The sequence below is a fragment of the Mustela nigripes genome, chromosome 5 (genome assembly GCF_022355385.1).
Source record: "Mustela nigripes isolate SB6536 chromosome 5, MUSNIG.SB6536, whole genome shotgun sequence".
In the NCBI taxonomy this organism is placed as follows: domain Eukaryota; kingdom Metazoa; phylum Chordata; class Mammalia; order Carnivora; family Mustelidae; genus Mustela; species Mustela nigripes.
The window spans coordinates 116,061,114-116,205,292 of record NC_081561.1 but is presented as its reverse complement, the minus strand read 5'-3'; the positions used below and the strand labels follow the sequence as shown (position 1 = coordinate 116,205,292).

The following is a 144,179-nucleotide window of genomic DNA, read 5'->3' as shown; positions in this document are numbered from 1 at the left end:
CATTTACGGGGGAGGGGGAAATCATATAAAAGTAATTAGTTCATCATAGAATTAAGTTTCTAGAGAGCCCAGTCCCTCTGGCTCTAAGGTGTATTTGGTGACTGTGCAGGCAGGTTTTCCACTCCCTGTGAATACACTTTCACTTCTTGAGAGGCTATTGAAAGCACTTGTCTTTTGTGTGGTTTTGATTTTCTCATGCTGGTAGATACGGTCTCTATTTTTAATTTTTCCTTGCAGAGCCCCACTATAGCTGGTGCTGTGTAGGCTGCGACTCTCACTGTGACACTCACTATGGGGCTTTTGTGCGGGACCAGGCTATCCAGAGAGAGAGTTCTTTCATGTTTACGGACAAGGTGTGACCTTTAGCAAAGTCCCAGGTCTTTCTATTTCATTAGATACCTAATGTCCTTTTTTTCTTTTTTTAACCTAGTATTTATATTTATCCACATCAGAGTCCTTTGATTATATAGCCACTGTAGAAGAGCCGATTATACTGGTTTGTAAGGACTCTGCTGTAACAAAGGACCACAGGCCTGATAGCCTATATGACAGAAATTTTCTCACAGTCCTGGAGTCTAGAAGTCTGAGATCAAAGTGTCAGCAGAGCTGTTTCTTCTGGGGACTCGCCCCTTCGCTTAAAGATAGTCGTCTTCTCCCTGTGTCTTCACACGGTCTTTCCTCTGTACCTGTTTGTGTCCCAATCTCCTCTTTTTTGTTTTAAAAAGAATTTTTTTTTTAAGATTTAAAGATTTTATTTATTTATTTGACAGATTTATTTATTTATTTGACAGATCACAAGTAGGCAGAGAGGCAGGCAGAGAGAGAGGAGGAAGCAGGCTCCTTGCTGAGCAGATACAGGACTTGATCCCAAGACCCTGGAACCATGACCTGAGCCAAAGGCAGAGGCTTTAACCCACTGAGCCACCCAGGCCCCCCCCCCCCCCCACCCCGCCATCTCCTCTTTTTATAAGAATCCCAGCACATTGGATCGGGGCTCACCCTAATGATCTCCTTAACCTTAATCACCTCTTTGAAGGCCCTTTCTCCAAATATGGTCACATTCTGAGGTGCTATGGGTAGGTCTTCAACACATGAATTTTGAGGGAACACAATTCTTTCTTTACAGCTTTGTAACTTTGAACCCTTATTATTTCGCAAGTGTCCCCAGATTTAAGAACTTTTATTACTATTTTGAGCTTTTTTTCAGAATTCATAGTACAGTTTGAGTTTAAAATGAGTATAAAATAAACTCATTGAGTTTAATCAATTAAAAGGAAAGAATTCTATAAAAGAAAGTCAAATGATTTGAGATAACATCATGAGAGATAGAAGGAGATCTAAGACATTGGAGAGAAGATTAATTTTTTTTAGATTGATTTATTTTTGGAAGGGCGAGCACAAACTGGCGGGAGGAAGAAAGGCAGAGGGAAAGAATCTCAAGCAGACACCATGCTGAGTGCAGAGCCCAACATGGGACTGGATCCCAGGACCCTGAGATCATGACCGAAGCTGAAACCAAGAGTCGGATGCTTGACCAACTGAGCCACCCAGGCACCCCAAAAAGATTAATTTGTAAACGTTTAACTTTATACACAGTGTAATATAGTCAGACTCCATCACGTGAGATTTTAGAATTTGGCCAACTAGATAGAAGCAGACCATTTAAATAAAAGAAATCTCTAAGAAGAAAGCAAACAATAGTTACTTAAGCAAACTGTCAGTTTGAAGCAAGTATTGATAACACAGTTAACCTGTTCTGGAGAATAATTTGCTTTTAAGATCCGAAATTGCTTTAAAGACTTAGTGTATTGCTATGTATTTGAGGAAATTTTATGCTTATTACAGATGCATGATTATCTCTTTTGTCTCCAACTGGATTTCTATTTAAAACAGGAAGATGTGTATGTTCACACCTTTGCTTGTCCTTTGAACTTACAAAGGATAAAACGGCACTCCTTTAAAATTATTGTGGGTGCGGCTTCCACCTTTGTTACTTTCTCGTGTGAACAATTCCAATCTGACTCCAATCATGGCAAATTTTTATGAAATGAGTAATCTGTGGGAAGCCCAAAAGTAAAATCTTTTATTCCTTTGTAGGGTACCATAAATATATAAAGCACTGAGTTTATAATTATAATGCTGATAATAATAATGATATTGTTGTCATAGTTTGCATAGTTGCAGTGAATATTACTTACTAGGCATAGTAGCAAGTACTTTACATTCTTTATTTCATTTTATCTTCACAATTACTCTGTATGACAGCTTCTGTTATCCTCCTCAACTTCCACGTGAGAAAACCTTGGGATGTGAAATACTTGCTGGACCTAAGGTCATGTTGCTAGTTGTGGCGGAGGCACTATCCCAGGAGCACTTTCTCCCCAAAGCCCAGGTCTTGACCACGGTGGTGGTGGGCAACTTCACCATCACGTCACCTGTATTCTACTTGCAATGTCCAGTACCTAACAAGCAAGATTCTTTTTAACTTTCAGGTCAGACACAAGTTTAACCACTGCCTAAGATTCCCAGAAAGATAAATTTCAAAGGGAAGTGAAATATCACAATGAATTTTACAGGCTTAAGTAGTTATTGGGCTGGATATAAAAGGAGAGGTAGGAATTCACCATGGGGCAAAGTTTAGTGTGCAGAGAGGCAAACACGTTTGTCAAGGTATAGAGGTGAGATAGAGAATATGGACCTGGTCAGTCACTTTACTCAGATGTGGGTCAATAGGTTGCATTGCAGTCTTTTATCCCACATCTCTCTGGCCCCTACCAAGGATTATGCCTTGGTTTCTTCATTTGCACAGGTGCAGAGGACCTAGATTATTTCGTATTCCTAGAGCCTGTCTTACATCATATTCTATCTTGAGACTATGCAGGCTTGCTGTTCTCCTGATCTTTGGTGAATGAATGATGAATGAATGCTGGCCTTTGAGGTGCACACACATGGTTCTGCATAGCATCCTTGGTGATGGGATGCTGATAGAGCTTTCAAATGCTGATTAATTAGGCCTTCATACCTCAGGCATCTCAAGGGCTCAGGAAAGAAAAATCAGCTCCATACTGAGACTCCCAAAGACAGGTTCCAAAATTTCTCTCCTCTCTTAACAACATCTTAATATGTTTCTTATGGCACATGGGTTGTTCTGGTCATTGTAAGGAAGAGGAGGCAGAGCCAGGAAGGGGTAGTGAAAGGTTTTGCTTTGAGGGAAAGGAAGTAGGCTCTAACATCTTTTATCAAAGCTCATTCTCGTTACATAGCTCATCATATCTGTGATTTTCCATATATGTTTTCCATATATATTATTCCACATATTTTATCTGTATAGAATAAATATACCTAAGAATCCTCAAAAAGTAAGAAAAGATCTGTGATACTTGTGCTTCTGATCTTCCATCTGACTAGCCTCTGCCATTACTTCAAACTCTGGACTTACATGGATAGTCATGTCCTAAGTGTAATAGTGGTACATTTTTCCTATTCTATTCACCATTAACTACATTTAGAGTTTTCAAAGATATTTCTCCAGTTCTATTAATAATGTAGTTGATTTTAACAATTATAATTAAAACACAGTCAAGTAAATATTTGGCCCTTATCATTCTCTAGGGCTCCACTACTGACTTCTACTTCAGGCAAAATTAATCTGTCCTTTGGGTAGGTCTCACACAGGGACCTAAGATTCTAGCAAACGTTCTTATCTCTAACAGTTTTGACTGAGAGCTTTGAGTGGTCAGTCATCATCACAGACCTTTCCTGTGTTTCTCTCCTTCCCAACTGATTGTGTTTTTAAGTGGACACCCTATCAGTCTGACCTTGGGGGTTGTGCAGTGCCCTACAAACAATTATGGGAATGAAAGATGGAGAATGCCCTTCCTCCACACTGTCTACTGTATTAACTCAGGATTGGGCGGGGGTGAGGTGGGGTGGGGTTTGTCCTAGATTTTGTTCCAGCCTCTCTGAAACACCAAAGAATGAGATAAAGCAACCAGACACCTCGGTATTAGAAAACCTTTTGCTCAAAAAGTGAAGGTAGACCAGCAAGCTAATTTATCATTTTTCTCTTGAAAATGTTCCTTCCCCATTGTCAAGTAGGACAGAGGAGGTCAGGTCTCTTTTTGAAAAGGAAAATAGGAAAAGTTGGCAAGCATTTGAAGATGGTTTGAAACACATTTTTCCCGTGGGTTTTCAGGAATGGTATTTGCATATATAAATACTTTTACTTATTCTGAATGTGAAAGAGGAAAAATCTTTTCTGAGGAGGGGCAAGCTAGAGATGAAAATACAATATGAAGGTTCTAAAATAATGCCAATGTCTATAGCAGTGTTGACTTACTTTCACTGTTATTGCTGAGGGCATAGAGAAAAGAGGTTCAGCTATTTTCCTCTTCTATGATTCAAACTCCTTTCCCAGAAGTCTTTTTTTTTCCCCTTGAAAAATGTTTATTTTTTTAACGTAGTGTACAATTTAACAAATCATTTATCTTCTTTCATCATTTTGTATGTATACTTAGGACTTAATAAACATCTTGTTCTCAGAAGGATTCCAGAAGAAACTGAAGTCATACAGGCTTATTCTTTGCTTTACCTCAGAAAAACACAATAATATTTTCTAGTTATTTCTATTTTTACCCTATAATGAGAACACTGGATCTAAAATTGCACACAGCCCTAAGCTGTTACGTTTCTGTTTCAGTTTAACCTGAATAAGGCCTTCAGGTTTTCCTGAAATCAGATGCGTGTGATGCCTCTTTTCAGGGTAGTACCTGGCTTGTTACCATCAGAATTCAATGTTTATGTCTCATTGTAATGAAAAAGGCTCTCTGGCTGTCCAACCAGCTGTAATTTTTCACCAGTTCTGAATAAACATTTCAACCCATAACAAGTCATTTTTGGATTTGGTGAAGAAAATGGAATTAGAGATGGAGTAATTTATATCCATGCTGGACACCCATTAGAGTTTCTCAACAAATTCGGGTGAGGCAAAAAGATGGCTGTAGTTTTCAAAATGTGGGGAAACAGTTGATGAAGACTGATGTCACTGCTCTGTGGAATGTGCCATTCTGTGGGGTAAAAAAAAGAAAAAGAAAAACAAAAACAACGAAACAGGCAAAGCTGCTGTCCTTGCTCGTATGACTGACTGGTGTGCAGACCTCCTGCTCCATGACAAGAAAACCTTCCATGGAGATGAGATTGGATTCCCAAGACCAAAACCCAGCTTTCCATCCAAGGATTGACCCCACAGGATCTATCCCTGCCATACATTCCATCTCGCATGCTCCCATCCTCAGGACGGGTGTTCTGATCCAGAAGGAAGGCATCTGAGGAAAATAGTTCCTGTGTTAAAGAGGCCTGGGTCAGCTTCCCGTCTAATCTGTGTGGCACTCCTGGAGTTGGTGCCCTCCTGGGTGAGTCAGACCACTTGGGGCAGAGACTCTTTTGCTGAACACCAATAAATTCAGAACTCTCCCAAGTGTGTGCTATGGAATTCTCTGTCATCCAACCTCTACTGCCTGAGAAGTTGCTCAAGGATAGGCTTCCTGAGTCTCTCACCGTTCCCTTCTATCCCTATAAACCACCGGATGCATTTTTTCCAGAGAATCAAGTGAACATTCAACATTTTAGCCAAAGTGAGGCAAGTTGTACATTAGCTTTTTAAGCTTTCCACACTTTCAAAGCTCTGGACTTGAGGCAAGAAAACGTCCTTCTTAGTATGAAATTCTATATTTGACTTTATGGAATGTTGGGAAAGGTCAAGGAGCCTCAAAATGATCAGTGATGACATAGGGCTCCCACAAGGAAGGGGAAGGAAAAGCTTCCACATGCAGTCAGCCAGCAGAGGCTGCAAAATGCAAACCTTTTCAGCGTTCAGCATTACTCCTTCGAGCAAGTCACCACACCACATGTCTTCTGAGTCGCCATTTTCCCCTGTAGCCTCCGTGCCCTCTCAGAGAAGAGACAATTATGCCTAATTCTATATTCACTGGTTGAATTTCTTTAAAACACTTTAAATATCACAGCAGAATTCTTAACCATAAACAGAAATGTTGTTCTGAACTGATTATTTAAATGAGTTTGTCACTTTCACAGACTGAAAATTGTTTTGGAGATTTTGTTTCCAAAAGAACTTTAGAAACTACTTAGCAAAAATCTTTTTATTAAAGTGAGACAAGTGATAAAGAACTGAGTCTTTCTAAAATTACAGATTATGAATCACCGGAAAAACTGATGGCGTACGCATATCAAATCTGTGCTTGAAAACATCATATTGCCAGAAGGCTATGACTGGAATGGAGAGTAGAAAAAAGACGCAAAACGTCAATGACGAATGTGTAACAGTGATCAGCTAGATCATGTTTGGCAGAAAAGCAAGCCTGGTAACTATATCTTTGCTTCTCTACTAGACATTACCAACTTTAGATGCTGGAAAAAGATACTTGTGTGATGGTTCCTAGCAGGAGAAAAATCAGAATATCTTAAAAGATACTGACATGTATGTAAGCTGTTTGCGTACAATGGCAACACCTTGTTTTTAAATAATGATGTTGGGTTTGTGACAGTTATCTGATTCTGATAGCTGAGGGCCTGATGACTGTATATAATCGGAGGAAATGAGGGGCGCCTGGGTGGCTCAGTTGGTTAAGCTTCTGCCTTCAGCTCAGGTCATGATGAGGTCCTGATATAGAGCCCTGCATCACATCAGGCTCCCTGCTCAGCAGGGAGTCTGCTTCTCCCTCTCCCTCTGCCCCTCCCCTCTGGTTGTGTGCACTCTCTGTTTCTCTCAAATATATATATAATCTAAGAAAATGGGGAAAAATGTTTGTCCTCAGAGGTCCTATGCATGAGAGCAACAGATTGACCCTGTTGAGTTTTTTGCTCCTTCTCTTCCTCCTCCTCCTCTTCTTCTTCCTCTCCTTCTCCTCCTTATTCTTCTCCTTCTCCTTCCTCTTCCTCTTCCTTCTCCTCACCTCCTCCTCCTCCTTCTATTTATAAAACAAGAGAATTCTCTTTTAGGACCCTCTCCAATATCCCATGGAGTGCATCTTCTTTGAGAAGTCATGACTGCACCAGGGAGCTCTATTGTAGGTATTAGTTGTATTTGTCCCTGTAGGGCAGAAGGAGTATATGAAGTAAAAAAAAAAAAAAAAAAAAAAAAAAGTAAGTAAGAAAGAAAGAACTAACTATGTGTTTCAGTTTGAAATGTGGACTTTTTCTCATTGAAAGTCGAGTGGTCTTTTATTTTTCTGCATTGAGCAGAGAAAGTGAGTAAATGATTTTGAATGAATGAATAATCACATTCAGACTGGAGCAGATTTACATACAGACAGAATCTAGTATGTATCATACCTAGAAGTGGTATCATGTGTCAAAAAAAAAAAATCAATGAAAAGTCTCCATTAAAAAAAATTTTTTTTTAATGGGGAGAGAATTGTTTTTTAATGGAGAGAATTGTTTTTCCCTCATGTATCTGCACGATACCACTACTTCTTAGTAGAAATTACCCTTTCTGAAATAATATTGAGGGAAGCAGCTTGTGGAAGGCTTCATAAGGCATGCCAAAGAGATTACACTTGATGTGTTAGCTCTGGAGAGTAACTGAAGGATTTAGAACATCCAAGAAACTTAATGAGAATGGTTGCATACATGACAGTTGGGGCTGGGAAGTGAGGGTACAGGAGGTAGCATTCTGATGACTTCTCCAGGTGTTGCAGGAGAGAACTGGTCTTAGGGTCAGTAGAAATGGAAAAGAGATGAATATGAGAGGCATTTTGAAAAATTATAAACTCTTTGAGAGCTGGAATTTTGTCTCACTTGTCTCTGTGCCTCCTCCCGCAGTATAAGGGGCTCTCAGTATCCAGTAGGCATATGTCAGTGTAAATTGAACTGCATGACAGATCATAGCAAATGAAGACTACATACAAAGCAATGAAGCTTACAATACCTGTGGTGAAAATTTGAAGTTTGAAAATTCAGTTAAAGTTTGAAAAATGATTCTAAATAGGAAAATGGTGATATCCTTGAGAGAGATGTCTCTCTGGTGATGGTCATAATCAAACACCAATTCCATACTTACTATTATGCCTTTGAGCTGTCCCCAGACCCAATTTCTTGATCCTCCTCTGAGTTCCAGGGACACTCGATTCACTAAACTGTACCATTGCTCTTTTCACATTGTATTACTATTAGTTCCCTCCTATTATAACTTCTTGAAAGTAGGGAACTAATCATGTTGTTTTCTAAAAAAAAGTTGTTGAAAAGAAGTACATTCCATAAAATGCACACATTAGTGTACAGCTCAGTTACTTTCTACTTGTGTATACACCCATATAGCCTGTACCTAGATCAAGATGTAAAATAATTAAATCACCCCAGAAAGTTCTCTTATGCTCCATCTCAGCCAAAAGTCAGAAGTGTCTCAGCCCCTGCCCGGGTCACCACTATTCTGACCTCTACTGTATAGACGAGTTTTGTCTGTTCCTGAATGTCATACAAATGGAAGCATTCAGTGTGTTTGTTTGAAACAAACAAAAAAGTCACACAAGTGACACATTGCTAATTCATTTGTGTCACTATATTTATTTTTGCTCTTTTTAATTGTTTTTTACTTTTCTGAGGTATGACTATTTCACTTTCCTGTTGATAAAATTTGAGTTGTTTCCAGTTTTGGGCTATTATGAATAAAGCTGATATTACATCTTGTGCATGTCTTTTTGGTGATACATGCACTCATTTCTCTTGGGATATGGACCTGAGGATAAATTTGCAGGGTTATAGGACAATCATATGTTTCACTTTATTAAAAAATGTCTAAAATTTTTCCAAAATGGTTGCAGTGTTTTACTCTCCCACTCTGTTAATGAGCCCTGCAGTTGGTCCATTTCCTTACTATACGTGATACGGCCCATCATCTAATTTTGATCATTTGGGTGGGTATATAATACAGGTTGAGTTTGTATCTCTCTAGTGAATAATGATGTTGAACACCTATCCATTGGCTTATGTGGCCATTTGGATATCTTTTCTGAAGTGTCTCTTCAAGTGTTTTGCACATTTTTAAAAATTGGATTGTTTGTCTTGTTAACTAATCACATTACTTTTTTGGATTCCTAGTACTCAGTGTAGTGATAATTAACAAATATTTTTATAGATTTGTTGAATAAGACAATGAGAGTAAATAAAATGGCTTTATTTGCAAATTTTTCTCTGTCACTGGCCATAGGAAATGGGTTGTGGAAGTAATTAGCTTCTATGATGCATTTAAATTTGTTGGTTTTTGAAAATATCAAGACATAAATTCTAAACACAGCTGGTGGTATTTGTGATAGAGCACTTGTAATTTTACATTAAATTTTGGTTCATTCATGCATGCATTTAAAGTACTCATCATCATAGTGTCTGGAAGCCCAGAAAGATTTTAGACCAGAATACAAATTGTAACATTACTTTCTGTTCTTTCATCATGTTAACAAGGTAGATTAGATATGATGTCCAAAATGCAGGATTTATTCCATTAGTTACATTTTTTATTTGATTTCTAGGCTATTCCTTAAAGATAAATAAGCTTTAAAAATAGGAAAAAAAAATTTAAGTCCAGATTTGAGTTTATGTTTTAATAACTAGTTTTTTTATAAAAGTAGAGGCCTCTCAATTTTGAATATATTTAGAAAATATGGTAATACAAAAAGAAAACAATCTCATCTGACCAAATCCAGATTCCCACTCTGAACATCTGACCTTATTTCTGTATTTTATACACATGCCTGTGTGTGTGTGTGTATGTGTCTGTGTGTATAGATATAGACAGATAGATAGATCTACATATATGTGTATATCTGTGTGATCTATGTAGCTATATGTTTATTTTTATAGTTCCACTCAACTTTCTTTTACGGTAGATCTATGGTAGTTCATTAGCATATTCATAGAAAGAAGAAAGTTGGCTGTTTCAGGTCTTTGGAATCTTTTGCATAGCTTTTGCTTCATGTAGCAAGATTGAAAATAGGTACTTAGTAATCCTTTTCTACCATCTGGGCTTCTTCAGGATGGGCACTGTGTCCATCTTTCCTTCTGGCTAGCACCTAACCTGAATCCTTGTGTATGTAGCAGACACTCATCAGGTGTTTGTTAATGGGCCTCAAGAGAGCTGCTGGCTCTAGCAGACATATCCCACAGCGTGGGAGTAGACAAGGCCAAACTCTGTCCATTACTAAGAGTGAGCAGGCTGTCCTATGCAGTCCCACTTAGGTGTAGAAACTTCTGGTTTGCTTCTACGCCTGAGACTTTATAGATCCAGGAACTCGGCAGGATCTTAAAAGATCTCATTTAATTCTGTGCATCCAGGCAGATGAATTGCTCAACTCTAGGACAGCCATGAGGTCTCTTGAAGCTTTTTAAAGATGGAGACTATTTAAAATATTTTACCAAATGCAGTCTCTTCCAAACTTTATTTTACGGGTAAAACTTAATCAGTTATTTAGTTATGTTTGAGATAGTGGAAGTTCAACTTTGACTTTCCTAATGTTAAAACAGATAATTATAGGGGTACCTGGGTGGCTCAGTCAGGGGGGCTTCCGGATTTTAGCGTCCTGGGGTGGGGCCCCGAAGTCCTTGGGCTCTGCATTCAGTGGGGAATCTGCTTGAGGATTCTCTCTCCCTCTCCCGCTGTCCCTCCCTTCCCTCACTGACGTGTGTGCTCTCTCTCTTTCAAATAAATAAATACATCTTTAAAAAACACAGATAATTATATCCCACATTTAGATGGTAAGAAGGAAATGAGAGCAGGAAACAGTATGTTGAACTTACAAAGTAAAGACGTTTATTCTCTAAATCGTGAATATACAAAGTTGTAGCCTTGTGAGTTAATGTGACATATAGATTTAAAATATGAGAATTAAGTGTGATCTTATAAAATCTCACTTATCAAGAAGTAAACCCAAAGGAAAACACAAGTATAATACAAAGAGTTATCCCTAATTAGGGCACATTTTCCCTTAGACTAACAAATGCTTTGTATTATAATATACCTCCAAATATTATTTTCTTTTAGGATAAAATAAGTTTATGTGGGTCACTCATGGAAACTTTACATGAATCTACAATGGATTTTTTTTTAAACTTCAAAAGATTTAATTAATGCAAAATAAAAATGGACCCAAACCCCAAACTTTCCTCTCAGTGAAAGCATGATGCCAGGTGTGTGGAAGGATGCCTCTTCCTATATCCTTGTCTTCTCAGTTTTCAGTTGGTGGGGGACATCTATACAAATCCTTTGATAGGTGAAGATGGCTCTGGAAGTTGAGTGCATAAGCTTTCTTAGTCTAGGAATTTTCTAGGTGCTATCATGTTCAGGCTGCAGGATATTTCTAGTGGTGGTGGTACTGAGCAGCTGACCCCAGACACGGTGTAGCATAAGGAATGCAAATCCTGTGCATCACTACTGGCCCTGGACAGGGTAAAAGGAGTCTTCTTACCCTTTTTCTCGCACGCCTCCTTTCCATTAAGGCCTCACTCCTTAGTAGGAGGAGCTTCTGAGTGTAATCAGAGTGCATCAGTTCTATTTTTGCTTCTATTTTGATTATGGTTAGTAAGTAGGCAAATTTCTTTAGTCAGTACACCCAACATGACACCGAAATCCTGCTATAAATCTAGTTCTTCTTACACCTGAAATATCAACTTGACTGAGACTAAGAAAACCCAAAACCTGGGTGAGGTTAATGAATTTATGTTTCTTGAGCAGTCGGTTTTGTATCAGAGTACTTAGTGGGATTAAAATAATTCCATATATATATATATATAAACTTATTTCAGGCTAAGAAGTATAGAGCATTGAAATGTAGATTGTGCTCTATGTGACTAAGAAGATGGGATCATTATATGGTTTACTCTTTTAAATGCAGCCCGTTAAAAAATGATAAAATTGATACATTCTACTATTAATCCCTAATGTTCCCTTCCTTATTAGACATCAGGTCTGTTGATCAGTGCTCAGGAGACCTTGTTGGCCCCATGTGTCTTTAAAATTGCCAATTAGCAGTCCTGCCCAGATGCAGCTTGTTACCAGCCACCAAGGAGGGATGTTATTTAAAAACAGGCAACTCGTTTCTCCCGTGATTGGGCTAAAAACATGAAAGAGGGGTATATGAAACAAAGGGTGGCTTTGAAGTTGTTTAAGTCCTTCTACAACTGAAAATCACTGCTGCACACTTTCCGTAGGCTTCAGTACCTCTCTTCTGAGTGTAAGCACCCTGGAGACTGGCAGCGTTGTTTTGCTTCACTCAGTGTAAACTGCTCTGAGACTCTCTGACATCATTAAGTCAAATTTTAGCCCAGACATTTTGTTCAGACCTAAACTCTGAATGACACTTGTTCGGTTGATTAAGAGGGAAGTATAATATCTGGGAACTGCTCTTAATGTGATACAAATGCTGAAGAGTTCACCTTGAACCTGAGATAATTTTATATCTCTCAGCTCTCATTGTTTTATATTCTGGTGTGAAGATTTTATTTTTTTCTCCCTCAGACACACTTTGGCCTGGTTAATAATGCCGTGGGTCTGGGGCACATTTGCTTGAGAAGTATGGTATTCTTTTTTTGTTTTAAAGATTTTATTTATTTATTTGACAGACAGATCACAAGGAGGCAGAGAGGCAGGTAGGGAAGCAAGCTCCCCGCTGAGCAGAAAGCCTGATGCGAGGCCTGATCCCGGGACCCTGGGATCATGACCTGAGCTGAAGGCAGAGGTTTTAATGCACTGAGCCACCCAGGCACCCCTAGTATGGTATTCTTTTTCTCCTGCTATTTCCTCCCACTTCAACTTCCTACCTTCCACCTTCTGTCCCCAAAGAAGTATTTGCCTTTTCATTTGTAATCTTTCGTAGTTTATTATTTTAATACGAGTCTGAGAATGAACCTATACAAAAAGTTATCATCTAAAGAAAATAATACCGGACCAGATTTATAAAAGATACAGAAATCAAGATAAATCCATTTAAAACAATATTATATCCTTCATGGTGTGGGGTTAAACCCTAACCACTGACCTTAAGTGTAATAGTAGAACTAACAGTATCAAAAAATAGCAGTGTTAATATTTATTGCAATCTTACCTCTCGGCAGACACTGTGTAAGGTATTTTGCATTCATGATCTTCTAAGATAAATTCAACAGTCCCCCATCCCAAATGAAGAAATTGAGGCCCAGAGAAGTTAAGTAATTTGTCTAAGATCACTTAGGTCAAATGGGATCCAGGTAAGACAAAGATTTGGATTGAATCTGTCTGACTCATAGGTGATGTACCCACACAACGCATTAAAATTCCTATGCGAGGCATTGCGTGATGGGGTGTTCAGGTGTGTAGAGGAATGTGAGAAGAGAGAAACTAATCCAAGACTTGAGGGGTTAGAAAAGTTCTGCAGAAAAGGTGACCACTTTTAGAAGTGGTATGTTGGAAATGTGAAGAAAGGAGCCTGGGAGAGCTCTTGAGGGAAGACCCACACCCTTTGCAAATCTGTGCAGGCCATGCCATGTCGAGTCTAGAAGTCCTCAGGGTCTCCATGTTTGCCAATAGCATCAGGCAGCCTACGGACAGAGCGAGAACGGTGTTCCATTCCCTATGCCTCCCATAGGCCTTCTGGGTACAAAATCCAGTGGATTTGGTCTGCATTATACCATTGACAGAACTTTTGAGAAAATGTCAGCGTTAGTTTCAATTAGGGGATCTTATACTTTGTCAGAAACTTGATGTTTTACTTATTCTCAAAAAAACGGTCTTATTTTAGTCTTATCAAAGTAGGATGGGCATTATTATCCTCATTTATTAGTGAGAAAAGTAAAGCTCAGTAAGGCTTTATAAGAGTAGGAGCATACCATATTCTTTATTGAATCTTTCTTTTTTCCTTGGCAGTATCATCAGCATATTCTTTTTTTTTTTTAAAGATTTTATTTATTTATTTGACAGAGAGAGATCACAAGTAAGCAGAGAGAGAGAGAGAGAGAGAGAGAGAGGAGGAAGCAGGCTCCCTGCCAAGCAGAGAGCCCGATGCGGGACTCCATCCCAGGACTCTGGGATCATGACCTGAGCTGAAGGCAGAGGCTTAACCCACTGAGCCACCCAGCATATTCATACGCCTCATCAGCATATTCTTATGTGATTAGATATTCTTTTACACCACGATTTTAAATAGATATGCACATTTCCTAGGTCATATGGATATGACCTAGTTGCCTTAAGCAGTGCTCTGATGTTAGCCATTTAGATGGATATTCCTCTTTTGCGAGTGGTGTAGGGAAAGGTCTCTCCTATATTGTATATATTGTGGAAGGGACTTTGAATTTGATGATATCTATGAAAATTAAAAACATATGTGTTCCGTGAGCAAATGAGTTTACATTTAGGAAATTGTCTACTAGAAAGAATCACACATATGTAACAGCAGCATTGTTTATATTTGCAGAAACACTGGGAACAATTTATACATTTATAAATTACAGATTTCATAGAACATCATACATTGATATATAGAAATACCCCAGAGCCGTAAAAAGGATCAAATGTGCTCTCATGGAATGCTTTCCAAAATATATTTTGAGTAAAAATGTCAGATTATAAAATAGTCTGAACCCATTTATTCAGTGTGAGTGTAGATTTACTTAATCTAATATGCATAAGCATGTTTGGGGTACTATAAAACAGTACCCAACTTTTTACATGAAAAGTGATCTTTTTCAAGTCTGTTGGGCGGGTGCATGGGTGTGTTGGGCAAGGACCTGGAGATGCTTTGTATTTTAATCATTTCTGGTTTTCCTTAACTTTAATAATATTTAGACGCTTGACCCTTGAACCATCATCTGGGGTTTAGGAACACTGAGCTCCCACAGAGTTGAAAATCTGTGAATAACCAAAAACTTCACTCATAGTCTATTGTTGACCAGAGCCTTACTGATAACATAAGCAGTCGATTAACAAATTCTGTATGTGATATGTATTGTCCATTGTGTTCTTACAGGAAAGTAAGCTAGACAGAAGAAAATATTATTTGGAAAATTATAAGGAAGAGAAAATACATTTATAGTTCTGTACCACATCAAAACCATCTACATGTAAGTGGACTCATGCAGTTCAAAGCCATGTTGTTCAAGGACCAACCTGCACTTATTTTTTTTTTTTTGAGTTAAAAAAAAAGTTTTCTGTAGGAAGAAATATGCAAGTGTCATAGTTCGATATGGACCCACTCTACTTGAATCCTGACCTGCCAACATGGCCGCCTAAATTCTGGTTGTAGGTCAGATGCTTTGTTTCCCATTCCACTGCCAGCTCTTCTCAGTGGAGCTCTTCTTACTCTGGGATCTTTCTTACCTCCTTTAACCACTCTCCCACCTAACACCACGAGCAAGCCAAACGGAAGTGCTGACCCCACCCTTTCCATCTGTCTCACAGCCTGTTTGCCCTTCCAAACAAGGAGTTAGGAGATTTTTCCTTCCACTTAGTTTTGTGAGAGATCAGCCTACTTCCTTCATGCGATGAGTGACATAGCCAGACTGTGCTGCTTTTCAATATGGATCTGTCTGCATTGCACCTGGCAGATATCTCCTGACATTTCTGGTATTTCAGTGGTTCATTTCCAATGTTGATGCATGCTTCGTCCCTATTTTCACATTTCCTTAATTGTTTTGGTCTGGATCAGAAAAAGGAGAGTTATCATAACAATACCACACTGACAATATTTAATGGTTGATATTCATTCTAATTTATTTTGTAAGCATATTTTTCCACTAATCTCTCTATTCATCCTTGGCAGGCAAATAGGCTATCCAAGGACATGAAGACTGCTCTGGAAAACAACATCACTGTGGTGTTGAGAAAGTTTGAGCTGGAAGTTTCATTGTGATTCAAGGGAGAGAGAGAGAGCCCCATTTCTCTGCAGATGTATAATTTATCACTTGAATGTTTCCTAACATTTTCCATTGGATTGGTATTTCTTAAGTCTTAATGTATTGTATTTATTCTCAATGTCTATTTGCTGACAAGATCAATTTTAACCAATGACAAGGAAATTTAGGTCATTTAAAATAGATACTTCAATGTTGGTAGTGGAACTAAAGATGTTTATTTTATAAAGCTAGTTTTATTTCTGAAGCAAATAAGATGTACTTTTTATGTTTGAAAGTCCATTTTTTCTCTTGAATGAATAGTCTTTTGGAGGTACTTATGGCCTAAAAATCTGCTGAAATTATGGATTGAATTTAATTCTTAAGGGGTATTTTTGAATTCTTCAGGACTATATCAAGTTCTTAGATCCAGTTTCAACTACAAAGACTTTTAATGATCACCACTGAAATATTTACCGTTAAATTTAAGTTCAGTTCTTTGTAATGAAATGCCTTAAGCAACATTCAAATTAATAAAAACAATATTTTCCTATAACTTTAAGCTTTTAAGTTTACCGTCCAAAGCAGATAAAATCAAAATAAAGGAAAAAGAGCATTCCCTCACAAACTTATCCTCCAAAATCTCCATCTGCTTTAATTTTTATCTGTTGTCTTTAAGGGTTCATCTATGTATAACAAAAATGTAAAAATTGTACTATAACATAAAAATATTTACTTTTATTATTAATAGAAATTACATTTTATATATCATGACCAAGCTGCAGATCTTTGTAAATATCAGTTTCTTTTCTGGTGTTATGTTTTCCATACCAAGATTTCTTGGATTCTCTCCAAACTGCTTTTCTGGTCTGTTTTCTCACTGAATTTATGTGTCCCATGGCCTTGTCCCTTATGAAATTATTCTCTCATTCATTCCATAAAGTAAAAGGCAAGAGAACTCTGAAATTTTGAATTTGTTGGCTTTTTGAATGACCCAGGAAGGTGGGAGCTTCTCCTTTTCAATAGTATAACTCTAGCTTTACTCAATTTCTATTTTTTAAAAATACCATTTATACTCTTTTAAGCCTAAAATATTTGATACTGGCTGAAATTGAAATTTTTGTGGGCTATCAGAACAGCAGACCGATCTTAGTTAAGAAAAGGAAGAAAGAAAGTAATAGGCTTGTGCCCAGTAGATGCTTAGCTGTAGGACTGGCTAATAATGAGTCCCTAGACCCAGGATGACTTGGTGAAGAGGGTGTTTCACCCTGTCTACTTGGTTACAAGTAACTGTGACCACTAAAGACCCTGTAAAGGAGGAAAACTTTTTTCCTTCCTCTTTCTTAGGTTCTTTGGCTGGCATAATAATTAAACTGACATAAAAAAGCTTAGTGGGAGAAAAATTTAGTTTCATATGTATGGGACTTCACAAAAAATATGAGACTCAAAAAAGGAACTAAAGCAGGCAGCTTGTATACCTTCTAGAAAAAGAAACAATAAATTTGTAAAGAATTGACAAGACAAAGGGGTTTGGATTTGGGGTAATAAATTAGTGAAGCAATAACCAGGATTGTTTATACAGCCTTCTTGGCCTGAAATTCCTTACCTCTGGTGATAAGGATGTCTCTCTTCCTCCTGGCACAGGCAGGGTAACTTCTACCTGGGAGATTTATTTCCTGTTTCCAGAGGACAAAGGAGGTTAGAATGTTCCTGAATCAGCTATTTCTTAAGTAACTTTAATTCAAAAGACTTGATATGCCAAAGTGAAATATTTTGGGGTGGCATATTCTGTTCCCCTTCAGACTGATGCCAAGATGTTTATTTGTCTAAAATGCAATGATTTTGGAAGCAGGCAAGAGCCACTGCTTCTTTAAACGATGACCCTGAATGTGACTCAGATATTATCTCTAACCAGATCTGTGCCTCAAAACAACTTGGGAAAGGTGATTTTTAGTTTTAAAATCCAGATTTACAATTTTTTCCCATGTTGTCAAACTTTAAATTTCCCTTATGTATGTAAAAGTTCCATTGATTTTTCGTGCGATCTGGCAATGTTTAGGATCAGCAAGGGTTTCAAATTTGCTACACACTTGTCTAAGGGATTTTTGTTTGATTCCTTTGATCCTCCTGTGAATTAGGCACTTTAATGAAGACATGACTATTGCACAGGAAGTGTAGTAACTTGCGCCACTTACATGGAGGAGCCAGGAAGATGAGGCAGGTGATCTGGTTCCAGAGCCTATGGACCTAGTCAGCTACCACAGCCTCCCCAACATGCAACATGGCAAGAGAAGGAGAGACTTGTCTGCTAGCTGAAAAGTCTGTAAATACATTTGTATGGAAGCCGTGATTGCACAAAGAGGAAACGGGAGACAATGGAAATATCCATGTTAATTTTCAGTGTTTCAGAGACGGTATTTAAGTTTCAAATTATTTGTGAACTATAGCAAAGCCATCCCTATTTTGTAACCTCACGTAGGATGCAAAGAACTACTTGGATGCAATACTTGAGCAGAAATGGGGACAATTTCAGGGTTTGGGTGGAAGCCCTTTCAGGCTGTCTTTTTGTTGTTGTTGTTAAGATTATTTATTTATTTATATGACAGACAGAAATCCCAAGTAGGCAGAGAGGCAGGCAGAGAGAGAGGAGGAAGCAGGCTCCCTGCTGAGCAGAGAGCCCAATGGGATCATGACCCCAGCCAAAGGCAGAGGCTTAACCCACTGAGCCACCCAGGCACCCCTTTAGACTGCCTTTTAACCTCAGTTCCAGATTATGCCCTCAGTCTCTTCACACAATAGCACCCGCATCTTCTCTTTCAACATAAAGCATCTTCCCTTTGTTCTCTTCCAATGAATGATCAAGAGATAAAGCGTGTCTTTATTTTCATGCTAAACATCAGCACTTCTGCTTCTGGAGGCCAGCTAGAGCTCAGTCCCAGCAGAGCTCATTAGGGTATTTAGGATAAATTTAAATTCCAGGCCCCTAAGCAAATTTCAGATGTAGAGGTGATTGTGTGAAAAAAACAAAGAGAGGCTGGGAACACAGTAGCTGAATATGAGGAAGAAAAATAATCCTCTCTAAGAGTTTGCCCAGGGCCCTCCAGGCTGTAACTTCCTGCTTCAGGCATCTTCCTTTTCCTCCTCCTCACCAGGCTACAGCAGGAGGGAGGATCCTTGCTTTTAATGGAAAGTTGGCTTCCTTTCATTTTTTTTTTAACTTCTTATAATTTTTTTTTTTGCTTTTTTTCAATGAATCTTGGAACACTGAAAAAATAAAATAAAATAAAAAACAAAAACAAAAACAAAAAAACTAGGGTTGGCTTCCTTTAGATTCAGCTGTTTGGATTCCTTGAACTCAATCAGAGGTGCCAATCAAAACTATACCCAATCCTCTCTAATTAGGATCATGTCACTTCTGTATGCCCTTTCATAGTGATGAAATAAGTCATCCCTGTTTAAGCCACAGTGAAGTGGGCCTGAGCAAAGTGGAACTCTTGGCTTAAAAGCAAGTGCAGGTGAAAGAAACAAATCAAGCCTACTGCTCCTACATTTGAGGTTTTGCTTGGTTTCTTAGTTCAGTTTTTTAACAAAATAATTAATTAATCAATTATTTTTAAAAAGGGTTTAGTTGAGAGAGAAAGCAGGAGAAGAGTAGAGAGGCAGAAGGAAAGGAAGAAGCTGGCTCCCGGATGAGTGCAGAGCCCTATGATTCTGGGCTTGATCCCCAAGGTCCCAGGATCATGACCTGAGCCAAAGGCAGATGCTTAACCCACTGAGCCACCCAGGTGCTCCTGGCTTTATAGTTTTTATTTTACAAATCTTAACAGGTGAAAAAAACAGAACAATTTATTTCAGATTCCAAATTTGGATTTTAGTTCGGTTTAATAAACCAAATACTTCTGATTGATGTGGAAATTAAGAATCATTAAAAATAACCAGTGAGATTCTGCTCGCAAAAACAGTAACAACAACAGCAAAAGTAGAAAACGGCTCTCTTCTATGAGTAGGGGCTGCTCCATGCATGGAAAAGGGAAAAATCCAGGGAAGTAGTACTAAGAGGGAGGAAACCGGCAGACGCGCTGGCAAAGCCCAGAAAAGAATGAGAGGAACTCACGTGTGCTCACTGATTCCTGGCTTCTGTCCTGCCCTTGAGTTGGTTTCTGTTACTCACAGCTAAAGTTGTCCTCACTAATGTTATAAATAATATGAAAAGCTAGAAAGACTTAAAAAATGTAATTCATGACATACCTTCTGTAGAGAGAAGTGTACTCAACACTCAAACGCCGAGATGTGTTTGCCTTTCAAGGTTGAACAATGAATGTCCTTATGGGGTTGAAAGAGCTGCTACATAAATACAGCATTTCTCAGGCTGGTCATGCACACCCGGAGGGGACTGAGAGTGATTTTTTGGTATATTTAAGATTTTTAGATTTATTGATTTGAGAGAGAGCAAGAGTAAGAGAGTGAGAGACTATGAGCAGGAGGGAGGGGCAGAGGAAGAGAGAGAGAGAGAGAGAGAGAAGCAGACTCCCCACTGAGCAGGGAGCCCAACCTGGGCTCAATTCCAGGACCCTGTGATCATGACCTGAGCAGAAAGCAGACCCTTAATGGACTGAGCCACCCAGGTGCCTCTGTTGGGGCATTTTAAAAAGGGCTTGTGGGACAGGATACTGACAGGAAGATGTCTTCCCCACTAGACATCTTATTCTGACAATCCCTCCCAACTCCGTAAAATGTTCAAAAGAAACTAGAATTAGTGAATGGGAGGAGAGAGGAATCAAGAATTTAGAATAACTTTAAAAGAAACAGGGTATATTTACATGGGTAAATATAAAGAAATAACTCTTCTTGAAGTTGGTTCAATGGGTAAGCAGAGGAGAGGTATGAAGGTGTGTGTGCCTCAGGCCCCTGAAACTGATACAAGGGAGGAAAAAGAAAGAGTGGCTGAAAATAATGTGAAACTGCTGCAGTTTCACTGCGAGGCACATAACAGTGTGTGACTTGAGAATATGAAGATGGAGAGGACGAGATGTGAATGCCCTGACTTGTTCAATTTCGCTGCTACATACATATATTGTTTTGTTTTCTCTTTGATGCCCTAGGAATAGAAATTGAAATATTCCTTCAGCATCTAGGAGAGTTTAGAGAGTCCTTTCTGCCATTAAGGAAGGAGAAACTAGTTTTAAGACTTGAAGATTTAGGCTCTGGGCATAATAAAGCCTTCATGGCTCATTGAGAAAGTACAAGTGGAAGGACAGGGTCTGGGGAAAGAAGCAGAGTGGCACAGAGAAGCTCAGACAAGAAGGAACTTCTTCAGCCTGGAACGAGGTTCTCCTAAGAATAGGGAGGAGAAGGGGCTCAAAATATCTGGTATCTGTAGCTGCTGGGATGGCTGCCAGGTGAGCCTCTGGAGGTGAGAGCCTCAGGAGCTGAGTTGCCAGCCTCCTGGAAGATGCCCAGGTCCTACTGTAGGCAAGCAAGCCAAGAGATAGAGAGATGACGTCAGGCTTGATTAACGAAGATGCACAGCAACCTTTAGTAAAGGGCTGCGAGTAGTAAAGGGCTATCTCCAGATAGCCGGAATGCCTTCTGGTTTCTGATGAAGCTCCGGGATGGGGTCAGGAGTCCCAAATTAATGACCCAAGTAGAACTGATCTCCAGTGAGATAGGCTCTATGGATGAACATGGATTGAATTCATGAAAATTAAGTGAAATTGAAGACATCCTTGAGGCTGTGGACTGGGTTTCTTATAGCTACATAGTTTTACCCAATATTGGCTTCTGCCCAAGTACTAACGATGCATCTGGGCTTGTTTTCTGTGAAGGTAATTCAGGTGTATCCTTCTCTGTGAAGGGTATATATTTTTTCCTTTTGTGACTCAACAGCTGCACTTCTTCTTTTTTTTTTTTTTTTTTTTTTTTTTTTTTTTGGTCTTATGGAATCTAGCAGAAATGCTAAAAATGAATAAGATTATCCTAGATTTATGAGGTTTTCCCAATACAGGGAAGCACTCCCTACCCATTAGCCTTTAATTCTGGTTTAAAAGGATTAGTCTTTATATATGAGGAGAATTTATTTGGATAGGGTCAAGCTTCAGTACACGGATCACAAATTTCACTATCTCTCCTTCTCAGTCAATTGGATATAGGCAACTCAGATTTACATAAGCAATGATCTGTTTTGCATAAATGAAAACTAGAATGTAAAGAAAAGTTTTTGGCTGAGGTCATTCCTGGTTAAAGTGCTATCAAAGCCCCATTTTCTCTTGTTTGTGTTAATTCTCAGATAAAAGGCCTAGGATGCAGAGTACTAAAGTCTTTAACTCTCTGCTGATAATTTAGGGGTCTTGCCTTGAGAAGAATTTCTGTGAAGTAGAAGCAGCAGAGGGCAGATTTGGATTCGATTTGGGCAAGTGCTACGATGTGCTGAATGCTTTGCAAAGGGAATGTGAATTCTAAGGCAGAAACCAGCACTGTCACGGCCTTGTTCTGTTTGTAAAGTTTGTTGGATCAAACGTGGAAGGCGAAGGGATAGAAGGGTACCGATTTCATTTGCAAAGTTATTTTTCCTAAAGGCAAAAGCATTACATGCTCAATTGAGGAAAGTGGAAAATAAAATTTAGAGAAGAAAACAAACTTAGTTTCATTCAGAAATAAGTATTAAATGCATTTTATATATTCTCTTTCCCTCCTTCTCTCTCCCTCTATCTCATATAGTCCAAGATTTGTGCTGGAAATATACTGTAGATACTATTTGTATCCTATCTTATTCACTCAATAATAAATTATTAACCTTTTCTCATGTCCTTAAAAATTCTTCCCAAACATCATTTTGAATGACTGATAATTCATCAGAAACGTATAGCATAACTTAACCATTCTGCCTTTTTAGGGATAATTTTATGGTGAAAATCGTTGCACAGAAACCTTAGACATACTTCAATTATTTCCTCATGACAGATTCATAGATGTGGAATTATTTGGGGAGACAGAAGAAACAAACTTTCTCTGGCTCTCAATTGAGATTACGAAGTTGCTTTCTAGAAAATTATATCAGTTTATGCAAGAATGCCCATTTTATGATATCTTGAATGTCCTGTAGAGTATCTTCTAAAACTCTTTATAATTTGAAATGCTGAAAAAATTGCAATTATTTGAATTTGCATTTCTCAGCTTATGAATGAGCTGGGACATATTTCATATGTTTACTAACTACATCCATTTCTTCTGTAAACATGTCTTTTACTTGCTTTTCTATCAGAGGTCTTAGTGTTTTTCTAACATACATATTGAAGACAGCAATCTTGTGTTATACTTGTGACATACATTATGAGTTGTGTGGCATGTATGTATTTCTGTACTAAGCCTGTTAACACTCACTGTTGAAATCTGGTTTTATCTCATGTATATATCCTCTTCTGAAGTTCTCATCAATTCTTCCAGGGCCAGTCAAAACTTATTTCCTCCTCAAAGCCTACCAATCCCCCAGGGGTGAAATGAAGCTTTTCCCCTTCTGTGGCACCACCGTATTTGTTTTTGTCACTCTACAGCGCTTGCTTCCATCTGCTTTATGGGGAAGCCTTCCTCCTTGGGAAGCAGCTCTATCATTTTGCTATGCCCTACGGTATTCACACAAACCTCTGCACAAAACAAGCATCTGATAAATACTTTCTGTGCTAAATGAAGTGAAATCAAAACCATTATGACTTAACTTTCAAAATAATGGATCCTTCGGGAGGGAGACAAACTATAAGTGACTCTTTTTTTTTTTTTTTAAAAGATTTTATTTATTTATTTGACAGAGAGAGATCACAAGCAGGCAGAGAGGCAGGCAGAGAGAGAGGAGGAAGCAGGCTCCCTGCTGAGCAGAGAGCCCGACGTGGGACTCCATCCCAGCACCCTGAGATCATGACCTGAGCCGAAGGCAGCGGCTTAACCCACTGAGCCACCCAGGCGCCCTATAAGTGACTCTTAATCTCACAAAACAGAGAGTTGCTGGGCGGGGGTTATGGACATTGGGGAGGGTATGTGCTATGGCAAGTGCTGTGAAGTGTGTAAACCTGGCGATTCACAGACCTGTACCCCTGGGGATAAAAATACATTATATGTTTATTAAAAAAATTAATACTAAATAAAAAAAATTTAAAAAAAAAAGAATTAAATTTTTTTAAAAAATGGATCCTATCATCCTATGATTACAAGTGCCCTAGAACTGACATAATGAACTACAGTCTTGATGATTTCAAAAAGGTATCTCACCATGAATTCTTCGGCCATAACCCAAGCATTCGCTGGAGTGATTTATGACTCTAGAGCAGTTTGGTTGAAGTTAGTCACTCCTATAAGCTTTTTCTCAATGATAACCATGAGGTCATGTAGTTAAATTTAACTGGGAAAAATAGATCCTAAAAACCACTCCAGGTGACACAGATATAAAAAAGAGAAATAGGAGCTAGACAGGCACACTTAATTACAACTTCTAATGGGTTTAGAAATATGAAAACAACAACCCAAACAGCAAAATATCTAAGAATGCACAGTTAAAATGGCCAGAAGTGATTCTGAGAGCTATAATTTTGGTTTTTGACCCTTAGGGATATAGAACAGAGTAATAAACATAACCAGTAAGTACTATAGCATATGGTGTAGTGGCCGACTATTCACCAGGAATACTGATATAAGGGACTAATTTTAACTTTAAAATTCAAGCACTCAGTTTGTTTCAAGAAGGAAGAATTATCTTGGTTTTGTTGTTGTTGTTGTTTCCAGAACAATTCATATGAAAATAGGTCTACAAGATAGACCACAACTGGAACCCGAGAATAGTGTTAAATTGCCAGTTAATAGTGGGATGACTTTTGCCTCAGTCTCTTTGGCTCACCTTGGGGTCTGGGTGTGCTCAATCATCTGGGCTGACAGACCCTATCCCCTGAGATCCACACCATTGCTTTTTTTTTTTTTTTTTTTTTTTTTAAGATTTTATTTATTTATTTGACAGAGAGAGATCACAAGTAGGCAGAGAGGCAGAGAGAGAGGGGAGAAGCAGGCTCCTTGCTGAGCAGAGAGCCCGATTGAGGGCTTGAACCCAGGACCCTGGGATCATGACCTGAGCCAAAGGCAGAGGCTTTAACCCACTGAGCCACACAGGCACCCCTACACCATTGCTCTTAAGGCCTAATGATTTCAGAATAAGCAGATCCTCCAAAACCTTAAGGAAGAAGGGTATGCTATTGTTTCAAGCCTTGAATTTCAAAGCCTACCATCCACCTGTGAAGCAGAAGAGGACTGGAGCAGGCATTCATTTCCCAAGAACATTTTTTTGTCCACCACGTGGCAGAGAACACAAGGGGAACTTGACCCCCATTACTTTTGGGAGATCCCTGTGTAAAAGGACTTTTTCTTAGCAAATGTTCCCAGGGCCACCAGGCATGGGAAGCCTCACTGAGATTTGGTGAAGGGATAATGGGTCCCTGTGAATGCTCACTAACGATGTTATTATCTCTTATACTAACATTATGATCAGAGGTTTAATGCTGCCCTGGAATGATAATAGACAAATTAAATTTTAGAACAGGAATGTACTGTAATGATGCCCTAGTCAAACTCTCAACATTGTACTGATGAGGTGGTCTGAACAGAAAGTTTAATTACTTACCAAAGTAACCCAGCACTTTGGTGCAGGGTCCCGACTAGATTTCAAACCTCCCAGGGCCTTCCCAGTGCCCGGTACCCCTGCTCTCCAGGACCCTCCTGGTTGCCACAGGGTTTCTACTCTTCATCTCAAGCATTTCTTTGATGGTCTCACAGTCTATAATTTTTATAATTAAAATTTTTTTAGTCAAGGCACATTTATAAACGAAGTTATTTTTAAAAAGAAAAACAAACCCCACGGAAGGACTAGGAAAAAGGCAAGAAGCTCTCATTCTGTTTCTTCTATCCTACTCTATACATGCAATGATGTTTACTCATTTCTCCCCTGTTCCTCTTGTATTCCTTTTGGCCTTTAACTCAAAATAAAATACTGATGTGTCTATTGCTTATCACTGTCAGATTTTTGTTTAAATATTTTATTTATTTATTTATTTGACACAGAGAGAGAGAGTCCAAGTAGGCAGAGAGGCAAGCAGAGAGAGAGGGGGAAGCAGGTTCCCTGCTGAGCAGAGAGCCGGATGCAGGACTCTGAGATCATAACCTGAAGATCATAACCTGAAGACAGAGGCTTAGCCCACTGAGCCACCCAGGTGCCCCTCAATGTCAGATTTTTGCTTGTGGATTTGGTAGAAGAGAACTGAGTTCATCCTAGTTCCACAACTCACACTCTCTACCTTCTTTTATTACCACAGACTCTCTGGGCAGAGTACTGCCAGTGTGAATTATTCTGTTGATCACCGACGTGTGTAGAGTGTTGTTATACATCTTTTGTCTTTATTTTCTAAAGTACATTATTTGAAATCCAATGACATGTAGATTATATGCTTAATGCAGTTTTAACACATATGTCTTAGATGCTTAATAATCCACGTTTAGTTTTGCTTACTTTTGAGCTCCGAAACACCCATAGGAGTATATTGGAAGCGGTCTTCTGGGATTTGCTTTCTTAACTCAGTATTATATTTCCAAGAGTTATCAATTGTGTTGCATTTTTCTATTCTTTTTCTTTCTTCCTTTTTTTTCTTTTTTTAAAGATTTTATTTATTTATTTGACGGAGAGAAAGCCAGTGAGGAGGAAACACAAGCAGGGGTACTGAGAGAGGGAGAAGCAGACTCCCTACCGCGCTGGGAGCCAGATGCAGAGCTCTATCCCAGGACGCTGGCATCATGACCTGAGCCAAAGGCAGACGCATAGTGACAGAGCTACCCAGGCGCTCTGTGTTGCATTTTCTGAGTTCATTTAACATCTTTGTGATACTACATTATGTGAATGCACTGCAGTTTATCCTGCTGCCGTCTCAATGGATATTTGTTTTTTTCCTTTTCCTCCCTACTTCCTGAGGAGCACTTTTGTGTCTCCTGGTTGGCATATGCCCAGAGCTTCTCTTGGGTATGTAGTCAGGAGTGAGAATACTGGGTCACCTGCTCTAACAAGGTTCAGTGTTTAGAGATATTGCCAAATCGGTGTGCCCTCTCACCAGTGATACATGTTTCCATCGGTCTGACAACTCTCCACATCACTGTGATGTGGCATGCTAAGGAATTTGAACATTTTTAATGTTTTATTGGCCATTAATTTTATTCTTCTATGAAAAGCCTACATACATCTTTTGTTGGTTTTTCTATTATACTGTCTTTTCCATATTGTAGTGGTCATTCATGTATTATGAATATGCTCTTAGGTTTGTTATATGTTAAAATAAGTCAGGGTACTGTCAGGAAAAGAAATCACACCAATTATTTGAACAGGAAAAATTTAATATGAAGAAATATTAAGTAGTAGAAGGTAGTTATCTATGAGGAGAAGTGAAAGATGAAGGTAAAAGGTCTAGAAGTGCTGAGTTCTCCAACGTCTCACTGCCAAGGCTGAGATTCAGACCTCTTCGAAAACCTCTCAGTGGTGAAGGAACTTACAGGAAGGTGTGGCCAGAGCTGGTTTATTAGAAGTACCTTGCCAGTGCAGAAGGTGTGGGCGTGCTGTGCTCCAAGTGGTCTCCGGAAGTGGTTCACCATGGCTGGAGGGCAAGGTAGGTGAGAGCTTGTCTGTGGAAGTAATCAACCATTGCAAAAGGGGTGCGGTGGGTGAGGAGGGGGTTGGCAGAAAGAAGGCCAGAAGTTGTGTCTTATCACTTAATCAGATTCAGATTAAATATTACTGGCAAGACCACTTCATAGGTGATACTGTGTAATGCTTATCTGACCACATCAGGAGGCCGCTAATGGAAGGTTAGTTCTTGCTATCTCCTAGAAATCTCTGTGATAAACCCACATGTTCCCATTTGCTCTTAAATGATGTGTGGGACGACATTTTACACTCTGAGAATATATTCTTCCTCGACAACCTTTCATGTAATGGTTCTTATAATTTTTGTCCTGATCAGATAAAATACATTGGAAATTACAAAACGATGATTATTTTAATTCTATCAAACTGCATTTATTAACCTGTATTCTTCTGTAAAGAGGTACTTTCTTTCACTTTCCCCCTTTTCTTAAGGTTTGACAGAAAGCAGGCAAACACCCTGAAACTGATTGGATCATGTCAAAAAGCTACAGATGTCAGCCAGAAGAAGCTCCCATGTTCCAAATTTGAGATAATTTGAGCACCAATAAGAATGATGGTGAAACTAATTATAATGTAGTTAATAAATAAAATCCATAAGTCTATAGTAATGTAAAGAGTACAGAATGAAAGAGATCTTTCAGCTACTGAGTATAAACCCTATATACTTTTAGTTTTGATTATTGATATATTTGGATTTATCTTTACATCTTACTTCTGGACATTTATTTTTGTTCTACTTTTTCTGTGCTTCTAGTGTTATGTTTGTTTGTTTCACAGAGATTGATTTTAGTTGTTAGGATTCATTTATTTTTGCTTTTTACTTATTCCATTTTCCCCCTTCACATATTCTGAATTTAGACACTATTTTCATTCATTTAGTGTTTGTCTCTGAAGAACTGCCATTTACATTTCTCAAGATAAAAACGTGTCTCCTTAACTGGACACACAAAGACCTAAGAACACTAACTCCAATTACCCCTCTGTCTGGTGTACTTATGGTCTAGCATTTTAGCTCTGTTCTTTTTTAAAAAGCATTTAAAATTAGAAACTATCTCATTATTATTTTATAGAGAAAATTTTTTGTTTGGATTTATGTTTTTAATTTTCCATGTTTTTCATCCACGATTCTTTCTAGAATCGTAGGCCCCTCTGCTAAGACCATTTTCCTTCTTCCTAAATTACATCCTCTATAGATCCTTTACTGATCATTTCTTAGTGGGAAATTCTCAGATTTTGTTTATTCACAAATATCTTTATTTTACTTCCATTCTTATTTATTTATTTGAGAGAGACTGAGAGAGCTGGGGTAGGAGGAGAAAGGGAGAGGAAGAGAGACAAGCAGGCTCAACCTGATAGTGGAGCCCTGCAGGGCTGGGCTGGATCCCACAGCCCTGACCTCATGACCTGGGCTGAAATGGAGAGTGGGACACTCAATCGACTGAGCCACTCAGGCGCCCCTACTTGCATTCTTAAATAGTTTTGCTAGGTACCAATTTCAAGGTTGGTTATTTTCCCTCACCACTTTGATGATACTATTTCATTGTCCTCAGAATCCATTATTGCTATTGAGAAGTGTGTGTCAGTCTAATAGCCATTCATTTGTGTTCTTTTTTTATATTATTTATTTCTTTTAAGGTCTTCTCTTTGTTTTTTGGTGTTCTGTAATTTTACTATCACACACTTAGGTGTGGGGTTCTTTTTGTTTATTCTGCTGTGTGCAGTACTTGAATCTGTAGATGCATGTTTCTAATCAATTCTGGAAACGTTTTAGTTATTAGCTTGCTAAACATTTCTTCTTCTCTATTATGTCTGTTCTCTTCTTCTAAGACTCTCATTTTATACATAATAAACTGTCTTATTTCGCTCTCCCAATTCTTTAATGTCCTTATATTAGCTAAGGTTTTCTAGAGAAATGGAACCCATAGGAGATGCACATGCTTACACACACATCTCATGGAGAGAAAGAGACAGAGAGACAGAAGCTTGGCCAAGTCCAATACCTGTGGGGTGGTTAATAGGTTGGAGACCCAGGGAAGAGATGCAGTTGGAGTCTGAAGGCAGTCTGCTGGCTGAACTCCCTCTTCACTAGCGAGGCCAGTCTTTTTTCTATCAAGGCCTTCACCTGTTTGGATGAAACCCACCCACATTATGGAAGACAACCTGCTTTCTTAAAAGTCTACTGATATAAATGTTAGTCTCATCCAGAAACTACTTTCACAGAAACATCTAAATAATGTCTGACCAAATATCTGGGTATTGTAGCCCAGCCAAATTGACCCATAAAATTAACCATCATAGTCCTGTTCATGTTTTCTCTCTTATTTTACTATTACAAATTCTGAACCATTTCTTTGCATCTGTTCCAGCCACTGTCTAGTGCTGAAAGCTCTGAAAGCTCTGATTGTCACTTTTAATGTTTTTAAAATGTCTTTGATTAGATACAGGACTTTGAGAACTGTGTAGTGTTGTTTGGATGTATGTGTTTTTAATTTACATAAGGAATATCGTCTTGTACCATTTCTTACATTTTTCACTTCACGGTACATTTTCATGTATTTCTCCCCAACTGCATGCATGGTAATTCATGGTGTGTATCTACTACATTGAACATTTTTTCTCCAAATCATGAGCAAGCAGCTTGCCTCCCTAGTACCACAAAAGACTGATCAACATCCTCATATATGCCCTGCCCTACTTCATGAACCTAGGACAATTTCTATGAGGAGTACACTGATGGAGAAAAACTTAAATTCCCATTTTTATTTAGAAACAATTCTAGTAGAAGACAAGGCTCTTCTGTCAGATCTTAAAAGACTCACTGGGGAACAGTCAATACAAAAAGCCTTGATGCTTTTCTAGTTTTATATGTAAAACATACACACATAATGCAAGCACATACATAATTCCATATTCTTTGTTTTGGGGTTGAAAAAAACAAAAAAGTCACATGAGTGATACATTGCTAATGGCTGCGATATTTGTTGCTGAAGTCAATACTAATTGATGCTTTTCTTATAAACTATGTACACACGAAACCAACTGAAGAGTGAATTTTCCCAGGGGAATGTGAATTCCCTAGATGGTTCACAACAACATAGTCTCAGTAAATATAACCAGATGTCAGTGAAGGAGCCGTGGGCTAGCACTGAATGCTTTTCCATGCACTTATTTGCTATCTTGACAACAGGTCATTCTTCACAACTTATATTGATATCTGTTGTTTTGTAAATTTTCTTAACCATTCAGAAATAAGCATTATCATAATGCCCTTAGAAATGAAAACAGTACTTATACTCCATAGCTCTCTTGAAATCACTTCTAGTTTATTATGTATTATGTAAACTGTGGATATTGGGCCCACACACAAGTTAACTTTCTATTATCTATGCTTGAAGGAGAAGAATAAAGAGTGGCGTTGTAATGTTGTTTCCCCAAATTCTACCACTTCCACCTTTTCCCCTCTGGGGCTCTCTTGCTCGCAGAATTGTATATACAGGGATTAAGCCAATCAGGGAAATGATGATACTTTTTTTTTTTTTTTTTTTCTGAAGAAAGGAAATGGCTCTGTTGCTTTTTAGGCTTACTTTTTAATAACCAGGCATGTATCTGGTACTTCAGGTCCAGACTGTAGTAAAAAGAGAATTGGCTAAGCCAGAGAAGTAGCTGCTATGCACTTGAGTATATTCTCCTAACTTACTCACTCAGGAAAGGTCAGAGGAGGGAAACTGCCTGGTCGATCCACCAAAGGAGGCTGGAGGCTTACCCACCACTGCACACAGAAACAGAAGGAAATGATTGGTTCGACCTCTTTCTTTAAGGCACACTAAGCTTCTGCAATAGGCAATTGCAGCCTAATGAGTGTTGACCCCTTCAACAAATATTTACTGAGAATCCATTTAACCAGATACAAAGAACAGCACACTTTACCTTTACTGTAAGAGCTCACAAGCTAGAACCACCTGTCTAAAAATGTGTATTCCAAAAACAGGTGCTTGATGCAGAAGAGATCTGTGGTTTGAATGTTTGAAAAATGCTGGGTTGTTTTGGTCTGTTCAGATTATTATAACAGATCTGCTTACACAGCAAGCCTCACACAACAAGCATTTATTCCTCTGTTCTAGAGGCTGGAAATCCAAGATCGAGGAGCCAGCAGATTCAGTGCTGGTGAGGGCCTGCTTCCTGGTTCACAGCTGCTGCCTGTCTTCTGGCTGTGTCCTCACAGGGCAGAGAGAGTGAGATGGTCCTCTGGGGCTGTAGCACTAATCCTAGTTATGGGGAGCTGCATCCTCATGACCTCCCCTTTTCCCAAAAGCTCCACCAGCAGATACCATCACATTGCATGTTAGGATTTCAACATATGAATTTTGGGGGGATCCAAATATTCAGGCCATTAGATGGGTTATAAATGTTAAACAGATTGCTTTTGGCAGGACCTAGTGCATTTAACATGCAGACAACATTGTGATCTCCTAAGAGGGACAGAGACTATAGTACTTCCCTAACCACACAAAGGACTAATATTCCACTGAAGCATAGTTTAAGAAACATTTAGAACTTGATCTAGTCCTCTCCCCCTTTCTCCAGCCACAAGGGTCCCCGGGGTGTTCTTTGACCATTCCAGCCTCTCAGCCTGAGGCTTTACCTTGTCGTTACCCCCACCCCGGGCGCTTTTCTGTGGCCAGTCACTGCTCTGACCCCTCTGGTTCCTCACCAACCCTCTTGATCTTCCTTCCCTTTCTTTCCCTCCCTTGTAATTATCCCCTCCTACCATCCCATATATTTCACTTATTTATTGTCCTTAATGTCTTGTCTCTCCCCAGAAATACGTGCGCTCCCTGAGGGCAGTAGTTTTGACTGTTTTGTTCACGGCTGACTTCCAACAGTGCTTGGCACGGAGTATCTGACTGAGGAAAGAACTGGTGTAGAAGGACAGCTGCTGTAAGAAATATTATACCATAACTGTAAAATTCTAAACAATTATTCTGATCTGTGCACATACTATCCCTCTTCCTTGATTTTTAGGGATCTAAGCCTTCAATGTTAATAACTTGTTTATGACTTAATATTAAAAAGAAAAATTACTATTTAATTCTAAAACTTGATTCACCCAAGTTCTGATCACCCAAGGCTGATAATTAAAAGGATGGTTTTGAGAAAAGGAAAAGGAAGTAGATCAGGCTCTAAAGTTATTTTTCAAAGCCTAGGGGACACTAATTTTGATCTTAAGTTCATCTCCCTCCCACCCCAGCCACTGTCTCTCTTAATGGTAAGTTATTACAGAAATATATCCTTGGGGCACCTGGGTGGCTCAGTGGGTTGGGCCTCTGCCTTCAGCTCTGGTCATGATCTCAGGGTCCTGGGATTGAGCCCTGCATCCGGCTCTCTGCTCAGCGAAGAGCCTGCTTCCTCCTCTCTCTCTGCCTGCCTCTCTGCCTCTCTTCCTCCTTGTGTCAAATAAATAAATAAAATCTTAAAAAAAAGAAAAGAAAAGAAATATATCCTTAAGTAGGGCTCTGTGAACCGGAAAAAAGGTACCTCCTTTATTTTTCCCCATCCTGTGTTAAATGCTTGTTTACCAAACTGTCATCAAAGTTAATTTTATTAAATTGTGCTCATTCATGCTTACATCCCTGTAAGCAAGGGTACCTTGTTATCAAAACGGACAAAAATCAGGGGTGCCTGTGGCTCTGTCAGTTAAGCATCTGACTTTTGATTTTGGCTCAGGTCATGATCTCAGGTTACGAGATTGAGCCCTGAGTTGAGCTCCGTGCTAGGAGTGGAGTCTTCCTGAGATTCTCTCTCTCATGGCCCCTCCCTCCCTTCTCTCTTTCCATCTCTAAGCAAAATACAAAAAACAAACTAACAAAAATAAGAAGGAAGAAGACAGTACAGTTCCTTTCAGTTTCATGTTCCTTTAAAAAATAAACTTATGAAAATCTGTGTCTAACTTTTCTGATGTTTAATTTTTAAGAAGTGTTGTATGTGCAGGCGAAGTTTTAATGGGACTAGAATAAACCTTAATAAGTTTTTGTGTATGCAAGTTTTCAAACATACACAAAAGTAGAGAGAATAATTTAATAAATCCCATGTACCTCTCCTCTAGCTTCAACATCTATCAACATCATATTACCCTTGGACTAGATTTAATATGAAAAATGAGTCTTCATTACCAAAAGAAGTCCTGTTTTCAGTACTACATCCAGTCTAAGACTAAGTAGATTATCAGATATATCTTGATTTCACACCACAGTATTCTAGAATCAGTAAAAAATGTTAACAACTGAAATTGTCTGGAGAGCATAGGTCCAGGGCTGAGGAGGGGAGTTTCTCCACAGCATGGCTGATGGCAGCAGTGGAAGGGAAAAGAAGAAAGCTTTTTTCCTTTTGTTTCTGGTTTGTTCCCCTGTCAGATTCATCCTATTTAATAGAATAAGAGTTACTATTAATATCAGTCCCATTTATTGTGTGTTTTCTCTCTTCTAGGCAATTTGCTATTTCCTTCACAAATATTTCTTTATTCAGTTTTTACCAACCCTACAAGATAGTTATCCCCAGTTTTGGGATGAGGCAGTTAAAGCTCAGACTGGTTAAGTAGGTTTCTAAGATCACACAGAATCTGGAGAACAGGGCTGGGGTTCAAACCCAGGTCTGCCCAATGGTCAGCCAGATCCTACCAACCTCTACTTCTACCCCTCAAGGTTTGTGTCTCTCAGCCCGTCTCTGGGACTCCTCTGTGATACTCCACAAGTCTCTATACCTTCACATAGCAGATGCTGTCATTGCGCCACCAGTCCCCCTGGCATGTAGTATTTCTGTGCACGCGAGCTACACTTCTCATTGTCAGAAACTGCATCAATGCCTGAGAGCCTTCTCTCCCCTCTGGAGCCTGTGCTGCCCCAGAGGAGGATAGGCCAGACTTTCCGGACAATGACCACTCCCCACTCAGGTAATGACTGACAGGAGCTCAATATCCGGGTCCCTCGTCCTTGGGCAGGATAACTGCAGTGCTGGCTCCAAAGTTCCTCAGCAGTATTAATTCTACTTGCACACAGTGGAAACTTGCTTGAAGATAGACACTTCAGTGATTTTCTTCCCTTTCCAGTCGCGTTTTCCCACCTCCCAAATTAACTTTTTGCACTCAAATCCTGTCAGGATCTGTTTTTAAAGAAACTAAGACTCTTTCTATGCCACAGTTCCTTAACTATAAAAAGTCAAGGTGTTGTATGAGACAAATTCAAGAATTCTATAGTTCTATTGCATGACGGTAAATGCAACCCAGACATCAAACACGACCTTCTTGTCTCTCTCTCTCTCTCTTTTTTTTTTTTTTAAAGATTTTATTTATTTATTTGACAGAGATCACAGGCAGGCAGAGAGACAGGCAGAGAGAGAGTGGAAAGCAGGCTCCCGGCTGAGTAGAGATCCCGACGCAGGGCTCGATCCCAGGACCCCGGGATCACAACCCGAGCCGAAGGCAGAGGCTTTAACCCACTGAGCCACCCAGATGCCCTGACCTTCTTGTCTCTTATGAGCCAGATCAAATGGGCTCAACCCCATCAACCCTAAGTCCATGGCCATGGAAATCCTAAGTCCTCTCGAGAGTTCTGAGAATCCCTGAAGGACTTATTGCAGTCTGTTCATGTCTACTTCCCAGGCTTTTGCTTCTTTAGAGACTCTTCTACCATGTGGACCCAGCTAGGGATCACAGCTTTGACTTCTCTTAAAGCAAACAAATAACAAACAAAAACAACTTCCTAAAAACGTGTAGCTTAGTAAGACATTAATTTCTGGAGAGAAGAAATTCTCTTCAGTTCTTCATCATCTCTCTCCTGGTTACTCTCAGGAGAAGTAATATCCCATCCCCTGTCCATGCAATCCAGCTTCTCCCTTCTGGAATGTTTTTGTCCATGTTTGTCATCTAAGCCTTAATGGCCTTGCTTGTATGAAGCGACCTCATCAGTTTCTTCTCCCAGACAATGACACTTTCCTGCTTAGGGGGGATTCTGGTGGAATGGTTCAGTGAATCATCTTTTTCCCTTTCTCCCACCCCTTTCTCAAGTGAGTTAAATGGAGCTCTTCTCTTTCTCTTCCTCTAGTGGGCACTGCTGTTATCTCTTTGACATACCAAAACAGGAGTCCTCAATTAGTGTTTACTTTTTCTGTGTCTTGCTCTCTTTTTCCATCTAGCTGGTACATTTAGTTCTCTTTTCCAGGCAGTCCTTGATGCCGGTCTCTACCTCACTGCAAGCACGTCACACTTTTCCTAAAGTTGCAGACCGCTTCTCACTGTTCTACTGATAACGTGCACACATGATGGTCTTTTAAGGAAGTCTCCCTCTGCTAAGCAAAATAAATATACACTAATTCCTTGCGGCTCCCTGAGGTTGCACCTTCCCTACCGTTTCAATAACACCTCAGCTATGCTCTTCAGAGTATTTCCAGCTGTCAAACTCGTGGTACCTGAGTTTGTGTGCCTTCATCCACCAAGAGCAAGGCATGATGCGGACATTCATGGGTGGAAGTGTCAGTGAAAGATACAGAGGAGGATGTAGGAAGTAGCAAAAGCCTTCAGACCATGATGTAGGTCTCACTGGAGTGCAAGGAGGGGAAGGAGGAAGGATGGCAGGGGACGAAGAATTTCAGACTATAGCACAGTTGTCAGAAAGTTTTGATTGGTATGAAGAGGAGTCCTGGAGCCAAAGCTGTCTGTTAGAGGAATCCTACGTCTGCAGGAATGGATAACACTAGTACCCCAGCCATTCTCTGTCACTGGTTGAGTGCAGGCCAAGGGGAGCGTGGCCTCAGTGAATGCAGGCTGGCAGTGAGGTGGCATTCCTCAGAACAGCGGGGTGGAGCATTTCGTTTTTATTTATTTATTTTTAAAAGACTTATTTATTTATTTGGTGGGGGAGGGGCAGAAGGAGAGGGAGAAGCAGACTCCCTGCTGAGCAAAGAGCCTGATGTGGTGCTCCATCCCAGGACTTTGGGATTATGATCTGAGTTGAAGGCGGACACTTAAACCCATTGAGCCACCCAGCGGGCCCGGATGGCACGTTTTAATGGCCACCACACTGTTATTCAACACTTTCTTTTCTGTTGGAATACTTTTTTTTATTACTTTGCCTATTATCTGTATAAATTATGTATCTAATACTAGCAGAAAACCCTTAGAAGCTAAGTATTACATGAAACAATTATGTCTAATAAAGATTTAAAATGATTTCACACGGTAATTCTGAGAATAACTATTTTCTCTTGGTGATTTTTATTCTAAAATGGATCATTTTAACTTATGGCTTCCAAGAAGACTAACAAAACAAAATTCCTTTCAACTCAAGTATATGTTTATCCATTATCTTTTTAAAAAAATTTAGAATACTCAGATTTTATAACTTCTAAATATTCTCGAAAGGTTATTGAAGTGATACCTTTTGTAAGGGACAATTATAATTGTTTTTTAAAAAATATTTTAAAAAAAATAATAGATTTTTCAATTATATGAAAAATGAGTGTTACAGAAGAGATTATAGGTGATAAAACCTATTATCGGTAGGATAAGAACCACTTCACTTGTTAAAAAATTCATACTGAAAAAAACCTCACAGTCAGTGACAATGATACAGAACATTGTTAGCTATATTTCTTAATGGAATGATTTCAAATCAATTCCCAAACTTTCTAAAAGGAAATGAGATAAAGGAATATCCAGAAAAATACAAAGTTGGTATCATTTGTGATGGTTCCAACATACACTGACATTAACTTTGTATCAGAGACTATGTTAAGTTTTTTGGATGAATGTTTTATTTAACCCTCATAATGTTTTATTTTTACTCTCAATATACAGATAAAGAAACTGAAGGTTGAAGAGGTTAACTAACCAACTGCCCAAGGTCCCTCCATCATGGTGGCACTAAAAATAGAACCTGTAGTTATCAAAGGATTTATTTATCTACTGCACTATTTTGCATTTCTAGTTAAGCTACTGCTCATCTGGGCTTGTGTGTGAGCTCTAAGGCCTCTTTCTCCTTCTACAGATGAAGACAGAATTTCTTAGTCATATATGAAATACTTTCATGAATTTTGTCATATTCTCAAAATATCTGTACTTTTATTCACTTAATATTTTTAATTGACTCATTTTTTTTAACAGCTTTATCCACAGAAGTAATGTCTGTGAGATTGATGTGCTAGTTATATTTTCCAATTCATGATAAATTAAATAGACATCCTAGTTACCTTCTCCTAACATTGAATCACATGCCATAACTGGTCCAGATAAAAGTGTTGGTGACATGCCAGACTAAGATGTAAACTCCCGGCAGGCTGAAAGGTTGCACCCTATCTACTCTGACTGGCCTTGGCTTGCCAGATCTTACGACTGCAATGCTTTTTTGGTGTGTGTATGTGCATGTTTGTGTGAGTGCGGGTGTGCATGCCTGCTCTGGGGGATGGGAGATAGTGTGATGGGATAAGGCGGGGGATGGGAAGAGGCCAAAAGAACAGGCCTTCAGTAAGACTTACAAAAAGGATAAAAGCATTCAGCCAATTAGTTCCTATGGACTCACTGGTAGAGTTCACCGTGGACTTGCCATGGTGGAAGCTGCCAAGGCCGGTAGCTGCAGATAATCACTGGGGCACAGAGATAATTTGGAGAATGGGCATCTTGGATGCAGATAGCCAACTGTGTGTCCAGTGGCTGTGGGCTCCTCCCACAGAGACCCTCACTGATCACTCTTTGCTCCAGTCCTATGACTTGAATGTGACTAGAAAACAGTGGCCCAAGATATTCTAAGAAAAGACTTTTGAGCCTAGACGCTTGTTTCTAAAAATACTCAAGATGTAACCAGGCCCAGACTTGCATATATTTATCACTGTCCCATTAGTCAAACCAAGTGAAAGATATTTCTAAAAAAAATTTTATTTATTTATTTATTTGTCAGAGAGAGAGAGAGAGAGAGAGAGAGAGAGAGAGAGAACGCACAAGCAGGCAGAGCAGTGGGCAGGCAGAGGCGGAGAGAGAAGCAGGTTCCTTGCAGAGCAAGGAGCCGGATGCAGGACTCGATCCCAGGACCCTGGGATCATGACCCGAGCCGAAGACAGTGGCTTAACTGACTGAGCTACCCAGGCATCCCTAAGTGAAAGATTTTAATAAAAGGTTAACTCAACATCAAATTAGGGAACTTCCCCAAAACAGACAATAAAGGAAGTATAGGATGATAGACCTCTATGCATCATCCCCCAGTTTCAAAAATTATCAGTCATTTTTTCCACCTATTGCTCCTTCCATTGTGGGGGGCAAGATTATAAAATTCTTCAGTATGCATGCACCTCTGATGAAATTTTTGTTTTATATGTAACCGTCATGTCATTATCACATCTAAGAAAATTAACAATAATTCATTTAAGGTATCTAATACTTAGCCTATGTCTGATTTTCCTGATTGTCTCAAGGGTTCTTTTCATAGGTGGTTTGGTCAAAACAGGACACAAAGTCCATACATTGCATTTCATGATTATGATTCTTTTCTTTTTTTTTTTTTTAAATTTTTAAAGATTCATTTATTTATTTGAGAGAGAGAGAAAAAGAGAGAGCACTCAATGGGAGGGGCAGGGGGAGACAGAGAGAGAGAATCCCAAGCAGACTCCCTGCCTGAGTGTGGAGTGCAACGCGGGGCTCTAGGTCACAACCCTGATATCATGATTCAAGCTGAAATCAAGAGTTGGATGCCCAACTGATTGAGCCACCTAGGCGCCCCATGATCATGATTTTTAAATCTCTTTTATTCTTTAATCAGGCCCTTGTTTCTTCATGCCATTGATTTGGTGGAGAAACCATGTCATTTTTTTTTTAATTGAACATTTGATATTCTGGATTTGACTGATTGCTTTCTTGAGGTGGTTTGGTTTTCAAACTCCATCCTTGGTCCTCTGTATTTCCTATTCCTTCCAGAGGCTTGATTAGATTCAGATTCTATCTTAGGCAAGAAGACCTGATAGTGGTTCTGGGTACTTCTGATTTTGTTATATCATGTTGCACATAAGGTCTGGTTGTTGGAATTTTAGGTTTTAGGTTTTTTTATTCCTTTCTTATCTCAGATGCTCTGTCTCTTTGGTGAGATTACAAAACCATTCTACATTATTATACTTGCCCAACTGAATGAAAAAAAAAAAGCCAAAATGTACAGAGACAAGATGACTAGGTAGAATAACCAGATCTGAGTCTCTTGGACAATCTGTATTTGAAGAAAGCTTCTCCTGCTTCACACATAAAGTGATTGTATAGGGGAAAGACATAAGATAAGAACACATAGGGATTACTAAGTGTAAGATTACAAAAAGCACATCACTAATTAGTATATTTAGAAACTGTACTATTAAAAGTCAGGATGAGAATAGCTGAAATTTAATGAGTCATTTGCTAATTATTTAGTTTATGGATTTCCAATGCCATTTGCTTCTAACCTTTTTCCTCCTCCTTAGGGAATTTTTGGTGGTTATTTTACTGCTTTTTTCACCTCCAGAAACCACTGTATGCTGTAACTGATCATCAATTGTACACTTGGAGAGATACATAGGAGATTATGACTCAGGATCCACGCTGTGTTACTGACTGAGATAAACCACGAGCGGTTTGCAGCACAGTTGAAGATTTTCCAAGCCAAAACTAGTTAGAATTCTGCTGACGACCTAACGTGCTCCCTATTGCTTGGTGAAGAAACAGCAACATAAATCATGACGATCAATGCATCTCCTGAAGAAAGAGACAATGCTTCACCATGCTGCTGAGGAGCTAGATGTGCTTTGCTATGGGTCCAGTCCAGGGGCTCGCAGCCATGACTGTACCTGGGGAGCTTTTAAACACTGATGTGCAGACTCTCCCTTAGAATTGAGTCTGGTTCTTGGGGTGCCTGGGTAGCTCAGTGGGTGAAGCTTCTGCCTTCAGCTTGGGTCATGATCTCAGGGTCCTGGGATGGAGTGCCACATGGGGCTCTCTGCTTGCCATGGAGCCTGCTTCCCCTCAATCTGCCTCTCTGCCTACTTGTGATCTCTCTCTCTCCATCAAATAAATAAATAAAATCTTAAAAAAAAAAAAAAAAGAATTGAGTCTGTTTCTCTAAGGGTGGGTCCCAGGTACTGGGATTTTGAAAAAATTCTTCAGGTGATTCTCATATGTAGTTGTCTCAAATCTGGCCAGCAAATAATAGATGCCATTTATAGGTCACACTCCATGCAAAGGACTGTGCTGAACATCTCTTGCACATGAAGAAATGGATCCTTGGAGGGAAGTTACTCAATCGATATTTTGCTACAAAGCAGAGTTTCACACCCAGTGTGTCTGGCTTCTGAACTAGGGGCTTTTGAACTTTTTTGGAACATAATCCAAAGTAAGATAAAAAATTTACATCATAACTAAGAACACATAATATAATGACACACAAATTTAACAAACAGTACTTAATCTTGTTAAGTATGATGCACATGGATATTCTGTTTAACTAAAAAAATATTCCTCAAGGGGCTCCTGGGTGGCTCAGTGGGCTAAAGCCTCTGCCTTCCCCTCAGGTCGTCATGATCCCAGGGTCCTGGGATCAAGCCCCACATCGGGCTCTCTGCTTGGCGGGGAGCCTGCTTCCTCCTCTCTCTCTGCCTGCTTGTGATCTCTGTCAAATAAATAAAATCTTTAAAAATATATATATATTCCTCAAAACCCACTAAATTGATTTCATGACTTGCACTTAGAAATACTCTTCTTAACCATGACAGTACAGATTTCCATTCTGTTCCAAACACATGGTAAGATCTTTCCTCCATGAATGCCTTCTCATTTTGTTTGTTTTCTCATGTGGAAAGCCCTTTTTTTTTTTTTACCCCCTCTGCATTTTTTAAAGATCATCAGGGTGGTTCCTGGTTTGTGGTTCCCAGACTACTCCAGTTTATGGTATCTTTTATTTCAAGACCTACTCAATATTCATTTCAGGTAACACAGCTCATCATACATTTAAAAATACTAAATTATATGGTATATTGTGATTCTCTATAATTGTCTTATAATATCTTAGATGGTTAATGTCTCCTTGACTAATTTTAACTTCTTTGAGGATAGTGGCCATGTGGTATGCTTTTGTTTCTGTACTTTTTGAAATGCCAAGCACAGAGCTGGGCACATCACAGATGCCAAAAATGGCTGCGCAACCCCAGATGAGTCAATCTCTGAGCTTTCATTTCTTCCATGAAACAAAGGGGGCTGTTTTAGGTTCATTCTAAAGTCTCCTCCAGGTTGTTAAGTCCATTTTTCTATCATACATAGAAACTTCTCTAAAACAAACAAATGAAGGAAGAAAATATGAAACATTTTTGTGAGTAACTACAAGAAAAGTTCTTGTGGGGGAAGAAAAAAAGCCTGAAACTGGCATTTTTGGTAGGCAAAATATAAACTCCTCTGTGCCCATGTCTGAAAAGATTAAAGAAGAACTTACTGGAACTTGAAAATGAAGTTGGGCCCTGTGTCACTTGGATACTGAAATGTGATTATTCATAGGCCTCAATTCTTTCTCCAGTTGAATGAACACACTGTATAGGTAATGAGACATCTCCATGGACTCTGATCAAGTTGAATTGATTATATAATAACACTGAGCTTGAAAAGGAATGTGGAGTTGGGGGTATGTGGAAGCAGAGGTATCATGATTTAGGGGAAAAAAATGATTGAATACAATCACATTTTAGATACTGTTTGTTTGCAAGTGCTTGTTAAATATCACAAGCACCTTCCCAAGGGCTTCTGAGGCCAAACGATGTGGCTAACTGTAACCCCAAGACCACTGGCATTTTTCTGGTCCTGAAGCTATTGGCGGAGAAGCTAGAGAGGTATTCAGTCCCCTTCGGTGTTCTGTGTGTAGTGGGGAATGGAGGACTGTTGGGAGTGGGTCATCTATGGTCTTTACCTACTCAATATTCATTTTCTCTTTGTTAACAAAACTAATTTTCCTTTGGGGAACCTCCTCTCTTCTCCTCAGTTCATGTGGTTTAGGCGTGCAAGGCAGGGAGCACTAAAGCTATCTCCCTTGATCTTTTTCAGACATAGTCAAGTGACCCCAACCTGCCCAGTTCAGAGAAGGAAGTAGGACCCAAGTTAGTCCAATAAGACTCATTCCTTGGCCTGCTCTTTTGCTGATAGGATCAGTTGCAAAGGAGATCACGGGAGAAAATAAGTCTGGGGCTGTCAATTTGGGCCCTGATTAGGGAAAATAAAACCTGTACAATGAAAGCACAGCACAATATGGAGAAAAATGGAGTCCTAAAATTCTTTGATCATCTGGAGGAAAAAAAGATTTTAAAAAATAGTAATTCTTCTTCCCCCCTACCCCTTCCCCTTCTTCTTTGCCAAATCTACTCTTGGGATTTAAAGCATAGGAACCAATACATTCCAACCTCCTCCACTGTAGGAGGAGGAGTCACTTTGAGTTGGGTACCTAGTACTTCCAATTATTCTGACTATATAGGAATTTACCATAATAGGAAGATCTCTTCCCTCCTAATTCACTGTCAACCTCCTCTCTCATCTTCATGTTTGCTCCAGGAAGGACCACATCTCCTGCTCTTATAGACCCCAAGGCTTATTTCTTCTCCACATTTTAAGAGAAATTGCTCCAACCTTTTATACATTGTCTCCCTGGCCTCTTCCTCCACAAATCAGCATGTGCTTGTTACACAGCTGCCCTGATACACGGATGGTAGGACTGAGGTCCGGTCTCAGGCTACCACCCCAGTGCTTTTGTGTGAATTGGACTCTACCACTCCTTCTGAGCCCACTGCCCCTAGGGAGGCAGCTCCTGGTAGCCCAGGCTGTATCTTAACCCTGAATTGTGGGCCCATTTCCACCTCAGCCAAAGGATACTGTGCAGGGACCAAAGGACAGCCTATCTTGAAGACCCGCAGTCCAAAGAAGTAAGGATTGGAGCCATGAGGTCGAAAAACAAGCCCTCTGCTGCCCACACCCACTGTTACCTTGGTCTGTTCTAACGTGTGATGGCTGCTGGTGCTGTGTGTCTCTGCGGCATCTCCACACTGCACACACCTCGCCGGGGTCTCAGCAGCGATCACAAGTGTTGATGAGAGCTGGGGAAACAGTATCACGTGTTACTTGAATGCAGCATTTCCCTGCATCATTTAGATCTTAAGACGGTAACTCTTCTGGAACGTCCTCCTGAGTCCATTTTGGGGGATCTTTCTCGCCAGTCTCTGTTGATGAAAGTCAACAGTTCAAGAAATCCAGCTGGAGGCCATCTGGCAATTGGCCATCGGAGAAGCGAGCACAGGGTAAAGCAGGGCACTTGGCACATCTCCCATGCCCTACCCAAGTGACACTTTCAGGAATCCGTCTAGGGGCCCCCACTGGCCTTTACTTAGGTCAGTCTCCGGCGCTCCCGGGGAGACCCTCATCACTGCGTGGGAGAAAGAGGAAGAATATGTGGGACCCACGTGAGGAAACGCAATTCCACTGGGCAGTCGCCAGCGGCGCGCAAGGGCTTTGGGGGCGAGGGCGACAGCGGCGCCGCGGTGGGGGCAGGAAGACAGGACCCTAAAGGATGGGGGCGGTGAGGAGACTGGGCGAAGTTCCAGGGGCAATCCTGGCGCAAGCCGAAGGCGGGAGCGGCGCCCCGGTGCCGGGTCCCAGCACTTGTCCCACGTTTGCCCAGGCGGAGGGGTAGGTAACCAGACCCGGCGGAGAGTGGGGGGGCAGCGGCGAGAAACTGGCGAGCGCGGCAGCCGGGAGGCGCGGCAGCCTGGACGGTGGCCTCCGAAATCGCTCCGTCTCAGCCGGCCCTCTCCCTCTTCATTTGCCTCCGCCCCCTCTCCCCGCCTCCCCTTACCTCCGGTTCTAAAACGCGGCGGGCGCCTTTAAGAGGGAGCTTTGGTTACCCTGGGGGCGGGAACCCCTCGGCAGATTGGGAGGCGGCGGCGCTCGCCCGCGCTGCTCCTCACTTTCTGCTCCAGCTCCTGCCGCCGCCGCCGCCTGGATCGCCAACGCCGCCTCCTCCTCTTCCTCCTCTGCCTGGAAGCGTTGTTTTCTGCAGCCGAGAGAAGTGCTATGTCAGGAAAGTTCCGGGAGGGACTGGACGGGGCCATGCTCCCTGGGTTCATCGGCAGGCGCCCGCGCGCAGCCCTTTGTATGAGGTGAGACTGGGGGGTCCCCGGCCCCCCGGAAAGGTAGCCGCCCGCGGGGAGCGCTTCCATCCGCCGCGCTGGGGAGGCGGTGCTGTTGGGCAGAGTGTGTGGCGGAGAAGGAGCCGGTTAGACCGAAGTTGTGCAGGAGAAGCCCGGGGTTTCGGGAAGGTTTTGCGGCTGGACTTGAGTGATTTCGGCAGCCCGCGCCGTACGGCGGGGGTCCGGCCGGGACTCGGTTTCCCCGGGAGCCGCCCGCCTCGCTTCCCGACGCCCCCTGTCGCCATCCCCTGCCCGCTGGAGCAGTTAGGCCTTCTAGGAAACTGGGCGGCTGCAGGTTGGCACCCAGCGCCGGCTTTTTCTCAGCCGGGCTTTCTCCTCAGAAGCGAAGTGCCGGGAGTGAGAGGAAGGGGATGGAATCCTCTTGAACTTTTACACTGTGCTCTCGTCCCTCTTTAAGGGTGAAATTCACCTCGTTTGCCCCAGTCGGGAGGCTCCCTGCGAGCTCCAACAGTTTGAGAGCTCGCCTCTTACATGTGGGTGAGCTTGCGGCGCTGGGTGTCTCTGCCTTTCAGCCCTGGTCGGGTTTCAGCGTCGCCCTGATTTTAAGTCCTCTCTTCCCCGCCCCTTTTGGGAAACATCCTCCCCCCCCCCCCATCCTTGAGGTTCAGGGTACTAAACACACACACACACACACACACACACACACACACACCCCAATATATGTTTATGATATGTCCCCTAAGCCCGACCCAACATTTCAAAGTGATCCTACAGTCTCCGATGAGCTATTTAGACTTGATCTGGACACTTCGGAAATACAGGTATCCCCCGTAGTAGGTATGCAGTTTTTTTCAGTGAGGCAAGGTGAGGTTTTTACCTATACCGTTTTAAGATAGGATTTTCTCTTGATTTGTGTGTTTCTTGGTGAATATGGTTTTCATCATGTCTTAGATTAAAAGGCCCCAACTAATTTTAAGGGTAGTATTTCTAAGAATCATCAAAACCAAACCAAACCAAACCCTGATGGTCCTTGCATAATCTGACATTACTTCAGACAGTTTTACCCTTGGATGAGGTACGTAATATATGTAATTATTTGATGAAACGTATTATATGAGTACATTTATTACACAAATGGGTAAGTTTTCTTTTTTTTATGTGTCCTGTGGGTGAAGGAAGCCCATTTTCTCACACCCCCAGGTCTCTACCACACCTGTCTAATCCTGTTTCTGTTCTCTCCACTGGCATTTCGTACATCTGGTATCAGCTGCAAATCAAAGGTGCTGATGAAAAGTTCCTATATTTTGTGAAGTGTTGCATCGCCAGAGTTTTAGTGACATAATTGATTACATTATCCAGATTATTTTAAACAATTAAAATAGAATGTGGGACCTTGTTTAAAGAAAAGAATATCGTTAAGTATTTAAATTCTCAGTTATATGCATTATGTATAATCTCTGTGTGAAAAAATACTATCAAAACAGAGGAGGGTATTGTAGGAAACATTTGTAGTGAGGAAGTTTTGAAAGGAAACCATTCCAGAATAACCGTTAATATTATAACATTTTGTTTGGGATATAGATTTTTCTCTCTGAGCAAAATTTTGTCACTCTGCTGTCAAATATACCAGGACTGAAACTTGAAAACAAACAAACAAACAAACAAACAAACGAAAAACTCACTATCCAAGCATTTTCTGAAAATATGCAGCACACTGACCGTTCTTGGAAAAAAATTTGCTTAGAAAAAGTCACATACTTAAAGTCTTCACTGCAGTTATTGTTTTACCTTAAGTTTGCTGGAGTCCAGGCAAGGAAGTACTGCATTCAGTGAGAATTTGGGGTTCTAAGGTGGATGGGACTTAGTTCCTAGAATATACAATTTTCTAGGAAATTCAGCAATTTTGAGATTTAGTATATGATTTATTTGATTTGAAATGATTGTTTTATGAATATGCCTTTTTTTTTTTTTAAGTACTCTACGCCTGATGTGGGGCTTGAACTCGCCACCCTGAGATCAAGAGTTACATGTTCTATCTGTTCAGGCAGCCAGGCACCCATGAATTATTCTTTTTAAAAGTAAATATATAGGGGCACCTGGGTGGCTCAGTGAGTTAAGCCTCTGCCTTCACCTCAGGTCATGATCCCCAAGTCTTGGGGTGGAGGCTTCCTCCTCTATCTCTGTCTGCCTTTCTGCCTGTGATCTCTCTCTGTCAAATAAATAAATAAAATCTTAATAAAAAAAAAGTAAATCTCTCTCTCTCTCACACACACATACCCACATATATTTACAAAATCCGTATTTATCTATGTCTATACTTACATATTTGTAGATCTGTAAATCTGTAACAGGAGAAAGCATAAAGGGACTTGATAGTATACATGTACTAGAAACACAGGTCTAAGAGATCAAAAGCTAAAAATAGTTCCCATTAAGGCTTGTCATCTCTTCAGCATTTTCATCAATTTCATCAGTATCAGTTAAGTTAAAAAAGTATTGTGTTTTCCCCTGTGTTCTTGTTCTTGCCTAAGGCTTGTACCAGGGGGCCATATGCCAATGATCTTAACCACATGTTTATTAAAATGGACTGAATTATCCCATCAGTGGATGATTGAACCAGGGATTTCTCATGCTTCAGTAATTTATCTTCCACAGAGGAAAAAATTAGCTTGTCAATACGATGTTTTCTTTTTTCACACTTTAAAAATGATCTTCGGGCATTCTCCAAAGGTCTGAGACAGAGTAGATCTTGATGGCAAGGAAGGCAAACCTTGGGAAGTTTTGGCATTCAGATTTGTGAATGATGTCCTAAGTAAGTATTTGATTTGAAAGAAGTATCCATTAAAGCTTGGGAAAATAATAGCTATGATACAGGGCTCTAATCACTACAAGCAAAGCTTTGGAGTATATCATCACATTTCACAGCTGAAACTGCTACCTTTTAACATGTGTGTGTAAAAATTAGAAATGAAGTGCAATAATCTTTTAGACTGATTTTTGCTTTATTTGCTAGACCTTTTTTAAAAAATATGCATTTTTATTTGCCACATATATACTTTAGTTTGTTGCAGGTGGCAATTTTACTCCTTTTTTGCAACTATGAGGTGTATTTTATGGTAAAGTTTTAGTGTTTACTTAAAACAGACAGTAATGTGTTTCACTGGCTTTATGTTGTGTCTCTTTGGCTTTCAAAAAATAACATTTGAGATATTTGATTATGAGCCTGAGGTCACTGCCTTTCAGAACTCTTGGGATCTTGGTCAACTATAGTTTCAATTTCCTGAGAATTTTTTGTTTAAGGTCAGATATGGCCCTAATTTTAACTGGATGGTCCACAAAATAGGTACTTTTGTAACCACAAAACATGGAGAACATTCCAAATAATTTGCAGTTTGGGCAGCTCAACATGCTTTAGTGTTTGGTTGGCTTGAGGCAGTGTGCCATGCTTGTAAAAAATGGTTTTTGAAGCTGACAGTGAGCTGTTTCAGTCTTTGAGTTTGACACATAGGATAAAGTGCCTTTTAGCCTCTGTGCTGGCAAATTGGGACAGGATTGGTAAAAGTAATTTCTCATTTCTGTCTGTGTGACAGAAGATTCAGAAAATTCAAGCATGAAACTAGCTTAATATACTGGAAAGCTCATTCATGTTTATTAAAAATGTAAAGGAGAGTTGGGAAGCTTGGATTTTAATATAGCTTTCAGAACTTGGGCAAAAGAGTTCTATTTGTAGTTAGGAGGGTAATCTAGGGGTCACCTATTGAAATTAATAGTAACACTATTATTATCACCATTTCCTTTGAGGGATAATGCTAAAGAAATTATATTCTCCTAGGCCCAGTTTAGATTCAAAAGCATTCCCAGCCATATACTGTACAAATAACCAATCACCTGGCATATATGTTCATCAAGCCTTAGGTAATTTTCAGTTGAAACCCTTATGTGTCCTTTTAACCATAAGTTTTACATACCATTTGGGGTTTTTGACCAAAGCTTCATTAGCTTCTTTGCTCTCAATTAACTAAGTCCTGTCTGTATCACTAAAGCATTTAAAAAATATTTTAGGCAAAATGTTTTCTGTGGAAACTCTAATGTTCTGCCTTGGGGAGGCAGTGCAGAAGGGACATGAGTCTTTGTTCTAGCTGTTACCTTCCAAAGGGAGATGCTATCACCTCTTCTGGTTGTTGTTGTTTTTAAACATTTTAGAGAAAGAACATTTGTAGGATTTAAAGATGCTTGAAGTTTGGATTAGAATAAGAGTTTCAGCTGAAAGTTACCTAAGAATCAGTTAACATTTATATCAGGTGTTCAGTACAGTGTCTGGCTGAAGATGTCTGCTGCAGGTTTTTTGATCTAAGTTGGTCCTGGGAGGATACAGATTCAAAGGGAGGTGTTGTGCAAAGGGACTATTCTTGGCGTAGCATCCATTACCTTCCAGAAGGGAAAATGTTGCATTTTGCACACAACTCTAAACATGTACTTGTAATAAAAACCCCATTTTTTTAAAAAGATTTTATTTATTTATTTGACAGGCAGAGATCACAAGTAGGCAGAGAGAGAGGGGAGGAAGCAGGCTCCCTGCGGAGCAGAGAACCTGATGCGGGGCTCTATCCCAGGATCCTGAGATCATGACCTGAGCCGAAGGCAGAGACTTTAACCCACTGGGGCACCCAGGCACCCCTAAAAACCCATTCTTTTAATCATTTTAGCTTATTTTTGCCATTACCTCCTGGCTGGATATGAAGTGGGCCATTTTCCTGCTCTATTTTGATTAAGTTTGCCCAAACTGTCGTACCTTCTGAAGTTATACACTGTCCAACAGTAGCAGAAAGTCTGTTAATCCTTTCAGCTAGGTCCCATTCAGTACTTCTTCAGAAATTTTTCCTTTTTTTTGAATTATTGAGCTCTTTCATGGAAGGAATTTTGAATTTGAAGCTTCCCCATTGTCCATAATAGGCTTTGGATAAATTTGTTCCTACAGAAGGTGTAGTGATGTTGGGAATTTCTCATTTTTGTTTCCATATTTTGTAACTAGTTGGTATTGTAAGGTTTCAAATCTTTATTTTTTTTATCCTTAGTCTGTAATAGATATTTCTTTTAAAAAAAAAAAATTTCAATTTACTTATTTGACACAGAGAGAGAGCACAGGCAAGGGAGCAGCAGTCAGAGGGAGAAGCAGGTTCCCCATCCAGCAGGGAGCCCAACGCTGGGCTTGATCCCATGACCCTGGGATCATGACCTGAACCGAAGACAGATGCTTTAACCATTTGAACTACCCAGGCACCCCTAGATATTTTTTTCTTATGATGGCAGTGACACATGTTCATTATAGAAAATTTTAGAAAACTCAGACCAGCAAAAAACTAACCCCTCTCCCAAAAAAGCCCAGAAAAGAAGGAAAATTATGCCCGCAGATAACAATTGTTAATATTTTGGTGTACATTTTTGTATAATATAGAAAAATAATTTTTCGGTTTCTAAAAATGATACTGTGCCATGTATTTCTTTAATTTTAATTTTTAAAATTTAATTTGATTTTATTTTTTGGGTGGGGAAGGCCAGAAAGAGAGAGGATCCTTTTTTTATTTTTAAGATATTATTTATTTATTTGACAGACAGAGATCACAAGTAGGCAGAGAGGCAGGCAGAGAGAGAGAGAGAGAGAGAGAGAAAGAGGAAGCAGGCTCTCTGCTCCGCAGGGAGCCAGATGTGGGACTCGATCCCAGGACCCTGAGATCATGACCTGAGCCGAAGGCAGAGGCTTAACCCACTGAGCCACCCAGGCACCCAAGAGAGAGAATCTTAAGCAGGATCCATACCCAACACAGAGCCCAAAGTGGGGCTCGATCTCATGACCCAGAGATCATGACCTGAGCCAAAATCAAGAGTTGAAGGCTTAATCAACTGAGCCACTCAGATGCCCCAGTATATATTTCTTCTTAATTTTCATGCAAGGATGATCCACATTGCATATCATGGAATGATCTTTCATTACATACTTTGAATACTAAATAATATTGTAGTCTGTGCATTTAACATAATTTATTGGATATTTGCCATAATATCAGACAGGTTTTTTTGTTTGTTTTGTTTTGTTTGTTTTTTGCTACTCTACAGCAATAGATGTCTTAAAGCTCAGTTTTTTGTACACATCTATGATTATCCATTTGAGTAAAGTCCTAGAAGTAGACTTTTTGGTAGGGGTAAAGGGCGTTGATATTTTTTTGTTGACCTTAAGGCACTTTATTATTCTCAACATCTAATCTGTAGACTTGGTTATACTTTCCTTCATTACCTTCTGCAGTTTTTTTTTTTTTTTTTTTGTCAGTCTAATAAGAAATGCTCAAGTCAGATAGGATTTGAACCCAGACATGACCGACAAAGGCTTTATCCAAATGAAGTAACCTAGATATTTCTGAGGACTCAACTATAAGGTCCAGCTTCCACACCAACCCATTCACTAGTGCTCCCACATAGCTGTTTCCTCCTTAGCAAGTACAGCAGTTATCATGTGCCCTGAGAATGTTCTCCATTTTCATTTTCAGTCTCCTTGCTATAATACCATCTGACCTGCTGCCCACATATACTGATGCATACACAATTGCTGTGTGGTAGAAGGAGTAGATACCGTCTCCTGTAATCATCTCTAAGGTTTAATAATGTCCTCTTTTCTGTCCTTTGCTGCCAACTCTGGGAATCTTAATGTCCTGTGTAGTAAATGGGTCTATTTCTGCAATCTATATTTTATCTATATTTTTTTCCCATTCTGTCATTAATATAAAAACTCATCTTAACCAGAAATTACCTTTTGAAACCAGGTAAGTATCACTCTGACTGTCACAGAAACATAGTCACTTCTAGGAACAAAACTAGAGATAAAAATGGGTGAAAAATGGGCAAAAACCAGGAAAAGGTCATGTGTGGAAACTTAAGGACGGAGGGTTAAATGTAGAAATTCTCCCCTTCATTTTTCTGACCATAGTTATATTTAGCCTTTAAGCATGATCCCGGTGAGTGCAGTCACATTTATGTTTTTATGCATATTTTTCATTTTTAGAATTTGGTCCTAGATGTAAAAAGAAAGAGAAAGTAAACACATACACACCAAACATGTTTTCCGGGCCAGTTACTCTTTTTTCAGGCATTGTTTTCTCCACTGTGAAATAGTCTGCTTTCCTCATTTCTGCAAGTTGGATTGAGGTTCTCCGTTTCCTTAGTATGTACTTCAGTATGAATTTTTTTTATTTAGGGGAGCATTATTTCCCTTTGTAATATCTTAGAGAACAAGAAACATGTCTTTGTATTTTGGCATGGAAAGTCACAGGCATGAAAAGATTGAATACATAAATTTTTTTCAGGAGATCATGTGAATGGCCACTGTTCGTATGAGAAAGTTCAGAATAACGCTATGAGACTGATTTTACTATGAAAATTTTTAAAAGAATATTTATTGTGAAGTACATTGTATGTATAAAGTGCATAGAACATATTTGTAAGTTAAAAAAATTGAATATCCATGACCTATTATCAAGATTAGAAAGTATGATATATCTAGACTCCCTCTGTTTCCTTATTCCCCACCTAATGGCAATGCTTGCTTTATCCCCAAAGCAGCATATTCTTTAGAATTGGTTATTTTGGACTTTAAGTAAAGGGAATTATACTGTGTAGTACATATACTTTTATGCTTGCTTATTTGTTCACTGTTATGTTTTTGAGATTTGTTATTGTTATACCCATAATTTGTTTTCATTTTTGTTTGTGTTTTAGTGTGTGAATTCTATAATTTATCCATTCTACTGTCAAGGAACATTTGTCATTGTAACTAAGTTTTCAAAAGCATAGAGTATTATCATATAATTTTCCATGATATTCTTTTATCTGTTTAATCATTGCTGCAACTGTGATATGTCCCACTTTTTTAAAGCTCCTGATTTGCTAAATTCTCGGTCTCCTTCAATCCTGAGGTGTATAATTTCTCTTAATCTGTTCAAAGAACCAGGTTTTGGCATTATCGATCATATCTATTATATGCTTGTTTTCCAATTCTTTGATTCTTGTTCTTTTATTTTCTTTCTTCTATGTTTGTAGGTTTATTCTCCTGTTTTTCTAATTTCTTAGATTGGGTGCTTAGCTCATTGAGTCTTGCCTTATTAGAAGACAATTAATTTCGCTTGAATCACTATATTAGCTGCTTCTCAGAAATTCTTATATAGGGTTTTTTGTTATCATACTGTGCTGCTTGCTGTGATTTCTTGAGAATGGCATTTTCTAATTTTTAAACATACTTGGTTGTTGCTGCTGATTTCTAACCTACTTGTGATATGGTCAGAGCACATGGTCTCTATCATACCAGGTCTTTGATGCTTTTTGATGTAAGCTTCATGGGCTAGCGCAAATGTTCTTTTTTTAATAAATGCTCAGTGTGGAACTTGAAAATAACATGTATTCTCCAGTTTCTGGGTGCAGTGTTCCATGTAGGTCCATGTGTATCCATAAGACGAAAGTTTTAACTGTGTTGTTTAAATATTCTTTATCTTTATTAATAGTTTTGATCTTTCACTACTGAGAAGTTATAATAATGGATTTCATCTAGATAATTTACCTTTGCTTTACATATTTTGAAGTTTGTTATTAGGTGCTTTTAAGATTAGATTTTTAAATACTGTATAGTAAGTGAAACTTTTTATCATATGTAATGACCTTCTAAAGCTCTAATAGCATTGTTTGACTTAATGTTTTTTCTTTGATATTAATAAAATGATGTTGGGTTCTCTGTGATAAACTTGATATAGTAATGTTTTTAGATACGTTTCTTGTAAATAGCATATAGCTGGATCTTTGCTTTAGAGTTTAGGCTTTTTATTTTTTTTTTAAAGATTTTATTTATTTATTTGAGAGAGAGACAGTGAGAGAGAACATGAGCGAGGAGAAGGTCAGAGGGAGAAGTAGACTTCCCGTGGAGCTGGGAGCCTGATGCGGGACTTGATCCCGGGACTCTGGGATCATGACCTGAGCCGAAGGCAGTTGTCCAACCAACTGAGGCGTCCCGAGTTTAGGCTTTTTATATTTAGAATGAAAACTGGTATATTTGGATTCATTTATTCTTATATTATGACACATTTTCTATTCTACTTTTTCTGTGTCTGTCTCCTCTATTTTGTTACTTTCTTTTGGATACATTGATTTTCCACTTTCTTTAATTTTTTTTTTTAGATGATTTTATTTATTTACTTTAGAGAGAGTGAGAGAGAGCACACAAGCAGGGGGAGCTACAGAGAGAAAGGGAGAAGCAGGCTCCTTGCTGAGCTGGGATTCCCTATGTGGTGAGGTGAGGGGGCTCAGTCCTAGGACCCTGAGATTATGACCTGAGCTGAAGGCAGATGCTTAACCGACTGAACCACCCAGACATCCCTTTAGTATTCTTTTTATTTTGACGGTTAGGAGATTGTTATACACTCAGTTCTATTTTTTTAGTGGGTACCCAGATAATTTTACTATGCATACTCATATTAATATTCTCTAAGTTAATATCTTTGCCTTCTGATGTGGACTGAATTGTGCCTCCCCAGAATTCATATATTGAAGCTCTAACCTCCAACGTTATTTTATTTGGAGATGGGGCCTGTGAGGAGACAATTAGGGTTAAATAAAGTCATAAGGGTGTGGCCCTAATCCAAGAATATTGGTGTTCATATAAAAAAGAGGAAGAGACATTAGAGCTCTCTCTCCCCCTTTTGCACATGCACAGTGGAAGGGTCATGTGATGACACGGTGAGAAGTTGGCTGTCTGTTAGCCAGGATGAGACGTCTCACCAAAAAACAGTCCTGACAGCATCTTGGTCTTGGACTTCTAGCCTCTAGAACTATTAAAAAATAAATTTCTGTTGTTTAAACCACTGGTCTTTGGTATTTTATGTTAGCCCTCGCAAACTAATACACTGTCCTTTTAAAAATATGCAAATTCTTAGAATTGTTTAACTCTTAGGATAACTGCTTCCAGCTTATGTGTTATTGCAATTGAGTATTTTAGTTCTAGCCTGTTGTGTTTTTTTTCTCTCATAAGTCAGATGTTACTTTTATTGTTGTATATAGTGTCTTTCTGTTTAACCATGTACTTATCAATATCTATTCTCACCCTTCTTTTTGGATGTCAGACGTTCTATGTGGGATCATTTTTTTTCTGCCCCAAATACATGCTTTTCTAATCCTTTATTGAGTGTGTGTATGTGTGTGCGTGTGAGAGAGAGAGAGAGAGAGAGGCAGAGACAGATTTTTGAGTGTGATAATCCTTTTATTTCACCTTGTTTCTTGAAAGAGAGACTCTTTGGTATTGAGTTCTATTTTGACAGTTTTCTTTGTGTACATCAAAAAATATAATTCCTTTGTCTTCTCAGTTTTACTGTTGCCATTGAGAATTAAACAGTCAAGAGATTTTTTTTTTCGTCTCTGTAGGGGAATCCATCTTCCCCCTCTGGTTCCTTCCTGAAAAGAAGTATCCTTTAAAGATACTCAGTTATTCTCCACCTTATTAAAGATACTCTCCTGCTCTTTCTCTTGTTCCTGAATATTCAATCTAATATTTCTAGGTATGAATTAAAAATCTGCTTGGCATTAGAGAGACTACATTTGAGAACCAGCATCTTTTTAGGAATTCTGAAAACCTCTCTTTTTTATTTCTTGAATATTTCCTCTCTCTAGTAATTTAATGATCTCCTTCTGGAACTCTAATTGCATGTTTGTTAGACATCCTATATTATCTTCCTTGTCTCTTATCTCTTTAATCTCTTGATTGCATTTGGGAAAATTTATGTTTCAACTTGCAGTTTACTAATTCACTTTAGCTATGCCTAATGTTTCATTTTGTTGATTTTTAGTATTGGTTATTGTATTTTAATTTATAGAACTTTATTTGATTCTTTTTCACACTTGCTTATCTCATAATTTCAACTATTTCATATTCTAGTAACTTCTATAACTGAAGTCTTTTGGTGGGTCAGTTCCTTTTTTCCTCTTGCTTCTTTTTTTATTTTTTCAGATTTTATTTATTTATTTGAGAGACAGCATGAGAGAGAAAGAGAGCATGAGCCCACATGTGCATAAGGTGCACACACACGATTGGGGGGGTGGGGGCAGGGGAAGAAGCATATTCCCTTCTGAGCAGGGAGCTGCTGCAGAGTTCCATCCCAGAACGCTGGGATCATGACCTGAGCTGAAGGCAGATGCTTAACTGAGCCACCCAGGAGCCCCTTCTTAATCACTTATATTGCTTTTATTATTTTAAGGTTTTGTGATTTTTTAGATTTTAGTTATTTATTTGAGAGAGAGCGAGCACAAGCAGGGGGTGGGGTGAAGAGAGAGGAAGAAGCAGACTCCCTTCTGAGAAGGGAGCCCAAAGTGGGGCTTGATCCCAGGACCCTGCGATCATGACCTGAGCCAAAGGTAGACACTTAACCAACTGAGCCACCCAGGTGTCCCAAGATTTTGTGATTTTTGGCTATGAGCTACTCACTTCGTTTGGGATTTTGTTTGTGGTAATTGTGTCAGGCCTGGGTTGAAGGTGGGTTCCTCCAGAGGAGAAATATATTTTGCTTCTGCTACTAGCTTGGGTGCTAGTAAACTGGCACAGGGTGTGGGTAACTGGGCACATTTTAAATCAGATTTCTGCTTGACGGGTTTTTTGGTTTTTGTTTTTTTTAAAATCTCAGTGCTAATTTGTGGTTACAATCCTTTGGGGAAGTATTTCCCTCCTCCATCTAACATCAGGATCAAGATATGCAGTTTTCTTTTTCTTTGCCCTTTGGACATGGAGTTGTTTCCCCTCTAACATAGCAAATGTAGCCCTTTGAAGTCCTGGTTGCTGTTGGGGTCTTTTGACAAATATTGTAATCCTATAATCCCAACTCAAAATTTGATTTAAGTATGACTATATTAAAGAAACGATTTTGTTTTATTTTGTTCTAGTTTATTTTGTTTCTGTGATTGTAGACATGTCCAAAATAGGATGTCTTTTTTTTTTTTTCAGCTTAGTATGTAAACCTTAACTAATCACTAGAGGGTTTTGCTTTTGAAAAGAAAAAGTAGACACTAATGTGTCAAGATATGATAGCAAGCTGCTTACTTCTTTCCCCCTTAAGTCCAATTTTATAATTTATTTTCCTCTGCTGATAAATTTGAAATATTGGTATTAACACTTTCTCTTCCTAAGCTGTAAACTGCATCTCATTTACAGTCACTTTAACTTTAGTTTTGGATTTTGTTTTTTACGGAGTTAGTGTAGGCATCTTACTTTAAATTATTTAGTTACATCTGGTTATATCTTTGAGTTTGAAAAACACTGCCACTCACAGTTAGTTTTCTGTTTCTTCAGATTTCTAGGTGTTTGTTTTTAAAATGGTAGTAGGGAAAGTTAAAAAGCCACCATGGTCCACTTTGCCCTTATTTATACTCTCAAAAGCAGTAAGTGAAAGATGGCAAACTGTGGGTTCTTTTGGGTGGCTTGCTTTTGAAAGGGAGTAATTATTCTGTGCCTATTTCATGGTTACATCTTGGTAAATATTTTAAGAAGAGTATAGATTTTCCTTTTGTTATTATACTCACCCTTTTCCTTTTAACCCTACATAGGCTAGATGCGTGGGCACAGCTTTCGTTGTGATGAACAGTCAAAGTCGAAGGAGTTTAAGAACCTTACATTTATTTCTTCATACTCAGTTACTGTGGACTAGCTATAAAAACTTAGATACAGTGATAAAATGAAGCCTCCCCCCGCAAAAAAAAGAAGACTAAAGTAATTAGCTCGATTACCTTTGGGTAATTATTCCATTCATCAAGGGCTAATTATCCATGTCATCAAGTTAGCTTTTATTATTTTCTGTGCTCTTTTTATGAAATAATTTTTCTTTTGCCTTCTGAGTTTTTTTTTTTTTTTAAAGATTTTATTTATTTATTTGACAGAGAGAATCACAAGTAGATGGAGAGGCAGGCAGAGAGAGAGGGAAGCAGGCTCCCTGCTGAGCAGAGAACCCGATGCAGGACTCGATCCCAGGACCCCGAGATCATGACCTGCGCTGAAGGCAGCGGCTTAACCCACTGAGCCACCCAGGTGCCCTTGCCTTCTGAGTTTTAAAGACCATCTTTTTTGCCCTAGTAATTTTCTTCATCTTGCATAATGAAGCATCAGTACAGAAACGATTTCTGAAGCCTGAATATTAGAGTCTTATCCCTGGTAAGATCTTTTTTTTTTTTTCTCCTTTTTTTAAAGATTTATTTATTTATTTGAAAGAGAGTGGGAGTGAGAAAGTGTATCTTGTGTGTAGGGGGAGGGACAGAGGGAGAGAATCTTCAAGCAGACTCCCTGCTGAGTGTGGAGCCAGAGACAAGGGTCCATATCTTGACCTGAAACCAAGTGGAAACCAAGAGTCAAACAACCAACTGAGCCATCCAGGTGCCCCATTATTCTGGTGGGGTCTTTGCTTGTATCTAGATTCTAAGTTGGAATAAAGTTCCAGTAAAAGATCTTTAGGTTAATTTTTTTTTTTTAATGAATAGACAGAGAGTAGTCATACAAAAAGCCATATTACATAAAGCATCCATTTGTGGCCCTGTGAAAGGGAATTTTCTATTTATCTAATATAAACTTGAGACTTACATTGATCATTTCACTGAATGCTGTCCCTTCTAGAATGTATGTTAAATTCTGCATATTCTGCTCAAATCCAGCATAATAAAGTATTCTGCATATAAGAATTTTCACATTTGTTTTATCAACCATTAGGCAAACTCTACTTTTGGGCCATTCTAATGCAGTGGTTCTTGCCGTTATTGAAATATTGAACACACACACCTGCATGCACACACACACACTACTTTCTGGGCATCACTCTTTCTTTGATAGGCTGTATCTGTTAGGGGGAAATCAAGTGAGATGTGGGAATGAATAAAGTATGATACAACCTGAAAAACCCCACGTAAATGTAAGCAGTGATGTTTGTACAGCAGTATTTAGTGCTCTTCTTCCTCCCCCCCCTTTTTTTGTATGTGTAAGAGCAAATCCAGAAATTGCAGTTTTGACTCTTGTGTGTGCAGTTGATATTGGGCTAGTGAACTCCCTATGGTACTTGGTCTTACCAGCTGTATGTCAATTGCATCAGCACCTTGTGAACTTGCAAGGCTTTTACTGATGCTGTGATCTTTGAGCAGAGGACTGGAGGACTAGCAACAGGCACCTTATTGAATGGCAGCATCACTGGTACCCTATCAGTAGGGAACCTACTAAGGAGCAAACACTACAACCCTGATCTTTTCTCCCTATGATTTTGTGATGCATGATAAGAAATTGTTCTTTGGAGTTTAGAATACAACCATTTTATCACCTTGATTTTTTTTTTTTAATTTCTAAAGATTCAAAATGAATATTGAAGATTTTCTTTAAAAAATTCTTTGCTAAGGTGTGCCTGGGTGTCTCAGTGGGTTAAGTGTACCACTCTTGATTTACACTCAGGTCATGATCTCAGGGTCCAAGATGGAGCTCTATACTCAGTGGGAGTCTGCTTGAGATTCTCTCTCCCTTTGCCCCTCTCCACTGCATGCTTTTTCTCTCTAAGATAAAATAAATTAATCTTTTTTTTTTTTTTTTTTGCTGTGGCATAATTTTTTGCGAGGAAAGTAGGAAGGAGCAGGGTGGATGTTGGGAAGTGATATGCAGTACTTTGAATTTAGAATGACAATTATGTAACACGTTTTGGTTAGAGTGATCCTTTCCCATTGTTGGATGTAGAGCAAACTTGATTGAAAATTTCAACTTAGAAATAACAGAAATGGAAATAGAGTGGGTTAGAGTAGATAGTCACTTTGATGCATGAATTCTGCTTTATGGTAGGATTTAGTGGAGTTCTTTGGCTAGTGAGGTTTCAAGAACCATGAATTTAAAATTATTTGTCAAGGGGTACCTGGGTGGCTCAGTTGGTTAAGCAGTGGAGTCTGGATTTTGGTTCAGGTCCTGATCTCAGGGTTGTGAGATGGAGCTCTGTGTTGGCCTGTGTGCTCAGCACAGGGGGCCTGCTCACGATTCTCTCTCTCTCTCCCCATCCCTCTGCCCCTCCCTGCCCCAGTTTGGACACACCCCCTAAAAAAAGTATTTGTCAAGAATTTGGTTTTAGAAAATTTTTCTCAGGACCACATGCATTTTGTAAAGTTTTACTTATTCTTTCAATGAAAGATTCCAGCTTTTAGTCTTTATTTTATTTTGCTTCTTATTCCCTATGACCTTTTTTCTCCTGCCCTGTACCCACTAAGAAATAAAGCAGAATACAAAATAAATGATAACTTTAAAACTAAAATATACTAGTCTTTAGCCTAGTACTTTCAGGTTCATCATAGTGGATAATATCACAATATCACAGAATATGAGATTTAGAGGATGTTGCAAGAATATATGTACACATGTAAATGAGGAATTATGTTTTCTGTTTTCTTCTCTTTGAGACTCCTGAATTTTCCTTTACAGCACACATACTCCATTGGTTATTTTTGTGTTTGTGTGTGTTTGGTATGAGTCAGGGCTCTCCGGAGAAACAGACAATAGGAAATACATATGATTTATTATACGGAATTGACTCATATGATTATATAGGCAGAGATGTCCTATGATCTGCTGTCTGCAGACTGGAGACCCAGGAAAGCTGATGGTATGGTTCTGAGAACTAGAGGACCAGTGGTATAAATATAAATCGAGGGTAGAAGACTAGTGTTTCAGCTTAAACAGTCAGCAGAGTGCAAAATCCCCTTTCCTCTGCCTTTTTGTTTTATTCAGGCTTTCCATGGATTGATAATGCCCTACCACATTGGGGAGAACAGTCTGCTTTACTCTGTCTACCAATTCAAATGCTAATCTCATCCAGAGACACTCAGAGACCACCATCAGAGACACACCCAGAAATAACGTTTTAATCAGGCACCCTCTATCCTAGTTGAGTTGACATGTAAAATTAACCATCACAATGAGTCTCCACACTAGACTTGTGAGTTGCATAAGATCAGGAGACATGTTTTGTTCTCCGTTGTATGCTGTGCTTAGTCAGAAGCCGGCTTAGAGCAGGTGCTTAATAACTATTTGTTAAAGGAAAAAACAAGAAATTCATTTAAAGATGTGTATAAGTCAAGCTGAAAATATATGTCAAGGATTTGTATGAAGTACATGGCTAGTGGAGCCCTTGGCTGGCTCAATCAGCGGAGCACACAACTCTTGATCTCAGGGTTGTGTATTCAAGCCCCACATTGGGTGTAGAGATGACTTAAAAATAAAATCTTTAAAATACATGGGTAGCATTGTGGAAGACTGAACATCAGAGCAAAATATGCAAGTGAAGGTAATTTCAATTGGCACGTGATGACTCTGGCCGTTTTCTTTGTCTTTATCTGGTAGCTACTTTGAATACTAAAACTAAAGTCTTACTTCATAGATTTTTGAACTCTAAGTATTTTAAGTATGACCTTTAGATTTTTCAGAATCTTTCCAAGTTAAGTAGAATTATTTTGGTCATAGCAGTGAATCAAGGTCAAACAGATCTGCCATTATTTTTGAGGATGAGTCAACACTGCTCTTCAGCAGTATTTTGAAATGGCATCCTAAGAGCAGAATGATCTTTAATTCTGTGCTGATACTCCTGTGTTATCTTCTAGCTTCCCACTCATGAAAAAATTTAGTGATTGCATATTTTCCCTTATGTTCATTATTGGAATTTGCTATGGTAATGAATTATATCTTCATATGACAGGACCAAGGGACAATGATTTTAGCAGTCTTTAAAAAAAAAAAAAAGATACAGTTGACCATTATCTATACAGTCGAGAGGTTATTTGAGGTCTCTGGTGATATCATTTAGGTCTTCTGATTCTACATTCTGTGAAATTTCGATGATACTGAACAAGAACATAATGTCCAGTCATTGCAGGTGAGGTGAGGTAGTAAGTGGTAGGGAGGGAGTATATTCATAAACTGTCTTAAGCCCAGAGATGATGTTTGAGCTATCTTAGGCAGTGACATTGCCCAGATATGTAGGAAGAAAGAAAGAGACTATGGTATAGGGATGTTTGTCCCTTCTTGTTTTTAGTAGGTAGGTAGCATGTCATGTAAATCTCTACCAGCTACCACAGTACCTGGCACATGGTTGATGCCCTTGACATTTTTGTTGAATTTTGACTTGGCTGGAGCTCTCAGGGGCAGTCACAGTCATGAAAAATGTTGTGAGAAACAAATTGGCTATATCATAGTTGCACCTAGATGTATAGGAATAAACTGGACATGGTTGTAGTGACTGTTTCTGAAAGGTCTAGGAAGGAATATGTAGATTTCTAAAAATGAAAAGAACGAGAGAAGCTGTATCTGTTTTGCTGTGAAAGAGACTGTTAACAACTCACTGTTCTGAATAAAGGAGGCAGAAGCTGGAGTGGCGAAGGACAGAAGAAGAGAAACAAAGGTATGTCAGAATCACAGTGCAGAATCTTGAGGTGAGAAACAGATTTAAATTCAGTTTGGGGTGAGATACAGAAAACAGTCATTTGCAAGGGTGATGGAGGAAGGAGTTCCCCAAGTGTCGCTGAAGTGCTGGTGTTGTGGAGGACATGGTTTTCTTTTTTGGACTAAGTAGAATTGGTAGCTCTAGTTATTGAGCACTGATTATGTGTCAGTATTTTACATTTGGTTTCATTTAATGCTTACCACAGCTTCGCGAACTAGGGTGTATTATGATCACCTCAATTTTTCTGAGGAACTGAGAGATCAGGTAACCTGCCTGACGACACTCCAGGTACTCTGACCACTGCTAATGTGGACATGGTGGGCATCTGGGGGAAGGGCAGGGAAGTGCTCAATAGAAAGCTTACGGAGGCCCTTGCTTGACCGACTTTTTTTAACCTCTGAAGGACATGCCGGAATCATTTGTAGTAAGAGACAGTGGAGAAGAGAATACCAGCAGTTTTGGAAGAAATAACGGTATGCTGGAAAACACTGAACTTTGATTTGATAAAGTTATTTGAAGGCTTTGGAAACAAAGTCTTATGACTTTGTGACTATTAATGAAAATTTAGGGGTGCCTGGGTGGCTCATTTGGTTAAGTATATGCCTTCTGCACAAGTCATGATCTCAGGGTCCTGGGATCCAGCCCCTCTTTGGCCTTCCTGCTCAGCGGGGAGCCTGCTTTTCCCTCTGCCTCTGCAACTCCCCCTGCTTGTGATTTCTCTCTTCCTGTCAAATAAATAAAATGTTTAAAAAAAAAAGTTTAAATGTCTAATTCTCACGCAGATAGGCATATGGGGTCAGATGGATACAGAGTTACTTAAGGGAACAGGTTTAAAGAACAGAGCAAGTTGAGCTGTACCCAGAAATTCAGATTATGCTGAATATCCCTGAAAGAGGGATTAAAAAAAAAAACCTTTTGTAGAATAGCATGAAAATAAAAATAGGCAGGCTTTTTGTTTGTTTGCTTTGAAGTTGCACTGATTCCCAGGTGATGTTTGAGGGAACCAGAAAGGTGATCTAAAGATTAATACAGTTTAGTAGGTAAATAATTAGAGGAGATATGGGAATACTTTTTAGAACTAGTAACTAGATAAATTATATTTAAAATTTGCGGTTTTGGGGATAACAAAATTCTGTTCCTAAGTCTGTTATACCCTTATCGATGAGAATACATTTCTTGCATAGCAGCAGAAACCCTTGAGTAATTCCTACCAGTTTCTAAATTTTTAAATATTGTATTATGTTTTAACCATGGACAGTAGGCATGATGAGATAAGAAGATGCTTATTTTGCTTTCTTAATATCTTCTTAGGGAGTAGAGTTTTTTTTTTAAGAAATAAAAAAGAAATACGTCTTATGATCATTGAAAAGAACTATTCATATATATATATTTACAATATATGAAGTGTTTTTCTGGACAATAGGAAAACTCATAAGATTTGGAAAATACAGAAAAGTACAGAAAAAAAAGTATTATTAAAGAACTTACTGGTCAGAAACCTCTGTTCATGTTTGATGTGTTTCCTTCCAATCTCTTTTAGAAATTTAAAAAAAACATAGCAAGAACATACTATATATACTGCTTTGTAGTTTGTTTTCTTCACTCAACATGCGTGCATAATATTTTCTTAAGTCATTAAATACTCTTCAAAATGTTTTAATTTTTTTTATTTTTTTAAAGATTTAAAAAAAAATTATTTATCAGAGAGAGAGAGACCATGGGTACACAAGCACAGGCGTGGCAGGCAGAGGGAGGAGCAGGCTCTGGAGCCTGATGCTGGACTTGATCCCAGGACCGTGAGATCATGACCTGAGATGAAGGCAAACGCTTAACCCACTGAGCCACCCAGGCGTCCCTCAAAAACGTTTTAATGGCTGTACAGCGTTCTATGTGATAAATCACATAATTAGCTCAAACTATTTCACAAATGTGAACCTTTAGGTTGCTTTATTTTCTTGCTATTGTGTACATGAAATTTTTTAACAGCTTTATTGAGGTATATTTAACATTTCATAAAATTCAGCCATTTCAAGTGCATAATTCAGTGGTGTTCAGTAATTTTGCCAGGTGGTACAACCATCACCATAATTAATTTTAGAACATTTTCTTTCCCCAGGTAAGGTCCCTCACACCCATTTACAGTTAATCTCCTCCTCCATTCCTAGTAACAGGCAACTGCTAATCTGCTTTCTGTCTCTGTACAATTGACGTTTCTAAATGATTCTTTAAGTGGAAGTATGTAGTATGTGGCTTTTTGTGACTGATTTCTTCTGCTTACCACAATATTTTTGAGACTCATCCATGACGTAGCATGTTAGTACTTCATTCCTTTTTATTGCTGAACAGTATTTCATTGTAGGGATAATTATATCCTTTTGTCTATCCCTTTTGTCTATCTGTTCATGAGCTGATGGACATTTAGGTTTCCAGCTTTGTGCTATTAAGAATGCTGCTATGAATGTTCATGGGTAAATCTCTGTGTGGACACACATTTTCATTTCCCTTGGGCCAGTACCTAGGAATGGAATTACTGAGTTGTATTGGGAGTTTTGTGTTTGACTATTTGGAAAACTGCCAGACTCTTTTCCAAAATGGTTCCACCATTTGACATTCCTACCAGTGATATCCGAGGGTACCTATTTCTCCATATCCTTAGCAACATTTGTTGTTGTCTGTCATATTTATTATAGTTATTCTAGTGGATGTGAAATATTTCAGTGTAGTTTTAATATACATTTCCCTAATGACAATGATGTTGAACATCCTCTCATACACTTCTTAGGTATTTGTATGTCTTCTTTGTTGAAATGTCTATTCAAATCTTTTGTTCATTTCTCAGTTAGGTTTGAATATTACTAACGAGAGTATTTCTTGCACATGCTGGATATGTCTTTGATAGGTGTTTTGTAAATACTTCAGTCTGTTTCTTGGCTTTCCATTTTCTTAATTATGTTATCTGAATGCAAAAATTTTGAGTTTTAATGAGAGCCAATTTGTCATTTTTTTTTTCATATGGATTGGTTTGTTTGTGGTGTCTTATCTATGAATTCTCTGCCTAACCTAAGGTCTGGAAGATTTTATATATATTTTAATTACTTGGACTTTCAGAGGATATTTAAAAATATTTCTTAAGAATGGATCCTGAGAAGTAAAATTTCTATAAACTTTTAATTATTTTTAATGGATGGTTTAATGGTTTAAAATGGTTTAATGGTTTAATGACTTAAAACATATTATATATATTAGCAGGAAGATGTACAAATCAAGGGCATAGCTTAGTGAAATTTGAAAAAAATTAATACATGTGTGTAACCACCATGGATGTACCAACATCTCAGGAACTGCTGAACCTTCTAGAAGGCCTTTCCCTATCATTAGTTCTACTCTTCCCCAAAGATAACCAATAACGTCCAAAAACAAATATTCATTTTGCCTGTTTTTGAATTTTTGTCTGTTTTGAACTTTTGTCTCTGTGTCTTTTGCTCAGTATTATATTTGTGAGATCCATCCATGTGGTGCATGGCAGTAGCTTGTTCATTTTCGTGATTGTATGGCATTTCATTATACAGACATACCACATTTCTGTTGATGGATGTATTTGCTGTTCTAATGTTTGGGTATTTTGGTTAGTGCTACTTGGATTATACTTGTACTTGACTTGTGGTACAGAAATGTTAATATTTCTGTTCAGCATATATTTAGGAGTGGGGTTGCTGGGTCATAGAGCAGGTATGACTGCAAATTTATAATAAATAACAAACTGTTTTTCACAGACAGTTAACCAGTATCTGCTCCCAACAGTCATGTATGAAAGTTCCACTTGTACCTCATCGTGACCCACACTCACTGTTTGTGGTCATTTTAATTTTATCCATTCTGTTCAGTTTGTCTTTTTGTTGTTTTTATTTGCATTTCCCTGATGAATAATGAGGGACAGCACTTGTTTTTGGTGTGTGTGTGTGGCTCTTTGGGTATCTTCCTTTGTGAAGTTTTGGTTTAGTTCCTCTGCTTGGTTCTCAACTGGATGTGCTTTTGTTTTTCTTAAAAATGTATCAGCATGAAAAAAATGTATATATTTTCAGGGTATGAGTCCTTTGTCAATTATGTGATTGCAAATATCTTCTTTTTGACTTGCCTTTCATTTTCAAATGATGTCTTTTGGCCAACTTACCAGTCTTTTCCTCATAGTTAGTGCTTTTGATGTTCCATTTGTGTCTGTCTCAAAAAGTAAACTTCATTTGGAAACTTAATTAAGAAACCTAAACTTGAGCGAATTAATTAGGTTGGTGGTTGGTTGTTATGAGAGCCTCCGATTTCCTGTCCGTGCCTCATCCAAGAATGAGGTCCTTTGGAAGTCGTTCCTACCACCCTCCCATGAGCCCTGGACACCAGCTTCTGGCTGCTGGACACTGGTACAGACTGAGCTCTGTTCAGTGTCTCAGCCTCCCAGCTGCCTCTCTTATTCAACTTTAAGCTTCTCAGCTGCTGTCAAGCCTTTCAGCTGCCACTTTTCAGGCTCTCGGCCTCTTAGCCTCCTTGAGAAAAACCTGTGAGCCTGGCATTTCAGAGCTGGCTCACATCTCAGGAGAAAAGTCTCATCGAATGCAGTGCTACCTCATGTTGCCATGCTTCCTTCTCTGAGATCTTGACCCCCTCAAGTTCTCCTTGCTTTGGTAGTTCTTAGATGCTTCAAAGAAGTTCTTTAAAAACTATCCAGCTTTTTCAGTTCTTGGTGGGAGTATTGGTCAGCCACAAGCTTGTCTTTAATGGACTTAATAATTGACCTTTCATTCTTCTTTATAAAGTTTCAACACTTTTGAAGGCAAGGATTATATCTCCTTTTCTTTTGTATTCTTTCTTGGTATCTGGTGTACAGTGTAACACCAGATAATAAGGGGAAACATTATATTAAACAGTCATGTAGAGATAGGAGCTAGGAGTTCTAGAAGATTGTTTGTTGTGTCATGCTGTGCTCAGTGATGGATCACGGTGAAAAATTTCTTCAGTTATTGGTTTATATTATTTCATCTAGGAGCATGGCTTCAAGTCTAGGTCATGAGGTGTCCCATTTTTGAGTTATTACCTTCGTTTTCACATCCATCCAAATCACTAACTTGGGGTCACATTCTCCTTTGTGATATACCACATCCCTTAAGGATAAGTATAGTATCTCTTCTCCACAAATGTAAAAGGCAGGGATTAAATGTTTTACCTCCCAGTCACATGAAGTTAAATTAGTGTCATTCCTGGAAGTACCATCTAAGTGCTGAATGGCAACCTCACTGGTTGCATTTTGAAAGAGTTTAAGGGTAAAGCAGTTTTAGACTGCAGAGTTCCAAAGCATGCTCATAAAAATTTTAAAAATCTAAAGCATTCTGCATTCACATAGTTTATCCAATTTTAACCAAGTGTTTGGATTTCAAGAAATCATCCAGTTTAATTTTTAGTCAACATTATGAAAGTGGTGTCTGAGGATGAGGGATAGTGGAATTTTCCTTATCACATCAGGGATAGCTTGGCTTTATTAATTGTGGAAGTAAGGATTTTACTCCCAGAAATGTCCTTGTTTTAGTTATTAGTTACTGTTCTCCTTTTTTTTTTTTTTTTTGGTCATTTCATCAACTCTGCATAAAACATAGTGTCTGCTCTCATGCTGCCTCTGGCCCTCAGGGAGTGGTGTTCTGAAAAAAAAAAAAAAAAATTGAAGCCTTTGGGGGAAGGCTGGTCTAAAAATAAAATCCCTAAGGTGTTAGACCAGAAGAATAGACCAGATCTAGGGACAGCATTTTTTTTTTTTTTAAAGATTTTATTTGTTTATTTATTTATTTATTTGACACAGAGAGAGAGAGAGATCACAAGTAGGCAGAGAGGCAGGCAGAGAGAGGGGGAAGCAGGTTCCCTGCTGAGCAGAGAACCCGATGCAGGGCTCCATCCCAGGACCCTGAGACCATGACCTGAGCTGAAGGCAGTGGCCCAACCCACTGAGCCACCCAGGTGCCCCTAGGGACAGCATTTTTAACATCACAAATTGCTGGATTAAATGGAATAAAAGTCTCCTTTTTCTTTCGTTGGGTGATAAGGGAGGCAGTAAAGCATTTCATAAAGAGCAGGGACTTTGGACCTGGGGTGCCCTGGGTTCCAATTCCAGCTCTCCCATTGTTTGTGTGACTGGAAGCATGTCAAGCTCTGAGCCTCAGTTTATTTGTCTTCAAAATGGGGAATATAACTTCTGCGTTACTGCGTTAAGGGTGGTTTGTTGGGATTAGCAATAATACCTGTGAAGATCTGGTACATGGTAGGTGTTTAAGAAGTGGTAGCTGTAATTGCATATCTTAAATTCTTTCTCTCATTCTAGAATAAGACCCCCCCCCCCCCATGGGGTGATGACGCACAGACTAGAGCCAGTTTGCGCAGGTGCTCATAGCGCTGCCCTTCATCAGCTGGGCGGCCTTGGGCTAGCTGCCTAGTTTGTAACTCAGCTTCCTCATCTTTCAGTGAGGACAGTTCTGATGCCCACCTTCTGGAGTTGTTAATTATATTAATGTTTGTGGAGTTCCGGAATAGTTTTTATCTAATATGTAAGCACTAGTTAAGTATGTGACATCTAGAAGTGAACACTTCAAGCCGAGGTTAATTGGTTGTTGTTATTAGTAAAGGTAATAGGATTAGAGATGGGGCCAGAGACAGCAGTGCTGAGTCATAAATGACGGCCTGCAGGTAAGGGAAGTGGGCGCAAACAAATTTTGAGGGCTAGAAATCGACCACTCTGAAGCTGGCACAGATTCCCACGGCTGCTGTGGATCAGTAGGAATATCAGAGCGGTGGAGATACATACTTTTAGCTCACTCTGACGTCAGCCTGAAGAGAAATGTTATCACAAGTGTGGTTTCTGCTGTGTTCGCCACTGTCAGGAAAGACAGCAAAGGAGAAGGAATGTGGGGTGGGTAGGAGATACTTCCATGTAGCACTCCAGAACACCGTACATCTCCTGTGGTTGAAAAAAATACATATGTGTATATAGATAATTGACATATGTATATATACAAGTAGATTTTTATATTGTTATGTTTCAGATAGAAGGTTGGAGGTTGAACAAGTCTGGATTATTTTCTGAATACCATTGGATGTCATTGTGCATAGAATTTTTTATAAATGTATTTTTTTTTTTAAGATTTTATTTATTTATTTGACAGAGAGAGATCACAAGTAGGCAGAGAGACAAGTAGGCAGAGGAGGAAGCAGGCTCCCCGCTGAGCAGAGAGCCCGATGTGGGACTCGATCCCAGGACCCTGAGATCATGACCTGAGCCGAAGGCAGCGGCTTAACCCACTGAGCCACCCAGGCGCCCAATGTGCATAGAATTTTTTAAACTTACTTTGAATTAGCATAAATAATACCAGAGTTGTCTTCTTTTTTCATTGAATTTTTATAATAATTTTATTTTATATCCTACATTTGAGCTAATGCCAATCTTCACATAAGGCTTTGTTTTAATACAAATGGAGTATCTGGTAGATTTATGCAGATGCTCATATGTTTGCCGTCCTTAATGCTCATGCTTTTATTAAAAAAAGCCATAGTTACTGCCCAGAGATAAATCAAAGAATAGAAGACATCTTAAAGGTAAAACAAACTTGTGGGTGAAACTCAAGAATGTGTCATGTCTATAAAATGAGAAATGAAATGCTTTTTCTGGCACAGTGATTTTTCCTTCCATCTCAAATTTTACGGAGATTTCTAAAAAGAGAAAGAATAAAAACAGGTGGCTTGGTTCAGTAATTTCTTTGCAGGAATATTGAGAATACTTGAATCCCTGAGAATTTTTTTAGAGTTCGTCACGTTTTCTTTTCTGTAGACTTCCATTGACCATAATAGGTATCTTAAGAGAAAGATTCAGGATGCCGAGTGCAGTGAATGAAGGAGGTAGAATGAATAGTAAGCCTGTGTCCCACAGTCGCATGTTTTTCTTCTACCTGCAACCTTAAGGTGTGGAATAGAGCAGCTCATCATTTTACCCCTGAATTGAAAACTGGAGTCTTCTTTTCCCAAGAAATCAGAGGAAGTGCCTGGTGGAGATTTGGAGCTGATAAGGGCAGTGCACCTGCCCCAGACAAAGTCCTTGTCTTCTTGGTATTTGAAGGCCCACCTTCTGCTTATCTTAAAATAAAGTCAGTCTTTTGACAAGTCCAACATCTCCACACACAGACTCTCTGCAAACTGCCTTATGATAGGAGAGACCAGCAGAATAGTAGAGGAAACCCACAGCAGGCACAGAGGAAAAAGTCATCCTGGCCTTTACTCAGAAATATGCATTAGAGATGTGAAAAGAAACAGCAGCAAAGGAGTGATAGCATAAACAGAATAAATGTTCCTAGGAGAAGCACAGATTAATTAAGGAATTGAGGAGAGGAAATAAAAGGAAACTTGAGGGGTGTTTTAAGAAGATGACATCTTAAAAATAACAGGATGGAGGAAAAAAGAAACAATTAAAGAATAAGGAAGAACTCTTGAAAATCAGACATTTGTTTGCTGAAATTAAAATAGTACTATGGGAAATTTGGAAGACAATTATAAGGAAATCAAGAATGCAGTGCAAAAAGAGAGGCAGAAAACTTACAAGAAGGGCAGAGATAGGCTCAATCAAGTTGGTCCACTATCTACCCACTTAGAATTCCAAAAGATATGACCGAATTAATGAAGAGTTGAAAAGATCAAATTAATAATAGAAACTTATTTTGTGCTCTGAGACACCATCTGAATATTCACAGTGACAAGTTCTGAGAGCTCAGTAAACTAGACGAAGACAATTTCAAGTTTAGGCTAATTCTTATAAAATTTAAGGACACTAAGTTCTAAAGAAAAGATCCTCAAAGCTTCTAGAGAAGGAAGTGAGGTTGTCAGGTTCTTTAGTCTTCAGCACTTCTCTGAGGCACTTCAGCCCCATCTCATACTTTTCCTATCCCAGACCTCTTCCTAAGGAGCCTTGGTTCCTTTAGATGGTCAGTGGTGTTTGGAAACTAAGACTTGAATGTGCTCATTGTATATCCAGAATATGGTGGCTTCTAGACCCTTTCAATGGGTAGAGCTAGGTGGGAGGAGATATAAATACACAATGCTTTATCCTATATTACATAAATAAAATAATTTTACCAAATATCAGTATCACTACTAACAAAAATTATACTCATTAAAGTCCCGAGTTTCTTTGCAGATTTTTTTTGCCCTTAGAATATAGGGTATTCTTTTTTTTTTTTTTTAAGATTTTACTTACTCATTTGAGAGAGAGAGAGAGAGTGAGTGAGAGAGAGCATGCACAAGCTGGGGGGATTGGCAGAGTCAGAGGGAGAGGGAGAAGCAGACTCCTTGCTGAGCAGAGAACTCTAAGTGGGGCTTGACCCCAGGAGCTGGAGATCATGACCTGAGCTAAAGGCAGATGCTTAACCATCTGAGCCACCCAGGTGACCCAGAATACAGGGTATTCTAGGGGCATACAGTAGTGTACTATGTACACAAGATAAACTTTCTTCAGTGTGATTATCAATTTGGCATATAGGTTCAGGTTCATTTATTTCTGTGTGTATTAAATTTTGAGACTTTACATACTTACCCCTTTAATGTTTTTTGAATATACAAAATACCTCAATGGTTTAGAAGTCAAAACTGCATAAAATATGCCCAAAGAGGCCTTACGAACATCTCTGTTTTTCCATTTCAGGATCCTGTTAAAATGCAAATTGTCATTTAGCAGCTCTGGAGCCTGATGTTCTGCATTTCTAACAAGTCCACAGGTGACACAGATGCTGCTGACTCTCCTTTGAGTAACAAGTCCCAATATTTCAGATTTGCCTATTTTTCATTTGATATTTTACATACAAGGGACAGGTTAGCAAGTGGCTTCATAGTAAAGGCTTATTCTTTGAGTCACATCAAAGAATATCAGTGAAATGATAGGAAAAAGAGGAGGAAAGAGGAGTCATTAGCCAACGTCGTGGAGATGTCTTCCCCATGGAGCATCAGCCTCCTATACTGCAGGACATAGCAGCACTGGAGAGGGAGAGGCTGAAGACACTTTGAGCAAGAGGAATGACCAAAATTGGGGTGGTGGAAGCTGGAGCTGAATAGTTAGCTCCCTTCTCTTTGCTGCTTTAGACTCTGAAAGCACATACTGGGAACCTCCTTGAGACATGTCCCGCAGTGTGGGCCTTTCATAACAGTTCACTGACTCCCAGGAACAACCCTCTGTCCCACTAGGGAGAGCAAACCATTCCGAACCTGTCTTTCTGCAGCCTTTTGGGAGCTCTCAAGATGTACAGTAGCAGAGTAGCCCTGAAGCTGGGTCGTTTAGCCCTGTGTCCTATGCATCTGATCTGCCCCTTTAACAACATGGCAGTGTAACTAAAGAGGCTAGGAAAGTGTGCTTTAGGAAATAGTACTTGTTGAAATATGTTGGAAGGTTGGTGAATTTCATTCACTAACCTCAGTTTAGCTGGGTTACTCAGTTCCAGTGAATAATTCTTATAGGCTGAGGTTTTACTATAAGAATTTCATTGAGGTGTGGCTTTATGCACTCTTTCAAATATATTGAAATTATTCCATGGGGTTCAATTTAATTATTTTTACTTTCTCATAGAAATAGTAAAAGCACATTAAAAATGCAGTAAGAAAAGAAGAAGTCCACATTCCTACCACAATTTACATATGACACAGCATTTAGGTAATTATTTCCCTTGAGCTTCTGTGTGTGTGTGTGTGTGTGTGTGTGTGTGTGTGTGTATGTAAAACAGAGTTGTAGTTATATTATAGAAGCAATATGACATCCTACTTTTTATGATTTTATAATATAAGCAATTCTCCATGTTTTTAAAGTCTTCATCGGTAGCACTTAAAGTGACTGCATCATGTCTTATTGAGTTAACTAAATCCCTAAATATTGGTCATTTAGGTGGAAGGTCCTTAAAGAGTTGCCAGCATTTGGAATATATGGAAATGGGAAGCAATTGTAGATGATTAAGAAAAGGAAATGTTCTTTTGTTCTTTTTTGGTATCTTTTTTCTCTAAGTGTAAAATTATCTCTAAATCTTGACAAATGTGAGACAGTTCTGTTACTTTATTGAAGGGATTCGTAGAGATGGGTGTTTTACTTGGTGAGTATTTATATGTAACACAGTGTATTTAATCCAAAAGAATCCCAAATTACTTGTTAAAATCAGTCTTCCCTCCCCACCTGGCCTTAGTTAAAAGCCTGATAAAACTTCCTAACAGGTGCCTTGCTCTTGGGGAAATAATGTTACTGTAACACAGAGCTAACCTAGAGGTGTACAGTTGGAGCGCAAAGAGAGAGTGCTTAGCCCAAGTTGCAGTCTTGGGAAGGATTCCTGGATAGAATGATTTCTTAAAGGAAGTTTAAGAGTGTAGAAGAGTGACCTGACAGAAATGGGGGAGCTCCTCTAGGTAGAGGGTCCAACAGATGTAGATGTCATGGTCCCTTTCCCACATCAGTTGCTACAGGGAGATGGAGTGCCTGGTAGTCACACAACTGCCTCCATGGCCCTGGAACCCTGTTCTTATCAGATGATAGGGGAAGAGGCACTAGTCAGAAACAAGGGTAACAACAACAAAAAAGAAAAACAAGTGGGCATGTTATAATCTGGAAGAGCAGAGAGGAAGGAAGCTTTCCCTAACTACTCGAGTGTCCTTCAGAAATTCTGATACTAATTTTTGAGTGACTGTCCTAATAAACTCCCTTGTCCCCTGAACTCTTATGAGTACGTTGGATTCCTCAGGCCGGAAAAAAAAGGCTGGCTACCATTGTTGTAGTTGAATTCATCAAGTGTTTAAATGATTAGGATTGTGATTTTTAAAATATTATTCACAGTTGGTCAGTGAATTTAAAATGGGAGGACTATATTAACATAACAAATCTTCTGCACAACAAAGGAAACAACCTACAAAGCTAAATGGCAACCTATAGAATGGGAGAAGATATTTGCAAGTGCCTTAGTCAATAAAGAGTTAGTATCCCAAATATATAAAGAACTTAGACAACTCAACACAACTCCCCCCGCCACAAATATTCCAATTAAAAATGGGCAGAAGATGTGAATAGACATTTCTCCAAAAAAGACATGCAGATGGCCAGTAGGCACATGAAAAGATGCTTGACATTGCTCATCATCAGAGAAATGCAAATCAAAACCACAGTGAGATATAATCTCACACTGTCATAAGGGCTAAAACAAAAAGCCCAAGAAACAACAAGTGTTGGTGGGGATGTGGAGGAAAAAAAACCCTCTTACCCTGTTGGTGGGAATGCAAACTGTGCAGCCACTCTGGAAAACAGTATGGAGGTTCCTCAAAAAATTAAAAATCGAACTACTGTATGACCCACTAACACACCAGTGGGTATTTACCCAAAGAATATGAAAACACTAATTTGAAAGGTTATATGCATCCCTGTGTTTATTGCAACACAAGAGCCAAATTATGGAGGCAGCCAGAGTGTCCATCGACAGACAAATGGATAAAGAAGAATATATATATAAAATAGAATACTATTCAGCCGTAAAAAGGAATGGAATCTTGCCATTTGCAACAGCCTGGATAGATCTAGAAAGTATAATGCTAAGCTAAGTAAGCCAGTTGGAGAAAGACAAATAACATATGATCTCTTTCATATGTGGGATTTAAGAAACAAAACAAGTGAGCAAAGGAAAAAGAGAGACAAAGCAAAAACAGACTCTTAACTGTAGAGAACAAACTGATGGTTACCAGAGGGAGGTGGGTTCATGGGTGAGTGATGTAGGTGAAGGGGATTATGCTTATCTTGATGAGCACTGACTGAATAATATGTGAAATTGTTGAATCACTCTGTTATGGAACTGAAATTTATATGACACTGTGTGCTATCTTGGCTGAAATTAAAGTAAAAAGGGAGGATGAGACTGCGGCAGAGAGACCATTTAGTAGGCTGGCCTGGAGACATGGTATTGGGGTGGGAGAAGGAGGAGAGAAAACAGTTAAAGAACTACTTAAGGGGAGGAAATTGGTAGACTGATTTAGTGTGCTGGTAGAAGGGTGAGAAGAAACTGTGTTTGACTTCCAGGTTTTGCGTTGAAGTAAATGGATGGTGAGGTCATGAACTGCCATTAGGAAGAGAGGTGGTGACAATAATGTCCTTTTAGATTAGTATCTGTTTTCCAGTGCTTTTGTGTTTCTTAGCTGGAGTTTCTTAGATAGCACAGCCTGAGACAAAGCTTACATGATGGAAGGCTATGTTGGGACGCGCAGTCCCAGGGCAGTGAGACTGAGGGGATAGGAAAGTCAAATAGGAGGAAGGAAAAGCACATGCAAGGTGGTATGTTACTGATCTAGCTGCAACTTCAAGTGAGTGATCTTCTGAGCAGGCTTTGAAGAACTCTCCCTGGGCCTGGTGGTCCTTCAGGGGCGTAACTTTCCATTTTCTATGTCTCTCAGGCTGAAGTTCACCCCATGGAGGTATTGTTTTACCTTCACCCTTGGATTGAGGGTTGCTCTGGGCAGTCAGTGGGAAGCAGATCCCATGCCCCATAATGTGGTGAATAGTATGAGTCGAGGAGTGGTTGGAGGAGCTGGAACTTCTGTGGTTTCTGTAGAGTCGGATTTGGGCCAACAGCTGAGGTCCAGGGGATTTATGGAGGTACAGGTGGCAGGGGTGGGAGTAAAAATAGAGGCACACCAGCAGGGTCCAAAGCACTTCCCAGCTACCCTCAACCCTATTCTTTTCCCTGGCTTCCCATTTTTAGTCTGAGAGTTTTATGATGCCCTGATTTTTACTATACTGTTTTGTTTTTAGTACTGCTCAGGTTTTAATCTTAGATTCATAGTCTTCTAGTTTATGAACCTAATACTTCCATTCACATAGTTTCTAGACTATGGGTTTAATATAATGGTGTTCATCTATTTTTTCTTATCTTAGTCTGTTTGGGCTACTATAACAAAATACCACTTCCTGGGTAGCTTCTTTCTCACAATTCTGGAGGCTCAAAGTCCAAGATCAGGGTGTCAGTATGTTCGGGTTCGTGACCCTCTTCCAGGTGCAGATCACTGACTTCTCATTAGATCCTCTCATGGCAAGGGAACTTTGTGGGGCCTCTTTTATAAGGGTATGAACCCCATTCATGAGGGCTCTGCCATCATGACTCAGTCATTTCCCGGAGGCCTGTCTCCTAATATTATCACTATGAGCCATTAGGTTTTCAACATTTGAATTTTTTTGGGGGGGTGGGCAACACACACTTTCAGACTATAGCAACTCTGTGGCTCATTACCTAGAGGACAAAAAGACTTCCCTAATGGTCAGATTCCAGGAGGTGCTTGATTTTGTCTGTTCTCTATATTCCTGTGCTCATCTTAGTAGCTTGCTTCCAAAACAGACAAGATACACCAAATGTTTCAATAAAGAACTTTAAAGGCAATGCTTTATAATAGACTCTTCTTTTAAGGATGTCATAAACAGGATATAAAAGGTGACATTGCTCTATGAATATGATGTCAGAAATTTTTAAGTTATTTAGTAGCTTTTATTTATTTTTATTTTTTTAAAGATTTTGTTTATTGGGGTGCCTGGGTGGCTCAGTGGGTTAAGCCTCTGCCTTTGGCTCAGGTCATGATCTCAGTGTCCTGGGATCAAGCCCCGCATTGGGTTCTCTGCTCAGCAGGGAGCCTGCTCTCCCTCTCTTTATCTGCCTGCCTCTCTGCCTACTTGTGATTTCTCTCTCTGTCAAATAAATAAAATCTTAAAAAAAAAAAAAAGATTTTATTTATTTATTTAACAGAGAGAAAGATCACAAGTAGGAAGAGAGGCGGGCAGAGGTAGGGGGAAGCAGGCCTCCCGCCGAGTGGAGAGCCCGATGCGGGGCTCGGTCCTAGGACCCTGAGATCATGACCCGAGCTGAAGGCAGAGAGGCTCAACCCACTGAGCCACCCAGGCACCCCTGGCTTTTTATTGAATGTATATTTTATTGGGAGGCTCTTAACTGAGTTTAAGGATACAGTACTGATGAAAAAATGTCCCATTTCTGCTTTCATGGATTTTTCTCTCTCGGGGGGACAGAAACATGGCAGGCTTGGTCACAGGCATGAATAAAAGATGAGATGGATCCCTGTAAAATGACTGCTGACTGGGGGGGCACCTGGGTGGCACAGTGCGTTAAGCCTCTGCCTTCAGCTCAGGTCATGAGCTCAGGGTTCTGGGATTGAGCCCTGCATCGGGCTCTCTGCTCAGCGGGGAGCCTGCTTCCTCCTCTCTCTCTACCTGCCTCTCTGCCTACTTGTGATCTCTATCTGTCAAATAAATAAATAAAATCTTTAAAAAAAAAATGACTGCTCACTGGAGTGTTATCATTGAGAAGTACATGTTGAAATGAGACAATAGGATGGGGGTGGGCAGTTTGGTCAGGTATCCAGAGACTTCCATAGGAATCGAAGGATAAGAATTCACAAAGTGAACAGGGAATGGGGATAGGTGGTAGCGGGAGGTGGTTTGTTCATTTGACAAGGGTTTACTGAACACGAACTGTGCAGTAGCACAGTCCTAGGTGTTGGGAATCCAGTTGTGAATAACCCGGGCAAAAAGTACTGCCTCATGAGAGTCGTTGTTAGTTTGGAACAGAATGATGATGGCAGAGGAGGTGGAGAAGAGTGGCTTCATAGGAATAATAGGTAGCAGTCAAAATTGATCATTCTTGGGGAAAGGACTGAGTTATATAGCTGATAGTGGTAGATGTCAAGGTGACTCCTGTTTCTGGCATGTATAACCAGGTGGGTGGCAGTTGTCACTGAGCATGAGAACACTGGTGTGGGGTAACTCCGAGTGGGGAGGGACGACATCTAATTGGACATGCACAGTTTGAAGTGTCTTTGAGATGTCCAGGGAGTTATGCTAAGGGAGCAGCAGTTGGATACATGAGACCAGAGGTCAGGTTTGGGACGTTAAAACACACTCAGCAGGTACCTGCATCAAGGGGTAATGGCACTGGGCAAAGAAGAGATTGCTTATGGCACAGAAGAAAAGAACTGAGCTTTTAAACCTTTTTTGAAAACCTGTGTTTTTCAAAATCAAATGAAATAATATATATATGTTTTAAGATTTTATTTATTTATTTGACAGACAGAGATCACAAGTAGGCAGAGAGGCAGGCAGAGAGGGAGAGAGGAGGAAGCAGGCTTGCCGCTGAGCAGAGAGCCTGATGGGGGGCTTGATCCTAGGACCCTGTGATCATGACCGGAGCTGAAGGCAGAGGCTTTAAACCACTGAGCCACCCAGGTTCCCCGAATTTTTATTGTTTTTGATTAGCATGTGGATTTCAGTCAGAATGCTGTCTACTCCCTGAAGAAATAAAACTTATTTTTACCCCTCGCCCTATGCAGATAGTTTATGGGTGAGAAGAGGAGATATTCAAGTTTTAATGAAAGTTATAGATCTAGGCAGTATGATTTAAGATTCCAGTTTCACTATTAAATAAGCCTTGGTATTTTCTTCCAAATGTTGAATTTATAGACAAACCACCATTGTGAAGAAACATTAGCGGTAGGTAAGTACCATATCTGTGAACTATTTAAAAAGGCTGATGAAATTAAATTGGCCAGCATTTTTCCCAAGAATAGTTTCAAGGCAGGTAAAGATTCTCAGCAGAACAATGACCTAACAAATGTGAGCCAAGGAATACGAATTAGAAGTAAGAGACAAAAGGAATATGAACAAAACCTGTCACTGTGGGGCTTATCATTTTTTTTATTGCTTCGTGTATTTTTAGAAAGGTTCCAGAACCTTAATCTTCTATTAACCACGTAAAAATATATTTTCCTAGTTTGTAATTACAATTAATTTACTTTTCTATTAAATGCTGATCTTTCTTGCTGCTTGAATTTCAGTTTTAATTGTCATCAGAAGTCACTTAGAACATTCTCTGATACAGACCCTTGCTGACATTTAGTTTAATTTCTCAGTGTTTATGGGGAAAAGTAACATGAATGCAAATAAATCCTCATGCTTATTAATCTAATTTTTTAAATGTCCATGGAAGAACTAAATGTTCCTTGGAACACTAGTGAGAAAAGTTCTTTTTTGTAGTGAATATTCTGGTTGGAATTAGAAATATATGGGGAATGGAACAGTGTTATAAATAGAACACTGCTTATAGTTCACATTTAAAATGTGCACACAGCGTTTTTCCCCTTTAGCTTTATTGCATATAGATTTTAAGTTAGATATACTTTGAAAATAAGTGAAATTTTGATTCAGTGATGATTTTTTTTCTTTATAAAAATAACTTCAAATAAGCCCTCTCCTACCCCATCTACTCCACTTGATTGTTGGCATATTTTCTTCTGGTTAGTTTGTTCAACGCTTCCTTTTGCTCTACCTACAGATAAACCAAAAAATAACAGAATCCAGTAAAAAAAAAAAGTAGATATCTTTATAGTGGTATACATTTATCTCTGGACTATTCTTTTTACTTATAAAGCAGGTTGCCCAATGAAAGTGACTGCTCCTGTCATTTTTAATGAAATAAAGTTAAAATTTGGGCTACCTCTGAGGTCAACTGCTTGGTTCTTTATTTCTGGTTCCACCTACTTCATAACAAAACTCAGGAGTATATTCAGAATATTTGCTTCCGACCCAGTGTTCTCTGTTTGCCATTCTTCTTTTCTAATGGGAATCTGTAGATACGTAGTCAGAGTCTAATAAAGGCAAAGAATATGGATTTATGTGTGATATGTAATTTCTTTCCTCTCTGTTTTCCATTTAATTATTTTCTTGAATGAGAGGAAAGGTAGGGGTGAAGAGTGGAAGGCTTTGGGGACAAGTGAAATTCCTTTTTTGGCTAGGAGTGTGGCAAGTATCAGAAAAATATAGTGGTGTAAGACCTTTTCTTTAGCACAGCCTCTGTCCCAGAGTGGGAGAGAGATGCTCTGTAAGTCAAGACTAGTGCTCTCCTTTCTCTTAAGTCTTTTTCTCCTTTCTTTTAGATTTATATTTCATTCAAGACAGAGGCAGACAGTCTGAATAAGGCCAATATTTCAAATTCTAACCTGTTTTTATTCTGCTCTGTCACATAGGAATTTGCCAGAACACTTGGATTTTTCCATGAGTCCTCCTGGTTTTTCCCAGTTGCCAATTATGTGTTTACTTCACTCATTAAGGAACAGAAGGGTTCTAGAGTAGTAGTTCTCTTTCTTTCTTTCTTTCTCTCTCTCTCCTTCCTTCCTTCCTCTTTCTGTCTGTCTCTCTCTCTTTCTTTCTTATATTATTTGTTTCAGGGGTACAGATCTGTGATTCCTCAGTCTTACATGATTCACAGTGCTTATTAGAGCACATACCATCCTCAATATCCCTCACCCAGCTACCCCATCCTTCCCACCTCCCTCCACTCCAGCAACCCTCATTTTGTTTCCTGAGATTAAGAGTCTTTTATGGTTTGTGTCCCTCTCTGGGTTTTGTCTTATTTCATTTTTTCCTCCCTTCCCCTATGATCCACTGTCTTGTTTCTCAAATTCCTCATATCACTGAGATCATATGATAATTGTCTTTCTCTGATTGACTTATTTTGCCTAGCATAATATTCTCTAGTTCCATCCAAGTTGTTGCAAATGGTAAGATTTCATTTTTTTTCTTGATGACTGCATAATATTCCATTGCGTGTGTGTATACATATATACGTGTGTGTATACATATATATATATACATATACACATATACATATGTATATATACACACACATATACATACACACACACACACACACATACACTACATGTTCTTTATCCATTCATCTGTCAATGGACATCTAGGCTCTTTCCATAGTTTGGCTATTGTGGACATTGCTGCTATAAACATTGGGTTTCATGCACCCTTTCAGATCACTTTGGGGTAAATATCCAATAGTACAATTGCGGGTCATAGGGTAGCTCTATTTTTAACTTTTTGAGGAACCTCCATACTGTTTTCCAGAGTGGCTGCACCAGCTTGCATTCTTACCAACAGTGGGAATCCTTGCCAACATCTTTTGTTTCCTGACTTGTTAATTTTAGCCATTCTGACTGGTGTGAATGGTTTTATTTTGTATTTCCCTGATGCCAAGTGATGTTGAGCACTTTTTCATGTGTCTCTTGGCCATCTGGATGTCTTCTTTGCAGAAATGTCTGTACATATCCTCTGCCCATTTCATTTGATAAGTTCTTTATAGATTTTGGATACTGACCCTTTATCTGATATGTCATTTGCAAATATCTTCTTCCATTCTGTTAGTTGTCTTTTGCTTTTGTTGACTGTTTCCTTTGCTGTACAAAAGCTTTTTATCTTGATGAAGTCTGATTAGCTCATTTTTGCCCTTGTTTACCTTGCTTTTGGTGAACTTACTAGGAAGATGTTGCTGCAGCTGAGGTCAAAGAGGTTGATGCCTGTGTCCTTTTCAAGGATTTTGATGGATTCCTGTCTCACATTGAGGTCTTTCATCCATTTGAGTCTATTTTTGTGTGTGTTGTAAGGAAATGGTCCAATTTCATTCTTCTGCATCTGGCTGTCTTCTTTTGGAGAGACTTTTTTTGTTGTTGAAGAGACTGTCTTTTTTCCATTGGACATTCTTTCCTGTTTTGTCGGAGATTAGTTGACCATAGAGTTGAGGGTCCATTTCTGGGCTCTCATTTCTGTTCCATTGATCTATGTGTCTGTTTTTGTGGCAGTACCATGCTGTCTTGATGATTATAGCTTTGTAATAGAGCTTGAAGTCTTGAATTGTGATACCGCCAACTTTGGTTTTCTTTTTCAACAATCCTCTGGCTATTTGGGGCCTTTTCTGGTTCCATGTAAATTTTAGGATTATTTGTTCCATTTCTTTGAAAAAAATTGCTGGTGTTTTGATAGGGATTGCATTAAATATGTAGATTGCTTTAGGTAGCATAGACCTTTTCACAATAATTATTCTTCCAATCCATGAGCATGAAACGTTTTTCCATTTCTTTGTGTCTTCCTCAATTTCTTTCATGAGTACTTTATAGTTTTCTGGTTAAAGATTCTTTGCCTCTTTGGTTAGGTTTATTCCTAGGTATCTTATGGCTTGGGGTCCAATTGTAAATGGGATTGACTCCTTAATTTCTCTTTCTTCTGTCTTGCTGTTGGTGAATAGAAATACAGCTGATTTCTGTGCATTGATTTTATAATCCTGACACTTTACTGAATTCCTGTATGAGTTCTAGCAGTTTTGGGGTAGAGTCTTTTGGGTTTTTCACCCAAAATATCATATTATCTGCTAAGAGTGAGAGTTTGACTTCTTTGCTGATGTGGATGCCTTTAATTTCTTTCTGTTGTCTGATTGCTGAGGCTAGGACTTCTAGTACTATGTTGAATAGCAGTAGTGATAATGAACATCCCTGCCGTGTTCCTGACCTTAGGGGTAAAGCTCTCAGTTTTTCTCCATTGAGAATGATATTCACTGTGGGTTTTCATAAATGGCTTTGATGATATTGTGGTATGTACCCTCTGTTCCTACACTTCGAAGAGTTTTGATCAAGAAAGGATGCTGTACTTTGTCAAATGCTTTTTCAGCATCTATTGAGAGTATCATACAGGTTTTGTTCTTTCTTTAATTAATGTATTGTATCACATGGATTGATTTGTGGATGTTGAACCAACCTTGCAGCCCAGGAATAAATCCCACTTGGTCATGGTGAATAATCCTTTTAATGTACTGTTGGATCCTATTGGCTAGTATTTTGGTGAAAAATTTTTGCATCCATGTTCATCAGGGATATTGGTCTGTAATTGTCCTTTTTGATAGGATCTTTCTTTGGTTTTGGGATCAAAATAATGCTGGCCTCATAAAATGAGTTTGGAAATTTTCCTTCCATTTCTGTGTTTTTGGAACAGTTTCAAAAGAATAGGTATTAATTCTTCTTTAAATATTTGGTAGAATTCCCCTGGGAAGCCAACTGGCCCTGGACTCTTGTTTGTTGGGAGATTTTTTTATTATTGCTTCAGTCTCCTTACTGGTTATGGGTCTGTTCAGGTTTTTTTATTCCTTCCTAGTTCAGTTTTGGTAGTTTGGTAGTTTATGCGTCTCTAGGAATGCATCCATTTCTTCTAGATTGTCTAATTTGCTCGCATATAGTTGCTCATAATGCATTTTTATAACTGCATTTCTTTGGTGTTGGTTGTGATCTCTGCTCTTTCATTCATGATTTTATTTATTTTGGTCCTTTCTCTTTTCTTTTTTATAAGTCTGGCCAAAAGTTTGTCAATTTTATTAATTCTTTCAAAGAACCAGTTCCTAGTTTCTTTGATCTATTCTACTATTCTTTTGCTTTCTATTTCATTGATTTTGAGCAGTAGTTGTTTCTAATTGGTGCTCTTCGACTCTTCCCAGTAGCCTGGGCTCAGTGGACTCAAGGCCATCCCTTAGGATGGGTACAGTGAGATGAGACCGGGAACGGTCTGAGGTCTCTGATGGGAGCCTAGTCCTGTGCTGGACCCATTGTTGATATAGCCCACAGTCTGGATGGTTTGCTACTCGCCTTCTTCTCCATGGGTGAAGTGTGCTATAGGTGGTTATTGCATTTTATTATTTATTTATTTAAGATAGAGAACATGCACACGTGCATTAGTGGGGGTGGAGGGGCAGAGGGAAAAGGGAGAAACAGGCTCTCTGTTGAGCAGGAAGCCCGATGTGGGGCTTGGTCATGACCTGAGCAGAAGGTAGATGCTTAACTGACCAAGCTTTTTTGTTTTTTGATTACCGATTCACTGTCCTTGCTCATTATTGGTCTGTTCAGGTTTTCTGTTAACTTTATAATTCGGTCTTCATAAGTTGTACGTTTCTAAGGAATCTATCCTTTTCTTTTAAGTTATCTAATTTGTTGTCATGTCATAGTTTAGTTTCCTCATCCTTAAAATGGGAATTTTAATAGTAATAATCTCATAGAGGTGCTGTGAAAAAGCAGCACCTGTAAAAAGCTAATTTGTATCCAAAAAGCTTAAGACATTCTTTGACATTATACTTCTTAGCAAAACTCAGGAGAAAAGAATTTATTTTTTTTAAGAATATTACAGATGAAGTTTGAAGAGAGGACCAATGCAGCAAGAATAGGAGCTCTGGGAATCGGAGCCACTTGCTCATGTTACCTAGCTGTGCCTTTGGGACCTGCCAGGCCTGATTTCATATACGCTACTTCTGCTTAAGGTTGAAATGCTCTGTGCACACCCAACGTTATGACTTCAGGAGGTCGGTCAACACCAAATTCATGTGGAGTGCTCTCATTGCATAGCTTTGTTCTAAAATCCCAGAGATCTGTGTTGTGATTCACCTATAGCAGACTTGCCAAATGCCATCCAGAATCCCCATCTGTCCCAGAGATGTTAAACACCAGTGAATCTGGGTCGTATAGCCCAAGTGGCAGAGCAGCTGCCCTGGCAGCCCACTCAAACTTCAGATATCCCACTCAAAGCTGGCAGATTCTCAAGCTACTTGATAAATGGATTAGAATAACATACCTATATAAGGTATATGATGCCTTCAAAATTCGAAAAAGCCTACTAAGAGGCAGGGGGTTCTATTTTAGTGAGAGGGAGAGCCAGCTATCACCTAGGAGGAGAGATTTTGACATAGTACAATACTCCTAGAAAATGTACTAAGATGGCAGGCCTTTGAAGTTTGTAGGAATCATTCCCCACCCTCTAGCACATATGTATCTTACCAATATTTGTAGAGTAGATACTGTTTATTGTTCACTCAGCATGTAATGGTAAGCATAGTGTTCTGTGGAATGGAGAGACAAGTGGGATCCCTGTGGACTAGATTATGACAGTATGCTGGAAGAATTGATAGCTCTGGGATAGGACAGCAGGGTGCCAGCTGGAAGCAAACTGCTCAGGTGTTCTTTGCTAACACATATAGAGAAAAAAAATAACAATTTGCCAGATCAATCGCTGTGTGCCAGAGCTGGGGATTGTGTTGACTTACTCCAGCAATGAAGTCACATCTGGTACAGCATCTGCTCTCTACAAAATCCATCTGTTTTCTATAAGGCCAACAGGCAAGTTGAATGTGGATGTGCTAGGAATGATCACCTTCATCCTTCAGGTCCTTGATAGTGATCCTAACATCTGCAATTTCTGCAAGAGTGAAGTGTTTTTGACTATTTTCACAGGTAGAGACAGCACTAGAAGTTTGTACTTGACCTCTTTTCTTTTCTTCCTTCTTTCTTTCTTTCTTTCTTTCTCTCTTTCTTTCTTTCTTTCTTCCTTTCTTTCTTTCTTTCTTTCTTTCTTTCTTTCTTTCTTTCTTACAATTGTAGCCCTACACATCAAGGAACCAATGAGGGAATCTTCCCATTGCTATGTCTGTTCCAACTCCGTATTTCAGAAAATAAGGATGGCATGAGTTCTGGGATGAGTGGGAGTTGGAACTGAGCCCAAACTCCATTAATTACGTGATTTCCATAAGCCTTTTGAATGGTGCCACCTGTTACCATTTTGGGTCTTCAGGAATGAGGGCCAATTCAGAGCCAGATTGGACAGTCCCAAAAAATTCTGATTATTTCAGTTTTTCTTATTTGGACAATGTAGTAAGAGTTTCCACCAAATGACAAATAAAGGCTAGTCTAGATTAGATTAAACATTAAACTCTTATGCAGATATTATCAAACTATGCTCCTTTTCTAGTTCTCATGTTGCTACTGTCCCATTTCTTTTGGAAATGCAAATTTTGTTTTATGTTTTGGAAATGCAAATTTTGATTATAAAACTTTTATTTAATCTAATATAAAATTCAACAGTAACTCCAGATCACAGTAGTATTTGATGAGAAGTCCTGGAGGAAGGAATCTTTTAACGTAGTTGCTGTGATTATTCAAAGCTTTGCTTCGGTTGTTTGCTTCCCACTAAGAAAGGAAGAAGGCCAGAGAATATTTACATTTACACTGTGGTGAGCCAGAAGTGTAATGAATGAGGAATACTGTAGATTCCAGGGAGAAGACATTGTAAGTGCATGCAATGTTCCTTGATACTATAAATTCAGGTTCTTTTCCTTAATGTTTAATTACAAAATTGTGTTTGCTTAATTCCTTTGTAGATTCTTTATATATTAGAAAAATTGATAATTTATATTTAATAGGCATCGAAAAGCTGATTAGAAAGTCTGCGTGCATGGGTTGGGCTTGAGAGTAGATGGGCTTCAGTATACAAGGTGATTGGGCACCATGCTAGAATTTTGTTGGGGTACCATCAAATGTTAGAATCTAGAAATGTTTCCTTTGGGCTTTTTAGTTACTGGAATATCCAAACATTTTAGCCTTGTATGAATAGCATATACCAGGCTGCTGGCACTGTGGGAACAGGGTAGAGAAGAAGGCTAGGTTCTCCTGTGGAATGTGCAGACATTCAGTCAGTCTTCCTGTTTTCAGCTCTGCACTCATAGTCTCAAGTTTATGCTCATCAGATTTGGTTGTGCCACAGACTTGGGCTGCTGTAATGGCGTGTGTGCTTTCATGTGGTTGCTCAGTGGAGGGGAGACCTGGGTGTGGAGGGTTGTTCTCCTTCCTGGCACTGGAGATAGATTTTTAGGCAGTGTAACAGTTTTTAGTGCCACCTACACTTTCTGTGGGAACTGGTGCCTTCCAATCCACAGCTGCCCTACAGGGTGTGTCAGCTACTTCTAAGCATATTTCCCTGAAAATACTGAGGATAGAGAGTTTTCTGCTCTGTTCAGTCAGCTACTCCATCTGCTTTTTATCTTACGACACTTAAAAAAAATTCCTTATCTGTTGATGTGTTTTTCATTCATACCTTTCGTCCTTTGGGATTGTACATTTTGTTTAAAAAAAAATCCCTTTCCTGTCATTTCAGTGTGGTTTTGAAATGCAGGATCTGTGATCAGTCTGCCCTTTTAATTTAATTTAATTAATTTATTTTTTAAAAGATTTTATTTATTTGACAGAGATCAAAAGTAGGCAGAGAGGCAGGCAGAGAAGGGGGTGAAGCAGGCTCCCTGCCGAGCAGAGAGCCCAACGGTGGCTTGATCCCAGGACCCCGAGACCATGACCCGAACCAAAGGCAGAGAGGGTCAACCCACTGAGCCACCCAGGTGCCCCTGGTCTGCCCTTTTTAACCAGAAGTTCAAACTATTTGTTCATTGCCGTCTCTTTAGTGCATGGGACATACCTGGTACTTAAATATTTAGTGAATGAATAATGGAATGAATTAAGTTGGAAGTTTTTATAGTAAAGGGGGGCTTTGATGGCAGAAAAATATTATGACTATATATGTTTATGTAACAACCTAAAAAACATCTTTTAAATTGTGGTTTTGTTTTGTTCCTCAACATGATTGAACAACAAAGTGTTTCAAAGTGTGGCCATTAACAAAATGAAAAGACAGCCTACTGAATGGGATAAAATATTTAGAAATCATGTATCTGATAAGGAGTTAATATCCAAAATTTATAAAGAACTCATGCAATTTCAATAGCAAAAAAAAAAAAAAATCCTAACAAAAAGTGGGCAGAGGATCTGAATAGACATTTTCCCAAAGAATATATACAGATGGCCAACAGGTAAATGAAAGATGCTCAGCATCACTTATCATCAGGGAAATGCAAATCAAAACTGGTGAGATTCCACCTCATACTTGTTAAAATGGCTACTATCAAAAAGACAAGAAATAAGTATTGGTAAGGAGGTGGAGAAAAAGGAACCATCATATGTTGTTGGTGGAAATGTAAATTGGTGCAGCCACTATGGAAAAAATATGAAAATTCAAAAAATTAGAAATAGAATGCCAAATATTCAGCAATTGCACTCTCGGGTATTTATCTGTAGAAAACAAAGAGACTAAATTAGAAAGATATATGCACCCCCTTGTTCATTGCAACATTATTTACAATAACCAAGCTATGGAAACAACTCAAGTGTTCATTGATGGATGAATGGATAAAGAAATTGTATATATACACAATGGAATAGTCATAGAGAGAATGCAATCTTGCCATTTACAACAACATGGATGGACCTTGAAGGCATTATACTAAGTGAAACAAGTCAGAGATGAATACTGTATGATCTGTCTTATATGTGGAGTCTAAGACAAACAAGCAAAAAATAAGAAAAACCCGAACTCAGAGATAGAAGAGAACAAGAGATTAGCGGTTGCCAAAGGCAGAAGGTAGAAGTGGGTGAAATGAGTGAGGGGGTCAAAAGGTACAAACTTCCAATGATACATTAAATAAGTCATGGGGATAAAATGTATAGCGTGATGACTATAGTTAATAATTTTGTATCGCATACATGAAAGTTGCTGAGAGAGTAGATCTTAAAAATTTTCATCACAGGAAAAATTTTTTTTCATAACTCTGTGGTGATGGTTGTGAACTAAACTTACTGTGATCATTTCTCAGTATGTATGTAAATATTGAATATGTTGTACAAATGAAACGAAATAAAATTACATGTCAATTATACCTCAGTGAGAAAAAATAAATTATAAAGTGTGTACCACTTCAGGATGGAGACATGTTTGTTTTACTTGGTCAAGCACAATTAGAATTGTTAGGCTTAAGATACACATTTGCCTATTTATAATTTTTCTTTAGAGATAGACTTGTGTTGAAACTGATTTATGTTGCAAGCACAGTCTTTATTCTTATTTGTATGTATATTTAGATCATTTTAATTAGTTAATTATTATATTTAGGTAATTTTAAAGAGACTTATGGTGATTATGTTGTAAAGCTTTCCAGCTACCACTGCCCCCTAATCATTGGACTTTTGTGGTTAATAAAGTTTGAGAATTAATAGATTAGTGTGTCCTCTTGTTTATATTTTGCATTTCAAAGTGAACATGTGAAGGTGGATGAAAGCTAATAGGGACAAAGAACTTAAGCTATAAAAATAGGAGTAAATAGTAAAATAAGTATTTGAGCAAACAGATTAGTATTTTTATTCATAAAGTCAGCCCTGGACAACGAAGAGGGGATTGTAGAGAGATAAAAGTATGGCAGATAGCCTGTGATTTAGCTAGAGTGCTGGATCTTGGGTCTTGCAAATGCGATGCCTCCATCCTTCATAGCCCAAGAAATGAAAAAGTGAACTTATTTGCATTTTACCCTAAAATTGATGACTTTATTCTAAGCTCAAAAAATGTGCAAATTACAGTGGTGATTTAAGCTTCCATGCATTTATTTTTCCCTCAATCTTCAAGATTTATTAAAGGAATCTACTCATCAACCCAAAGAGAGGTCTTTCTTTGGAGAGAGGTTGCCTCCCCAGGAAAGAAGAGAGAGCTTTTGCCATAAAAGTGGTTTATTAAAATAGTAGATTAAGAAAGCTCCTTATGGAAAATACTAGGGTTGCAAAGGTTGATAATAAGTTGAGGGTAAGGATAAGAAAAAGGTGATAAAACGAGCAGGGTAACCAAATATCTTTGGGGCACCTGGCTGGCTGAACTGATAGAGTATGCATGATCTCAGGGTTGTGAGTTTGGGCCCAATGTTGAGTGTGGAGACTACTTAAAAATAAAGTCTTAAAAAAAAAAGATAACCAAATATTTTTGAAAGGTTTTATAATACACTCTCCACATCTTAGTGTTTTTCTGGTTATCTCCTTTAGAATCTCCATCTTTGTTATTTGTTTGATATCTTTTATCAAGTTGCTAGCACACAATCAAGTTGGTTTTAGGGAGAAGAAATTGAGACAATAAAATATGTAAATCAGAAATAAAGGATGGAAATGAGTGGACATTGTACAGAAGACAGAATGTGAGAAACAAGAGAGCTTAGGAAAAGAAAACTCTTGAAAATATGACCCAGACTTTTTACATACAGCTTTTTTCTCCTCTTGAATAACTCCTCCTGTATGGTTGGTGTAGGGATTTCTGAGAAGAAACATGCAAAAATGGAAAGCCAGGAACTTCTTTCAGACCTTTATAGAAAATAACCTAGTACCTTCTTATATGGCTGTTAGAACAAAAGTGTGTGATTACAGTGCAATCAATGGGAAACTGAGTTCAGTGTTCTTTGCTGAATAGTTTTGTGTTACTGTAAAAATGGAATATGAACCTGTACTTAAGAGTTTTTAGGAAAGATATTAGTACTTTCAGGAGAACCAGATACTAAAGACTATATTAATAGTGACTGTGGAAAGACCATGCTGCCATTGGAAATTTAAAAGAAAAATTAACAGGAAGGTTATAACTTTTGCCTTTGAGGCAATGATACATTTCTGATTCTCTTCATTTTCACTTTATATATAAATGTCATGAAAATTCCATCGTGGTTAACAAATATAAAACAGAACAACCATATTTTAGCACTGAATAGGCCAGAGGCGTAAGTACTTTTCAAGGTTTTAAAAAACTGATCCTTCATGATGAAAGGTAAGAAGTCAAATGTTATTTCCAAAGCCCATTTCTCATTGGCTTTTTGTGTTTTGGGCTTGTTTTCAGGCAAAAGGACTGCTGTGGAAGGTGGAGCTCTCTTTTCCAGAATGTGTTTCCAGACCCATCAATGAAACATGATACTGCTGCTCTGTGTTGAAATGCTTGAAGAATACCCATATCTCTGCCAGCACCTTCCATCCTATTGAAACCATGGTCTTCTCTGCAGTGTTGACTGCGTCCCATACCGGGGCAACCAACACAACATTTGTAGTCTATGAAAACACTTATGTGAACATTACGGTCCCTCCACCATTCCAACATCCCGGCCTTGGCCCACTGCTCAGATACAGCATGGAAACGATGGCTCCCACGGGGATGAGTTCTTTGACCATGAATAGCACAGCCGTACCCCCAACACCAGCAGTTTTTAAGAGCCTAAACTTGCCTCTCCAGATCATCCTTTCTGCTATAATGATATTTATTCTGTCTGTGTCTTTTCTTGGGAACTTGGTCGTTTGCCTGATGGTTTACCAAAAAGCTGCCATGCGCTCTGCAATTAACATCCTCCTTGCCAGCCTGGCATTTGCAGACATGTTGCTGGCAGTGCTGAACATGCCCTTTGCCTTGGTAACTATTCTTACTACAAGATGGATTTTTGGGAAATTCTTCTGTAGGGTGTCTGCTATGTTTTTCTGGTTGTTTGTGATAGAGGGAGTAGCCATCCTGCTCATCATTAGCATCGATAGGTTCCTTATTATAGTCCAGAGGCAGGATAAGCTAAATCCATATAGGGCTAAGATTCTGATTGCAGTGTCTTGGGCAGCCTCCTTCTGTATAGCTTTTCCTTTGGCTGTAGGAAACCCTGACCTGCAGATCCCTTCCCGAGCCCCACAGTGTGTGTTTGGATATACCACTGATCCGGGTTACCAAGCTTACGTGATTTTGATTTCTCTGGTTTCTTTCTTCATTCCCTTCCTGGTGATCCTGTATTCATTTATGGGCATCCTCAACACCCTTCGGCACAATGCCTTGAGGATCCACAGCTACCCGGAGGGTATATGCCTCAGCCAGGCCAGCAAGTTGGGTCTCATGAGTCTACAGAGACCCTTCCAGATGAGCATTGACATGGGCTTTAAAACGCGTGCCTTCACCACCATCTTGATTCTCTTTGCTGTCTTCATCGTCTGCTGGGCCCCATTCACCACTTACAGCCTTGTGGCAACGTTCAGTAAGCACTTTTACTATAAGCACAACTTTTTTGAGATTAGCACCTGGCTACTCTGGCTTTGCTACCTCAAGTCTGCATTGAACCCACTGATTTACTACTGGAGGATTAAGAAATTCCACGACGCCTGCCTGGACATGATGCCCAAGTCCTTCAAGTTTTTGCCACGTCTTCCTGGTCACACGAGGCGGCGGATACGTCCCAGTGCTGTCTATGTGTGTGGGGAACACCGGACAGTGGTGTGAATATTGGCACTGCCTGACATTTGGGGTGTTGGTTGCTCTTTATCTGACTTTGAACTTTCTATCCCATGGGTTCTACAAGTATACCTTACCGGTTTTTATAGGGTTTGTGTGTGTGTGCGTGTGTGCGCGCAGTGTAAAGGAAGAATGGTGATTAGTTATAATTCTATTACCAAGGATACACAATAGGGAAATGATCACAGATGTTACCTCCAGGGTTCAAGCGAAATCCTTGATTTAAGGTGGGGAGATGGTGTTTTGTTTCTTTGACTGATTTTGTTTTTGAAGTAGGAATCAAAGATTGTGCTTTATTGAGCCCGTGGTTACATTGAATTGTAGGTGTTTTATATGCTGCTAAGGTATGCTTAATTGAGTTTGTCATTTTTTTTTTTTTCCTGGAAGACATTGCTGCTTTTTGCCATCACATGGGAGCCAAAACCACACACATCTCAGTAGATAAATATTCACCTTTATTAAATAAAATAAATAAATAACCCAAGCGGGTTAGTGAAATTTTAAAGGTCATTAATATTTACTTTGGTGCACTTTAAGAAATAATGTACAAACTAGTTCAGTCATGCTTTTCAGAATTGTTTTTACACATGACATGTTGTGCTTTAGGGGACACTGCATTATCATTTCTAGGAAGATAGGTTTTTAAGAAATGTTTTATCTGCATGTCCAGTTTTAAAGGAGAGAACATAAAAATGTAGACATTTTTCTAAGCACAATAGTGATGCTTCAGAGCCAATTTGAGAAGACAGAGCATCTTTGTGAATTTAAATAGGATGCAGTGAGGGGGTAGCTGGTGTGGGCTGTGGTATTTCCTTTCACTCTGTGCTTCTCATGGAGTCCCAGTGGGGAGAAGGACCTACCATTAGACCCCTACCATCTTCCAGGTACTGTGCATCTTTATCCTTACAGCATCTTGTGAGGTAGGTATTTTTTTTTTTCTTTTTTACAAAGAAAGTAAGTCTCAGAGAGATGAAAATCCTGCCCAAGGTTAATGGTAGAGCTGGAATCCAAAAAAGTGTGTCAGCATCCTGAGACTGCTGGTCTTCTCTGCCACGTGGACACATCATTCAGATTTAAGTATTTCATAGTCAAGAGGGAACTTTGTGTAGCATTTTTTATTAGCACTAAGATCTTCCTTTTAAAAGTAGTATCATTTTTTTACTACTAAAAAAATATGAAAACATTACAGAAAGTGTGGAAAATAGAAAAAAATTCACTCACAACCCTTTTACAGTGGAACTTAAAAATCTTAGACAAGTAAGGCTATAAAGAAATACAGTTGGGTTTGTTTGTTTGTTTGTTTGTTTTTTAGTTTGCAAAATAAGTGACTGACGATTACAGAGAAGTTAAATACAGCTGCATGTAGGTCTTAGCCTTGCAGGGTCCAAGGTTTCCAGGTGCCCAGCTATGTCTAAATGTTCTGGACAAAATAGCACTGTTGCCTGAGGGCTGGCCCATAACAGAGCTGGAGTTTGTGAATGTGCTCAAGAGTGTGTCTTCTACAAAGAAGCAAAGATAAGTCCTGGTCTGAACATAGAGCAAGTTTTAATAGGGCAGGTCTGGGGTTTCAAATTATTTTTCTCTTGCTGACCACCTACCCTCCCCCACCCCCCGCCCTAGGTACATCCAGAGTCTTTTGTCCCCTTGCTCTGTGGCCACTGACACACTTTATAAAGCAGCTGATGGCGATGGGACTGCAGACTAAAGTCATAAGGGTTGAAAGTATAGCCTTTTTGCCACATCATGGTGGCCAAGTAGCTGAGTTAACATGAACACTTTCGGGATTTTTTATAGCATCTTTTCAACATTTTAGTACTGTGTGAGCCAGTGGGAAAAATGAGCCTTTCTTTCTTCATTTTTACAACCACAGAGTTGGATTAGATGACTCTTGCCCAACTCTAATGTGCTTTCCTCCATGTGAGAGTAGAGATTTGTGAAGAGCTCGGCTGACCTCAGCATCAATATCTGGTCTCCAGTATTATTTCTTTGCAGTTTACTTATTAGCTGTTTCTCCAAATGGAATGTCTACTGAATGTCAGAAGAGCCCATACATAGCACAGTATCAGGAATTAGGACTTTGGAAGATTGATGACATCGTGACCTGAGGAAGCCTGCTCTCAAGGCAGTTGTGATGGTATTAGAACTCATTTTCCTGGTAAAGAACTCTTTTGGGACTCAAAGGACTTACTCAGCATGTTGTCTTGGGATCAGCCTTTGCTGATAGTCACCTACCTCTTTGGTTTCTAATTTGTATTATTCATAGGTTAAAATTGTTTTTGTCTATTAGGGATCTTACAGAATATAAACACTGTAGTAGTAGATACATAGGCGCACCTGCGAGGTGTATCATGCTTTCCACTTTCAATATAGACTGGATTGCAAGCGGATAATGTCTCTTTGAAATGAGACTTTGTTTGAGGAAAGTCAGCATGATCTGTATTCATCTCCCATATTGGCAGTGGGTCTTGAGACTCCTTTAGTGATAGGAGTTGACGCTGACCTTTGTTTCCTTTGTCCTTTTTTATGAGCAGTTCTTGGGTACTTCTGTGCTTCCCGGTAGGCAGTGCATTGTTGGGCTAGAGCAAGAGCAAGAACTTGGGATGCCTGCTGAGATGCTCCCTGTTTGTGAGAGAAGACTGTGCGGGACCTTAGTGGGAACTCAGCACCACCACTCAGCAGTGGTTCTGTTTGCACCAGAGACTCTTGATAGGGGGCGGTTTACAAACCATTTTGAATGTGTTTGTTATGTATACATTTTGGAAGCTTTAAAAAAATATACTCTGATGTACCTTTGCAAAATTTAGGTACAAAATCTTATTTTGCCTATACCCCTGTGTTTTCTTGAGGGGGAAAAAGACCACTATTGATTATTGCCACTGACAGATATAATCAGAAATATTTCTGTTTTCCTTTTCCTTCTGGTGAATAAGTAAGAGGCATGAGAGAGATCGTGAAATATCTGCGATCAAGGGAAAGAGTCAAAAGAAATCCCCAATAGCCTGGAGTAGTGATATTCAAACTTTAATAGGAATTTGTGTCCAAGTATTTCTAGGGGAGCTTGTTAACAATGCAGAGGTCCGGGTTCCCCAGAGGAACTGGGGTTGGGCCCAAGAATGCACACTATGTCTTTGAGCACTCTGATTTCCATGCGGGTCCCTGGGTCCTGGGGTGCTTCAAGAAACACTCCTGTTGAAAATATACCAATTTTAAGATTGTCTGTTTTATACAAAAATGTTAGTGTTGGAAGCCATTATCTCCTAGTGCATGGGTCATCCACATTGAGAGGAAAATCTATACATCGTTGTGCCTAATTTGCTGCCACATGTGTTAGTGCTGAGTCTCGCAGGTATTAGCTATATCTTTCAGTTGGCAAAATTCTGATAGGCCATGTTGTCTCACGCTAGAGCAAAGGGAGCCCATTTAGTATTTGAAAGTCATGACTTCCAAGAGTCTAGTTCTGCTAATGTTTTATTTTCTTCTAGACAGTTGTCATTACTGTATATAATCTCCAGAAGAGTATGAGGGGAATGTAAAATTCATTGAATTTCCCATTGCTCTTCCTATGCCAGTCGTGTTCAATGGAAGCATGAAGAAAATAAAATAATCTTTTTACTTATTGTATAATTTCAGTTGCTGACAAAGGTATTTAATTTGTTCTTACTCTTTGCTTTGTTTACATGAAAATATTTATGTATATATCACAGAAAAATTTCTACTTGCTTGACATTTTATTCTACTATGGTTTTTAAGTTTAAAGGACTGCTAAATTCAAATTTATTTTCACAACCATAGTCCTGCTAAACTGCCTTCATTGAAGACTCAGTTTTCAAATAATAAAAGTATCAAAGCACATGTTTGTTATTACAGGTAAATGGTAATACATTTCTTAACTATATAATGGTACTAGTCCTTTGTAATTAAAATTAATTTATTTTACAGTAGTATGTGACCCATACGGAAAAAGAAAACCATTTTGAATTTTGAGTTATAATTCAAGAATGGAATAAAGTATGGTTATTTGTGGATATTGTTATTACAACCAGGAAAAGAGCTCCCAATAAGAAAATGAATAAATATTTAACATTTCTAAAAGTGGAGTTTTTTTTTAAAGGACTACTTCATCTTATCTTAGAAAGATTTGTCATGAGTAATACTTTCTGTTAAATTAAAATTTGAGTTGAGTTTCAAATCCTGCTTCCTTTGGGTTTTTATTTTCAAATTAGCTCTCAAAGCCTGTGTGTATATAATTATATTCTAGTTTTAGAAGTTCTCAGAGAAGTTAAAGATGAGATGAAACTTGGCAAAAGACCACTAGTATTAAGAAACGGTTTTAAGGAATTCTCTCTAGGAGAATTATGGAAATTTTACTCCTGAATTATTTAAAATTGGTTTTTCACTTGGCAAAGCTATGACAATGTCTGCTCCTATTTTGATAAAATGATTTCAGATTGCACTTCCATGTGTAAAACCCAAGTTCTTTCTAAAATTCACTTTTAAATCTATAGGAAATGCCAGTTTTTATATATGAGTTTCAGGTTCTTGCAAATTAGATATGAGCATTGTATTTTCTCTTCTTTTTCACACCTAAGCAATAAACATATTTCTTTTTAAGTTACAAAAGAAGATTGCCATTGAATCTACGTTTGATAGTTTTTTTTCCCTGAAATGGAAAGAAAGATATAGCGAAGTAGAGGAACATGTGAATTAAAAACATTTTCATATCTACCATGAAAATAGAAAAAAAAATTTCTTATCTGCCATGAACCCTACTTAATGTATATATAATAAAGAGAAACTTTAGGAACAATTGAGATATCAAGGTGCAGTCAATTAGATTTAATGCAAAAAGAAACAATTTATGGCTATATCAGTTAACATTTAACCAAAGAAGCCAAACTGGTAGAGATATTTTTTAGGAGATTTATTGCAAGAATTGGCTTACTGATTGTGGGACTGGCTAGATAAATCTGAAATCCCAAAGGCAGGTGTTCAGGTAGGGCAAGCTGGAATTCACAGGTACTAGCTGAAGCTGTTGCCCAAGATGGAATTTTCTCCTGGGAGAAACCTCAGTTCTGCTTTGAAGGTCTTTCAACTGATTGAATCAGGCCTACTCAGATAATCTAGGATAATCTCTCTTAGTTAATGTGGATTAATGACGGACTTTAATCACATTTACAAAATACCTTCACAGCAACACTTAGATTAGTGTTTGATGGATGAACTGGAGACTGTAGCCTGGCCAAACTGATGCAGCAAAAGACCATTACAAGGGTGAAATCCAAATTTAAAATATAATAAAATCCTCCCATGATGTTGTACTGCTAGTCCAAAAAATTCAGTCTGTGTTGAGGTTTGTAAAACAATTGGGATAAGCTTGTGGCAGAGGGTGGAGTGCACATTCTGACTGTACTAGATTCAAATCCACATAATCACAGGGCACAGTATTTATCTCTGATTTTCACTGTATCTCTTTTGAAACTTCCCAAAAGGGAAAATAGTCAATTGACCAGATTATGTAAACCAACTTCCTTTCTATGTTTGTGATACTGTGAAGGATGACGTCTTTTTAAAGAATTGAGTTTTTTAAAAAAAGATTTTATTTATTTATTTGACAGAGAACACAAGTAGGCGGAGAGGCAGGCAGAGAAAGAGAGGAGAAGCAGGCTCTCCGTGGAGCAGAGAGCCTGATGGAGGGCTTGATCCCAAAACCCTGGGATGACCTGTGCCAAAGGCAGAGGCTTTAACCCACTGAGCCACCCAGACACCCCATGAATTTGAAAGCAATTATAACAGTACTAACTCTTAGCATAGAAGTGTGCTAATAGTAATGATGGGTGCCATTTTTGGCCACTTAAATCAAAATATACTTTATCCATTTTAATTCACAGTGTTTTCTCCTTTTTCCAACTGAAGAAACTGTTGCCAGGGGATGAAGTAACTTTTTCAGGCTTAGCTTAGATTCACAGCTTTGGCCAAATGCCAGAGTTCATTTTTCTACGTCACCTTGCTTCTATTATTCTCTCATGAGAGAACTGAGTCCTTAGTGAGAAGAGCTTACTGAGCATCATACTGGATGACTATAACTCTTCATGCCTTAGGTAATGAATGATTTAGCAGCAAAACCTACACACAAAGTTGTGACTATTAACATAAAACCTAGGTTGATTTGTTCCTGGTACAGGAACAAATACAGTCTTTAACTGTATTTAGCTACACCAGAAAAGACACTGGTTAAGTTGACTGGGTCCCTGGCAGCCTTGGACATACCATCTCCCATTGCACAGAACCTTCGTGGAATTTGCTGACTATGGCAGAAATTTTGGGGACACTTTGATACCCAGTACTCCCCTTAAATTGCTTAGATCCCAGAATCCCTTTTGGAAAGGTTTTCACCTTGGTGCACCACTTGGGTTCAATGATGTACTGATTTGTCTAATGTACCAGCATTTAGGTATAGTAGCTAAGACTGAGGGTGAGCCAGTGGAGGTGATAAAATCAAGAACTCCAGCGTCCTTGTTCCCACTTTGACACTCCTACTGTGTCACCAGATCTCTCTCAGCCTGATATAAGATTGCAGTGTTTTAAGATGCCCATTAACTCATGATTGGTATAGGAATTAGAACTGCTTAATCAACTGAATTCTTACACTGAGAAAGAAACTACACTGAGAAACTACCCAAACCCATCACTGTTCTTTGTTATTATGTATTAATGAAGGTATGTTTTAAATAGTGTAATTTATCTTATTGACCATCTGTGATAGTGCATCTATTAGAGATTGTCAAATACATAGAGGTTGTCAAATACATTTTACCCCAATAAACAGATGAAGAAACAGTTTGAAGCAACTAGACGACTTACCCAAATTTCTACAGCAATAAGGAGGCAGAGCTGGGATTCAAACCAAGCTGACGGCTTCCAACTTCAGAGCTCCTTCCACTTCCAGGCAGTGAGATTTCACTGTTACAGAGAGAAGGGCTGGACAATGAAGTTGCAAGGTTTGGAAAAACCAGTGATTGAGTAAGCAGAGGCCAGTTTGTGGTCCTGGACAGTACCTTAATTGCATAGGTGCATGTTTATTAGTAGAAAGGAGAATAATAGAATGTTTACATTTTAAAGAAGTTTTTAAAAAAAATTATTATTATTATTATTTTAGTTTATCATCTAAGCTTTCCCACTAAAAAAAGAACGCTGAACTTGAACTCATGGACAAAGGAACCAGGTCAATGTGATGTGACCAGGAATTGCTGCTTCCTGATATGTGGGCCAGAAGTTTGTTCTCAGTGTGGACTTAAACTTCAGAGGGGACCTCAGCTGGGTCTGCATACCCCACATTTGCTTTGGTAAGCATTGCTGTCCTTTCTGTCCCTCTGGGTCTATGCTGGAAGAACTTTTCCTTTGTAGATGCTGGAGACCCCTTGGGAAACCATCAGTAGCCAGAGAATTTCCTTTTGCTCTCATCTCCTCTTCCAGGACCATCATCTGATGAGTGGGGTAACTGCAAAGGGCACAGAAGACACTTCTTTCTGACAGGAAGAAAGATGACATTTTCCTGTACGACTCCCCAGAGGTACCTGTAATCTCAGAAATGATGATTGACTTAGATGCTAGGACGTTATGGTGCCATGCTCATCTGTGTGGAGGCTACTATTGCTAAGCAGTGGGTTCTATTTGACCTCTCGAGGGCAAAAGGCTTCTCATGAAAACAAATATGTAGTAGTATGCACACTGAAGGGAAACGTAATCTGGCCTAGAAGCAATGAAAGCCAAAAGACAAAAACAAAAAAGACATGTGCTATTGATTTCCAGCCCCACGTTTCTCTGTTGAGTTCACAGGTTTCTTTCCCACTGGACACGAAGCTCTCTGAGGGCAGAGCACTATGCTCATCTGTTGTTTCCCCAGCACCTAGCATAGGGACTCACAAAGCGTAGTGGTTCCCAAAAGTCAGGAAATGGACCTTTTGAGAATAGGGTCTTAGCAGTAAAAATCATAATGGATTTACTTAAACCAAACAGCTTCTAAGTGACAAGACCTGAGACCAGTGCCCTTGTCTTCAGTCTCCAAACCCAGTGACCATCCCACTAGCTAGACCTGCTTCCCTGACTGAAGGTTCTCATCTGGGGGTTTTCAGACACTGTCACTAGGCTGGTCTGTAGAATGGGCTGGTTGTAGAATGGATAGAGATGTAGGGATGGTTGTAGAATGGATAAGGGTTCTAAATTTTTATTTGCTAAACCTGGCCACCCCAAGAGTAGTAAACACATGTATGTACTTTTTGGACCCTGGGATATGCAAGTCATGTCGTGGAGGAGGTCCTCTGTTCCTCTAATTTGTAAGGTCATCTCTGACTACATCTTGTGGTCTAGACTAAATATGCTGGTGCTCAGGCTTCAAAGGGAAGGAGGAGGTCATGACTCATGGTGCGGCTGAGGAGCCCAGATCCAGATGGATTGAGAACAGCAAAGAACAAGGTGTTTTTCTGTAACTGTTTTGCATATCTGTTTGTTGGTGAATGAATGATGATGGTGTATGGGTAAGATGTGTCCAATAACCACCTCCATCAGGAAGAGTTTGGTTAGGAAAAGTTTTCTATTGTTGGATTCAGACACCCATATGTTGAATGCCATTTGAACACTTGCAACAGAAATTCAGAGTTTAAATCACTTTTACCATAGTTTTGGCAGGACTGGGAACACATTTTTTTTTTTTTTCAGCTGTTCTTCCTGATGGGAACTATAAATAGTTTTGGGGAAGTATATAATTATCTCAAAGTAGAAGCTAAAGATAAAAAGCTGCTTAAGATTTTAAAGGAACATTTAATGGTTATTATTATGTAACATTTATTAAGTATGCACACTGTGATCATTGTCTTTGCCAGGAAGAAACTTGGAATAAAAAGTCAGTCCAAGATGTGACATGTATAAATAGACCAAAAGGTATATTAACATGGTGCCAGAACAAAGGGTTGATTCAATAAAAAAAAAGAATTTAGGAGGAAAAAAAAGGCAGCCAAATCAGAGTAAGATTGCATAGAAATGAAGAAGACTTATATTTAGTAACGAATCTTTAAAAATGCTGGCAATTGAAAGCCAAGATGGATGGTTACATAAAAACAGGTAACATTATGGTGCATGCATGGGGTCATACTGTGTTTTTGGCAGTTAGCTTGGACTTTTACAGAGAAAATGGGTTTACTTATTCTGTTCAATGAAGAAATACTAAAATGTTTAAGTACTAAACAAAGGTTCATTGTTGGCTGAAACAAGTTAAGTGTTATAAATAATGATTAGGACGCCTGGCTGGCTCAGTCCATAGAGCAAGAGACTCAATCTCAGGGCCCATGTTGGGTGTGGAACCTACTTAAAATTAAAAACAAACAAACAAACAAAGCCAACTTCAGTCATCAGCTTCTGGCTGAGACTGTTACTGCTTACAATGCCACAGAAAGCTCACAACCAATAATCTTATGCATACAGCCCCCATTATTGATGCCTGCTATATGATGCACGTAATACATCTGTATAAATATATAGTCTCTAATTCTTAGAATGACTCTAGGATGTAGATATTATCATTGTAGTTTACAAGTCCTTTAAGGCTCTAAGTGGTTAATTGAATTTTAAGAGGCCATAGGACACAGGAAGTAGAGATGCAAAAATTCAAAGCCTCATTGGTGTGGACACTGATATTCAGGTTTTATCATCTTGCAGTGCCATCTGTCCATCCTCTTACCTGGGCTTTCTTGTTTCCTTCACCTTTTTTCTCCCTCATTCATAATGGGTTTTCCTTTAGAATGTGATTGTCCTATTTGACCTACCTTGGACTTCATGATTCCTCCTGTTGCCTCTGGGCCTCCCTCAGTTTGTCCTCAACTCTTCTATGATCTTCTGGCCATAAGCTTTGGTGATCTGTCTACATTATTCATCACATATTCATCTTGGAGTATCCACGTCTCAGCATCGCTAAGCACTACTCAGTGCCGATAATTTGCTTAGGTGGACCCCGCAAAATAAACGTGAATATTCTCATTGTGATCTAAAGTCATGTGTTACTCACTTGCAAAGAAGCAGCATAGAAAATGAACCAAAGATTCTTATTAAGCATTTTTCAGTTCTTGTCCTTAGAGAACTTACAAAGATAGGGCAGAAATCCCACAAGACAGGCATACAGTTCCTAGAGGCCGGGGCAAACAAAAGACCTTTGAGACCTTGGAATAATCCAAAGATGGTAGTTTCTTTGTTTTGGGGTTCTTCTTGGGAAGGGGTTCAGACATGGGGACCACTAGAGATAGGAAGGATTTTGGTAGTGGAGAAGGACTGAGGCTGCCAAAGTCTCTATTGAGACCTTTAACAAAAAGTTTGATGCCTCCTTCCTCAGGAATTTTAGCTTGGTGAAGAGATCATGGAATGCCTAGAGGCTTGTGGCACTTGTCATGAAGTCCTGATGTCCCCAAAGCAGGGGACTTCATGGGTATTTGCCCCCTTCTGCACCGTGGATGCTCCTCTAGGCGCTTTTAGTTTAATCCCAGAAGGGGCTAACAAACTGGTATTTTGGAGTGAGAGTGTTAGGAATAACACTAGAGTGAAAAGCATCAGGTGCTTTCTCTTCTGGGTAGGGGTCAATTACCCACAGTAAGCTTCTCAACAATTATTGGCTTACAGAAAAGTTCAACTATGAAGCATAGATATGCTGAGGACTTGGAAATGGAACATGAAAACGTTATCAGTGTGTGGCAGATACAGACCTAAGTTAAATAAAAGAAGTTGGGGGCCACCTAGGTGGCTCAATCAGTTAAACATCGACCTTTGGCTCAGGTCATGATCATGGGGTCCTGGAACTGAGCCCTGCATTAGACTCCCTGCTCAGTGGAGAACCTGCTTCTCCTCTGTCTGCCCCTGTCCCCATTCTTGCTTCCTCTCTCTCTTTCTCTGTCTCCCTCTCAAATAAATAAAGAAAATCTTAAAAAGAAAGAAAAGAAAGAAAGAAAGGAAGGAAGGAAGGAAGGAAGGAAGGAAGGAAGGAAGGAAGGAAAGAAGGAAGGAAGGAAGGAAGAAAAAAAAAAAAGAAACGAACTTGAGAAGTGAACCAATCTTTGAGAAATGGGGTTTGGAGGAATGAAGCCAGTGGGTTGAGGCTTCAGCAAGCTAATGGGATGTAAAACTGGCTGTGAGAGATGGGGCTGAAAGTGTCTGGATTTGCACAGTTCCTTCACACTTTTAGGCCTCCTGCTAAGGGTACCTGTGCAAACAGACCTTTGCTGCCCTCACATTTCTGCCTTCAACTACACCACATGCTCTGATTGTCTTCATGCTTAGCAACCCAACTTACTCATGGGCCTCCTGGCTTGCTGCCTGTTATTTCCTCTCTTATGAATGCTTTCCTCACTTGATCCTGACTTTTGGGAATACTTCTCTAGCAGTTAGTTTTGCTTCCTTCTCATTACAACTAGAATTCTCTAGCCATGCTTCCTCAGGTGACCCTGGTTAATCATCTCCCCTGGTCCAGTCATAATTCTGTATGTATTACTCTGGCCTCATGAATGTGACACAAACATCAATCTGAATATTTGTTAAATTAGTGCTAGTTTTTATGACAACAAATCCCTCCAATTAGTGGCTTAACCCAAGAATAGTTGATGTTTTTCATATAATAGCCCAATTCAGATGTTCCTGATTGGTTCTAAGTAATCGCCCAGGAATCCAGGGTGATAGAAGCTCTGCCATCTTCAGCATGTGGATGCCTTTGTGCCAACATCCAGCAGACAGTATTGATGGAGTACCATGCTTGGAAACCTGGCAGATTTTTATGGCCTAAGCCTGGAAGTGGTGTTCATCACTTCTCCCCCCACATTCCATTGGATAGAATTCAGCCACATGTGTACACCTTCCTTCAATGCTCGCCCAAATGAAGAAGAAATGATTTTTAGTGAAAACAGTGTTTTTTGCCACAATAGAGCGAGCAGTTTCCCACCCTGTTTCTGGCCAGTCTCCCAAAGAGAGGAAACCACTTGAGATGATGGGATTCTCTATTTAATAGTGAGCTGGTAGAACTACCCCATATGTAGGCCCAGCTTCTTTTTTGATACTTCCATTTTTATTTTTTAATTTTTGTTGAGATTTTAATTATTAAGAGAGGGAGCACACATAGACAAGGGGTAGGGGCAGAGAGAGAGGAAGAAGGAGGCTTCTAGCTGAGCAGAGTCCCACATGGGGCTCAATCCCAGGACCATGGGATCATGACCTGAACCAAAGGCAGATGAGCCATCGAGGGACCCCTTTTTGATAATTTTAGAAGACAGATTTTCAGATTTTCTAGGCTAGTGCTTGGTTTCCTTATGCCATTGATGATCTGTGCACCCCAGGTTGTGAGGGAGGAGGTGGAATGAGTGACAATCATTGATATAGGTCAGTGCCCCAAGTTGCCTGTATCTCAGATTCTTTCACCCCTAAAATACTATATTTCAAGTGCGTGTGTACAATAAGCCCATCTAGCTGATGAAAGTACAAAGTGCTACCAAGATCTACTGAGTCCAAAGGTTTAATAAACAGTGTGACTGATCTCTTTTCTGCCCTTTATGAAGTTCTCCTTTGTCCATTGCTTTCCATAGCTACATCTCATATGGGTACGGGGAGGATGAGCCATCTAATAGTATCATCTTGGAGCAGTTGCCTTCAGGTTAGTAAAAATTTGGGGTCCTGGGAGTTGATTTAGAACTGAAGCAAAGCAACTTCCTTAACAACTTATGAAGGTTTCCACCTCCCACTCCCTTTTCATTCCCTGAGTTCCATGATCTAAGTCAGATGTCATATCAGAAGAGTTTGTGAATCATGGAAGTGGGCATGGGAATTTCAATCTTGTAGCTACTGGCCTTGCCTTAGTCTCAGACACTGGCTCATGCACTTGACTCAGCTGAATGGCTTCCATTTTGCTCTCTGCCTAGGGATAAAATTAAACCATAGCAGCGGTAAGAGTCCAGTAATTTGCCTTTTGCTCACAGGCTCCATCCCAGCTTTTTGCAATTAGGTTAGTTCTCTTCTCTTTCAGTCTAGAGTGCATAACAGCAAATATTTGAGTGGGAAAATATCCCAATTTTGGTCTCCTAGAACAACTCCCACCTGCCTTTCCTGACATGAACCTTCCTGACAAGAAAGCATTCCATTTTTCCAACTCTTGGTTTCATTTCACTAGACTTTTAGCCATCTTGGATTGTAGACCACAAACAGAAGTGGTCTTCATTTGCATACCCATACTTTTCATTCTTTTCTCCTTTCAGATGGGCCAGTTTCAGCCTAAGTGAATCTTTTCTTTGTAGGCTGTTCTAGAAAGCCACAATAAATAATACTCTCCGAACTCCTCTTTTCCTGTCAAGTCTTTTATTGGGGAAGTTGCAAGAGGCACATGGTCTCAGTCCGAGGTACAAATAGAAGACGAGATACTCCTTAGTTACTTTCTCTTCTATCTTCTCCTGTTTCATTTTGTTGATCCATTATCTGCACTATGCCACTTCCGGTTTCTTTCTTTTCTTCCTTCATTCCTCCCTCCCTCCTTTTCTCCCTGTTTCCCTCTCTTTCTCCCTTGGTTCCTCCCTCCCTTCCTCTCTGTCTCTTTCCTTCTTTCTTTCTGGAATTCAGTGAGGACTTCTTCCATTGTAAGTGACAGAAAACAATCTGGTTTGTTTCTAGGGAACATGCTCCACACTGGGGCCCAGAGTATGTGGGCTAAAAGTGGGGGAAGAATTAAATGGTTCTCTAGAGAGAAATTGGGGTACAATCGATAAAATGATGGTCTATGAATATTGGGTGGTCAAAAAGCAACAAAATTCCATTACATTTGGTTTCTCAGCTAAGCTGCTGTATTCTACTGGAGACTATCACACAACCCTAAAGATTGGTGACATGTCAAGATTATGTTCTTCAATTTTATTTTGACCTCAGCACTATTTAGCAAATTTTCCCCATTGCACTGTCATCTCTTTTATAGGTTCCAAAATGATTATTCATAAGCCTTACCATTATTCCTTAGGTACAACTACCCATTCACATTCTGTAGACAACCTTGCCTTTTACTTCCTATGGTAAGTTACAGAAACAAGAGGAGACCTCTTTCAACCTCTTGTTTCTACATAGGCAAACTTATATTGTTTTTACATAGGCAAACTTAAATTATTTCTACATAGGCAAACATATTTTTTCTACATAGGCAAACTTGCCTATTTTGAAATAACTTGTGCTCCTTTCCTGCTTCAGTGTGTCACACTCCAGGCTTCTCCCTTACAGGAAGCCCTCAACTATCATTGTGCTCTCTCTTCCTATATTTGCATAGTCTTCTCTCAACCTACTTTTCTCTCCCAGGCAGAGCTGGCTTTACCATAAAGCTAATGAAGCCTAAACAAACTTCTGTGCTTCTCACTTGCCTGAGCCCCTTTCAAGGCTTTGGGTGGGAATTTAGCAATGTGTTCCTGTGGTCATCTGTATTTTTGCAGTGTACAAGTGTAAAATACAGTAATGGTAATATTTATATATATAGTTTTTCATTCACTCTAAGACCATTGTCTCTTTTTACTTTGACTTACCTTTGTCATACTTCCTTTATGCTTGGGAATTTTGTACGTAGTTTGGGATCCAAATTGGATCGGGGACACACTAATTCTGGTTTAGAGGGATGCATTTACAGTGAAGTTATTACTAGCAAATCTAGTGTAGGAATGGCTTCCAGGAATAACATGAAAGTGCTGTCTGAATGCATCTTTCAGTGCTTGGCACCAGAAATATAGTGTTTGAAATGTTTGGAGCCACAAACTAATTTGTGCAAAATTCTTCCAGTCTTCATATATGTAAAATTAGAAGTAGAAAATTAAATTTTCATTGAAACTTAGTAAAACAGATGTTTTCTTCCTGTAAGAACATATTCACTAATTCAGTATAAAACCCAACTTACATATATGTTTCTTTTGTGATGGGAATAATGTGAAATAGAATTTATCAGAATTTCCGTATTTGCGAGGTGGAAAACTTTGGCAGTGTTACAGATGAGGAGTATTTATATTGAAAGCTCATGTTTTATACATTCTGACCATTAATATAAAAAATAATTTTTTACTGAGCAATCACATTAGAGTAATGCCTGAATTATCTTCTTATTACCAATGATAAATCCTTTGCTATCTGTTCCCAAAGCATATTACTATATACTCCATAATGCTTCTCCCAGTCATAATTGCTTCTTTATTGCTTGCCTTTTGGAATGTGTAAACTCTACTAGGTAAGGACTGTGCTGCTATTGTTCATGTTTGACCATAGTTATCACTTCTTTGTTCTCTTTGCTAATGGAACCCTGTTTTGATATCTACTCCTGTTCTCTCCCCGACTCAGCCCATGTTCCTCAGTAGACTGTCTTCATGCCTTGCTCAAGACTATCCCTGATTGATCTAATATCCATCTTCTTTGTCATGAATTTTTCAAGATTAGGAATGTGGCACAACTGGGCCAGTGAGGCACAAGGAGAGATTTGACAGGAGCATTTACTTCATCTCTTCGGGAAGCAATTCTCTCTCCTTCTGGACATGTGATATTTGGAAATAAGTCCTATCCTTCCTATCAGATGGTGGTGATCAATATGCAGAGAAAGGGAAAACCAAGAGAATCTTAGTGAAATGGAGCTGGAGTCCCAGATCATGTCCCTCCTGAGACCTTTATCACTGCTGGGCTTCTGGTTATGCAGGCCAATAAGTGTTCTTACTTCAGGCAATCTGAGTTGGGTTTTCTATTACTGGTAGCCCAGTGCACCATATCTTAGCAACATGCCTGTTTCTGAGCGCTCAACGAATGTTCATTGAATTGAATAGAATATTCTTTCATATGTATGATGCATATATCTTCCTTCATAGTGTTTTTTTTTCTTACTTTTTTTGTTCTGTTTAATTTTAAGATCATAAACGGAGGTAATGAGTGTTAACCATTAACTATGAATACTTAATGTATTTTCCTCTATGCTTATAGAAACTTATAGCCTTCTATTGTGTTGAGTTTTGTTTGCTTGTTTATTTCATTTTACAAAAATGAGGTCATACTGTAAGCATTGTTGTACAGTAACTGTTTTTTTTAATTGATAGATCATAGCTGGGTTTTTTTAGGTTAGCCAACAGACATAACTCATTCTTGTTAATAACTACACACAATGGCGATACCTTGGTGCATCTTTGGCCTGTTTGAATGTTTGTCATAGAGTTTTATTCAAATTTTTTTCTGAATTATATGCTTGGATCTTTAATTATTTCCTCACTGATGATTCCACCTTCATATGTGTCCAAATTTGGAACATTAGAAGAAAACAGTGCTTGATGGAGTGGCTTAGACAATGTGAAGGGTATGTAAACTTTGCTAGTCTTATGGTATCTACCATAGTTTACCATTTTGAAATTTTGAAATTTATTTTTCTTAAAAAAAGCAGGTTGTCCTTTCTTCTGCTTATACTAACTGGAAATGTTTTCCCTGAGCCCTTTGCAAGGAACCGCACCTAGGGGAGCAGCCCTAGGGAGGCATTACAGCTGCAAGTAATAAAGGAATGGTTTCATGAGGGATCCAGAAATTAGATGAAATCCAGAAAGAGCTAAAATTTTAACCCTAATCCAGCAAATAAAGTCTCATGTTCTCCCTCTGAAATGAAGATTTATCTCTTGGGTTTGTTTATTTATCGTCAGTGGGGGATATATGCTTTATTTCCAATGGCTCTATTAAATATTAATTCTTGCCGATTGAGGCTAGTCTCTTTCCATGCTAGTAGATACACTATGGTTGAAAGTGTGACTGGGGCGCCTGGGTGGCTCAGTGGGTTAAAGCCTCTGCCTTCGCCTCAGGTCATGATCCCAGGGTCCCGGGATCAAGCCCCATATCGGGCTCTCTGCTCAGCGGGGAGCCTTCTTCCCTCCTCTCTCTCTGCCTGCCTCTCTGCCTACTTGTGATCTCTGTCTGTAAATAAATAAATAAAATCTTTTTTTTAAAAAGTGTGACTAATAACGGACTTTATAATGATCCCAATGCTCCCCACCTCCCTTCAAAGACAAGCAAGAGGTGGAAGCAGTGATTTTAAACTGAGGGTAAAACGAAAATTACCTCGTACACTTGTGCTCAAGGTGACACACAATCAAGACTTTTACTGGTTTCCCTAAGGAACAATTTATTCTTGGCAACAGCAAAACCTAATTTCAGAGAGACAGAGAAAGAGAGAGAGAGGGAGGGTGAGGTGAGATGATTTGAACCAAATCGGACAGTATAATAAGGGCAAGACACAGATAGTCACAATATTTCCCAGTTTTTATCAGCTAAATAATACCAGAGAGAACCAAACAGAACACCCTGTGGTAAATTAACCTATAAGCCAGACAGATAAAGGCAGCTGTGGTTTTTTGTATAAGTTCAAAGCACAGATGAAAATTAGCTCCTCTGGGTATAGTCATTTTAGACTTCAGGAACACTGGTAATTTTTTGAGGTTAGAAATATTGCAAAAGTCTGAAGCATGATTTTTCTTGAGATAGCCAGACTCAGCTCGTCTAAATATAAAATGATTCAGGGCTTAGGGAGAATAAACCCTGAGTTTTTCATGAAATCATTGAAAAGGAAAAAGAAACAAAAGTGAACAAATAGACAAAGTTAAGACAAAATCTTTTACTTTTATTCTTAGGATAGTTACAAACATATTTGGGTTTTCTTAGTTTTGATTTTTCATTACAATGAGCTAATGTTTTATATATGCTTTTTTCTGACTGGAATATGCTGGTAGTCTTCTGTGAGTAGAGTGGTAGAGAGAGAACATGGGGAAATTCTCTCAGTTGTAAGAATAGTCCTGTGTTTTAATTCACAGAAGGCTAATGGAATGAGATACTAAGTATGCACCCTGGGCACATTAGGATTCTTTCTGATAGAATCCTATGTTTCCTGTTCTGTAGCAAGCTATTTTAAAGTTATTTTCTAGGTAATTCCATTTTGTTCTTTGGGTGATTTTATTGCCATGTAGAAGGGCCAATATCTTTCTTGGATGATTATATTTTAGGTACTGTTTTCTTTTCTTTCTTTCTTTTTTTTTTTTTTTTAAAGATTTTATTAATTTATTTGGCAGAGACACAGAGAGAGAGGGAACACAGCAGAGGGAGTAGGAGAGGGAGAAGCAGGTCTCCCGTGGAGCAGGAAGCCCGATGTGGGGCTCAATCCCAGGACCCCGGGATTATGACCTGATCCAAAGGCAGATGCCTAACGACTGAGCCACCCAGGCGCCCCTAGGTACTATTTTTCTATTTTAATTTAAAGACTCCATGTAGCTTCAAAGCAACAATCAGAAAACTCATTAATAATGTAAGCTTGGTTCAAGCAGATAGCAGTTAGCATGCCAGACAGTTGCCAAAGCTGAAGAGAATTCTGATGTGCCTTGACCCTTCTTTTACCAGAGATACGAATTATCACAAGTGAGAAGTCAGTGAAATTCTGGTGCAGATGAAGGCATCTTTCTTTACTTATGTAAGTGGAATTGTAACTTAGATTTGCTTGAGTTCCAATCATGGTGTGTTTGTAGTATTTGAAAGAATAAAAAAGAGGATAAAATACTTAGTTCAAATATATATTTACACTTTGTCTTATTGAAAAATGAATTTAGGTGACAAGAAACACACAATTCATTGAGATGAATTAATTTAAGGAAGTACAAGGGAAAGTAGAGTTAATTTGCAAGAAAGAATTGGGAATAAAAGTAGGCACACAAATTGCATGGGTGTGCCACACATCCACTCTGAGCTTCCTTAGGGCCAATACAAAGAGGGAAATGGGATCTTTCATAGGAGTGTCAAGGTCACAAGGTAAGCAAAAGTCAGTCTTGGTGGGAATGAAACTATTCTTGGCACTGAGACCATAAACCACTTTCAGTTTTCTTTCACAGGTAAGATACTTAGAGATCATGTTGAAAGGCATCCTTAATATCATCTTAATAGAATACACAGTTTTCTAGAATTTGTCAAGTCCTCTCACTATAGGTGGAGAGCATCACTTAAGATTACATTAAAAAAAAAAAAAAAGATTACATTTCAGTAAGAGCCCAATAGGGAGAACTGTAAGCAGGACCAGTACTTTCCTCTCTGCCAGTCTGGTGTATTCTGAAACTAGACCTCACTGAGCAAAATCAGGGGGAATTGACAGAAGAAGTCAGGAAGTCCTCCATAGGGAGTGCTTCTCTCCATGGAGCTTCTGAACATGGTGAATTTGAGGGAATATTTCCAGACAAGTAGCTGGACTGTGGCATTTTTTGTTTCATTAAGCGTGTAGCTAGGAGACATGACTGTGGCTATTGCTGAGTGTAGTGACAGCATCTGGTGTTACTGCCTAGCTGTTTGGATGCTAGCTTGATAGTTTATCATTATCTCCAAAACAAAGGAGACACAACTTAAGATTCCAAATAAATGGAATGATAACAGTGGTATCTGTATGCAGCTCTTACCTCTATTATTGAAGCCAGTTGCTTTTCTGTCTCTGCTCCTGCACCCTGTAAGTTCCGTAAGGACAAGGAATGTAGAGCTTGGATATGGAGTACCTTTGTTCTGGACAGGGACTGCGGGGACTTGATCCTTGATGAAACAGTATTCCCCAGGGAAATTTAACCTTTTGAAGTCTCAAATTCTCATTTGTAAATGAGTATGATAATGATATCAGTTTCATAGAGTTTGAGGATAAGAACATAGTTATAAAATGTTAGATGTGATTGCTTTTCTTGTTTTTTATTTTTATGGCATGTATGATTGGCTTCTTTCACTTAGTAATATTTAAGTTTCCTCCGTGTCTTTCTATAGCTTGATAGCTCATTTCTTTTTAGTGCTGAATAATAGTCCTTTGTCTGGTATACTTTAGTTTATCCCTTCAACTACTGAAGGTCATCTCAGTTGCTTCTATGCTTTGGCAACTATGAATAAAGCTGCTATAAACATCCATGTGTACGTTTTTGTGTGGACATAGATTTGGGGTTTCTTAGGGTAAATACCAAGGAGTGAGACTGCTGAATCAAGTGATAAGAGTATGTTTAGTTTTGTAAGAAATCACCAAACTATTTTTCAGAGTGGCCGTACCATTTTGTATTTCTACCAGCATCGAATTAGAGTTTCTACTGCTTCATATCCTTGACAGTACTTGATGTCAGTTTTCTGGCTTTTGGCCATTCTAAAGGGTACATAGTGGTATCTCATTTTAATTTGCATTTCCCTGATGATATATGACATGGAGCATCTTTTCCTTCACTGTTTACAATCTATGTATCTTCTTTGGTGAGGTCTGTTTTGTTAAAGTTTTTGCTAATTTTTTAATTGGGTTGCTTATTTTCTTACTGTTGAATTTTAAGAGTTCTTTCTGTATTTTGGCTAGTGGTTCTCGATTAGATATGTCTTGTGCAAATATTCCCTTTTTGTCCTGTGGCTCATCTTTTCATTCTCTTGATAGTGTTTTTTACAGTGGAACATTTTAATTTTAATGAAATCCAGTTTCACCTTCACCTTTCTTTCGTGAACTGTGCCTTTGGTGTTGTACCAAAAAATTATCGCCATATGCAAGGTAATCAAATTTTCTTCTCTTCTCTTCTAGAAGTTTTAGAGTTTTATCTTTTAAATTTAGGTCTGTGATCCATTTTGAGTTAATTTTTTTTTAGGGTGTAAGGTCTGTGTCTAGATTGATTGATTGATTTCAAGTGGATGTTCAGTTCCAGCACCATTCATTGAAAAGACTGTCTTCTTCATTATACGGTCTTTGTTTCTTTGTGAAAGATCAGTTGACTGCAGTTATGTGGGTTTATTCCTGGGTTTTCTATTGTATCACATTTAATCTGTCTGTTCTTTCCCTAATACTACACTGTCCTGATTATTATAGCTTTATAGCAAGTCTTAAAGTCCAATAGTGTCAATCTTCTAGTTTTGTTCTTCTCCTTCAATATTATGTTGGCTATTCTTGGTCTTTTGCCTTTTCATATAAGCTTTATAATTAATTTGCTGATATCCTCAAAATACCTTGCTGGAATTTCCATTGGGATTACACTCAAATTGCAAAGAACTGTCATCTTGACAATATTTAGTCTTTTGTCCATGAACATGGAATAGCTCTCTATTAATTTACTTATTTGATTTCTTTCATCGGAGTTTTATAGTTTTCCTTATGTAGTATAATATATATTATGTTTGATTACTATTTTATTTTTTGGAGTGCTAACATAAATGGTGTTCTGTTTTAAATTTAAAATTATACTTGTCCATTGCTATTGTACATCAAAGTGACTCATTTTTTTTATTTTAACTTGCAAGTTTGTATCCTGCAACCTTGCTATACTTGGTTCATAGTTCCAGAAGTATTTTTTTTGTCAACTCTTTTGAGTTTCTACAAAGATGATTATGTTATCTGTGAATAAAGACAGTTTCTACAAAGATGATTATGTTATCTGTGAATAAAGACAGTTTCGTGTTTTCTTTGCTAGTCTGTATATCTTTAATTTCCTTTTTCTTGTCTTATTGCATTGACTAGGACTTCCAATGTGATACTGAAAAGCAGTGATAAGAGGCAACATCCTACTCTTGTTCCTGATCTTACTGGGAAAGTTTTTAGTTTTTCACCATTAAGTGTGATGTTGGCTTTAGGTATTTTGTAGATATTATTTTTTTTTAAGGTGTTTATTTAAATTCCTATTATTAACATGCAGTGTAATGGTAGTTTCAGGTGTACAATATAGTGATTCAATGCTTCATACAAAACCATCACAAGGTGTTCATCACAAGTGCATTCTTTAATCCCCATCACCTATTTAACCCATCTCCCACTCATCTTCCCTCTGGTATAAATTAGTTTGTTCTCTACATTAAGAGGCTGTTTCTTGGTTTGCCTCTTTTTCTTTTTTTATTCAGAGTATTTATTTATTTATTTAAAGTCTTTCTTTTATTTTAATTCCAGTTAGTTAACATATAGTGCTATATTAGTTTCAATTGTGCAGTTAGTAATATTCTTTCTCACATTGAGGAAGTTCCGTTCTATTTCCGGATCAGTGTAAGTTTTTTTTTTGTTGTTGTTTGTTTGTTTGTTTATTTGTTTGTTTTTGATCATGAAGAGGTTTGGGATTTATTACTTTTAAAAAATATTATTTTGGAATGTTGGGTGGCACCGTTGGTTAAGCATCCGTCTCTCAACTTTGGCTCAAGTCATCATCATGAGATTGAGGTTCATGAGATTGAGCCCCACTTTGGGTTCCATGCTTGGCATGGAGTCTGCTTGAGATTTTCTCTCCCTCTCCCTCTGGGCTATCCCCCTTACTTTCTCTCTCTCAAATAAGTAAGTCTTCTAAAAATAAAATATTTTGATTTTCAAAATTTATAAATGTAATCTTACCTATAATTAGTCTGAGTTTAGAATAATTAAATTGGGGTTTATATAAATTAAGCTTAAAAAATTAAACACTTCTTTTTAAAAATGAAAGTAATTATTTTCATCCCTCTCCCAGAATCTGTTCCCAGGTTCCTTGCTTGTTTCCCTAGCGTTTCAAGTTTATTTAAATTTAAGGTGTTGAGTATTACTTAATTACACACTAAACTCCTAATTGCTTGTTAGTATCTGATCTTGTGTGAAAAGTATAACAGGCCTAGACATTAAGAGTTTCTTTTTCTTCTCTCTCTCTCTTTTTTTTTTAAGTTTATTCATTTATTTTAGTAATCTCTACACCCTATGTGGGGCTCCAACTCACAATCCCAAAATCAAGAATTGCATGCTCTTCCAACTCAGCCATTCAGGCTCCCTGAACCTTAGGAGTTTCTAATCTGGAATCTGCTATTGAAGAGCTGCAATTCTCTTACAGGGTAGTCTGTAGGCAAAGTGATTCAATGTTCACGCAACAAATGTTTATTGAGTGACTTTATGTTTAGGTCCTGTTATATAGCAAGAAAAAAATGACAAAAACTATTGTCCTCTATTGTTTATACTCTTATTGAGAAATACTCCTTGCTTCCCACTGGACCACAGACAAGGAGGCTATCATGTCAAAGCCTATGTGAACGACAGCAGAGCTCATTGCATATATGACACCACTGAAAATGTAAAAAGCTTCTTACTGCAAAGCATAGGTCAGTTCTAAGTAAGTGAAAGGGTGAGTATGTAGGGGGCACTGTGCTCCTAAGTTAACCACTTCACTCCTTGCATCCTTTTACAAGGGATGAATCTCACTACCTCAGCCTCCCAGAGGGACCACAGGACTGCTCCCTCCTCCTTAACTTATCGTATTCTCTCTTGATCCTTATCCTTATTCCTTGTGTCTTTAGTTCTCCATATTCCCAGGATTTATGTTTCTCCACAGATATGATAAAATCCCAGGTAGTTGTAATTTCTAATTCTTTCTAATTTCTTTGTACAAATCCAAACATACTCTGAAAAACCAATGAATTTTTTCTCCTCTAGGGTCTTGGAGCTTTACAGAGATGAGGCTCAAGTTAAAATCTGGTGGAGGTTAAGAGTGGAAATAGTGTCTGTGTATGTGTTTGTGAGGGTAGAGTTAGGATCATCTCCTTAGGGGTAGCTAGGATCCTAAAGTATTTGGAATGAAATATTATTACTAGCATCTTGGGTTTGATGTCTTTCTTAGGAGAAACTCTGGGTTTCTTGAGAGATTTATGTGGCTCCTATCATTAACAAAAGTTTAACATTACTTCTTGAAAAGGGATAGTGTTTGGTATTCTTAAAATTGGACTTTCTTTGTCTTGGGCAATACTACAATTGATATTAACTGCCTTAAAGAATACCCTGTCTAGCTCTTTTAGTAATTCCTGGTTTTTTCCTAGGTAGAGACCAGAGGGTAGAGGGTTACTAAATGAATGTATGGGGAGTGAGTATATCGGGATGGGAAGCTGGAGAGTTCAGCTGGAAATGAAATTTGGCACTTGCTTTCCCAGATCCTAAATTTTACAGGAGAGTTTTTAGCATTTTTATCAAAACAGAATAAAAAAAAACTGACCATAAACAATAACAAACAAGAAATTTGATACTGGGAGTTGCTGATTTCCTTTGAAGGGACTGGATGAGTGTAACCTTTGTGAACTTCATGTAGGCAGTTTTCCTTGTGATCACAGGCTTAGCAAGTTTTTGGAAATATATTTTTCAGGAATAGTAGCACTCAATAAAGATGAAAGATTATAATGGGAGAGAACAGGGAGAAGTTTACCTTAAGTCAACAATAGAGAAGTACTGAAGAAAATTAATATTTTCAGATGTTAAAACCTACTCATGAAAATTCCTCTTTGTCTTTTAAAAGAGGGTATGGTTTCTGAAAGATATTATTTTGTAATTATGGTGGAAGTCTGAAGTTTAATACAATTACATTCAGTGTTTTTGAAGTGCTGTGTAAATCCTATGCAACATCCCTTGACAATAAGCATTTGAAGGCTTTCTTGCTTTAAAGAGGATTTTCTAACCTAGGAGTGGATGTGACTCTCACAACTTCAAAGATCCTTGAATATGTAGAAATCAATACTAATTATCCTGAATACTTGTTCACAATTTGTTTAATATTATTTGTTTGTTTCAAAAGATCAGTAACTTAGTTAACACATTTCTGCTCGGATGTCATTTTTTATTGTCAAAACAGTGCTCATTAGGAATACTTTCCTTAATTACTGAAGTGTAACAGAAAGGATAAGCCTTTTTCGAAAGAGTGAATGCCACAGTGATCTTTGCTTTTAAGTGAAAACTTCTGCGGATAAATACACAGAACAAAAACTTTTCCTGAATACATGATTTAATTTTCATAAGCTTAAGTTTAAAAGAGAAAAAAGAAGGAGTAAACTAAAACATGGGTGTGCTTTTGTGTGTTTTTTTTTAAATATAATTGTAAAAATGTACATCTTTGTATTCCCAATGGCTTTTAAATAGTAGTTTGGCCAGGGCCAAAAGAAGGGCTTCATTGCCAGCTTTTCAAGATCAGTACAAGTAGAGCTAAGCATGACCTATGGTCTATCTCACTTCAGAAGTAGAAATTATACTGCATTTTTATTCTTTGATTTATTTTTGGCGGGGGGAGGAAAAAGATAGCCATATTCTTAAGAAGACCAAAATAAAGGTGTGGACATCTATGTGGATGATTTGGTTTTTGATTTACCTAGGGGTAGGGAGTGGACTCCAAAAATAATTTTAATGATAATGCATTATTAAGGAATTGTACCATACATGTGCATGTTCTGCACATCTGGTATAGTATGAGGAAGTCAAAGAAGCCCCTCCTTTTTACAGTGTGGGCTTTTCACTCACATGAAATTTTGTATGCTTTTATGTTTGAATGTGGGAATCTGTCAGCCTTTCAGTCTGGGGTAGATTAGAAATAGACCAAATAATTAGTTAGGCAAGCTGAACACAGTTACTGAAGGAAGCGTGCTGACCACCCAGCTTTTTGCAGGCTTCATAAAATTTTATGTGCAGGTGCCTTATCTCTCCATTCAAGTATCCATGGCTTATGGTTTGAAAAAGGGTTGTGGTAGAGCAAATGATTATGTTTATTGTTGAGGTATTCTTTTTTCTAGTTTGCTGAGTGTTTTTATCATGAAAAGATATTGAATTTCCTTGGGTGTTTTTTCTGCATAAGTTGAGATAATAATGTTTTTTTTTTTTTTTCTTCCTTCATTTTGTTAATGTAATGTATTACATTGGCTGAGGGTTTTGGTATGTTGAACCATCCTTGCTTTCCAGAAATCAACCTCACTTGGTCAAGGTATATGATCCTTTTAGTAGGCTGCTGATTCAGTGTGCTAGTATTTTGTCAAGGATTTTTCATCAGCGTTCATTACAGGTATTGTTCTCCATTTTCTTGTTGTGTCTTTGGGGCTTTGCTATCAGGGCAAAGCTGGTTATATAGAATGAGTTAAAAAGTACTCCTTCTTCATTCTTTTGGAGATGTTTGAGAAGGACTGGTATTAGTTCTTTGTATGTTTGCTGGAATTCACTAGTGAAGCCATCAGGTTTTTTGTTAGAGATTCATTCTCCTAAGTACTTATAGATCTATTAAGATGTTTTCTTCATGATTTGTGTTTCTAGGAATTTGTCCATTTCATGTACATGACCCAATTTATTGGCATACAGTTTTTCATAGCACTCTCACAGTCCTTTTTATTTCTGTAGGACTTGGTAATTATATAAGTAATTTTGTTTTCTCTTTTTTCTTAGTCCGTCTTGCTGAAGGTTTGCCAATTTAGTTGATCTTTTCAAAGAACCAGCTTTTGGCTTCATTCATTTCCATATTGTTTTTCTATTCTATATTTCATTGATCTCTGATCTAATCTTTATTATTTCCTATTTCCTTCCTCCCTTCCACCTTTGGGTTTAGTTTGTTCTTTTTTGAGTTCCTTACATTGTATGTTAGGTTGTTGATATGAGATCTTTCTTCTCTTTTTAATATAAGTTCTAAACTTCCACCTTAGCAGGGCTATAGCTATAGGCTTATAGCTATTTATATTAATAAACAAACAAACAAATAAATGTAGCTATAGCTATAAATTTCCCCCTTAGCACTACTTTTGCTGTGTCCTACAAAATTTGATATTTATTTTATTCACTTCAATTTGGTTTCCCTTGTGATTTCTTCTTTGATTCATTGATTTTTAAACGAATGTTTAATTTCCACAAATTTGTGAATTTTCTGGTTTTACTTCTCTTATTGATTTCTGATTTCATTCTGTTGTGGTCAGAGAAGATGCTTTGTATAATATATACCATTTAAACTCTACTGAGACTTAATATGTGGTCTGTTATATGTTCTATCCTGGAAAATGGCCCATGAGAACTTGAGAAAAATAAGTTAAATGTTGTTGTTGATAAAGTGTTCTATAAATGTGTGCCAGATCTAGTTGGTTAATTATGTTAAGCTTTTATTTACTTACTTATCTTTTGTCTGGTTTTTCTATCCATTATTGAGAGTGAAGTCTTGAAGTCTTGAACTATTATTGTAGAACTGCCTATTTCTCCCTTCAATTCTGATAGATTTTGTTACACATATTTTGATGGTTTGTTATTAGGTATACAAATGTTATCATTATTATATCTTTTTGCTGTATCAAACTCTTTAACAATGTCCTTCTTAACTCTTGTAACCATTTTTCATTTAAAATCTGCTTTGTCTAATATGTAGAACCACCCTTACTCTTTTTGTTACTATTTGCATGGAATATCTTTCTCCATCCTTTCCCTTTCAGTGTATCCGTGTCTTTGGTTACAAAGTGAGTCTCTGGAAGATAGCATATAGTTGGGTCATGTGTTTTTATCCATGTTGCCAATATCTGTCTTTTGATAGGAGAATTTAATTCAGATTTGATTGGAGACAGTACAGCTGACCCTTAAACAATGTAAGGTTAAGGGTACTAACCCCTTGCAAACTCAAAAATCCATGTATCAATGTTGACTCCTCTGAAACTTGACTATTAATAGCCCGCTGTTGACTGAAGTCTAACTGATAACATAAACAGTTTATTAACACATATTTTATATGTTATACGCATTATGTACTGTACATTTACAAAAAGTAAGTTAGAAAAGAGAAAATGTTGTCAAGACAATTACAAGAAAGAGAAAATACATTTACAGTACTGTCCTGTATTTAATGAAAACAAAACAAAACAAAACAAAACAAAACATGTGTAAATGGACTTCTGAGGTTCAAACTGTTGTTGTTTAAGGGTCAACTGTAATTTAAAGTGATTACTGATAATAAGGGATTTATCTCTGTTATTTTGCTATTTCTTTTTTATATGCCTTATAGTTATTTTCCCCCTCATTTTCTGCATTGCTCCCTTCTTTTGCATTTAGTTGATTTTTTTTTTTTTGTAGTGAAATTCCTTCCTCATTTCCTTTTGTGTATATTTTATAGCTATTTTCTTGGTGGTTACCATGGAGATTACATTTAGTATCCTAAAGTTATAACACTCAGATTTGAATTTATAGCAGCTTAACTTTGATAACATATAAAAATTAACTGTCTCCATCCCTTTCAGTTGTTAATTTTCCAAAAATTATATTTTATATCTTATATGCCCCAGAACATAAACTAATAAATTTTAAAAGTGCATTATTCTCTTAAATTATGTAGGAAACAAAATTTGATGTTATAAACTAAAGTTACAATAGTACTAGTATTTCAACTAGTAATATTTTTAATCTATTAATCTCCTAAATCATACAGAAAATCAAATCTTGAGTTACAAACAATACTTAAAATAATACTAGCTTTTTAGTTGCCCATGTATTAACTTTATTGAGTTCTTTATTTTTATATATGGTTTCAAGTTACTGTCTAGTGTTCTTTCATTTCATTCTCTAGAACTCCCTTGGGCATATCTGGTGATAATGAATTCCATCAGCTTTTGTTCAATTTCTCCCTCACTGTTGAAGGACAGTTTTGCCAGATGTACGATTCTGGGTTGACAGTGTCCTTTCTTTTCTTTAAGTACTTGGAATGCATTCTTCCACTCGCTCTGATCTCCAAAGTTTTTTTTTTTTTTTTTTAAAGATTATTTATTTATTTATTTGACAGAGAGAGAGATGACAAGCAGGCAGAGAGGCAGGCAGAGAGAGAGAGAGGAGAAAGCAGGCTCCCTGCTGAGTGGAGAGCCTGATGCGGGGCTCGATCCCAGGACCCTGGGATCATGACCTGAGCCGAAGGCAGCAGCTTAACCCACTGAGCCACCCAGGTGCCCCATCTCCAAAGTTTTTGGTGAGAAAATTGGAATCTGCTGATAATCTTATTAAATATTTGTTGTATCTCATGCTACTTTCAAAATTCTTTGTCTTTAGAAAGTTTCATTATAGTATGTCTCAGTGTGGATCTCTTTGTGTTCATCTTACTTGGAATCATAGAGCTTCTTGGATATTTACATTCATGTCTTTTTTTTTTTTTTAAAGGTTTTATTTATTTTATTTGACAGACAGAGATTACAAGTAGGCAGAGAGGTAGGCAGAGAGAGAGAGAGAGAGAGAGAGAGGAGGAAGCAGGCTCCCTGCTGAGCAGAGAGCCCGATGCGGGACTCGATCCCAGGACCCTGAGATCATGACCTGAGCCGAAGGCAGCGGCTTAACCCACTGAGCCACCCAGGCGCCCCTACATTCATGTCTTTTATCAAATTTGGGAAGTTTTCAGCCTTTATTTCTTCAAATATTCTCTCTGCCCCATTCTCTTTCTTCTCCTTCTGGGGATTTACACAATGAGTGTGTTGATTTACTTGATGGTATCGCACAAGTCTCTAACACTCTGTTGCCATTTCATCAATCTTTTTTCTTTCTATTCTTCAGACTCAATAATTTCCATAGTCCTATCTTCAAGTTCACAGATTCTTCTGGCAGCTCAAATCTATCTTTGAATCCCTCCACTGAATTTTTCATTGCCGTTACTGTGTTTTCAACTAGAGTTTGTTTTTGCTTTTGTTTAGGTCTTCTATCTTTTTATTGATATTTCTGCTGTGTCCCTCCATCATTTTGTTGACTTTCTTCACATCTCCCTTTAGATCAAAGCACATCTTTAAGATGGTTGTTTTAAAGTTTTTGTTTAGTAGATCTGCCATCAGATCTTTTTTCAGGGACAATTTCTGTTTATCCTTTCCTTTTGAATGGGCCATATTCCTCTATTTCTTTTATGTCTTATTATTTTTTTGTCGAAAACTGGACATGTGATTCTAATGATGTGGTAATTATGGATATCAGATTCTCCCCACCTTCTAGTGTCTGCTGTTTTTTGTTATTTGTTTGTTTGTTATTATTTATTTATTTTCATTTTTATAAGCTAGCTCTGTGTTGAGGATGAGCCTGAGATATAAACCTAAGGTCTTCTCAGGTCTTAACCTTTTCCTGGATATGGGTGGTCACTTTCTTATTTTCCCCAAATATGTAGTTATTTTTGAATGTCCTAACCTTTAAAGTCTGGCTTCAAAAAGGGAAAAGGAGAAGAATTAAAGGTGAAGGGAGGATTCTGGCTCTTTAAATCCCCTGGAATTCACTTCAGCTAGAACAGGGGCTTGTAACAATGGGAGAGAGATTTTGTAACAGGGACCGCCCACCTCTCTTCAATTCTGTGATCAGAAACAGCCGTCAGCTATCAGAGCAAATATTCTTCATAGTTGGAGGGCAGAGTGCTGTTTGCCCACCTTGGTTTCCATAAGCTGCTGCAAGTTGCTCTAGGATGTCAGACACATCTGCCTGCCATGTGTCTGAGATGTGGAAGATTGGTGGCTGCTACTGTAGAAGAGCTGAAATTCATGCCAATTTACCATCTAAGCCTTCTTCTAGATGTTGCAAGCCTTCAAAAGACTCCAGAGTTCCAAATAGTTGGATCAGACAGATTTTGCTAATGCAGTTGTTGTGTAGGAGGGAGAGAGATTCTCGGTGCTTCTTACTCCTCCATCTTCTCAGAATCCTCTCAATCATTGTCTGATATGTAAACTGCCATGACTCCTAAAAACTCCCTACATAGATTATTCACATATTACATTCACATAATCCTTGATTTAGTCTGCTAACATTTTATTTAGGATATTTATGTTCTTGTTCATAAGTGAGATTGGCTGCTAGTTTTTCTTTTTTTGTACTGTTCTGGCCCAGCTTTGACATCAGTGTCATAACAACCTCACAAAATGAGTTAGGGAAATTTTCTGAATTTCGTATTCTTTGAAACTGTGAACTATGAGAGATATATGATTTCTGATAATTTTGAAGAACATATAGGTAAGGTTTTCTGGCCACATAAAAGTTTTTTTTTTCCCCTTTTGGTTTTGTAGGTAGATTTTAACATACTAACCCCAGTTTTTTAGTGATTATAAATTTATTAAAGTTTTCTATTTCTTCTTTTGTTAGTTTTGGTAATTTCCCATAATTTATTATATCTGCTCAAGTTTTGATATTTATTGACATGAAGTTATTCACTGTATTTTCTTTATTTTGTTAAAGCTTTTATTTTTAAGTAATTTCCACACCCAACGTGGGGCTTGAACTCATAACCCCACAATTAACACTTGAGTACTTCACTGACTGAGCCAGCCAGGCAACCCCCACTGTATTTTCCATGTTTAAAAAATCTCTACTCTGAAAATAAATAAAATAAAATAAAATAAAATAAAATAAAATAAAATAAAATCTCTACTCTATTATACCTCATGCTTTATTCCTGATACTGTTTCTTTTCATCATCCCTTTCATTTTCTTGGTCAGTCTTACCAGCAACTTATCTATTTTATAGTCTTGTCTAAGGAATAGTACTAACTTGTGAATGACATCTACTTTTTTTTTCATTACCTTCTGTTTTAATCTTTATTTCCTCTTTTATACTTTTGTCTGTGTTTATTGTAAATTCTGTTCCCAGCTTCTTGGGAATAAATTGTTAGTTCACATATTTGCAGTCTTTCTTGTTTTCTAACATACATTTAAATAGAAAGCTTTAAAAGAAACAAATGTAACGACTCCCAGAAATTTAGCTATCTAATGCTTTTTATGTTTCATTCTGATCCAAATTTCTTTTTTAACATGTGAATTATTTAGAAGTATGATTTTTAGATTCCATCTGTTTATTATCTTTTAAAAAGTATCTTTAATTTATCAATTTCTGGTTTTATTATGTTTGAAGTAAAATAATGTCTGTATTATGTTGAATCTTTATTTGGCATTATCTTTTACTGTTTAACATGTTTTTTTCTGGGTAAATATGTTAAATGTGCTTGAAAAAGATGTGAATTCTGTTGGGAATGAAGTATATATATATAATTTGTTTACTTTGTGATTCAAATATTCATGTTTTGTTGTGGTGGTTTTGCGGCTTGGTTTCTTAGTTGCTGAGGAGCAGTATTTGAGTGTTAGTACAGCATAGAAGTTTAAAGAACATGTGAGGAAAACAGAAGCAAATCTGTTTTCTGTCATTGTTTTACTTGGGCAAATTACTTAACCTATTTGTGCCTCAGTTTCCTCATTTGTAATTGGGATGATCAACAATGCCATTTAACTCTGGTGAGTTTTTGAGTACTCATTTATTCATTCAGCAAATATTTAATTCCTTAAAATTGTGTGCCAATTCTTGGCATATGACATGCAAGTGCAGAAAATATACCCCCACTCCAGCTTATATTTTCTTGAGGAAAGAAAAAAAAATATACTAAGTAAGTAAATTATATAGTATCTTCGAAGATATGGAAATAATAGAGTAGAAGAAGGAGGGTAGAAGTGAGAGTGGGAGGTGAGTTCCTATTTTATATAGGGTTGTAAGGATTACAGCCTCATGAGGCTGATGGCATTTGAGTGCAGACCTGAAAGAAGTGAGGAAGCTTGCCATGCTGATATCGGGGACAAAAATATTCCAGACAGAAGAAAATGCAAAAGGACCAGGGTATGCTTGGCATGTTTCAGGATTCAGTGATTTTATGGAGAGGGTTTGCAAGGGAAAGCATGCTAGAGTAAGTAGACTAGGAGGTAAAATGGGATCAAGAATGTAGGGCCTTGGAAACCACTGTAAGCATTTTTGACATTTGCTCTATGTAAAGGGAGAATTCAGAGGCTTATGAGCAGAAGGGTGACATGATCTGATCTGACATATATTTTAAAAGAATCACCCTGGCTGCTATGTTGAGAACAGAATGGTATCATGGAATGTGTGGAATCCAGGAGACTAGTTACAAGGCTGCTGAAGGAATACAGATCTCCCTTGACCTGCCATGAGATTATGTCCTAATAAACCCATTGTAGGTTGAAAATATTGTAAACTGAAAATGAATTTAATACACCTAATTTCCAAATGTCATAGCTTAGTCTAGCTTCCCTTAAACATGCTCAGAATACCTACATTAGCCTACAGCTTGGCAAAATCATCTAACACAAAGCATATTTATGTAATGTTGAATGTCTCATGTAATCTATTGAATACTGTACTGAAAGTGAATAACAGAATGGTGGCATGTGTACAGGAGAGTATCATAACACATATCTCTAGCCTGGAAAAAGACTACAATTCAAAATTCAAAGTGTGGGTTTTTACTGAATGCATACAGCTTTCATGCCATTATAAAGTTGAAAAATCCTGAGCTGAACCATGGTAAGCCAGGGATGGTCTGTGTAAGCAGAAGATGATAGTGGTTTGGGCCAGAGGGTAGCAGAGAAGGGGGTGAGAGACGGTTGGATGTATCTTGAGGACATAATCAACAGGACTTCTTGACCTATTGGATATGAGGTATGAGAGAAAGAGGAGAGAGAATCACTCCGAAGCTTTTGGCTAAAGTGACTGGAGCAATGGAACATCAGTAAGAAGTGGAAAGTCTGTGGTTGAGGCAAATTTGGGGGTGAAAGTTAGGAGTTCCATTTTGAGTGTGTTAAGATTGAGAGTCTACTAGACATTTAAGTGAAGATGCTCATTTGGAGCAAAGGAATTAATATACATTTACAGAGATTAGAATAGTGTTTGACATATGAATGCTATTAAATGCTATATAGTTTTAACTTATTAAGAGATATGTGTGAAAATTTCTTCACTATAATTACAGATTTCTAAATATATCCTTTAGTTTCTTTTTATAATTTAAATATGTTTAGAACGGTTAAATCATTCTATCATGTACTTACTCTCTTTTTATTCCTAATAATGATTTTCATTTTAAAGCTGGTTTTCAATTACATTTTTAGTTACTATTTATTACTTTTTTGGGGCTATAGTTTACCTAGTATATATTTTTCACCACTTTACATTCAACCTTTCTATATCATTATGGTTTAGGTATCTCTCCTATAAAGAGCACATAGCCATATTTTAATTTAAAAAAAATCCATTCTGAAAGATATGTCATCTAAATGGAATTTTAGTTCAATTTTATTTATAAAGTTACTGATATATTTGGATTTATTTATGCCATCTTATTTTTTGTGCCATAATAGATAGTACTTTCTTTTTGCTGCACATTTTCTTTCCATGTTTTCTTCCTTTTGTCAGATTGAGCTAGGTACCTTATTATTTATTTTCTCTCATAATTAATACATTTAATTTATATTTTTAAAATTGGGGATGTTTCATTTTTAACATTCCATTAAAAATTGTATTTTAACACTTCATGAGAATGTTGTTTTCTCAATAAGCCACTATGGAGAAGGAGAAAGTGAGTTGAATAGTGAATCATGGTTTAAATACCAGGTAGTGTTGGGATTCTGTTTGGGTTGGTAAACAAGAGTCTAAAGTGAAATCCTTCTACCTTATTTTATGACTTTCTTCAGTCAACATAAGAAATATAATAGTTATAGCTCTCTAGGGTAGAGATTTTTTCTGACAGTGGCAACAAAAGTACGAGATAAGAAAATTTTGACTATGATTGAAATTATGGACAACAGAATCAAAGATGAATAAAAAAGAAACTAAAGAAAAAGTAGACCAAAAGCAAGAAGATTGGTTAATGAAAGAGATTCAATCAGCAAGCCAGATGGAAGGAGGGAAGTTTGTGATGTGTAGATAACTGACTGTGGAAGTAGTGGAATTAGAAAGCTCTGAGAAGATAACTGGACATGCTGGGACGGAAACTTCAGTGATTAGGGCTTAAAAAGGAGATTGGAGTTCCTCAGGATGAAGGTAAGTCTTGGGGTGGTGAGGAAGACTATGAGCCAGATGCCAAGGACTTTGTTAGAGGAAGGTGAGTGATGAGGAAGCCTTTGGGACTACAAAAGGGAAGAAATGAAGAGAGAAAATGATCCTCACATGAACAGGGTTTGTGATTGTTCTTGTTTTGTTTTGTTCATAAGAGGGTTTTGTTTTTAAGGAGCATTTATTACCTGGGAGACGCAATTTATCTACTCTGCCAGGATTTTGCTTAAATATAAAATTTGATTATTTTGAAAATTTGGATTTTATCTGAGGGTGATGGAGTGCCTTTGAAATGTGTTCATCAGAGGGATAGCGTGGTCTGGCTTTTATTTTAAAAGAATTATATCAACTTCCATGTGAAGTATTAACCACAGTGGACAAATGTGGAAGTAGGTAGACTAGTTAGGAAGATACTATATTAGTGGAGATGGAAAAGATGGTGGCTTGTACTAGGGTGGTAGCCATGGCAATAGAAAAAAGTGGTTATGTTCTAGAGATTTCAATGTTTCATTTCCTTTATGAACAACAGTTCTAGGTAATGACAAAATCACTTGGTGATCTTCTCTTACATGAATTCTTTGCCTACATTCTAAAGGCAGTTTCAAAGTATTGACAAGATCTCATCTGCATGACCCAGTTTGTACCAGGTCAATTGCTCATAGTCCATCTTCCAATCTGGACTCAGTGGGAAGACAAATCAGGCTCGGAGTCCAAAAATAAAGTGAGTAGCTGTGATTGATTGCAAAGAGGAAGACTCTGGCAAGGGCCTCTTCCTGTGTGTCCATCCACTGTCCAGCTTTCCAGTGATTAGGCTGCAATTCATGAAGGTCTGAGTGAGTCCTAGCAGTGCTATATTCAGCATACCACAAGGACTAGTCATTTCAACTAGAATTCTCTTATAAGTATGTAGCATTATAACAAGGGTATTCTTGTTGGGTGATTTCCATTCTGACTCGTCCCAACACAAAGGTACTCTTGGGCAGGTGAACCAAGGTGCTTAGCTTAGCCTTGGGCTCAGCAATCAATGTATACTCACATCAGACTACCTTTCTGCAAACTTTTTAATGTCAATTAAGCCATATTCTAATATGTGATGAGATTTTTCCCAAGTAAAATTTAATATTGGTAGTTACAACTTCCTCAAGATAGTCTGGAATTGGAGCTGGTAGTTGCAGGGAAGGAACCAGTGGCTGATATTGGAAAGGCTTGGTGGAAAGAAGGCTCTGGGAACTACTTGTTGAGGCACAGTGGGATGCAGCTAATGGTGATGACAGCTAGTGAGTCATTTTCACCTACCAGGAATGTCCTCATCCTACCAGTTGATCCTCCAGCAGACCCACAATTATATCTCCCTTTGCATTCTGTGAGGTCTCTTTATTGAGGTTCAGGGGAGCCAGGGGCTGGGGGCCGGTTCTGCTCCAAACAAAACATCACTACTCATTGTTTAGCTCCTATCTCAGCTGGTCAACCAGAACCTCACTTTCAACCACTCAGAATCCACTACTGCCCAATATTGGAATATTGTAGGAGGAAATTTGCAGAAAAATTCAGATGGAAGAGGGCTGGACCAAGGGGAGATGTGGCCATGCCGAGAGCCCCATATTACTGAGTGGTGGTGAAATTCTGTGGCTCTGGGCTTGTTTCTGGATTTGCGCACAGGGCCCAGCCACCATGAACCTGCAGGGCTGTGGGGCCAGCTGGGAAAATTTTGAATGTAAAGAGCTGACAGAACGTATTGAAGAATCGAACATAGAGTTTCTGAGAGACAGAGAAATCAAAGAGAATACTTAAATTTTGGGTCTCTTTCAGCCAAATATTTTAAAATGTACTATCACCTAAAGGGAGGTCTCTCTGTATCTGCTGAAGTATGTATTTGTGGGTTAGTTAAGGTCTCGGGTCTGGCAACGACAGGTGCTCATGTGTTTTACACTGAGACATTTCTAGGAATTGATTAATTCTCTATTTTCTTGTCTAGAAGACTCACTTGGTAAGCCTTTTAAAATTAGCACATAAGCTTATAAAAAAGAGAATAAAACTCCGAGACTGATAGTCCTTCACCCACTACTAACTCCTTATTGCAGTACAAATGCCAAATACGTCTTTTAATCTTTCCCAATAAATTGAAATTGTATTTTGGGAACTCTAGGTAGAAGTTAATGAGATTTCGATTGGTATGATCTGTGAGTCCTCGTTGAAGAGTGATTGAGGTCTTGTGGTTTGCCTATTGAATGAACATATAAAAGCAACGAGATAGGGAAAAACCTCAGAAATCCATCAAATGGTATGAAGTCTGGAATTTGATGATACTTAAAAAATGGAAGTGGCTAGCATTCTTCTATTTGCTGTCTTAAAGACTAAATGTTTCTTTACAATTTACTTCATATGGACAGTTTCTCTAATTTTTCTGTATGATCATACTTCAAGTTCAAATTTTTTAGGAAAGGATTTTGGAAAGCTTGAGTAAGCAAGGTACATTTCCAGAAATGATGATGCCAGGGATTTGGCTGGAACTAAGAACTCCACAGCTCAAAAAACTACTGACTGTGTGAAAATCATTAATGAAACTCTCCTCAGAAAGGTGGCTCTGTTGAAAATTTCCCAGAAGCCATTTGAATAAGAATGAATATTGTGATCTTGGAGCTTTTAAAATTCCATATATTTAAACTTTCCAAGTAAAAGTCATTGTACAACAGAATGTTTATAATAGAGCAATGTAGTTTTGTAATCTATTTAGACAGAAATTATTGAATGCCTATCCTTGATCTCCAGTGCTTATTCACATAGAACATCAGTTCTATGTGAATAAGCTTCCTTAAGAAACCTGGAAACTAGGTGTATATGCTTCTTTATAATTACAGAGCACTTGCATAAGCATACAGTATGTTTAAACATGAAAAGAGGGATTCTTAAGACTCTTGAGAAGAACTGTGGTCTTATTGCTTATCCGAACACAGTATATGGCCTTATTACATTTTTAAACTTCATCTAAAAACTATTTCAAGGTTTTCTCATTGACTGCAAACTATAATTTGGGGTGTCTTTGCTTTGTTTTTTTAATGAACTCCCAAAATGCCCTCAAATAAAGTGGATTTCATGATATTGAAGTCATTGACAGTTGACTTCCTTGGTTAAAGTAAAAATAGTATGGTGTAAAAAATGAGAAGTGTGTATTTTTTTTTTTTTAATTTTTTGGGAGGAGTGTATCTTAGGTGGAAACACCAGGTGAAGAGAGAAGGTAGCTATCTAGGTCATGGGCAGAATTTAATGAAACAATAAAGACACATCTATGGGTGGTTAAAAATAGTTCTTAACACTACTGTGTTAGAGCTCTTTTGATCTTTCTTGCTCAGTTAATTGGCTCCTAAAACATTCGATTCATTTTCAGAAATGAATTTGAGATATTTAAAGATATTTCCTTGCAAAATTACTTAATAAGCTGAATGTAATTATTGCTGTGATTGTATTATGAACATAATCACTGTAATTTTATTCTTGTTCATTTATTTATTTTTTGAAAAATAGTTGTATAAGAGTTAAAGAATTGTAGTGGTTAATGTTCATTTATGGAAAAGGAGATTGTGGTTGCGTAAGAGGTGATATTTTTCACCTGTGCATTTCCTCTCACTCAGTCTTCTTGTTTTTTTCCAAGTTTAGCTAATCTTTATAACTGGCAGGTTAGATATCAAGAGTGTGGGTTAGGGATCTTTGTATTTCCCCCATTTATTTTTCACTGGTGGCATTCGTGTTGGTCAAGCATTGTCCATGTTATGTCAACCTAGAAATTATATTGGTGCTGTGTTATGTTATGCTCAGACCTTTCCATTTAATAGATTAAATAATTGTAACTGCTATTTTCTTGAAATATTTAATGAGAACTAATATTCTGCAACATATTCTGTGTTAAGCATTTCAAACTAAATTATTCCGTTACATTTTTGCAAAACCTTTGTGAGTTAAATGGGTAGGATATTCACATGTGCGAGGTATTACAGAATGGCTTTGGGCTAGCTTGATTTATAGACAGTTAACTCCATTTATCCAGTATATGTTTCAACAGATGACCTGCTTGGAATAATGGACCCCGGAAGAGAAAACAAAGACCCCATCTTCTAGCTCCTCTTGCTGGACCTGTTCTGATCTGGACCTTCCTTCTCTGACTTGGACTGTACGGGGGGTAGGCAGATATTGATGGCTGCTGCAGAATACCACTTGCTTTCCCGGACCCCCATTTTCAGCTAATTCACTTTTGGGCCAATTGTAAATTGAGTTTCAAAATTCTCTTCTCTCTGAGCCCTCTATCCGGCGACTGTCCTCCCTGAGCATGTGAATAGGAAGTGAGGAATATATGAGACTATATGAGAAACATGTGATTACTCATTATTGCTTTTTATCTTCTTCCACATCCAGTTGCAGGGAGGAAGGTTGAGTGAAGTTTGGCTCCACTATACCAGTCCAACTTACAGAGATGACTTAAGCCATAGTAAAACTCAGAACACTTCTTTGCAGGGCCATTTTGAATACTTGAAAAATAATCTCTGACTCATGCTAGGTTTTGAACCAAAAATGTCTCCTGTACCCTAAATATTAGCCTAGCTTGGATTTATATTCTTTAAAGGGAAGGAAAAAGAAGCTTCTTTTCAAGTTTATGATATAGGCTGATAACCAGTTTTACCCTTTGATCCCAACTAAGGTAAGATAATCACAAGCATGGGAAGTATCCAGAATCAAAGGAAAACCTAAATCGGTCCATCAAGTTCTTTTGCTCACGCTGCTTAATCATGTTCAGTTCTTGGTGCCTCCCATGAAAATACTGATCAGCAGCCATTGCCAAAGGGCAGGAATAGGAATGTTTGCTGGGATATGGTAGCATAATATCATAATTGAGATAGATTTCCGCCAGAGTATATGCTCCGTCTGGACAAGAAGTTTGCTTTGTTTGCTGCTATATCCCCAGTGCCCAGGCCCTCAATTAATATTGTTGAATGAATAAATGTCTCCCAAGGTATGTAATTTGCATTCAGACAAGACCAGGTATTAGCTAAGGCAAAGTATTTTGATTTCTATGAATCTCGATGTCCTTGCCCTTTAAAATGAAGATGACCATGCCTATCTTACAAGGCTGTGGTGACGATCAAATGATACGACATGCCCGAAGTGCCTAGGGCAGTATCAGGAGTTCAGCAGGTGTTTAGCGGGAGAGAGGCCTGCAGAGAAAGGAATGGCTGAAAGGACAGCAGCTCACACATCAGATGCGCCTAGTTTCTTCAGGTGTAAGCCTGTGCATTTGTACTTCTTTTTTTAATTTCAGGTTTTACTTCCTGGGGACACTTTATGTAGTGCAATAGTGTTTCTTCAAAGAGATTCCATATAGGATCATTTCAGTGAATTCTTTTTGTATATAGATTTCTTTTTTTTTTTTTCTTAAAGGTGTTACTTATTTGAGAGAGATGCCATGAGCGTGCGTGTGTGAGAGAGAGCAAGAGAGAGAGAGAGAGAGAGATCATGAGCATGAGAGAGAGCAGGGGGAGGGGCAGAGGCAGGGGGGAAGCAGGCTCCCTACTGAGCAGGAATCCTGACTTGGGGCTCAATCCCAGTTCCCCGGGATCATGACCTGAGCCAAAGGCAAATGCTTAACAGATTGAGCCACCCAGGCACCCCAAATTCAGTGAATTCTATTAATAAGTATTTGTAAAAGTAGAGAAGGATCAGTGTTAAATTTAATTTGAAGGATGCATTCCTCACAAGCAGGGTTTCCCCTTCTTAGGTTTTGCCTGAGGTTTCTTGACTATTACAAAGCTCGATAAAGTCAACGTCTGTCACACTTTGATATTGTGAAGGGACAATGCCCAGCCCAAAGCACCACTGTTTTTTTTGTTTTTTGTTTTTTCCATGAGCTTGTCAAAAACTGACCTCTGTGCTCCAGATCCAAAATATGTAACACAAAGATGGTTTGCATATAAAGAAGAACAATGGCTTTATTGTTTTACAGCAGCCCAAGAACTTTCCAGATCTTCTTTAAAACTTATGAGAGGGAGAACTTAAAAGGGTGGGGTGGAAATTCATGGCACAGTCCTCATGAGTACGGCTCTACAGTATGTGGAATGGAGCTCATATTGCCCTAATGCAGGGTGCCATTTTTGTCCTGTTTCGTACAAATGCGGGGATAAACACGGAGGTTTCATTTGTCTGTTGAAAGCCTGCAATGCAAGCCTGCCCGGAGGAAGGGGCCGAGGGGGTTTTATCCAGTTTTCACAGGAATTATGTATGTGCTGCCAGCGTTATTCATCCTGTCCTCAAGGTGCAATGGGGTTCCTGGAGCAAAAGTCTAAGAAGGGAGAAGGGGGGTTTGCAGAAGAGAGGAAAAACGTTACTTAGTTTAAAATTGAGATTTCCTGAAGCATTAGTGCAGCCGTTTTGACTTTTGTTCAACTTTATGCTTTTAAGCGGTTTCAGGGTGAATATGGTAAATTGGCCTAATTGCATTGGCTATTTGATATTTATCAGACAGTGCCACGTAAACTTGTCTTTAGATGAAAAAATGGGAGAAAAGTAACACATAGAGATTGTTGGGGGAAGGGGAAGACATTGGAAGGAGAAAAATAGAGAGGGAAAGAGAAAGGGTCTTGTTTCAGCTTTGCTAGGTTGCATGCAAATCCATTCCAGTGATCTCAGATCTCTTGTGAATTTCAAAGTCAGAAGGTGGAAAGCATCCAGCAGGAGGTTAATTTTGACACTGTCTCATTTCACCTTGAAAAAGGTCAGCACCCAGGTAAAATGCTTCGTGTTTGGGAGAACATCATTTTACATTTTAACAAAATTTCAGTCTCCCTTCTTCTCTACAATATGATTTCCGAGTTTCTGTCCTTCAGCATCTTTCTTTGATCTCAGCATTCTGAAGTTGAGTGCTACATGGAGTTCTAGGTATTCTAGAATACCACTTCCGTATTTTTTAAAAAGTTATCCCCCTGCGCCCCACGATAGAAGCAACTCTCCCATCAAAGATCCCAGCTACGTTCCCCACAGCCCTTTGTGGTGTTTCTTTACGCCCAGTAGGAACCTAAGACCCTCATCATTCTGTGCTGTCTCCATTTCCTGCTCTGGAGTTCTTAACATCTCTAATGCTTGCTTTCCTGAACAGTTTTACCTCTCGTTTCTACAAATGTATCCCATTTCTATATCTGAATATATTTTACACTGGACTTGTAGTTGGTGCTGTCACCTGCCTCAGGGGCCCACTGAAGACCAAGATGCCCTGTGCTAGTCACCATGTCTTCCCCAAACCTGGCCTTTCCTCCTATTTTGAATTCCCTTGGTTTCACTTAAACTTCCTTACTTTGGTGGCCTCAGTAAAGTTACTTCCTGCCCTCCGTTTCCTCTGGAATATAGCTGAGGAGCAGGGTGATGGGGAAGCCAGGGTTGGGTCACTATAATTTGAAAGCCTACACACCACAGTTCTGCGTGAACAGAATTAGGCCTGCCCTGGCCCGGGAAACGAATGGCATTGCCATCACGTCTGCAGCCGTTCTTCCGATCTCTATCCCTCCCAGTACCAGATGACTTTTACACATACAGATCACAATCTTCTCTCCATATGGGAGAAGAAATCCACCTCCCAGAAACCCACCTCTTTGCAGGCTGCCGTTGCTGAGCGATCCACACGCCCAAATCTCTGACATGTACCTGGGTCTGCCTGTTAAATTGAGCCCAGTAAAGTTGCCATTCTTGTAAGTCCCAAATTGTCAAATTCATTTCATTTTATGATTCAATAGAGTATATGTGCTCTTTGTAAAGACAAGTGTGTGACTCTGTGGGAGCTGTAAGACAACTTTTTCTGTCTAGAAAAAGAAAGGTTGGAAGAAGATAAGTGGCTCCTGTGTTCTCTGAAACCTACTTTGGTTCTGACTGGAGCTTCAAAAGCAGGCAGGGGACAGTGATTAGACCTCCCTCAGAAACGTTGCTGCAGGACCCTGCCCTGACAATCTAGAAGATTAGTAGATTTAGGTACATAAATATTTGAAACTGCTGGTGACCAAATACAGCAGAATCAAAATAGGCAAACTTGGAAAATATATTTACATATAATGTGATATATATTTGATTGTATATGTAATATATGTGTAATTATGTAATAGATGTATAATTATGTAATATATATTTACATACATTATTAATTTATGAAGAGAACACACAAGTCAGTAATAAAAAACACAATTGTCTAACAACCCATAAGCACCTAAAATTATTCAATTTCTCTGTAATCCAAGATATATTAAAACCAAACCTTTTTTTTTTTTTTTTTTTTGCCTTGCCTTCATTTTGGGTTTTCTTTTTTTTTTTTTTCAGCCTTTTTGGGGGTATAAATGACATACAATAAACTGCATGTACTTGTAGCATATACTGATAAGTTTTGATGTAGGTATATAACTGAAACAAATTATAATCAAAACAAAGAATATAACTCCCCTTTGCAATTCCTCCTTAAACTTTAGAAAACCAAATCAGTGTGATGAAAATTAAAAATATTAATAAGAACTAGTGTTGGTCAAATGTCAGGAAATAGGCCATTTCATACACTATTAATGAGACTGTAAGTTGATATAACCTTTTGGAGAAAAATCTAGAAATATTTAACAAAATCTTTTAAATTATATACTTTAAATATATACCCTTTGACCCCAAAAATCCAAATTTAGAAATTAATCAAGTAAAGTGCCTCAAAAGTCTAATAAGAATGTTTATTTCTGATAATATTTCTTATAATAGCAAAAAAGGAATATGGAAAATAATTGAGCTTTAACAATGGATTGGTTATATAAATAAGGAAAATATATATATGGTGAAAAACATATACATTAAGGAAGATAGAACTTATGAATAGATTCTAAAACATTTCAATATTAAGATAAGTAAATGAAACAGAATGAGGGATTTACTTAAAAATAATTCAGTTTTTGTAAGAAAATTTTTATGGATAGTAAAAAGTCTAGAAGATATAAAAGAAAACATCAGTGGTTATTTCTAGGTGGAGATATGAAATCTGGCTTTGTGTTTATTCTTTAGAAATAGAACTTCTGTATTGCATGAAAATTTAAAAATTGAGCATTATTTTATTTGAAAAGAGATAAAGCTTTTTTTGTTTTGAATGAGATAATATTAAAAGTCAGCCTAGAGATTTGGGAGAATCATTACAATCTAGGAACTATTATTTTAGAATATTTGCATGGATTTTTATTCCTTTTGATTTCATTGCTTAGGAGTTCTATTGGTGGATAGACATGGTTCTATTGGTGAATAAACATGGTGTTGGTGGATTATTTTGTTTCTCAAGACACAGATCTAATTAAAAAGTTACCCACAACACAGCTTATAGCAAGCAGCCCATTTAGACTAGGCAATTACACAATTAAAGTGATTAGTTGCAATTATACCTAAATTTTCAATTTAAGGATTAATTTCCCTGTAATGTGTACTGTCAGTACATACTAATGTTTAACTTTTAAAAACTCAGCTGAGGGACGCCTGGGTGGCTCAGTTGGTTAAGCAGCTGCCTTCGGCTCAGGTCATGATCCCAGCGTCCTGGGATCGAGTCCCACATCGGGCTCCTTGCTCCGCAGGGAGCCTGCTTCTCCCTCTGACTCTGCCTTCCACTCTCTCTGCCTGTGCTCGCTCTCACTCTCTCTCTCTTACAAATAAATAAATAAAATCTTTAAAAAAAAAAAATAAAAAAATAAAAATAAAAACTCAGCTGAAGAACCTCCTATTTATTTTTACCTGCTATTTATTATATATTCACAATAACCTGGAATCTAAGAATACCTAAATTCCATCAATGTATTAAGTATATTTAAGTTGAATTTTACCATTCTTTTAAATGGAAAAATATAGCATTCTCCTTCCATTTCTTTCTGAGTTTTTCCTGCTGAAAAGATCTATTTTATTCAATGAAATGCTGAAATAAAACATTTGTTTTTCTGGCTGAGCTGTTATGAAAATAGCTAATAAAGAAGTTTGTATGATTTCAAAATGTAATGATCTATTCACTTTTTCCTTTCATCTTCAAATTAAAAACAGAGGTAAAATATTGCCTTGCTTTTATTGATTCAAAAAAATTTTTAAAAGATTTTATTTATTTATTTGACAGACACAGAGAGAGAGAGCACAAGGAGGCAGAGAGGCAGACAGAGAGAGAGGGGGAAACAAGCTCCCCATCTAGCAGAGAGCCTGATGCAGGGCTCGATCCCAGGACCCTGGGATCATGACCTGAGCGGAAGGCAGAGGCTTAACCTACTGAGCCACCCAGGTGCCCCTACTGATTCCATTTTTTAAAGATTTATTTATTTAGTTAGAGAGCACTCACAAGAGAGATAACAAACAGGAGGGGCAGAGGGTGAGAGAGAAAGGGAGAGAGAATCCCAAGCAGACTCTCCCCCCGTCCCTGTAGGGCGTGGAGCACATCCAAGGCTCAATCTTGCGACCCTGAGATCACCACTTAGTCTGAAAAAAGAGTTGGATGTTTAACCAACTGCGCCATCCAGGTCCCCCTCGTCTTGATTTTAGAAAAGATTTCTCAATAGAAGAATGTATCCACACATGTGGATGATGATGATGATGATGATGATGATGATGATGATGATTTTTTTGAGACTGTTATTAGGTCATCCTTTTTTTCTTTGGGAGAGGTGGACAGCAGAAGATACACTGTACGAACATGTTGCAAGCTGCCATTCAACAGGTGTGATCAGAAATAGTAGTAGTGGACCAATCAGTAATGGTACAGCCATTGATGTTAATGAGTCAATGACGTTAATGAGCCACCTACATGTCCTGGGACATTGGGCTCCCTGCTCAGTGAGGAGTCTGCTTCTCCCTCTCCCTCTGCCCCTTCCACTGCTTGTGTTCTCTCTATCTCAAATAAATAAATACAATCTCGAAGGAAAAAAAAAAAAGATAATGAATGTCCTAAGCTGGCAGCAGTGTCAAGGTGGTCATCTGTTAAAATGTGTGTTCCCAATCTGTTGGTTATATAAAGATGTTAGAGCCTTCATGGAATTGCATTATTGTGTGACTTTGGGAAGCATCCATCATGGCAGGTAGCTGACAATTATTTCTTTCTATAATTGCTACTCTGGTACAGAAAGATACTTGAAGGAAAGGACTGGCTATTTTTTATGTTGTTATCCCCAGCACCTGATGGAGTACCCATGTATTATAAGCAAAGTTGGTTGGGTAAAGCATGAAAGAATTTGGCAAAATCATAATCAATAATTTGTTTTTGTTTTTGTTTTTTTTTTTAGATTTTATTTATTTATTTGATAAAGAGAGAGGTGGGGAGCACAAGTAGGCAGAGTGGTAGGCAGAGGGAGAGGGAGAAACAGACTCTCCGCTGAACAGGGAGCCCCACGTGGGACTCTATGCCAGGACTCTAGGATCATGACCTGAGCCGAAGGCAGCCGCTTAACCGACTGAGCTACCCTGGCGCCACATAATCAGTAATTTGAGTCTTCTCTTTATGCTAAGTAATTCCTCGAACTCCTGAAGACTCAAGCAGTGAAATCTGAAGTTCGGAAAACAAAAGGAACAGTTTGACATCATTAAAGAAATGAGATGAATAAGAAGCATTTTCCGGATAATGAAAGTTTTTCTCTTTGAAGTTTAACTATTTTGGTGGAAATACTTTTAAGATCCAGGCCACACTTCCTTACTTTAGTAAAAATACTTTGGGAGAATTAAATTTTTTTAAATCTGGAAGTCACCATTTTAAATCCATTATCGTATTGTACTTACAGGTAGTAATTCCTATTCTTTTTTTTTTTTTTTTTTAAGATTTTATTTATTTACTTGACAAAGAGAGACCACAAGTAGGCAGAGAGGCCGGCAGAGAGAGAGAGAGAGTAGGGAAGCAGGCTTCCTGCTGAGCAGAGAGCCCAATGTGGGGCTCGATCCCAGGACCCTGAGATCTTGACCTGAGCAGAAGGCAGTGGCTTAACCCACTGAGCCACCCAGGTGTCCCAGTAATTCCTATTTTTCATTTGAGTCTCAGTTTGGACTTAGAAAGATCTGGAAACCTTCCTTAACAGCTCAAACATGGGTTTCTGACAACATCTGTGTCATCTATGCTTCTCATTTTGTAAGTTACCCTTCTTGATTATAATTATCTGCTTGCGTGAGTTTTCTAATACTTGTTAGGCTCCATGATTGCTGGCATCTTCCTGGTCTTATTTACGTGGAACAGTGACTGGTATATAATAGGCAGTGAGTACATGAATACTAATTATCACATTTAGTGTAAGAATGTCACATTTCCTGGGGTGCCTGGGTGGCTCAATCATTAAGCATCTTCCCTCAACTCAGGTCATGATCCCAGGGTCCTGGGATTGGGCCCAGCATGGGGCTACCTTGCTCTGTGGGAAGCCTGCTTCTCCCTCTCCCACTCCCCCTGCTTCTCTTGCTGTGTCAAATAAATAAATAAATAAATCTTAAAAAAAAAAAAGAAGAAGAGGAAGAATATCACATTTCCTTATTTTTAGAAGTAAGATAACTCTCCTTTGAGTTACTTTCTTCTCATTTCTTGCTGACAAGACATTCAATCTTAGTCACAAATGAAAACTTTCCTCCCATTATCTCTGGTTGTGCAATGATAATAAGAATCTGACTTTATATCAAACATTAGGAAAGAGAACAGTGGCCTCCAGTCTTCCCTGGTCACCTGGGATATACATTTTCCAAGCTCACAAAATACTTCAAAATGCTTCTTTGCCAAACTTGGCCATGGGTTTCTTTGTGAAATTTCATGCCCAGTCTCCTTAGATGTACTATGCATCCCTCTCCTGCTGAGTTTCTTCAGCTTCTTGTGAAAGGTGACATGCTAAATAAGCCTTTTACTAGTCTCACAATTTAAGAGTTCCCTCAAGGACCCGGTGAAAACCACTCCTTCAGAAATGTGATCATCAAAGAAGGTAACACACTATCTCACACTCTTCTGGAAGATTCTGAGCCTAACTTCAGTGGTCACCTGACTCCAAATTGCAAACCCTACTTCTGGTCATAAAGATATGAGAAAATTAGCAATTTTTAACTTGAAAACATTGATGTCATGGGTTGTAGCCACTTAACTACTTAAAGAGTACAATTTTTTTCTCAGTCTTTGCAATCTCTTTAGTAGATTGCCTGTGATGAGTATTACATGGAGGTTAAGTTTATTCAGTAATACAATTATTTTCTTTTTCTTCTATATTTGTGGAGAGGTTTTCTGGCTTGGGAAAAGATTTTGTTTTTAATTATATTTCCCCAACACTTGGAACACTCTACAGACTTTGATTCTGGCTCCATGTGAAATACTCCAGCGACCAATCTTTTGCCCAGTCTCAGAGTAAATGAGTATGTTACCCTTCTTCTTATTGGGAACTGCCAACTGCTGTGTTTTGCCATGCACATAAAAACCCCAACACAAATGAGCAGTGCAAAGGCTTGAATGGGAAGTCATGAATTTTGAGAACAAAATTCAGATCTATGTGACATTAAGAGACTGGAAGAAATTGGGTCTGTGTTGAGAATTACTCCTTTCAGGACAAATAAAAATTAAAAATGAGAAGTGTAACTCTACTGTAAATGAGGGAAGAAACTTCTGCCTCCTACTTTTTCTTAGAGCATTTACTTTAGAAAATTGTAATTGCATGTATCTTTTTCTTATATATATATATATATATATATATATATATATATATATATATATATTATATCTCCTTTGAAGACTAGATAAGCTTTTTGTCAGTCTTATGATTTAGGAATGTCTTTCTCAAGGCTCCAGGAGCCACTGCTTTAAAATATAAATACCAAGCTCCTCTCCAGTTTCTGTGGGAGGGTAGGAGTCCAACTTTAGTGGGCACCTTGCTTCAAGTTGAAAAAGTACCTCCTGTCATAAACATATAAAAAATTGTTTCTTCTGGATATAGTGTTTTCTTTTTATGCTACTTTTGTGGAGAGGATTTCTGGGCCAGGAGGTTTTTTGTTTTCTGTTTTTTGTTTTTTGTTTTTTTTTTAGGTCAGGGGAGGGCTAGAGGGCAAGGCGGAGAGAGAATCTGGCTCCACACCTAGCACAGAGCTGATGCAGGGCTCAATTTCTAGACCTTAAGTTCATAACCACAGTTGAAATAGAGAATTGGACACTTAACCCAACTGAGCCAACCAGTCACCCCAGGAGATTTGGTTTTTAATTATATTTCCTCAACAGTATCAAATAAAGCCCCATTACCCACATATGGTGGACCCTGAGTAAATATTTTGTTTTTATTTTGTAATGGCCAAATATATTCTACCTTCTAACCATCCTCACTGGTAATTCCTCCACTTATTAGACCTCTGGGTTGCCTGCTTTCTGATAAAAGATTTGTCTTATTCTGTAATTAGGCTGCCGCTAATGATCAACCCAAGATCAGATGGTGTCTGGAAAATTCTTATTTTATATTATCGATGCCATCTTTTTTTTTTTTTTTTAAGTCAGTGATTTTATTTACTCCAAAACTATAGATATGTGAATCCAAAGGGGATTTTGAGAAGTAGGACAGTGGCAGTAATGGAAATTTAAATGGCTCTTCACTGCTTGAAAATTACCATATCAGTTGCTGGGTAAGAAATGGATCTTGGCTTGTTTACATGTAATTAAGATTTAAAGTACCCCAGCACAGTGATTTCTTTGAAAATGTAATTCAAATGTTTTATGAGTGAGTGATTATTAAAATATCGCAGGAATTAATTTGCATTATTAACTGCATAATTTAACTCAATCTTCCCCAGCCAAAGATATATTATTGAGAATGTGAGTTTGTTGCAGGAGGAGGCAAGAAGAGTTGTATGATGATAATTCTGGGTTAATATTGTCATCTAGTGAATAATCTTCCTGAGTTGGCTGCAGTGATTATAAGTAGCAGTGTTGTCCTGAAGCTCTTCACTTGTCTTTGGAAAGCCAACATTGGCCAAGCATAGCTCATATGTCTTTGTTTTTTCTTAGCTTTCTAAGATCTCGAAAAGCTGAGGCTGAAACCTGAAAAAATGTCCAAGAGAAGGAATATATAGACAGACCCACAGTCAACTTTTCCCTTTGCTCATTTGAGAGTCGGTGTTTTTAACATGGCCTCAGTGACTTTCCAAGATCAACAGAAAGACATGAAGTCATTCATTCACAGGGTAGAATAAGAGCATGCTGGAGCCTGGTGACCTCTTTCCTGTGACCTGTTATTAGAATTCCTGATCATGTTTAGCTGTGGATGGTTATTGAAAGACAAGGTTATTGTTTTGATCATTGGACTCTCCTCTTTTGGATCACAGAAAGGTTATCACATCCTCTTGCCGTGGAGCCCTAACTGATTGTTCTCACTTGAGGACCTGTGTGAACTAGGACATTTGGTGTATAAGTGGGCTCTCAGACTCCTTTATTATTATTTTGACCACTCGAAGCTTCCAGCCGAGTAATAGTCACTGCAACAGCAAGTAACCACTAAAGAAATATGAGTCTGACCTTAAAGTGAACTGTGTTCCTGCTTTGAGGCTCAGAATATAATAAGATGATGGCCAATAGAACTCCAATTATCTCTGAATATTTCATCCATATTTCTTACTCAGAGAAGGGGATCATTGCCTTTTTAGACAAATGCAGAAGGGGTGGGGAAGCATAGAAGACAAAATAAAAACTAAGTTTGGTCTGATGGATAAGAGAACGGGAATGTATTTGTGATTTTCTCTTCTTCTTCTCCTTCTTCCTTCGTCTTCTTTCTTCTTCCTCCTCCTCTTCCTCCCCACTATCCAGGGTATTGAGTAATAGACTCATTTTCAACTAATTTTGATTGTTGAAGACATTAGTTTTGCAAATCTATTTTACAGTGGGTCCCCATTGTTTTCATTAATATTGGAGCTAAAAATGGACTCCATAGGGGCCTTCTGACATGAATCAACATAGTATTTGAATATGTTCTAAGAAAGGCTTGTTGTCTTTGTTTTCAGATATTTACATGAATGGCTCTTTATCACTTTATCCACAAAATCTGCTTTAAGAGCTCATTTCTTAGCTTGCTGGTACCATGTACGGTTGTAATTTGGGCAGCACGAAATATAATCAGGCAACCAAGAGTACAGATTCTTAGAAAGTTGCTTAGCTTTACTCAGCCTCTTCCATTACAGGTGCTTTGTTCCTGAATACAACTTTGTTTATACAGTGAAGAAAGAAATCAAGAAAATTTGAAAGTAGCCTCATTTAAATCATAATCCACTGATTAATAGCTATGACTATCATTTAAGAAGAGACACCTATCTTTTGTGTTTCTAAATGAAAGCAAACTGTTTCATGGATGACTCAGGCTGTGAAGCTGAATGAGTAAAATATTTTGCTATTGTAAAAAAGGGATGTGATTAAATAATAAGAAGAATAGTTGTTGCCTTTGTTAGAAATGGTGTTTTCCCAGGCAGGTCACCAGAATTTTGCTACTTTACCTGTCAGTGAGGGGATGAACATTTCTTTTTGGCCCAAGTTTCTTTATTACATTAAACTTGGTTTCTGGAAACTGCTGATTATCCCACTTTACTAAAATATCTTTTTCTTTTTTAAAACATTTTATTTATTTGACAGAGACACTCAGAGAGAGGGAACACAAGCAAAGGAGTGGGAGAGGGAGAAGAAGACTTCCTATGGAGCGGGACCCTGGGGATCATGACCTGCGCTGAAGGCAGACCCTTAATGACTGAGCCCCCAGACACCTCTCCTAAAACATCTTTATTACATTTTTATCAATATTTATTTGCTTTCCAGCCATTTCTCCATGTGTTTTTGTTTTTGGAAAGAGAAACAGAGACAGACAAAGAGAGAGAAAACAAGTGGGGGTGGGGACAGAGGGAGAAGGAGAGAGAATCTCAAGCAGACTCCACACTCAGTGCAGAGTGGGACGTGGGGCTTGATCCCATGGTCCTGAGATTATGACCTGAGCCGAAATCGCTGGTCAGACACTCAACCAGCTGAGACACCCAAGTACCCCTCCATGTTTGTTTGTTTTTTTAAATGTAAATAACACCCCTTCTAGAAATTGAATTCCCTTTTCTCATTGCTGAAATAAAACAAAAAAGGCAAAATAAATGAATCGAACACAAATGAAAACCACTACAATTTCTGCTTCATCTTTCATTAAGTTAAGTTCAACTCCTATAGGGAAATATTTTCTCCCATGACAGTTAACTGATGCAAGGAGCATGAAGAAATCCTAACACTCCACCCTTAGTGGTTTGGAGGACATCTACGGTCTTAAGAAATCCTTACAGAGATTTGCTTACTTCTTTGATGTATTAGTGGCCAAAATATGCATTTTTTTTCACTCAACATAAATCAAGTGATTTTTTTTGACAGTTTCAGTAAGAACTAT

The 144,179-nt window shown here is 38.4% G+C and overlaps 1 protein-coding gene and 1 long non-coding RNA gene across 2 annotated transcripts; one reads left to right on the top strand and one right to left on the bottom strand.

The window, feature by feature from the left end:
- Positions 1 to 27,361: 27,361 nt before the first annotated feature.
- Positions 27,362 to 44,548, bottom strand: LOC132018309 (uncharacterized). Its single transcript, XR_009404503.1, has 4 exons — positions 44,464 to 44,548; positions 43,598 to 43,708; positions 29,587 to 29,708; positions 27,362 to 27,564 (listed from the first exon to the last, which is right to left on the bottom strand). It is a non-coding gene; the product is annotated as an uncharacterized LOC132018309 (long non-coding RNA).
- GPR63 (G protein-coupled receptor 63) lies at positions 44,477 to 96,347 on the top strand. Its single transcript, XM_059401085.1, has 2 exons — positions 44,477 to 44,767; positions 90,743 to 96,347. The coding sequence occupies exon 2, from the start codon at positions 90,887 to 90,889 to the stop codon at positions 92,144 to 92,146; it is 1,260 nt and encodes a 419-aa protein (XP_059257068.1). The 5' UTR covers positions 44,477 to 44,767; positions 90,743 to 90,886; the 3' UTR covers positions 92,147 to 96,347.
- Positions 96,348 to 144,179: the final 47,832 nt, after the last annotated feature.

Excerpts from the sequence above, each read along its gene's own strand:
- GPR63 (XM_059401085.1), top strand. The coding sequence starts at position 90,887 with ATGGTCTTCTCTGCAGTGTTGACTGCGTCCCATACCGGGGCAACCAAC.